Genomic DNA, 144,179 nt, shown 5'->3' on the forward strand with positions numbered 1-144,179 from the left:
GACCCTTCAACTGGCATACATTTTGATTTAAACAATTCCTAAAATAAGTTTATTTTTTTACTTTGTATCACGATGAACAGTTATTTACTTGTTCTTTGTCTTTGAGTTTCTTCTCAACAATAATAATGAACTTAACAAAGTGGTAAGTAAGTTTTATATTGGCCCCACTCAAACAGGTAATAATTGCTTGCCTGCATGTTCTAATTCCTAGTTCATTAAAAATTGGTTTTAGGATCAACTTCCGAGCCTCTGCCAATGCTGGACATAAGGTTACGATGTGTGTTAGTGTTTCCTCCCTTTGACTACAAAGACTGCAAATGCTCGATGCCCATTGATTTTCCCATTTTGGTACACCATCCTTTGTCGGATATCTTCCCAGCCTTAAATACATACATTTGTTCTTAAGCCTAGGTTTTAAATGATAAGACAAGTATGATTGAGGTGACAGCCTACAGAAAGAGTTAGCAACTGTCCAGAAATGACTTCTTTTTCTTAGTTCCTCCTTGTCCGCTATAGTCGTTAATAATGCGGCCATTTGATTCATTTATTTTTTTTAATCTGTCCTGCTCCTCAATTCATCAGCCAAATTAGAGCAGTCAAAATTACTTATGTATTCATTTAAATACAGCTGCCAATTTTTTTGAATATTCCCCTTCTGAGATTTCAAGCCAGCATAACTTTGCCAGTGAGCCTTCCTCTGAACGGGCTAATGTTAAAAGAGACTTCAAGAATGTAGATTGACGTGCCAGAGATTGTTTTTTCAAACCAAATTCCAGTCTTATGTTTGCTCGACTAATATATTTGGGGATTTTAAAAACAGTTTTATATATTCTAATCTCTATATCGTCGAGCACTTTAGCGTCTTTGCCCCTAAAGATGAATGAGCAATATTCCAAAGATGGCATTAATTTTGCTCGCATCACCTTTATCAGATGGTCCTAATTGGGGCATAATAGTTTGTCTCTTAATTTTCTAAAAGCAAATGCAAGTGAGCAACCCCTAGCTTCAAGACTGTTAAAATGCTGTCTAAAAATCAAACCATCGTCAAACGTGATTCCAAGGTATTTGTATAATTTCACATTTTCAATTATCATACCGTTAATATTCCACTCTTTAATCCTAGGCTTCCCTTTTCCCATAGTCATTATCTTTGTCTTTTTTATATTAATTGTCAGACCGTTTTGTGTAACATAACCATTAAAAGAGTTAATTAACCTTTTTAATCCTATTTCTGTTTGGCTCATTAAAATCGTATCATCTGCATATTGCATATATTTGATTTCCTGTCCGTGAATAAAAGGCGAATGCGAATTTATATTTTTAAAATGGGCTGGCAAATCAGCCATAAAAAGATTAAAAAGGCAAGGAGCCAAAACCCACCCCTGTTTTAGTCCCACATTTGTAGCTAAACGTTGGGTCATGTGTTTACCATCGCCTATTTTGATTTGCACCCAAGTGTTGGAGTATAGCAGTATAATCATTTTTAATAGAGACTCTGAAATACCCCAATTCTGTAGCTTCCTCCAAAGACTATTTCGTGGTACACAATCGAAAGCGGCTTTTAAATCAATAAAACAAACATATAATCTTTGCTTCCTACTTTTGGCTCTCTCACCTAATAACGTTAATAAGATCAAATTCGTATGGGTTGATTCGCCCCTTCTAAACCCTGTTTGAAATTTAGGAATCAGCTCCTCCTGTGAGGCCCAAGTCTCTAACTCTTCCAGCAAGCAACTAGCAAATATTTTTGCCTCTACGTCAGTGAGTGTAATTAAACGGTAATTAGCCGGATTATCCTGCGGGCCACATTTGTAAATCGGCTGTATCATTTATAGTCAGTTTATTTTGTCTTTTCAGGCCAGGGGGGGCTTTGCATAGTCCATTTCAGTCTCTGGGCACTTTGTTTTGCTGTTCCTGGCTTCTTCTTTCAGTGTGAGGGGCAGGGACAGCAGAGGCTCCGCAGGAGGTGGAGCCAGCCTTGAGAGGACAAGTGTAGTCAGGAGCACTTTGTTGACAGTCTTCCTTCTTCCTGGACCAGGTGTCGGGCAGAGTCATCAGTCGCTCCCCAAGAGGTAGAGCCAGCATTGTGGTGGCAGAGCACAGCCCTATTCAGAGTCAAGGGGCACTCCCACCACCCACCTTGGTGTAATCCCTCCATTCACCACCTGTCATCCCCAGCCCTGTCACTCACAAAACCCAGACAGCAGATTCACATCCTGGCAGAGGCGGGCTGAAATGGTCAGGCAAGCACATGCTAACTTTCTAAAAGTAGCATTTGCAAACACAGGATATTAAAATAAACTTTACTAAAAGAAGTATTTTATTATTCTGAGTTCAGGAATACTAAACGTGACCTTCCACCATGTTCCCTGAGCCTGCTGGGATTATAGAGTGTAATAATTCCAGCAGCCCATTCTGGCCTATGAGAACAGGTAGCCTTACAATAGTGAAAAACGAAAATGGCTGTAATTCACTATTAGGACATGCCGCACACATCAGGGCTTGTCCTGCCTTATGCTTACAATGCACCCTGCCCTTGGGCCTACCATAGGGGTGACTCACATGAAGAAAAGGGAAGGTTTAGGGGCTGGCAAATGTGTGCACTTGCCCAGCCAGCATTACAGTACCAGACTGCACGCAGGTTCTGCAATGGCAGACCTTAGACATATTTTAAAAGGCTGCTTCTGTGGGTGGCGCAACCAGCGCTGCAGGCCCACTAGCAGTATTGGTATTTACAAGCCCTGGCACTCCTGGTGCACTTTACTGGGGATTGACAGTAAACCAAATAAGCCAATCATGGAAATCAATTACATATAGCAATTTACAGTGGGAGAGCATATGCACTTTAGCACTGGTCAGCAGTGGTAAAGAGCCCAGAGTCATTAAACCAACAAAAACAGGTCAGAGAGAATATTGGAGGAAGGCAAAAAGTTCAGGGATGACCCTGCCAAGAGAGCCAAGTCCAACAGTAAAATTTATAATTTGATTATATGTATGTATCTAGATATGTGTAGTTCTTTGTACAAATACATGTATAATAACTATAGTTTTAAAATATATAGCTATTCTTCAGGTCTGCTTAACAAATGTATATATTACTTGTGTATATAAATATATATTTTTTTATTTTTCACAAACCAATTGGGCTATTTTCAACATCTGATAGTGCATACTTGCCATATAAAAGCGTATTTGTCATGTGGCTAGTCATGTGATCATGATCACAGTTTGCGATCGAAACGCGTCGTGGCAGGCACTATGCCTGAGCTATATTGGAGTTTTTACACTATGAAATAAAATGCTGCACCTGAAACACAGGCTTTGGATTTGCTGCATTTCTTCTGTGTGCTGTGGTCCACACCTGGGTAGTATCGTTGGAAGCAGTGACGGACCAGGACTTTTTGCTTCATATCTATCCATCTATCTATCTATCTATATATATATATATATATATGACTATTTAAAATGGTGGTCCGGTCTCAGCGCTTCAGGTGAACAAGATCGCAGAGGCGCTCAAAACGCGTCTGAGGTGGACACTTGTCTGTACTATTATGGGTGAATAAAAATATACAATGGAACTTTGAAACCTGCCTACGTACCTCTTTGGATGTCTACTCTGCTGTGGTCTGTACCGGCTAGCAGTCCCTCCTTTTGACTTGGAGGGTCAGGACTTTTGTTCTCCTATATATATATGTGTGTATATATATATATATAAGTTTGGTCAGGATGTTGAAGGTGTGGCCACAAGCACCCACGAGTACCCACTCTAAAAGCAGTCCGGCGGTTGTATGTGGCAACTTTTTGAACAATCTAAAATCTCTTTGGAAAGCGCCGGACCGCCGTACACCTGAGAATGCCATGCAATCGAAGGATTTGACTGCGACTTCGCAGGGGGACATAACTTACTTAAGTGAAGCCTGATGACACAATCCGGGATGCGTACGGAGGAGTGAGGGTCTCGCTGAACTGCCCGCCTTGCACACAAAAATCTCAGCAGGTATGCTGTAAGGAGCAGACACCGCCCACTGGGGCCAGTACTGATGCCTGATGCCTGCTCCGCGCGGTCTTGGAGTCCGAGTCCGGGATTTCCATTGTACCTGCAGGTTTGCTCCACCCAATCGTAGTGGGGCATGCCATTTAAAAGTGTGGTTTTAAATTGTTTGGTTCTGACTGCATCTGAGGAAGTCCACTAAGGATGAAACGCGTCATGCACCATGTCAGAATAAATGAGCATTTCAAAGTGTGACCCGCGTGTGCTCGACTTCTTTTACCCAGGGAAGTTTGGTCAGGATATATATATATATACTACTATGATCTCCCAAACGACCCTTTCTAAATTCTTACCTCATGTGTCCATCCTTTGACTCATCCCAAACCTCACTTTACTACTATAATCTCCCTAATGACACTTTTCAGACTCTTCCCTCCCTCCGTTATCCTCTTAAATCCAACTAACAGACTCATGCCCACTGCTCACCTTAACCCCTATATCCCTACGCTAATCCACCACTAATCCGTTTGGGTTCCGGAATAGAGTGCTAGTCGCAGAAAAGCGCTTCGATGCCTTTTCAGGGGTAGTAAGTGCTACATAAATACAATTACAATATGTCTTCAGTCGAGAACTCTGACTCCTCCTTGAAGCATCCCTCCCTAAACCCTTACCTGCCCTGCATGTCTGCCTCACAATCTCACTGGAGAGTGTACATTCCTCCTGTTTGCACTATATCGTCCCTTTACCTCTTCCTGCACTGCATGTACCTCCACCATATGCAGTGTGCGTCTTAATTCCTCCCTGCACTGCATAACCCTTTCCCTAATCTCATCCTGTGTTGTACAATAAAGAGTCAGAATATCGAGTTGGAAATGTCAATTTGCACTAATATCGAGTGCAGAATATCGAGATACAGAAATATCGACTGCAAGAATATCATGGTCAAGAATATCGAGTTTGAGGTAATGAATATCGTTCTAAAAAATATCGAAGTCATTAATATCATTTGGAAAAATATATTTGTTAAAAATATTGTTTTTTTAGTTAGTGTTATGTATTTTAGGATGTATTTTATGTATGTATGCGCTCTGTTTTTTTGTGTAAGTATTGCATTTGTTTTTTAATAAATGTGTTACATTTTTAGTAGTTATTAATGTTATTTTGATTAAATTTTGCGTTTTAGTTCTGTAGCAGGTTGTGGGTTTATAGGGGAATAGGGTGGGAAGTGATGTAATTATAATACATTGAATATTAATGTTATGTATTAGTATTTATTTAATTTTGATTTTATAGTGTTCATTGTGGAAATTAATGTATTATTTAATTAATAATTGGCTGTTAATTTTGTTTAGTTAATTGGTAATTATGTTGTGTCATTTTTTTAGGAGCGGGTTGTGGGTTTATCGGAGAATAGGGTGGGAAGTAATTTAATTATAATTAAATTATTAATACTTTTATTAAATACGTTTTTATTTAATTTTTTTATATTGTTAATTGTGGGAATTCAAGTATTATTAATGATTTATTAATTGGTTGTTAATTGTTATTAATTAATTATTTAATAATTATGTTAATTGTGTTATTTTTATAAGAGCGGGTTGTGGGTTGAAAGGGGAATAGGGTGGGAAGTAATTTAATTTTAATACATTTATTATTTCTAATATAATATTTACTAAATGTTATTTTATAGTGTTAATTAATTTATGAATAATTATATATATTTTGATTGTTCATTGTTATTAATTAATTGTTAATTAATTATGTCAATGGTGTCAAGTTTTAAGAAATTGATGGTGGCATTTATAGGGGAATCTGGTGGGAGGAAATGTATTCATAATTAATTGATTATTTGTTAATTAATGCTAATTAATGAATTAAAATTTGAATATGGCAATTGTGTAATTATTTTGATGTGTGAGTTGTGGGGTTTATAGTGGTAAATGCTGGGAAGTCATTTTTTTAAAATTAATTAATGATTTGTTGTTAATTGATATTATTTTTTTATGTAAAATTAGTTATGGAAATTGTGTAAATATGTTTAGGTGTGTGTTTTGGTGTTTATTGGTGTAGAGGGTGAAAAGTAATTTAGTTTAAATTAATTAATCATGACTTGATCATTAATATTTATTTATTTATGGATTCATATTTTTGGTAATTGTTTATTCTCTATTTTGTTTGGGGAGTTAGGTGCTATAGCTGTAACATTTGATTAGTACAATAATCTTTACCTTTTTTAATGTGATTAATTATTAATATTTGTTTAATTGATAATTAATTGTGTTAATTATGGAGGTACACTTTTTTTATTTAGATCTGTATTGTAAATTGTGTGGTGCTATAGGGTAGGAAAAAATATTACATTTATGTAATATGTTTTTTATTAAAATTAATTTCTGTTACAAAATATTTATTTGTTATTTTTTGATCAATTAAAAAAAGTCATATTTTTTGTAAATTTTAGATTTTTTCTACATTTTAATTTGTTTCTATGTTTTGTAAATGTTTGTTTTTATATTTGTTTTGTTTTTGTGTTTTTTATTATATTTTGTATTGTAGTTGATATTTTGTTTGTTTTGACATTTGAATTTTCTTTAGTGGGAATAGTAATTTTTACCCCTACGCTATCCAACACTTTCCATACTGTTGCACTCGCTGGAGTAGGAATAGTAATTTTTACCCCTCCGCTATCCAACACTTTCCCTACTGTTGTATTCCCTGGAGTGGGAATAGTAATGTTTACCCCTCCACTATCCAACACTTTCCCTACTGTTGCACTCGCAGGAGTGGGAATAGTCATTTTATCCCCTCCTCTATCCAACACTTTCCCTACTGTTGCACTGACTGGAGTGGGAATAGTAAATTATTCCCCTCCGCTATCCAACACTTTCCCTACTGTTGCACTCACTGGAGTGGGAATAGTAGTTTTACCCCTCCGCTAGCCAATACTTTTTCTACTGTTGCACTCATTGGAGTGGGAATAGTAAGATATTCCCCTCCGCTATCCAACACTTTCCCTACGGTTGCACTCACTGGAGTGGGAATACTAATTTTTACCCCTCTGCTAGCCAACACTTTTCCGACTGTTGCACTCATTGGAGTGGGAATAGTACATTATTCCCCTCAGCTATCCAACACTTTCCCTACTGTTGCACTCGCTGAAGTGGGAATAATAATTTGTATTCCTCCGCTATCCAACACTTTCTCTACTGTTGCACTTGTTAGAGTGGGAACAGTAATTTTTTTACCCTCCGCTATCCAACATTTTCCATACTGTTACACTCTTTGGAGTGGGAATAGTATTTTTTTCCCTTTGCTATCCAACACTTTCCCTACTATTGCACTCAATGTAGTGTAAAATGTAGGTTTAAAAAATATTAAATATTTTAACATTTTAAGTTATAACATACATTTTTTAATATAATGCTTATGTTACAAGTGTATTATATATATATATATATATATATATATGTATTTATAATTTTTTATATATTTATAACATTTTATAAATAATTAAAAGTATTAGTTATTAATTATTTTAAGTAAATATATGTATATTACATTTTATATATGTACGTTTAATTTATTTTTAAATTAAACGTATTACTTATAATTGTTTAAAATTTACAAAAATCGAAATACTTTTTTAAAGTTAAATGTATTATTTAATTTATTTTACATTGTTTTTTATACATAAAAAACGATATTTGGTACTTTCATATTTTTAACAATGATTTTTCTTTTCAATATCTAGTAGTTGCATTTATGAAGATAGGATGTCGATATTTTTGACAACGACATTTATGTCCCGATATTTGTGTCACTGGCTATTCTGGTATTCGATATTCTGTCAGTGATCCGTGTTGTACGTCTCCTGTGTGCACCTCCGACTCACTTTTCCTTGCATGCATGTTTCTGTCCCCACGCCCTTCCTTGCAGCTCGCTACCACTGTCCAGTACTCTGTGCTGTAAGTCTAACGGTCACTCCCTTCCGCTCCCTGCAGTGAGTGTCCCTCCTCTACCCATGCAGTGCGCTAGCTGACACTCCACACATCCATCCTGCACTGCATGGCTCCTCACACCTTCTTGCAGGGCGTGCCGGGTCTTAACCTCTCACTGCATTCAGCAGCTGTGCAGGTAACTTCTACCCGCAGGCCACTCCTCTCCACCTGCTGCAGGATTCCTCCTCTAACCCTTCCCAGCACTGTGAGGCAACTCCTCACCCTCTACCTGCACTACATTATATTGTATTGTAATTGCATTTCTATAGCGCTTATTACCACTGACTGGGGGAGAATGTTTTGATTTGTTCTGCATTCCATCCATCAGTTGTGTGTCTTTTGCTTTCTCGCCCTAAGTGCGCCGGGTATGCCTAGACGTAGGTCTCGTGCTCTCCGTGCCACTGGATCAAGCTATCCTGGCTGATGAGGGCTGAAACCACGAAACTGATCCCAGGATGCTTGTTTCCGGTCCAGCGAGGACCCAGCTTGGCAGTTCGGGTTGGACTGTTCCAATGATGCACAGGGTCAAGACTGATTTGCGTGTGGCCAGGTCTAAACTGGGGTGGCAGAGTGAGCAAAAGAATGAAGAATTTAACCCAGATCTCTTGACTGGGGGAGAATGTTTTGATTTGTTCTGCATTCCGTCCATCAATTGTGGGTCTTTTGCTTTCACTACCATGGACGTGGCTTCAACGTGATTTTTCGGTGAGTAGCACGCTACTCTGGAACCCATAAAGGATTAGTGGTGAATTAGTATAGTGAAAATATGAAAGTAATTTTAGTGGTGGATATGTTAGTCTGTTATTTGGATTGAGAAGGATAGTGGAGGGAGAGAAGAGGGAAAAGGTTTGCATTTATATAGCGCTTGCTACCACTGATGAAGAGTTGAAGCGCTTTTCGGTGAGTAGCACGCTACTCTGGAACCCACACAAGATTAGTGGGGAATCAGTAAAGGGAAATATGAAATAAATTTGAGAGTGGTGGACATGTTAGTCTGTTATTTGGATTGAAAAGGAATAGTGGAGGGATAGACTAGGGAAGGGTCTTGAATGTATTTTTTATTTTTTAATTCATACCAGTGGCAGGGGGTTTGGGATGAGTAAAGGGGAGGAGGGGGAAGAGTCAGAGGGAAGGGTTTAGAAAGGCTTGTTTGGGGGATCTGAATAGTAAAAGAAGAGTGAGATGATGCAAGGAGGGGTAGAGGAGGGAAGACTCTACAAAAGGTTATTTTGGGGGTGATAGTAGTGGTGTGGAGATGCCCCCATATAGCTCTTTCCATCTTCTCCCTGTACGACCTTTACAAAAGCCAGTCCTACAGCCCTCCTTATGAGCCCTCTTTGCAGCCAGGCCTCGCTCCCTGCACGACCCTAAGCCTCCTCCCTGCCCCTGTGCGGGGCCCTCTCCATGCGCCCTCCCTGCATGACCCCCACGTCACACCCTCTGTGCACTAAATGGTCCCGTCCGTGCAGTGATTAGTCTTGCCCCCACCCCGTGTCCTGAATGGTCCTTTCCGTGCTCTGAATGATCTATCCGTACAATGAATACTACCCCCCCTCCGTGCAGTGATTGGTCCCTTCTGTGCAGAGAATGGTCCCTTCCGTGCAGTGAATGGTCCCTTCTGTGCAGAGAATGGTCCCTTCCGTGCAGTGAATGGTCCCTTCCGTGCAGTGAATGGTCCCTTCTGTGCAGAGAATGGTCCCTTCTGTGCAGAGAATGGTCCCTTCCGTGCAGTGAATGGTCCCTTCCGTGCAGTGAATGGTCCCTTCTGTGCAGAGAATGGTCCCTTCCGTGCAGTGAATGGTCCCTTCCGTGCAGTGAATGGTCCCTTCCGTGCAGTGAATGGTCCCTTCGTGCAGTGAATGGTCCCTTCCGTGCAGTGAATGGTCCCTCCGCGTGCAGTGAATGGTCCCTTCCGTGCAGTGAATGGTCCCTTCTGTGCAGAGAATGGTCCCTTCCGTGCAGTGAATGGTCCCTTCCGTGCAGTGAATGGTCCCTTCCGTGCAGTGAATGGTCCCTTCGTGCAGTGAATGGTCCCTTCCGTGCAGTGAATGGTCCCTCCGCGTGCAGTGAATGGTCCCTTCCGTGCAGTGAATGGTCCCTTCTGTGCAGAGAATGGTCCCTTCCGTGCAGTGAATGGTCCCTTCCGTGCAGTGAATGGTCCCTTCTGTGCAGAGAATGGTCCCTTCCGTGCAGTGAATGGTCCCTTCCGTGCAGTGAATGGTCCCTTCCGTGCAGTGAATGGTCCCTTCGTGCAGTGAATGGTCCCTTCCGTGCAGTGAATGGTCCCTTCCGTGCAGTGAATGGTCCCTCCGCGTGCAGTGAATGGTCCCTCTGGGCTGCATCCCTGCATCTCCCCATCAGTGCTCTATTCTGCACGGCCCTGGCCTCTCTTCCTGCCGGCACTGCATGCCCCGCCCCCTGACCCCTCCCTGTGCACGGCGCGCCCTCTGATGCACCGCATGCAACACCCCCTGTGCTGAACCCGCCCTCCTGCCTGTAATACAGACCCCCCTGGCACTGCCACAGCCCCTCCCTGCGGTGACTTAGACCCCCTTCCTGGCACTGCCAGAGCCCCTCCCTACTATAATACAGACCCCCCTGGCACTGCCAGAGCCCCTCCCTGCGGTGACTTAGACCCCCTTCCTGGCACTGCCAGAGCCCCTCCCTACTATAATACAGACCCCCCTGGCACTGCCAGAGCCCCTCCCTGCGGTGACTTAGACCCCCCTCCTGGCACTGCCACAGCCCCCCCTGCGGTGACTTAGACCCCGCTCCTGGCACTGCCAAAGCCCCTCCCTACTATAATACAGACCCCCCTTTTTTTGTGGCGGAGCCATAGCCCCTCTCGGCCTGTAACTCAGATCCCTGCCCACCCCCTTCCTGGCACTGCCACAACCCCTCCTGCCTGTCACATAGCCCCCCGCCCCCCCTCTCTGCTGGCACTGCCGTAGCCCCGCCCTGCAGTGCACGCCCCTCCCCCCGCTCCCATCTCCAGGGCCTGGTCCTCCCCCCGCTGCCTCCTCTTGGCTCTGCCGGACGCTCCCCGCGCCCCTCTGCCCGCAGCCGCCCCCCCTCGAGCCCGCTGCTGCCCCCTCCCGGAGGCGGACTCTTTGCTCTCGCGGAGGAGCCCCTCCCGGGCGGTGCTGCGACGCCATCTTTGGTCCTCTGACAGCAGCAGCAGCCCTTGTCTTCCTCCTCCGGCTCCATCCTCATCCCCGCGGCCGCCATGGATGAAGAGTATGACGTCATAGTGCTGGGCACCGGCCTGACGGTGAGTGACCCCCCCCCCCCCATCTCAGCGGAGCCCCCCCCCGACTATTGCATAATCGTGCCATCTTTGCCCCTCCTATTGTCACCCTGTCTTCATGCATGCCCGCTTATCACGAGGTGTTAACCCCAACCCCCCCTTCTCCCCCCGCCCCATAGCTCAGCCCCCCCATGGTGAAATGCTTGCACCCTCGCCTCCCTTGGCACACCCACGCCCTGCTCTTGACGCCTTGCTGCTGTCACTATTATGCTTTCTTCATGTCCCCCACCCAATCATTTTTGGTTCATGCCCTCAAAAAGCTGCCCATATGAATGCCCCACCCCCTTATCATGTCATGGGTATACTTTTATTAGCTGCCTACCCACCCGCCCATGTGTTGATGGAAAGCTGTGTGTCCCCCTCCCCCTTAGCATAGAATGTTCACATCTGCCCCCAGGGGCATGGTTAGAGCCCCTTAAGTCCTGATTGCACCCCTGTCGCCCTGGCATGCTGAATGCCCCATTGTGGTGTGATGGAAACACTGTTGAGATCATAGCGCTGCTATGCACTTTCTCCGGAGTCTGTGAGCTGAAAGCGGGCAATGCCCACAGGTCTCTGTCAGTCAGGGCGAAACTCCCGGGGATGGCTGGCATTGCAGGACCTCCTTATGTAATAGCCATGAGGAAGTGTGTGCCATGTGAGGCACCCGGGGCCTCCCTGCTCTGGGCTCACTCATTGCGGGGGTGTGGCTTATGCCCTGGGGTGCCCCACCACAGCCATGCCCCGCTGCCCGCGCCTCTGTGCAGCTGCTGGGGCACCCATGTGCAGATCTCAGCCACTGATGTGTGAGTTCTTGTCTCAGGCTGTCTCCAGGGTGCCTGTTTGTGGCTGTCTGCGGTGTTCCAGTCTGTGTGAGTCCTGTGTGTCGATCTATTTGAGGTTGTCCTCTTGTATGTGTGCAGTGTCTCAGTCTGTGTGAATCCTGTGTGAGTCTATTTGAGGTTGTACGCTTGTCTGTGTGCAGTGTCTCGGTCTGTGTGTCATGTGTGTGGATCTATTTGAGGTTGTACGCTTGTCTGTGTGCGGTGTCTGTCTGTGGATTTACTTGAGGTTGTACTCTTGTCTGTGTGCGGTGTCTCAGTCGGCGTGAGTCCTGTGTGTGGATTTACTTGAGGTTGTACTCTTGTCTGTTTGCGGTGTCTCAGTCTGTGTGAGTCCTGTGTGTGAATCTGTTTGAGGTTGTACTCTTGTCTGTGTGCGGTGTCTCAGTCTGTGTGAATCCTGTGTGTGAATCTGTTTGAGGTTGTACTCTTGTCTGTGTGCGGTGTCTCAGTCTGTGTGAATCCTGTGTGAGTCTATTTAAGGCTGTATGCTTGTCTGTGTGCGGTGTCTCAGTCTGTGTGAATCCTGTGTGTGAATCTGTTTGAGGTTGTACTCTTGTCTGTGTGCGGTGTCTCAGTCTGTGTGAATCCTGTGTGAGTCTATTTGAAGCTGTATGCTTGTCTGTGTGCGGTGTCTCGGTCTGTGTGTCACCTGTGTGGATCTATTTGAGGTTGTACGCTTGTCTGTGTGTGGTGTCTCAGTCTGTGTGAATCCTGTGTGAGTCTATTTGAGGCTGTATGCTTGTCTGTGTGCGGTGTCTCGGTCTGTCTGTCACGTGTGTGGATTTATTTGAGGTTGTACGCTTGTCTGTGTGCGGTGTCTCAGTCTATGTGAATCCTGTGTGAGTCTATTTGAGGTTGTAGTTGGTACGCTTGTCTGTGTGCGGTGTGTGTCTGTGTGTGGATTTACTTGAGGTTGTACTCTTGTCTGTGTGCGGTGTCTCAGTCTGTGTGAATCCTGTCTGAGGCTGTATGCTTGTCGGTGTGCGGTGTCTCAGTCTGTGCGAATCCTGTGTGAGTCTATTTGAGGCTGTATGCTTGTCTGTGTGCGGTGTCTCAGTCTGTGCGAGTCCGGTGTGTGTCTATTTGAAGCTGTATGCTTGTCTGTGTGCGGTGTCTCAGTCTGTGTGAGTCCTGTGTGTGAATCTGTTTGAGGTTGTACTCTTGTCTGTGTGCGGTGTCTCAGTCTGTGTGAATCCTGTGTGAGTCTATTTAAGGCTGTATGCTTGTCTGTGTGCGGTGTCTCAGTCTGTGTGAATCCTGTGTGAGTCTATTTGAGGCTGTATGCTTGTCTATGTGCGGTGTCTCGGTCTGTGTGTCACCTGTGTGGATCTATTTGAGGTTGTACACTTGTCTGTGTGCGGTGTCTCAGTCTGTGTGAATCCTGTGTGAGTCTATTTGAGGTTGTAGTTGTACGCTTGTCTGTGTGCGGTGTCTGTCTGTGTGTGGATTTACTTGAGGTTGTACTCTTTTCTGTGTGCGGTATCTCAGTCGGCGTGAGTCCTGTGTGTGGATTTACTTGAGGTTGTACTCTTGTCTGTGTGTGGTGTCTCAGTCTGTGTGAGTCCTGTGTGTGGATCTATTTGAGGTTGTACTCTTGTCTGTGTGCGGTGTCTCGGTCTGTGTGAATCCTGTGTGAGTCTATTTGAGGCTGTATGCTTGTCTGTGTGTGGTGTCATCTATTTGAGGCTGTATGCTTGTCTGTGTGTGGTGTCTCATCTATTTGAGGCTGTATGCTTGTCTGTGTGTGGTGTCTCATCTATTTGAGGCTGTATGCTTGTCTGTGTGCGGTGTCTCAGTCTGTGTGAATACTGTGTGAGTCTATTTGAGGCTGTATGCTTGTCTGTGTGCGGTGTCTCGGTCTGTGTGTCACCTGTGTGGATCTATTTGAGGTTGTACGCTTGTCTGTGTGCGGTGTCTCAGTCTGTGAATCCTTTGTGAGTCTATTTGAGGCTGTATGCTTGTCTGTGTGCGGTGTCTCGGTCTGTCTGTCACGTGTGTGGATTTATTTGAGGTTGTACGCTTGTCTGTGTGCGGTGTCTCAGTCTATGTGAATCCTGTGTGAGTCTATTTGAGGTTGTAGTTGGTACGCTTGTCTGTGTGCGGTGTGTGTCTGTGTGTGGATTTACTTGAGGTTGTACTCTTGTCTGTGTGCGGTGTCTCAGTCTGTGTGAATCCTGTCTGAGGCTGTATGCTTGTCGGTGTGCGGTGTCTCAGTCTGTGCGAATCCTGTGTGAGTCTATTTGAGGCTGTATGCTTGTCTGTGTGCGGTGTCTCAGTCTGTGCGAGTCCGGTGTGTGTCTATTTGAAGCTGTATGCTTGTCTGTGTGCGGTGTCTCAGTCTGTGCGAGTCCGGTGTGTGTCTATTTGAAGCTGTATGCTTGTCTGTGTGCGGTGTCTCAGTCTGTGTGAGTCCTGTGTGTGAATCTGTTTGAGGTTGTACTCTTGTCTGTGTGCGGTGTCTCAGTCTGTGTGAATCCTGTGTGAGTCTATTTGAGGCTGTATGCTTGTCTGTGTGCGGTGTCTCAGTCTGTGTGAATCCTGTGTGAGTCTATTTGAGGCTGTATGCTTGTCTGTGTGCGGTGTCTCAGTCTGTGCGAGTCCGGTGTGTGTCTATTTGAAGCTGTATGCTTGTCTGTGTGCGGTGTCTCAGTCTGTGCGAGTCCGGTGTGTGTCTATTTGAAGCTGTATGCTTGTCTGTGTGCGGTGTCTCAGTCTGTGTGAGTCCTGTGTGTGAATCTGTTTGAGGTTGTACTCTTGTCTGTGTGCGGTGTCTCAGTCTGTGTGAATCCTGTGTGAGTCTATTTGAGGCTGTATGCTTGTCTGTGTGCGGTGTCTCAGTCTGTGTGACTCCTGTGTGAGTCTATTTGAGGCTGTATGCTTGTCTGTGTGGGGTGTCTCAGTCTGTGAATCCTTTGTGAGTCTATTTGAGGCTGTATGCTTGTCTGTGTGGGGTGTCTCAGTCTGTGAATCCTGTGTGAGTCTATTTGAGGCTGTATGCTTGTCTGTGTGCAGTGTTTCTGTCTGTGTGAATCCTGTGTGAGTCTATTTGAGGTTGTACGCTTGTCTGTGCGCAGTTGTTCGGTCTGTGTGTGGTGTCTGTCTGTGTGAGTCCTGTGTGTGAATCTGTTTGAGATTGTACTCTTGTCTGTGTGCGGTGTCTCAGTCTGTGTGAATCCTGTGTGAGTCTATTTAAGGCTGTATGCTTGTCTGTGTGCGGTGTCTCAGTCTGTGAATCCTTTGTGAGTCTATTTGAGGCTGTATGCTTGTCTGTGTGGGGTGTCTCAGTCTGTGAATCCTGTGTGAGTCTATTTGAGGCTGTATGCTTGTCTGTGTGCAGTGTTTCTGTCTGTGTGAATCCTGTGTGAGTCTATTTGAGGTTGTACGCTTGTCTGTGCGCAGTTGTTCGGTCTGTGTGTGGTGTCTGTCTGTGTGAGTCCTGTGTGTGAATCTGTTTGAGATTGTACTCTTGTCTGTGTGCGGTGTCTCAGTGTGAGTCGTGTGTGGGTCTATTTGAAGTTGTTTTGCTAGTCTGTGTATACTTGTCTGTGTGTGGTGTCTGCACTGTGCGTCTGTGAGTAATCATTGTGGGAATGAGGTGTTTGTATCCACGTGTAGATGATGTGTGATTGTGTGTGGATGTGTCATTTGTGTTGCCTTTGTAGCTCTTATTTCCTTACTCTGAGCTGTGTGTGAAGTTGTTGTGTGTGTGTGTGTGTCTGAGTGACACAGACACATCTGCCTGTGGCTGGCGCCTCCGTGACTGTGGGCTGTCCGTGTGTGTGATCCATGTGTGTCGGTGTTGTCAGTGCTACATACATGAGACCCTTTGTGGTGTCTGTGTGCTGTCCGTTGTGCATCTGTTGTTAGTGTTACATACGTGACTGTGAAGGGTGCCTGTGCTGCGTGTTGGGCGTCTGTGGTTGGTTTATCTGGTGCCCGTATGTTCGGCGTGTGATGGCTGCCGTGTGTGTGACGTGTCTGTGTCATGTCAGTGCGTGTGATGTGTGTTCTTGAGCACTGTAGATCAGGTGATGGCTCGCGCCTCGTGCGCCCTGGAGCCCCGCCCTCCTCCCCCCCATCATCTTCCACGTTTCCTTCTCTCTCCTGTTGGGAGGGCGATGCAGCCAGAGCGACACGCGGCGAGCACCCCCCCCCCTGCTCCCCCCAGACGGGCCCAGCCTGCACCAGCCCCAGACGGGCCCAGCCTGCAACAGACAGGCCCAACCTGCACCAGCCCCAGACAGGCCCAGCCTGCACCAGCCCCAGACGGGCCCGCCCTGCACCAGCCCTTAGACGGACCCAGCCTGCACCCAAAGACAGGCCCAGCCACCAGACGGGCCCGCCCTGCACCAGCCTCAGAGGGGCCCGCCCTGCACCAGCCTCAGAGGGGCCCGGCCTGCACCAGCCCCCAGACGGGCACAGCCTGCACCAGCCCCCAGACGGGCACAGCCTGCACCAGCAGCAGCCCCCAGACGGGCCCAGCCTGCACCAGCCCCCAGACGGGCCCAGCCTGCACCAGCCCCCAGACGGGCACAGCCTGCACCAGCCCCCAGACGGGCACAGCCTGCACCAGCCCCCAGACGGGCACAGCCTGCACCAGCAGCAGCCCCTAGAAGGGCCCAGCCTGCACCAGCCCCCAGACGGGCCCAGCCTGCACCAGCCCCCAGACGGGCACAGCCTGCACCAGCCCTCAGACGGGCACAGCCAGCACCAGCAGCAGCCCCTAGAAGGGCCCAGCCTGCACCAGCCCCAGACGGGCCCGGCCTGCACCAGCCCAAAGACGGGCCCGGCCTGCACCAGCCCTCTGACAGGCCCGGCCTGCACCAGCCCAAAGACGGGCCCGGCCTGCACCAGCCCCAGACGGGCACAGCCTGCACCAGCCCCCAGACGGGCACAGCCTGCACCAGCAGCAGCCCCTAGAAGGGCCCAGCCTGCACCAGCCCCAGACGGGCCCGGCCTGCACCAGCCCCTAGAAGGGCCCAGCCTGCACCAGCCCCAGACGGGCCCGGCCTGCACCAGCCCAAAGACGGGCCCGGCCTGCACCAGCCCCAGACGGGCACAGCCTGCACCAGCAGCAGCCCCTAGAAGGGCCCAGCCTGCACCAGCCCCAGACGGGCCCGGCCTGCACCAGCCCCTAGAAGGGCCCGGCCTGCACCAGCCCCAGACGGGCCCGGCCTGCACCAGCCCCAGACGGGCCCGGCCTGCACCAGCCCAAAAACGGGCCCGGCCTCACCAGCCCCAGACGGGCACAGCCTGCACCAGCCCCTAGAAGGGCCCAGCCTGCACCAGCCCCAGACGGGCCCGGCCTGCACCAGCCCAAAGACGGGCCCGGCCTGCACCAGCCCAAAGACGGGCCCGGCCTGCACCAGCCCAAAGACGGGCCCGGCCTGTACCAGCCCCAGACGGGCCCGGCCTGCACCAGCCCAAAAACGGGCCCGGCCTGCATCCTCCCCAGACGGGCCCGGCCTGCAGCCTCCCCAGACGGGCCCTGCCTGCATCCTCCCCAGACGGGCCCTGCCTGCATCCTCCCCAGACGGGCCCTGCCTGCATCCTCCCCAGACGGGCCCTGCCTGCATCCTCCCCAGACGGGCCCGGACTGCACCAGCCCAAAGACGGGCCCTGCCTGCACCAGCCCCAGACGGGTCCAGCCTGCACCAGACAATCCAAGCCTGCACCGGGCCCAGATCGGCCCAGCCTGCACCAGCCCCCAGACGAGCCCAGCTTCCACCAGACAAGCCCAGCCTGCACCAGCCCCAGACGGGTCCAGCCTGCACCAGACAACCCAAGCCTGCACCGGCCCCAGATGGGCCCAGCCTGCACTAGCAGCAACCCCCACACGGGCCCAACCTGCTCCAGCAGCAGCCCCCAGATGTGTCCAGCCTGCACTAGCAGCAGCCCCCAGACAGGCCCAGCCTGCACCAGACAATCCAAGCCTGCACAAGCCCCAGACGGGTCCAGCCTGCGCCAGCAGCAACCCTCAGACAGGCCCAGCCTGCACCAGCAGCAGCCCCGAGACGGGCCCAACTGCACCAGAAGCAGCTCCGAGACGGGCCCAACTGCACCAGAAGCAGCCCCGAGACGGGCCCAACTGCACCTGAAGCAGCCCCGAGACGGGCCCAACTGCACCAGCAGCAGCCCAGAGACGGGCCCAGCCTGCACTAGCAGCAGCCCGCGACGGGCCCAGCCTGCACCAGCAGCAGCCCCCAGACGGGCCCAGCCTGCACCAGCAGCAGCCCCAGACGGGCCCAGCCTGCAGCACCAGCAGCAGCCCCCAGACGGGCCCAGCCTGCACCACCAGCAGCCCCCAGACGGGCCCAGCCTGCACCAGCAGCAGCGCCCAGACGGGCACAGCCTGCACCACCAGCAGCCCCAGACGGGCCCAGCCTGCACCAGCAGCAGCCCCCAGACGGGCCCAGCCTGCAGCAGCCCCCAGACGGGCCCAGCCTGCACTAGCAGCAGCAGCCCCCAGACGGGCCCAGCCTGCACTAGCAGCAGCAGCCCCCAGACGGCCCCAGCCTGCACTAGCAGCAGCCCCCAGACGGGCCCAGCCTGCAGCACCAGCAGCAGCCCCCAGACGGGCCCAGCCTGCAGCACCAGCAGCAGCCCCCAGACGGGCCCAGCCTGCAGCACCAGCAGCAGCCCCCAGACGGGCTCAGCCTGCAGCACCACAAGGGGTGGTGATGGACAGAGTCTCTGAATTAAGCAGAGTACTCTCACCCAGTCAGGAGATCAGGGCTAGATCCAACACCGTTTTTTAGCTCATTGCACCATCCCAGTTTCAGAACCTGGCTGTATGCAAATTAGTCTGTCCCTGGCCCAGTGCATCATGGGAACAGGGCAGACCAGACTACAAAAGCCAATTCTTACACTATAGGTGTGGCAGGGTATACTCAGACATGAGTCCCTTTCTCACTGCTCCATCAGGATTCAAGCAAGCCGGGCCGAAGAGGCTGAAATGCCAGAAACCGGTCCCCGGTAGCTTGTCTCCTTTCTGGTGAAGAATTGGCTTGGTAGTTTGGTCTGCCCTGTTCCCATGATGCACTGGGCCAGGGACAGACTAATTTGCATATAGCCAGGTTCTGAGCTGGGATGGGGCAGTGAGATAAATAACGGTGATGGATCAAGCCCTGATCTTTGGACTGGGTAAGAGTGGTCTGCTTAATTCAGACACTCTGTTCATCACCACCCCCTTTTCTGTATCGTTTTTGGCCACTATAGGTGTGGCAGGGTATACTCAGACATGAGTCCCTTTCTCACTGCTCCATCAGGATTCAAGCAAGCCGGGCCGAAGAGGCTGAAATGCCAGAAACCGGTCCCCGGTAGCTTGTCTCCTTTCTGGTGAAGAATTGGCTTGGTAGTTTGGTCTGCCCTGTTCCCATGATGCACTGGGCCAGGGACAGACTAATTTGCATATAGCCAGGTTCTGAGCTGGGATGGGGCAGTGAGATAAATAACGGTGATGGATCAAGCCCTGATCTTTGGACTGGGTAAGAGTGGTCTGCTTAATTCAGACACTCTGTTCATCACCACCCCCTTTTCTGTATCGTTTTTGGCCACTATAGGTGTGGCAGGGTATACTCAGACATGAGTCCCTTTCTCACTGCTCCATCAGGATTCAAGCAAGCCGGGCCGAAGAGGCTGAAATGCCAGAAACCGGTCCCCGGTAGCTTGTCTCCTTTCTGGTGAAGAATTGGCTTGGTAGTTTGGTCTGCCCTGTTCCCATGATGCACTGGGCCAGGGACAGACTAATTTGCATATAGCCAGGTTCTGAGCTGGGATGGGGCAGTGAGATAAATAACGGTGATGGATCAAGCCCTGATCTTTGGACTGGGTAAGAGTGGTCTGCTTAATTCAGACACTCTGTTCATCACCACCCCCCACCCCCTTTTCTGTATCAGCCTGCAGCACCAGCAGCAGCCCCCAGACGGGCCCAGCCTGCAGCACCAGCAGCAGCCCCCAGATGGGCCCAGCCTGCAGCACCAGCAGCAGCCCCCAGACGGGCCCAGCCTGCAGCACCAGCAGCAGCCCCCAGACGGGCCCAGCCTGCAGCACCAGCAGCCCCCAGACGGGCCCAGCCTGCACTACCAGCAGCCCCCTGACGGGCCCAGCCTGCACCACCAGCAGCCCCCAGACGGGCCCAGCCTGCACCACCGGCAGCCCCCAGACGGGCCCAGCCTGCACCAGCAGCAGCCCCCAGACGGGCCCAGCCTGCACCACCAGCAGCCCCAGACGGGCCCAGCCTGCACCAGCAGCAGCCCCCAGACGGGCCCAGCCTGCACCACCAGCAGCAGCGGGCCCAGCCTGCACCAGCAGCAGCCCCCAGACGGGCCCAGCCTGCAGCAGCCCCCAGACGGGCCCAGCCTGCACTAGCAGCAGCAGCCCCCAGACGGCCCTAGCCTGCACTAGCAGCAGCCCTCAGACGGGCCCAACCTGTACTTGCACCAGCCCCCAGATGTGTCCAGTCTGCACCAGCCCCCAGACGAGCCCAGCTTCCACCAGACAAGCCCAGCCGGCACCAGCCCCGGACAGGCACAGCCTGCACCAGCCCCGGACAGGCACAGCCTGCACCAGCTCCAGACGGGTCCAGCCTGCACCAGACAATCCAAGCCTGCACCGGCCCCAGACGGGCCCAGCCTTCACTAGCAGCAACCCCCAGACGGGCCCAGCCTGCACCACCAGCAGCAGCCCCCAGACGGGCCCAGCCTGCACCACCAGCAGCAGCTCCCAGACGGGCCCAGCCTGCACCACCAGCAGCAGCCCCCAGACGGGCCCAGCCTGCACCACCAGCAGCCCCCAGACAGGCCCAGCCTGCACTAGCAGCAGCCCCCATACGGGCCCAGCCTGCACTAGCAGCAGCCCCCAGACAGGCCCAGCCAGCACCAGCAGCAGCCCCCAGGCGGGCCCAGCCTGCAGCCCCCAGACGGGCCCAACCTGCACTTGCACCAGCCCCCAGATGTGCCCATCCTGCACCAGCCCCCAGACGAGCCCGGCCCCCACCAGAAAGTCCAGCCTGCACCAGCCCCGGATGGGCCCAGCCTGCACCAGCAGCAACCTCCAGACAGGCCCAACCTGCACCAGCCCCCAGGCGGGCCCAGCTTGCACCAGCCCCCAGGCGGGCCCCGCAATTCCGGACAGGCCCCCCTCTGCCTTCTCCACACAGTCCTACCTGCCATCCGCAGACAATGCCAATAGCTCAAACTCTTGTAAATGCGAGACCTATTTCACTTCAAAGAAGCAGCCGCCATTGTCCCGGTCTGCTTGGAAAGTGAAAGTACGCATTAATGTTGCAGGAAAGCATGTCGTGCCTGCAGTAGGAGAAACTCATTAAAAAAAATAGTGCGTACAGACTTAAAAAGACATACCGTGTAACAACAGAAGTAAAAGGGTCAGTCCTCCTGGGAGGTTACAAATGAAGACAAGCGGTACTAAGGAGGGACTAACAAACCTATTAACGAATCAGAAGCCAGCATTTACAAAGGACAGTGACACAAGCCAATGAAAAATATGGGCGGAGAGTGGGCGGGGCTTCAAGTACATACTCTAATACAGCATGCCTCGCGGGGCATGCGCTATCCAGGCACGAACTAATAAACGTGACAAAAATGTTGACGTACCTCGCTGCTATAGATCCATTACCCCCGTCCTATTCCGGGCCGTGGCATAAGGAAGGAGCAGTGAGGTGGCAGGGAGTGGTGGTGGGACTCGTGTACGAGGAAGGGACCAGGGAGACCCCTAAGCGTGCCCTCCTAGCTGAGATGTGAGGCCTTCACTGCTGCTCGAGTAGTGGGGGCCTCTGTAGGGCAAGACTGGGGTGCCCTGGCCCTACTATGCATGTCCAGCACGGATATGGCAGGGATGCGAGAAGGTGGTTCATTAATATGCAGAAAACAGCTGGTTCATTACTATGCACCTTGTAACTGGCTCATTATGCACAGAGTAGCTTGCTCAAGCAGTCGGCTTGTTACTATGCACCCTGTAACGGTTTTCTTATGCACAGAGTAGCTGCTCAAACAGCCGGTTCATTACTATGCACCTTGTAGCTGACTCAAGCAGCTAGTTCAGTACTATGCACCTTGTAACTGGCTTATTATGCACAGAGTGGCTGACTCGAGCAGCCGGTTTATCACTGTGCACTCTGTAAGTGGCTGATTATGCACACGGTTGCTGGCTCGAGAAACTGGTTCGTTACTATACACCTTGTAGCTTGCTCCTTATGCACAGAGTAGCTAGCTTGTGCGGCTGGTACTTTACTATGCACCCTGAAACTGGCTCCTTATGCATAGAGTAGCTGGCTCGAATAGCAAGTTCGTTACTATACACCTTGCAACTGGTTCATTATGCATAGAGTAGCTGACTTGAGCAACTGGCTCATTATCCAGAGTAGTTGGCTAGAGCAGTTGGTTCATGACTAGGCACCTTGTAACTAGCTCCTTATACACAGAATAGGTAGCTTGTACATTCATTTTATTACTATGCACCCTGTAACTGGATCATTATGCACAGAGTAGCTGGCTCATTACTATGCACCCTGTAACTGGCTTATTATGCACAGAGTAGCTATGCACCCTCTAACTAGCTCATTGTGCACATAATAGCTGGCTCGAGCAGCTGGCTCATTACTATGCAGTATTGTAACGGGCTCCTTATGCACAGAGTAGCTATGCACCCTCTAACTAGCTCATTGTGCACATAATAGCTGGCTCGAGCAGCTGGCTCATTACTATGCAGTATTGTAACGGGCTCCTTATGCACAGAGTAGCTAGCTTCCGCAGCTGGTTTGTTACTTTGCACCCTGTAACTTTCTCATTATGCACAGAGTAGCTAGTTCGGACAGTTGGTGTGTGCTGCGGGTTCATTGTAGTGCGCCAACTAGCTGGTCACTATGCAGAGGGAAGCCGGCCCATTACTATGCACCAAGAAACTGTCTCATTATGCACAGGATAGAAAGGACTTAATATGTTGCCCACAGCCTGCTCCTTTCTATTTGCTTCTAAGGCATGAAAGTTCAAAGGCCACGTGCCAGACTCCGAGGCATCCACAAGCCCTGGGCTAGTAGCCCTGTGAACTGGGCAAGCACCTGGACTCTGTGTGACGTCTACCGCCCAGCACATGGCTTCCTGCCTCCTCATATCTGCTGCCCTTTGAAAGTCCACTTCTGTTTTTTCATACGGGCATTTTTTATAGAGCTGACGTCATCGGCAGAGGCAGCGCCGTGTTTCACAGTGACGCAGCAGGGGACAGAATTTACAGCAACAATGTCAGACGGCAGGAGGCGCTAGAGCTCTCAGACGGGACAAGATGGGGGGGGGCAGTTGATTAATACTCTTTAGATATGTCTGTGACGCTGTTCTGCTGTAATTCGATGCTATAGTACCAATTATGCTGTTTAAGTCATCCAATGTTATGTATGGATCTATATTTATTTGCACAGAGTGATTCCTCGCCTCTCTCTCCTTGTTTAGGGGGTTTGGGGGGGACAAGTTGATGAACTGTAATGTTATATTGTTTTTAAAATCAAGAATTTTGTTTTAACCTAACAAAAAAAAGAAATCTCAGTCGGGGAAGAGGTGGGTTTTGAGCACCTTGCGATAGGTGAATCTGTACACCGGGTCTTGTAGGGCCCTGCTCCACCTCTTGGGAGCGGCACAAGTGTGGCTCACTGGTGTGGAGAAGCGTGGCTCACTGGTGTGGAGAAGTGTGGCTCACTGGTGTGGAGAAGTGTGGCTCACTGGTGTGGAGAAGCGTGGCTCACTGGTGTGGAGAAGCGTGGCTCACTGGTGTGGAGAAGCGTGGCTCACTGGTGTGGAGAGTGGAGAAGCGTGGCTCACTGGTGTGGAGAAGCGTGGCTCACTGGTGTGGAGAAGCGTGGCTCACTGGTGTGGAGAAGCGTGGCTCACTGGTGTGGAGAAGCGTGGCTCACTGGTGTGGAGAAGCGTGGCTCACTGGTGTGGAGAAGTGTGGCTCACTGGTGTGGAGAAGTGTGGCTCACTGGTGTGGAGAAGTGTGGCTCACTGGTGTGGAGAAGCGTGGCTCACTGGTGTGGAGAAGCGTGGCTCACTGGTGTGGAGAAGTGTGGCTCACTGGTGTGGAGAAGCGTGGCTCACTGGTGTGGAGAAGCGTGGCTCACTGGTGTGGAGAAGTGTGGCTCACTGGTGTGGAGAAGTGTGGCTCACTGGTTAGAGCGGCAGACCCTGAAGCAGAGGTCGGCCCGGGACCAGGGTTCAATTCCCGACGCGGCAGGGTCTTGGGTCAATGTCCGCGGACTCGAAAATTCTCGCTTAGGTGCCTACTCCAACCATGGGTCCCACTCTGCAACTCTGGGCAATAGCTTGCTTAATCTACACAACGGCCCCAGCAACGCCGGGGATGCCTGGCTTCACCCTGGGGGTGCCCTCTCACAGGGGAAGCCAGGACGGGTTCCCCAGCGGTATACAGCGCCAGGACACCACGTAACGAGGTAACAGTGCGCTTTACAAGTATACATACATTACATTTACATTACATTACATTACAAGATAATCCCTGTTTACCAGTCATGGTCTTTGGATATGGGGTGGAGATTTCGCGTTGGTGGTGACCCATGGGAGATACCAGTCTCTCTTGGAGGCGGCGTGGTTGGAGGTACCTGCTGGCCTGAAGTTAATGCAGCCATTTTTTATTTGAAAAGTTTTATATAGCGCTGGCTAGACCCGGAGGTATCAGAGCGCTTTACATGAGATAATACATTGCATTAGAACATTGTTACATAGTTACATCAGTTACAGTTGCAGTTATCAGTAGATGCTTGGGAGAAAAACGTGAGCTTACACAATAATATAAGATACTAGCGTGTAGCATAGCCAAGACACACGTCATATGGGGAATGGAAGGTAGTGGGGGAAAGGTAAACAGGGGAGAGGAAAGCAGACTAAGTCAGATAAATCTGAAGGGGGAGAGTACTCCAACGGGAATAAAGCAGTCAGGTAGTCGAAGACAGAGACGAATAAACCATGAAGAACTGTGAAAAACAATGTCCGATGTCCGGCTGGGTAGGTAACGGCTGATGGGGTGACCCAGAGCCAGACTCCGCTATAGTTTGAGAAGGCACATTAGGAAGGTGTTACCGCCACCCAGAAAGGAAGCAACAAGGGCGGGGACCACCCCCCTGAAGCCTTCTGTAGGTCCCAATGGTTTGAGCTTCATGGAAGGTAGAGGTGATGACGTGACGTGTCGATTCGGGGAGTTTGGCTCTAGGCTCAGAGAGAGTTGGATTGGAGAAACCAAGAGATATGACTAATCTTGCAGAAGAGATCGCTATTTCTACAGAAGATATTACATTTAATTGGGATTGGGCAGAGGGTTGAGGGTCACGAGTGTGGAGGAGCAGAGGGTCAGTGTTTGGAGGATTTCACTCAAGATACCAGGACTTCCTGACCACAAGGGAGGAGGGTCGGTGTTGATGCCTCTGAGATGGACCTGAGAGTTTAGAGATCTGATGGTTTATGAGTGAGCACATCGTAGCCAGATCACTGACGGGCACCGCGGACCGGTCCAAACGCAAACCAGGATGGACCACGTGAAGCAGAGATGACCAGGACGGGGGTTCAGCGGAGGTCAAGTGGGGCTGGATCCAGACCAGATATTCAGGATTTCTGCTTTGGACAAATTTCCATCTAATAAATCTGTCAGAACCCCTCGGGGGCACTGTGCAGTCTGGGGTTACTGGACCCAACCGTGGTGGCTGATGTGCTGGGACCCACCCTCCTGTGCCGCTGCAGAGTGGGCCAAGTGGTCCCTTATCACACTTGACTCTCCGGGTAGAGAGAAGGAGCAGTCCAAGGTGTCTTGGGTAGTGTGGTGGGGTTGGAGATTTAGAACTCAACTAGCACACAGGAGCCACATTAAGTGAATGTCCAGCCCTTACTTTTCTTTTAGAAACAAGAGCTTCTTCAATCACACTAAACATTAATGGGCCCATTAGGATGGCGGGTGGATCGCCCCGCCATCCGTGCCGGAATGACCCCCGCCATATTAGCATGGCTGGGGGGGGGTTCGTGGCGGACCCCCCAGCCATGCCGCCACGGAAAGGCATGCAGAGTCTGCTCTGGGGCCTGTTGTGGGCCCTCAGGGACTCCAGGGGGGTTGGGGGGTGCACATGGGGGGTACCTATGGTACCCCCCTGCATTTCAAAGTACAACATGGTAGGCACCGCGCGGTGCCTGTCACGTTGTGCGTCCGCCACTGTGGCGGGCGCATCCTAATTCCCCCCACGGGACCCCCGCCCTTATGGCGGGCGGTCCCTTGTACCGGGAGGATGGCGGGCGGGTAGAGTCCGCCCGCCATCCTAATGGGGGCCTACGGGTAAACATCCTCCACACCGACTGTGTTACAACGCATGTCATGACTCTGCATTTTTTACCCCACAGCAACTTTTACAACGCAAGGCTTTACACCGCAAGCCATTACAACGCATTCCCCATTACAACACAGTGATGGAGTTAGAATAGTAAATTGCGTTGTAATGGACAATGCGCTGTAATGACTTATGGTGTAAAGCACTGCGTTGTAAAAGATGTTGCGGAGTAAAAAATGCGGGCAATGGCACACGTAAACGCGTGCGGAGTAAAGTGTCATATTCAACATTAAGAAGCAGCACCGCTGCGATGCATAGTACAGGGTCTACTGCACAGTAAAGCAGACAGTTCTCCATTAATTACAGGTGGAGGCTCGCTATGGCTAAAGTAGACCAATTTTCCTGTAGTCTGTGACCACAGGGTTATCCGTAATCTCAAGTATGCTGGGCCGATATGTGGCTTTTAGGTTTTCCTCAAAGTCCCGCCCTGCAGCTCTGTCTAGCCATCTCGTAGTCAGTAGTTCACCGCACTGCTGTGTTATCCAGTCATTGATGCACACGGAGTGCTTTCTCCTGACATTGCCTCGTGCTTTATGGGGGTGGGCAGAATTTGCATAATCGCGTTACGCAAATCTCCGAGAAACGGTAAAAAATCTCAGCAAACACGTAGAAATTCCGCGAACACACGGAATTGCTTGTTCGCAATGCTTTTTTCCTGTTTGCAATCGCTGTTTGCTTGCTCGGAGGGAAATATCTCGCGAACACGCATTTTGAGAACGCGAACAAGCAAAAGATTTCAGGAAGTCGCGGAACGCTGAATTTTGGACAAGTTCGCATTCTCTGCGTAACGCTAAATTACCCAAATTCCGCGAACTGAAAAGAATTTACCGCCCAGGCCTAGTGTTTTACTGCTTTCTCCTACCGATTCCGTTTTCGTAATGCTTTCTTCTGCTTTTGCCTCGTTTGTCACTGCTTTCTCTGCGAAGCAGCTAGCAACTCCAGTGCCTTGAAACCCTCATGGGTCATTTGCAGCGCTTTATAAATCCTGATTGATTGATTGAGATCATGCAAGCACAGGTTCTTTGTATGGGGCGAGCGGTCACGTTTGCAGACCCCATGACTCTTCTCGGCAGCCTTGCCTTCTTCGCCCTGTGTCGGCTAGTGACGGGTGCATCGGCTCGGCGAAGGACATCGCTCTAGCCCTTGCACTGGGGAATCTGTTCCCTCTAGTCTGCGATGTTGAGATGCATGTCTTCAGGGGCGGCCTTAGGCATGTGCAAGCTGTGCACCTGCACAGGGCCGCCAAACCCCAGGGGCCACCACACCAATATATATCCTTAATATAATAATCCTCTGAGGATGGGTACATATTTGCGTGGCGGCCCCTGGCAGGGATTTGGCGGGCTCCGGCTCTGTTCCACTTCCAAACACCCTGACCCCCCCCCCCTCTTCACTGGCCCCGCCCCGCCCGGACCCCCTCTTCCAGGGCCCCCTACCTACGCTCCCTGCTCAGGGCCGCCATGAGCCTAGAACCGCCCCTGATGTCTTGGGTACAGCGAAGAGAGAGTACAGGTTCTCTATCCTCTGAGGGTGTCCCCAGAAGCAAACACTCAGGTGGTGTTTTGTTGACTAACATGTTCTTTCCTGGAACAGGAAAGCCGTCAGTCTTTTGGGTTCGTGCAAGTCTGTTCCGGCACACTCCTGTGGACAAACTGTCTTTCCTTAGCAGCTCCTTTCCTAGACTCAGCAGCTGGGTTTCTCTTCCTCAGGCAGACAGCTCCTATGGGACCAGGTGCTCTCCCCTCAGCAGTCAGACAGAATTTCAGATCTCAGACAGACAGCTCCTATGGGACCAGGTGCTTGCCTCCCCTCTCAGCAGTCACACGCTTCCTCAGACAGACAGCTCCTATGGGGCCAGGTGCTCTCCTCCCCTCTCAGCAGTCACACGCTTCCTCAGACAGACAGCTCCTATGGGACCAGGTGCTTGCCTCCCCTCTCAGCAGTCAGACGCTTCCTCAGACAGACAGCTCCTATAGGATCACATGCTCTCCTCCCCTCTCAGCAGTCAGACACGCTTCCGCAGACAGACAGCTCCTATGAGACCAGGTGCTTGCCTCCCCTCTCAGCAGTCAGACGCTTCCTCAGACAGACAGCTCCTATAGGATCAGGTGCTCTCCTCCCCTCTCAGCAGTCAGACACGCTTCCTCAGACAGACAGCTCCTATGGGGCCAGGTGCTTGCCTCCCCTCTCAGCAGTCAGACACGCTTCCTCAGACAGACAGCTCCTATGGGGCCAGGTGCTTGCCTCCCCTCTCAGCAGTCAGACACGCTTCCTCAGACAGGCAGCTCCTATGGGACCAGGTGCTCTCCTTCCCTCTCAGCAGTCAGACGCTTCCTCAGACAGGCAGCTCCTATGGGGCCAGGTGCTCGCCTCCCCTCTCAGCAGTCAGACACGCTTCCTCAGACAGACAGCTCCTATGGGGCCAGGTGCTCGCCTCCCCTCTCAGCAGTCAGACACGCTTCCTCAGACAGACAGCTCCTATAGGATCAGGTGCTTGCCTCCCCTCTCAGCAGTCAGACGCTTCCTCAGACAGACAGCTCCTATGAGACCAGGTGCTTGCCTCCCCTCTCAGCAGTCAGACGCTTCTTCAGACAGACAGCTCCTATAGGATCAGGTGCTCTCTTTCCCTCTCAGCAGTCGGGCAAGCTTCCTTAGGCAGACAGCTCCTATGGGACCAGGTGCTCGCCTCCCCTCTTAGCAGTCAGACGCTTCCTCAGACAGACAGCTCCTATAGGATCAGGTGCTCTCCTCCCCTCTCAGCAGTCAGACACGCTTCCTCAGACAGACAGCTCCTATGGGGCCAGGTGCTTGCCTCCCCTCTCAGCAGTCAGACGCTTCCTCAGGCAGACAGCTCCTATGGGATCAGGTGCTCTCCTTCCCTCTCAGCAGTCAGACGCTTCCTCAGGCAGACGCTCCTATGAGACCAGGTGCTTGCCTCCCCTCTCAGCAGTCAGACGCTTCCTCAGACAGACAGCTCCTATGGGGCCAGGTGCTTGCCTCCCCTCTCAGCAGTCAGACGCTTCCTCAGACAGACAGCTCCTATGGGGCCAGGTGCTTGCCTCCCCTCTCAGCAGTCAGACGCTTCCTCAGACAGACAGCTCCTATAGGATCAGGTGCTCTCCTCCCCTCTCAGCAGTCAGACACGCTTCCTCAGACAGACAGCTCCTATGGGGCCAGGTGCTTGCCTCCCCTCTCAGCAGTCAGACACGCTTCCTCAGACAGACAGCTCCTATGGGGCCAGGTGCTTGCCTCCCCTCTCAGCAGTCAGACACGCTTCCTCAGACAGGCAGCTCCTATGGGACCAGGTGCTCTCCTTCCCTCTCAGCAGTCAGACGCTTCCTCAGACAGGCAGCTCCTATGGGGCCAGGTGCTCGCCTCCCCTCTCAGCAGTCAGACACGCTTCCTCAGACAGACAGCTCCTATGGGGCCAGGTGCTCGCCTCCCCTCTCAGCAGTCAGACACGCTTCCTCAGACAGACAGCTCCTATGAGACCAGGTGCTCGCCTCCCCTCTCAGCAGTCAGACACGCTTCCTCAGACAGACAGCTCCTATGGGGCCAGGTGCTCGCCTCCCCTCTCAGCAGTCAGACACGCTTCCTCAGACAGACAGCTCCTATAGGATCAGGTGCTCTCCTCCCCTCTCAGCAGTCAGACGCTTCCTCAGACAGACAGCTCCTATGGGATCAGGTGCTCTCCTCCCCTCTCAGCAGTCAGACACGCTTCCTCAGACAGACAGCTCCTATGAGACCAGGTGCTTGCCTCCCCTCTCAGCAGTCAGACGCTTCCTCAGACAGACAGCTCCTATGGGGCCAGGTGCTCGCCTCCCCTCTCAGCAGTCAGACGCTTCCTCAGACAGACAGCTCCTATGAGACCAGGTGCTTGCCTCCCCTCTCAGCAGTCAGACGCTTCTTCAGACAGACAGCTCCTATAGGATCAGGTGCTCTCTTTCCCTCTCAGCAGTCGGGCAAGCTTCCTTAGGCAGACAGCTCCTATGGGACCAGGTGCTCGCCTCCCCTCTTAGCAGTCAGACGCTTCCTCAGACAGACAGCTCCTATGAGACCAGCTGCTTGCCTCCCCTCTCAGCAGTCAGACGCTTCTTCAGACAGACAGCTCCTATAGGATCAGGTGCTCTCTTTCCCTCTCAGCAGTCGGGCAAGCTTCCTCAGACAGACAGCTCCTATGGGGCCAGGTGCTCTCCTCCCCTCTCAGCAGTCAGACACGCTTCCTCAGGCAGACAGCTCCTATGGGGCCAGGTGCTCGCCTCCCCTCTCAGCAGTCAGACACGCTTCCTTAGACAGACCGCTCCTCTAGGATCACGTGCTCTCCTCCCCTCTCAGCAGTCAGACGCTTCCTCAGGCAGACAGCTCCTATGGGGCCAGGTGCTCGCCTTCCCTCTCAGCAGTCAGACACTCTTCCTCAGACAGACCGCTCCTATGGGACCAGGTGCTCTCTTTCCCTCTCAGCAGTCAGACACGCTTCCTCAGACAGACCGCTCCTATAGGATCACGTGCTCTCCTCCCCACTCAGCAGTCAGACACGCTTCCTCAGACAGACCGCTCCTATAGGATCACGTGCTCTCCTCCCCTCTCAGCAGTCAGACACGCTTCCTCAGGCAGACAGCTCCTATGGGATCAGGTGCTCTCCTCCCCTCTCAGCAGTCAGACAGGCTTCCTTAGACAGACAGCTCCTATGGGATCAGGTGCTCTCCTCCCCTCTCAGCAGTCAGACACGCTTCCTCAGACAGACAGCTCCTATGGGATCAGATTCTCTTTTTCCCTCTCAGCAGTCAGACACTCTTCCTCAGGCAGACAGCTCCTATAGGATCACGTGCTCTCCTCCCCTCTCAGCAGTCAGACGCTTCCTCAGACAGACAGCTCCTATGGGATCAGGTGCTCTCCTCCCCTCTCAGCAGTCAGACACGCTTCCTCAGGCAGACAGCTCCTATGGGATCAGGTGCTCTCCTCCCCTCTCAGCAGTCAGACACGCTTCCTCAGACAGACAGCTCCTATAGGATCACATGCTCTCCTCCCCTCTCAGCAGTCAGACACGCTTCCTCAGGCAGACAGCTCCTATGGGATCAGGTGCTCTCCTCCCCTCTCAGCAGTCAGACACGCTTCCTCAGACAGACAGCTCCTATGGGATCAGATTCTCTTTTTCCCTCTCAGCAGTCAGACACTCTTCCTCAGGCAGACAGCTCCTGTAGGATCAGGTGCTCTCCTCCCCTCTCAGCAGTCAGACGCTTCCTCAGACAGACAGCTCCTATGGGACCAGGTGCTCGCCTTCCCTCTCAGCAGTCAGACACTCTTCCTCAGGCAGACAGCTCCTATAGGATCACGTGCTCTCCTCCCCTCTCAGCAGTCAGACGCTTCCTCAGACAGACAGCTCCTATAGGATCACGTGCTCTCCTCCCCTCTCAGCAGTCAGAAGCTTTCTCAGACAGACAGCTCCTATGGGATCCGTTGCTCTCCTCCCCTCTCAGCAGTCAGACGCTTCCTCAGACAGACAGCTCCTATGGGATCAGGTGCTCTCCTCCCCTCTCAGCAGTCAGACACGCTTCCTCAGGCAGACAGCTCCTATGGGATCAGGTGCTCTCCTCCCCTCTCAGCAGTCAGACGCTTCCTCAGGCAGACAGCTCCTATGGGATCAGGTGCTCTCCTCCCCTCTCAGCAGTCAGACGCTTCCTCAGACAGACAGCTCCTATGGGATCAGGTGCTCTCCTCCCCTCTCAGCAGTCAGACACGCTTCCTCAGGCAGACAGCTCCTATGGGGCCAGGTGCTTGCCTCCCCTCTCAGCAGTCAGACACTCTTCCTCAGGCAGACAGCTCCTATGGGACCAGGTGCTCGCCTTCCCTCTCAGCAGTCAGACACTCTTCCTCAGGCAGACAGCTCCTATAGGATCACGTGCTCTCCTCCCCTCTCAGCAGTCAGACGCTTCCTCAGGCAGACAGCTCCTATACGATCACGTGCTCTCCTCCCCTCTCAGCAGTCAGACACGCTTCCTCAGACAGACAGCTCCTATGGTGCCAGGTGCTCTCCTCCCCTCTCAGCAGTCAGACACGCTTCCTCAGGCAGACAGCTCCTATAGGATCAGGTGCTCTCCTCCCCTCTCAGCAGTCAGACGCTTCCTCAGACAGACAGCTCCTATGGGACCAGGTGCTCGCCTTCCCTCTCAGCAGTCAGACACTCTTCCTCAGGCAGACAGCTCCTATAGGATCACGTGCTCTCCTCCCCTCTCAGCAGTCAGACGCTTCCTCAGGCAGACAGCTCCTATACGATCACATGCTCTCCTCCCCTCTCAGCAGTCAGACACGCTTCCTCAGACAGACAGCTCCTATGGGATCAGATGCTCTCCTCCCCTCTCAGCAGTCAGACACGCTTCCTCAGGCAGACAGCTCCTATAGGATCAGGTGCTCTCCTCCCCTCTCAGCAGTCAGACGCTTCCTCAGACAGACAGCTCCTATAGGATCACGTGCTTGCCTCCCCTCTCAGCAGTCAGACACGCTTCCTCAGACAGACAGCTCCTATGGGACCAGGTGCTTGCCTCCCCTCTCAGCAGTCAGACGCTTCCTCAGACAGACAGCTCCTATGGGACCAGGTGCTCGCCTTCCCTCTCAGCAGTCAGACACTCTTCCTCAGGCAGACAGCTCCTATAGGATCACGTGCTCTCCTCCCCTCTCAGCAGTCAGACGCTTCCTCAGACAGACAGCTCCTATAGGATCACGTGCTCTCCTCCCCTCTCAGCAGTCAGACGCTTCCTCAGGCAGACAGCTCCTATACGATCACGTGCTCTCCTCCCCTCTCAGCAGTCAGACACGCTTCCTCAGACAGACAGCTCCTATGGGGCCAGGTGCTTGCCTCCCCTCTCAGCAGTCAGACGCTTCCTCAGACAGACAGCTCCTATAGGATCACGTGCTCTCCTCCCCTCTCAGCAGTCAGACGCTTCCTCAGGCAGACAGCTCCTATACGATCACGTGCTCTCCTCCCCTCTCAGCAGTCAGACACGCTTCCTCAGACAGACAGCTCCTATGGTGCCAGGTGCTCTCCTCCCCTCTCAGCAGTCAGACACGCTTCCTCAGGCAGACAGCTCCTATAGGATCAGGTGCTCTCCTCCCCTCTCAGCAGTCAGACGCTTCCTCAGACAGACAGCTCCTATGGTGCCAGGTGCTCTCCTCCCCTCTCAGCAGTCAGACACGCTTCCTCAGGCAGACAGCTCCTATAGGATCAGGTGCTCTCCTCCCCTCTCAGCAGTCAGACACGCTTCCTCAGACAGACAGCTCCTATAGGATCAGGTGCTTGCCTCCCCTCTCAGCAGTCAGACGCTTCCTCAGACAGACAGCTCCTATGGGACCAGGTGCTCGCCTTCCCTCTCAGCAGTCAGACGCTTCCTCAGACAGACAGCTCCTATAGGATCACGTGCTCTCCTCCCCTCTCAGCAGTCAGACGCTTCCTCAGGCAGACAGCTCCTATACGATCACGTGCTCTCCTCCCCTCTCAGCAGTCAGACACGCTTCCTCAGACAGACAGCTCCTATGGGGCCAGGTGCTCTCCTCCCCTCTCAGCAGTCAGACATGGTTCCTTAGACAGACAGCTCCTATGGGATCAGGTGCTTGCCTCCCCTCTCAGCAGTCAGACGCTTCCTCAGACAGGCAGCTCCTATAGGATCACGTGCTCTCCTCCCCTCTCAGCAGTCAGACGCTTCCTCAGGCAGACAGCTCCTATACGATCACGTGCTCTCCTCCCCTCTCAGCAGTCAGACACGCTTCCTCAGACAGACAGCTCCTATGGGGCCAGGTGCTCTCCTCCCCTCTCAGCAGTCAGACATGGTTCCTTAGACAGACAGCTCCTATGGGATCAGGTGCTTGCCTCCCCTCTCAGCAGTCAGACATGCTTCCTTAGACAGACACCTCCTATAGGATCAGGTGCTCTCCTCCCCTCTCAGCAGTCAGACGCTTCCTCAGCTCCTATAGGATCACGTGCTCTCCTTCGCTCAGGGCAGACCCACAGCTTCTCCTGCGAGAGCTCCTCCTTCAGCTGACGTCTCCTTGCTCCGGAGACGAGCTGTCAGGGCACCAGCCTTGCATCACACCAGGTGCTCGAGTGCTCTGTGAAAAAGCCCCCGTCCTTGGTCAGGGCAGCGCATTGGATCTGGAGCCCAGTGGGATGGTTTGGGTCCCACGCTTGGACAGAGTTTTCCAAGCAGGAATGGGGATTCAGAGTCTACAGCTCAGGATCCAGTTAGTGCTGGTCCATTCTCATAACCTAGGGTCAGATGTAGGTAATCCCAGATTACCGATTCTTAAATACCGAATCATACCGATACAGTATTTAAGAACTGGCAATCGGGATGTAGGTAATTTTACCGATTTAATTACCGAATCGGTATGATTCGGTAATTACCGAATTGGTATTTACCGATTCGGTAATTGCCATTCATTCCTATGGGCCTGGAGGCCCATAGGAATGAATGTCAATTACCGAATCAGTAAATACCGATTCGGTAATTGGGGGAAACATTGAAGGGTGGCACTTTGACACCCTGTTGCACCCCTCAATTGTGCATGGGTGCACATGTTGCAGACATACATGCCCTCAGGGCATGTATGTCTGCAACATGGCACTGTTTAAAAAGCAAAATAAATGCTTTTTAAAGGGTTTTCATTATTTACCACCAACTTCTAGTTGGTGGTAAATAACGAATTCTTAAACCCCTGTAGCACTGATTATAGTGCTACCGACATGTCAAAATACAGATTCGGTAATTTTACCGATTCAGTATTTTACAAATTCGGTAAAATTACCGAATCTGTATTTTAACATGCCCCTACATCCCAAACTCCAAATACCGGTCGGAAACGGCCGAAATCGTCCGTTACAGACCGGTATTTGCCTTCCCACATCTGGCCCCTAGTTTCCTCTCTGCAGAGCCAACGCTTTTGTAAGCTGATGACTCTCACAACAGCTAATGATAATGCTGGCGTCGAGGAAGAGTATCCATAACACGAGCACAATGAGTGTTAATCGCTTCACCTTGTTGTCGTCCATCTTGCTGACCACTCCAGGGGTGACCGAAGGACAGGCCCTGCCTAGAAACGCCTCTCCCTTTAACACATGAATCTGATGATTCACGCCGTCCCCTACCATTCACCAAATGGTAGTGCTCAGAAAGGACTCCTCAGTAGGCCTGGGCGGTAAATTCCGTTCCGTTCGCGGAATTTGCGTAATTTCGCGTTCTGCGGAGAACGCGAAATTGCCCAAAATTCTGCGTTCCGCGACTTGGCGAAATTGTTTGCTTGTTCGCGCACTCAAGTGCGTGTTCGCGAGATATTTCCCCCCGAGCACGCAATCAGCGATTGCGAACAGTAAAAATGCATCGCGAACAAGCAACTCCGCATGTTCGCAGAGATTTTTTACCGTTTCACGGAGATATGCGTAACGATATTACGCAAATTCCGCCCACCCCTACTCCTCAGCAACCCCTTGCTAACAAGGAACTCTTTGAATTTCTAAAGGTTGCTCGGTCTCCATCCCTCCCCACTTCAATGTCTGGCTACAGCCTTTAGCCCTGGAATGCAGGGGATACATTTCCACGGTCTAGTAAAGCTGCTTCACAGCCGCCATCTTGGGCCATGTCAAAGCCAAACACAATCCAAAATAGATCCCACTGGCTGGAAGCAAACATACACGCATAACCAATATTGAGTCCAACCAGCAGGCACGTACACACAACATGCACTCAACACACACGCGTGGATGCCACTTTAGGGTCTGGGCATGCCTCGAGCAGGCTGACAGTCCTTGCTCTCTGTTCTGGAAGGCAGGAATAAGGCTGTTCCCTCTCTAAAGATTCAAGAGCAGTGTGTGTTCTTGGACAGATATGGTAGCCATGTGCCGCTACAGTGGTATGCTTTTGTAGAGCCCCACTTAACCTCTGGCTTTCTGCCTCTGAGTCCATTTCGAGCCTTTGTGCATGATTTTATGCATTCTGGGGCCTAAAGAAAGTCAGGATACCAGATTCACTTGCAGTTAGGTAACTAAGGGAAGGATGCAAGGTCCTGTGCAGTCCTGTCCGAACAGAATCTAAATTAAGGATGTACGTTGTTACAACGCATGCTTTTACCACGCATGCTTTTACAACGCAGGTTTGTCAACGCAAGTCGTTACAACGACTTGCGTTGGGGGGTGCTGGATAGTGAATAGTTTAATTTACTATTCCAACTCCAGTCCCCGTGGATAGTATGGAAGGTGTTGGAAACTATTGAAACTATTACCTATCCTAGAGCGCCCCCCAGCGCAATTCGTTGTAATGACTTGCGTTGAAAAACCCGCGTTGTAAAGGCACTGCGTGGTAAAAGTTGCGTCGTAAAGGATGTTTCCCCTAAATTAAGGACCTGAACATTTGGCATGGGTCCAAACTGTCTGTTCCTATGTTGGACACCCTCAATATAGTAAGCTTTTTGTGTTTTTTCCCCCCTAGTGAATCTAGTTACTAAGGGCCCGATTCACAGAACTAACTTAAGACAAAATCCTCTATTTTTGGTATTCACAGAAGTTAGGATTTTGTCTTGGTTGTCTTAAGACAGACTTAAGACAAAATCCTAACTTAAGTCTGTCTTAAGTCTGTCTTAAGTCTGTCTTAAGTCTGTCTAACTTAAGACAAAATCCTAACTTCTGTGAATACCAAAATTAGTAAGTTTAGGATTTTGTCTTAAGTTAGTTCTGTGAATTGGCCCCTAAGAGGTGTAGTAATCCCTAAAAATGGTTGGGTACCCGATTCCCTGCAGCTCTAAATGATTCTGGATGCAGGGAAGTTTTGGGTTTGAAAAAAACTTGCCACCTGTAGGTGAATCCAGAGGGACACAGTAGTAAGCAAATAATAGAACATTTTCTTGCGCTGTACGGTGTAATAGTCTGTGTGTCACAATGAGGAGAAGGAAGTTCGTGGACTGAAAGAGAACCTTTACTGTGCCTTCTTGAGTGTTGTTTGGAGTGGGCGATGCCCACCCTGTGTGATGCAAGTGAGCGACACATCTCACCTGTTCGCCCCGAGACGCACTCGAGGATGTATGACCAAGCGACATGGGCAGGTCACCTGTAAATGAAAGACAAACACACCTGGCCCTCCAGCCTGACTGCACAAAACAGAGCAAACACTGTAACACAATCAGTGATTCTTGTCTAGGACACAGGCTTTAGCAAAGAATTTACCTAAGGTGCCCACAATGTGTCAATAGGTCCAGGCGTGTTTGCAGCAGTAAGCACACAGAGGCGTAGCCGTACTATTGGTGTAAGGAAGCTGCAAGTCCTCAGTCAACGGTTCATGGTGGGAACCATGCCTTGCAGAAGTGTCCTCGAAGTGCCCTGAGGTACAGGCCTCTGCTCACAGCTCCGGCTGGCTGTCTGCCATTTAGCGGCATCGATGAAGACTACTAATGGGTGTTATGCACACTGGAGTTCCGATGGCCATGATATTCACTGGACTGGAAGGAATCCAGCAAACACAAGGACATTATGGACGGAGCGCTGAAACTTTTCAGACACTCACCCAGGTAAAAGATTTGGGTTGAATCCATCATCATACTTTAGCTCACTTCGCCACCCCAGTTCAGACACAGCCATATGCAAATCAGTCTTGACCCTGTGCCACATGGGAGCAGTCCAGCCCGAACTGTGACACCATGTCTTCTCCGGACCGGAAAAAAGCATCCTGGGATCGGTTTTGGGCTAACAGTCCTCATCAGCCAGGCTAGCTTGAATCCAGTGGTAGAGTGAGCAAGGGACCCACGTCTGGGCATACCCGGCCCACTAAGGGAGAAAAAAGCAAACACAAGGAGATGATGGGCGGAGCACTGAGGAATCCAGCCAGGTCCCCATGTGACACTTGGAAATAAATTCAGAAAAGAGACCACCAGTACGCAAAGTGCAAACTGAGGTAGGTGTGCAGTCAACCACTGCTCACCGATAGACTGTGGCATGCAACCTTCAGGTTATCCCACACACACGCACACACACATACGTCTTGGAACAGTAGCAATGGAAGAGGGATTGCATGATGACGCTGATCCAAACTTCCGATGTCTGGCTCCAACACTCTAAACTCTCTACATGGAGATCGAAGTTGCAACGGCCACCTGCTGTCATGCAGCAAACATCCGAAGAGCCACCATTAGCCGCACAAGGATCCTTGCGCGTGTCATGCGGGGTCGGGTGTGTCATAGCTGAGCAATGTGCAGGGCTTGGACTCTGACCTCCTCAGGAGTTCTGCTTTGGAGAGTCATAAGGCTGTGGTTCTTCTGAGGCAACCAGCATCAGGGGTTTATTTTGGTTTGGTTTGTGATGGGAACTAGAGCAAGTTCAGCCTCCTGGCGCTTCTCCAGTAGTCAGTCTGGCAGACAGATTTGAGGTTATTGGTGCTGGGGAAGCCTCCTCTTAATGTAGAGTTTTTACGAATAGGCGCTGGAATCTGCTCCTCTGCGCTGAAATGTATGGACTCGGCCTGTAACCTTCTGGAGATGTTGGTGGATCGTGTGCGAGTGAAGGATGTCTACACTTCCTGCTGGTCCGTGAGATGGGGGATGCTCGTCTGTAGCACGGTGCTACGGTGGAAGACCTGGAACTTCTGTGGTCTGGCTTCTCGTAGAATCGTATGCAGTGGGTTGTCTTGGAACCAGCTCACTGGGATGCTGTGGTCAATCCCATTCTGCTGTTTCCCTGGTCATTTCCTCGCGACTGAACCTCGGAATGACGCTTGCCCTAATGTGCGAGCCTTTTTACCGCATGCCACACCAGGCCTCGGTCCAACTGTTGTCATCGTAGCATCGTGACTTTGTTTAAACATATTTCGGGAGCGTCTCCGTTGCTACTTACATAGAGGAAGGTGTCTAAGGACATACTGGAAATGATGTGACTATGGAAAGCAAATTGCTTGACAATGTTTCTTGTACAACCGTGCGGCCATCGCCCAAAATAGCGCTGGGGCCGACAGAACGACCACCCAAGGCTCTTGCTTGAGAGCGGCCCAGATGGTGGGTATGGTCCACTAAGACACACCCAAGACAAGGAAATGGCACAAGGAATCCAGCCTGTATCGGTTCTTAATGTTAGGCTGTCCCTCCACATCACTACAATCGAATGGAACCTTCCAGTCGCAAGAGACGAAGGGGTTAATCTTGAGCAAATGTAGACACCGCTGGACAGAAACCCACGCCTCACTGCGATGGTCAGTCATTTCATTGCGTCTTGTCGCTGGCGATCCACAGAATTGTGTGACTGTTAGCACAATGGCCTCTAGTATTTGGTGTGTATGGACTTTCTGGCACTTGCCCTTGTCGGCGAAGCTACTAAGAACATTCAAGCAATCACAGACCACTTCATTGGGCCCACACCGACTTCCCCCTTGCAGTCAAAAGAAGTGACAATATCAAAGGCGTGTGAGATGTTTGTGAACTGTGGCTATCCAACAAAAATGGGCTCTAATCTGGGAAGGACTTTGAAAATACACTGTTCAGAGGCATTTGATGCTGTTAGAATAAACACTGCCTACTACTGGCTGCATGAGAATAATCAGACCAAACTTGGTAACTAAACACTGTCTGACATCCTGAAACCACACCAGAAGTCAGTCTTGAGCCACCATGGACTCACCCTCCACCGTGGGGCATACATCTCATTCATATTTAGAAGGTCACACTTTTTTTTCATCAGGCACCTTTGCATATGTGCTTAAAATACAGACTTAGGGTTGACTTGCCACATGTCTGAAAGTAGACTTTGCAGCAGAAGGGGGTCCAGTGCATTTGTTCCATGGAGGTCCTGTCCTCCTCTGGACTGGCAGCACAAAGCAGGCCTGCAGCCCGGTGGAGGGACAGCATGGGCTCCCAGCAGAAAGATCTCGTGGTGTGGCTGCTGAGGCCGAGTCAGCCAGGGGCTGCAGGTCTCAGCGGGCTTTCCATGCTCCGAAGTGACTGGCCGTCACAGCGAGGCGTGTGTTTCTGCCCTGTGGTGTATACATTTTTGTAAGATGGCCCCCTATGTCTCTTGCGATTGGAAGGTTCCATTGAATTCTAGTGATGTGGAGAGACAGCCTAACATAAAGAACCAACTCGGGTTGGATTCATTGGGCCATTTCCTCGTCTTGGGTGTTTGTTAGTGGACCATACCCAGGATCTAGGCCTCTCTCGAAAACATTTTCCATACCACACAAGGATGCTTTTTTGCCCGTCCCTTTTGGGGAGAGATTTGTATCACTCTTAGGGGTACTTGGTGACGGATTCACCCCTCCCCTGAGTTGGCACTGCTCCATGCGTTTGATGTCTGGGAGGCTTAGCGATACCTCAAAACGCTATTAAACCCAGGAGTAGTATTGCCTCACTGAGGCATTGCCCAATTATGACGCGCTGCAGATTGTCCCACATTACACGGTTGGGAGCGACGCTTGAACAGACCGCGCTTCTCGAAGAACAGTCTTACAGCGCGATGGTTTCCTCTCCGAAGCTCCAAAACTTTGGGGAGTCCTAGAAGGACCACTGCCTGACCACCCCGTCTTTCTCGTAGCCTCACATTATTCTTATTTTGAGTTTTATTTAGTGCTGGCTAGACCCGAGGGTATTACGGCGCTTTAACCCCTTGCATGAGTCGGACGGCCCCTGGCCGACCAACGTCACGGTGGGCGTGTGTGTTGGACGGCCAGGGCCGTCCGAACCGCGCACGCATGGAATTGGCCCGCACCGCGGGGGAATTCCAGCTGCGTCCAAGGGGTTAAGGCTACACGAAGACCAAAATTAAAACATATTACACAGCACTGAGGTAGTCAACAATCAAGTAAAAAGAGTGAATAACAATACAGTGTAGAGGCAAAAATCTGGTCTGCACCCAGCTCCCTTCACATTGTTACACATCAGCCATGCCTTGTAACATGCTCTTAATTAGGGGTGGGTGGAATTTGCGTAATCGCGTTACGCAAATCTATGCGAAACGGTAAAAAATCTCAGCAAACACGTGGAAGTGCTTGTTCGCAATGCTTTTATACTGTTCGCAATCGCTGTTTGCGTGCTCGGGGGGGAAATATCTTGCAAAAACGCATTTTGTGAACGCGAACAAGCAAAAAATTTTACGAAGTCGCGGAAAGCAGAATTCTGGGCAATTTCGCGTTCTCCCCCACAGAACGCGAAATTACCCATATTCCGCGAGCGGAACAGAATTTGCCGCCCAGGCCTACTCTTAATACCTGTATCTCACCTTCTGTTGACTAGCTGCTTCGCGCCAAATTTTGCCCTTCATGGAAAGCTGTCGCTGAAGTTTAAAAAACAGTTTGTTTCATTGGTTCCTTTTCGACAGTGTTGCTACTGTAACTATATTGTTATTTGTATACCTTTTGAATTCTGGTAAAGAGTTCTATTAAAAAAAAGATTGGTAAAAGGACAAGGTTTTTTTTATATATTTTTGAATGAATGGGTCTTTTAAATGGAGTAAGATAGTACCTTCACTCACAAAAGGATGCAAACTTCTCACCCACACTAGGTGGCTTGTATCACCATATGGGCACTCGTGTGCCCGCAAACGTTGCTGGTCAGTGGGCTCACCCAGAGCCCTGGTTTGTGAGCAATTTTTTGTATGTGAGAAGGGTCACAACAAATTAAAATGATATTGAGTGTAGGAATATTGAATTCCTTTATTCTATGCTAACCATAACTTACGTAAGTTAAAAGCAATAAAGGATGGGCTTGTGAACGAATTTAAGGCCCGCCCTCATCACTTGAGTGAGGTCAACATGTTTCTGTCCTCTACATGTGTGCCTACTTGTCACAGGGCTTTTATCAGGACCTAAAGGACCTTGACTATATGCAACCCATCCTACCCTATGATATCTGGTGTAGTAGATGTGAAAATGAGTCCAGTCAGCCATGGGATTCTGATGCACAGGAAATGTCCTAAATAAGATGTGTCTTTGAGACTTGAGGTGGCCACAAGACACCCTTTAGTATCCAGTGGGAGGGGGTCTGTTTTTTCTGGGTAGCCCGTGTCGACTCACCAGTCTTCGTGTGTTGACCAGCGTACACTTAGTGGGTAGGCGAACTGAGGAACAAGAAGCACAGAATGGGCTTCAGAGATGGCTTGCATGATAACGTAAAGGGTGGCGGGTGTTATTCTTGGAAAGGGTGGGCACAGTGTCCTTCATCGGGGTGGATAGTCCTAGGTATTCTGAGTTTGGAGGTCTTTTTAGTTAAGAGATGACTAAGGAGATGATGTTTGAAGAAGGGAGTTTGTAAGTCTTTCATGATATTGATTTAGTGGAGAAGCAGGCAGGATAAAAAAAAACCACTGATTAAAGGTCTTTCTTTCATCTGGGTACCTCCATCCAGGCTTAGGCTTGTTTATGAGTGAAGTGGGAGCCACTCTTGATGTTTAGTGTTGCTTTTGTACCAATGCTCATTGGTGTCGATTTCCAGGTTTCCTTTGCATGTTTTGAAGAGCATATGACTTGGAGTGGTGGCCTGCTGAGGTTGATTGTTGGTTGGGGGATATGGATGTATGTGTGGGTGCATGCGTTGACTTCAGCGAGGCTGAGCAGTATAGACAAAGGGTGTTTTTGCATCTCTTAACCTCTGTGACACTTAAAGCCTGAGATGTTCCTCCTTCCACCTGCTAAATTTCCAGGGAGGTTGTATGACATTACAACGCATGCTAATACATCGCATGTCATTACATTGCCGTTTTTACAACGCAAGTCGTTACAATGACTTGCGTTGGAGGGCGCTGGACTTAGGAGTAGTATAATTTACAATTCCAACTCCAGTCTACATACAGTAGGGAAGGTGTTGGATAGCAAATTATTCTATTCCTTCTCCTAGAGCGCCATCCGACTTGCATTCTAAAAACCGCGATGTAATGGCATCGCGATGTAACAACCGCGTTGTAAATGACGTTTCCCTCCAGGGATGTTCCATTCAACATGTGGTCCATAGAAGGCCCCTCCACAGTAGAAGTAAATAAAACACCTCTCTTTCATTGTTAGCTGATAAATAATTTCTACATCCATTGCTGGCTCCTAACTCATCTTTCTTAGAGACTCCCATGGTTGCCATGCCATGCAGAATGGAGAATGCCTGACTGGCCAAAGTCTCTTAAAAGTAAGGTGGCCTTTTGTTTATTTCTAGGTCAGGCTTGCCAGCATGGTCATGATAGTGTCACAAGCTCACTGATGCTGGGCTGTGGATTGTGTTTGCAGACCTGGGCCATGAATTTGGACAGAATATTAGCCTGTTCTTGCTGGCATCAGCCAGTATGCCTGGTGTGATGCCAGTATGCACTTGCTGCTGTTGCTATATCATAATGGATGGGTTGCCATACTGTTGTACCCAACGTTGATCTGGTATGGTTAGATGGCAAACCTGCTCTGTGCTGGCACCAGTCTGTGCCTTTGGTTATAATTGGGTACAAGTGAAATTTTAGCTTTCATGTAATTCGTAATACAGCATTACTTAAAATTGGAAAATTATTACATTTGTCCAGTTGTGCCTCTAGAAAAATTATCCTGCAGAAATGTATTTTACAGGAGACGGCTTTCAAAAAATGTAGTAAGTTTAAAAAAAATCCTACTGATTGTTCACTCATTTTGTCGAAGGATAAATCTGAAAACTCCATTTCGCTGGGGAAAGTAGACTACAAAATGCTGCCTTGTCATATCTTATATTGTCAAAATAAGCAGAAAAAGGTATGGATTTTTGACCCAGTTGCTGGGAAAATAAAATTGCCAAAATGTATTGTGCTGCATTATCTTCCAACAAAAATATGAAAACTCCGATGTACGCTATGTAGGAGATTTAATTTATTATTCAGTTGTTGAACAACGTAAACAAATTTTTTTATCTTTCAAAAGCAATCTGGTTGTTTTTTTCTTCTAAGAAAGTTGAAAATCATCAAATTTTTTTAATAGTATTTACAAAAATGTTAAAATCTTATCCCAACTTTAAGACAAAGTTGAAAACCTGGTTAAATAACAAAGGATAACAAGCTGAGAACCAGTTTATGATTTTCGACATAATCGTTTGGAGAAAAAAAAACTCTTGTAAAATAGTTTTTTTTTCACTTTACTGACAGTAGTACTTGGTTGGAAAATAAAATCCTCCATCAAAAATATACCTTCATTTTTTAAAGTATTACAGGTAGTAAAATAGAGACCTCTGGAATTTGAAATCATTATCTGCCATTTTGGACACTTTAAGAAAGTATTCGTTAAGTATAATGAGGCAAATGGCAGTAGACAACTTCACTAAAATAGCACATACAGCCTTGATATTGAACCTATAGCAAAGGTTGCATCAGTTTACTGACCCATCAAATTTCAAAAATAAAACTTGCAGTTCTAAGTCATTTAGGAATGCATGTTACTACTGGTGACTTTTAACATAGGTAGTGGCGAAACCATGAAAACAACTTCAGCGGGGCCATTCCAAAATGTTTGATATCTCACAGACAGCACCAGGGAACCCCAGAAACGCAAAATAAAGGTCTCTTTCAAAGGATTGCTATATTATTTAATTAAAAACTCTGCTACACTCCATGGAATAATTCTGCAGAAAGTGCCACTGAGCTTCACCTCATAACAAGCATTGGCATAGCCAATAAGTCTCGCCTTTGGGCCTTTTAAGTGTTTAGCCATGCAGCACATTATCCTGAGTGCTGTGCCGCCAGGGATTGAAGCGCTATATAATTACTACAGACCGGGTTATGCAGCCTGATTTAGGAATGCATGCTGCGCCTCAGGAAACATTTATGGGCACATTCCACAGCTTTTTAATGCACAGACAGAAAGACAAGTGCCTTGATGCAAGTCAACAGCACTATAACATTTCAGCACCATGCAAAGGAGGTTCTCGTTGTCTAAAGTGCCTATTGCAGCTAACTAGGAAGGAAGATTTACTATCGGATGTATGACGGTACAACGCAGGTTTTACACTGCAGTACCATTACAACGAGGGTTTTACAACGCAAATTGTTACCACGACTTGCGCTTTAGGGTGCTGGACTTAGGAATAGTAAGATTTACTATTCCAACACCAGCCTATGTACAGTAGGGAAGGTGTTGGAATAGTAAATCTACTATTCCTTAGCCTAGAGCGCCCTCCAGCGCAAGTCGTGGTAACGACTTGCGTTGTAAAACCCTTGTTGTAATGGCACTGCAGTGTAAAACGCGCGTTGTAATGGACGTTCCCCTTTACTATCATGAGGGGGTCTCTGAAAACTTTAAGTGCTCTGGATCCCGACTCTTAAATGCCAAGAACCAGTAAATAAAATACAATCCTCAACATCTTACCATGATTTTACCCAAAACAAGGATCTTGTTAAGTAAAAGATTTTATATGGTCTGTCCTGTGCCCTCACCCCTGGCACAGACAATGCTGCTTGCCAAGGAAGTTTGTTACCATCACCCACAAACAAACAAAGTGAATACCACCTACTCACAGATACATCAGCCAAAGCTAGCTACTTACCAATACCCTATAAGCACTAGCAAAGCCAATAGATCAGCCTGCCATCCTTTCGGCTTTGGGAATACTTATTTTGAGGTATTTTTTCCAAAACCTTATTGTTGTGGAGCTGTCCTGATCAATACAAAAAAATAACGCTGGCTAAAAAATATTTTCTTGTTCTCAAAGAGCACACATTGCCAATAACTAGCCCTTGGCGTGGAAAGGACAGATGGGTGGGTCGGTGTGCTCCTTGCAAAATAGTAGAATGCAGTCCCTTACAATTAAATTAGTCTATGGATGAAGTGGGATGAGCCAGTGCATCAGGTTGTGAACTGTAACTGTATTTATTAAGCGCTTACTGTAATGGACAACAGAAAAATGTGAATAACAGATCGGTGGATGAAAAGGGCCAAATGAAAGCCCTTACAGGTATACATAATTTTAGTATTTTCAAAAGGTCTTGGATAACGTTGTAAAAAGGGGGAAAGGGTCACCACAACCCAGTGTTTATATGAGTACACCCACTCCTCGATAGACATCAAATGCGTTTACAGGAATCACTGACACCAGGATAAGACAACTATTGTTCAGTCAAGTAAAGTCACCCCTTACCCAAAACTAAGAACGGCGCCCCTCAGGAAGAGATACTGCCGAGCCCCTCTTCTAGAAAAAAATACCTGCCATTAGCTCAGTGAGTTCTGCTTGAGTCTGTCTGTTAAATGTATTAAGCGCTTCGTTTGGGCATCACATTGGGTATGAAAGCGCTATGAAAATACAACTGAAATATAATAAAGTTGGCACATTGAAGTGGTGTTGCAATATAATCTGTTTATTGAACATGGGAGATGGCTTTCGGCGGTCTACAGCACCAAAGATGCTGATTCCCTGATGCTGTTTATCAACACAGCTGAAGTCGCAGTTGTATCAGCACAAAACAAATACTAATAAAGCCAAGAGATCGGGTGCTCGGGCAGAAGCTGATATGGCATCCCTTTTTTTTCAAAAATGTTACCCTCCTTGCGAGTGCGTGTCATTATAAGGCGCGCGGCCTGCAAATAAAAAAATTGCTTCAACTCCGAAAGCACACACCTACCTCCTCTCCAAAACGGAAACTAAATTGCAGTAATCTTACCGCCAAGTCTATTGAACCTCCAGTGGTCTGAAAACAGCAGCAAGTCAGCAAACTTAGTGCAGGGCAAATTTAAATCTGCAGCACGCTGCATATAACTGCTCACTGTTGAAAGAGTTAACAGACCTGCACACACTGCTGCCGAAGTAATCTGAGGCAGGCAATGGGTGGGTACTGTTGGTAGGGGGTATCCGCAGTGCAAGGTCTCAGCGATCGTTCGCCGCCGTGCACTGAGAAACCCACAGCAGCATTTCTGTTCGGAGGGTAGGGGAGGGCTAATGCGAGGAGGGAATGGGAAGGCCAAAACAAGAAATGCAGCATCAGAGCGAGCACAAGGCCATCTGTTTTGCATTATCGCGCACGTGTCTGGGCACGATAATCCAAAACAGATGGTGCCTGTGCGGGTAACCGCAAGCAATAGGCCACACGCACGAGCGTGTGCTGAGTTTTTTGAAGCCCCTTTACTATAAGTCTCGCCATACAGCGCATGCGCGCTGCGCTAGGCTCGACCGAAAAAGCCATACCTTTGCATTGGGATTTTGGGTCTAAAAGATTGGGCAAAAAGTGAACTAACGTTGCTAATTGATGTACAAGTATGTACCAGATTTCAGGTATATAGATGCATTTCCTAACAATATTAATGTGATGACTATAAAACAATGAAAATATGCAAGATTTTTTGAGCACACATTTTGTTACATTTGCAGACGTCAAAGTGCCCAGTTTCATCAATCCCTCTTTAGAATCACGTGCTGCTCTTGGCTGCATCTGAGTTTGACTGGAATGTCCATTTGTTGTTAGATAATTAATTTTGTCTGAATCCTCCCATGTTCTTGTCGTGATCGGCTATTATTGCAATAAAGGTGCTGTATGTTAGAGAGTCGTCCCGTTCTTGTTCACCTTGGTGAGTTGGTTGGACTGCCCGTACTTTTCCTGTTAGCGTTGGCTGGAGAGTAGGGTTTGAACGTCACTCCATTTCGTTGTCATTAATGAGTTTTGTCTGAACCGTACCATGTTCTTGCGAGTGTTGATATATTGATATCATTAGATTTCTGAATGTTCTTCCTGCTGTTGGGCACCTCTGGCTGGCATGCCATCCTGTTCTTGTAAACTTTAGTCAGTTGGTTGAAATGCCTGGACTTCTCTTGTTAGTGTTGGTCAGGGAGTAGGGTTTAAATGACAGATAGGTCCTGTGGGTGTTAAGACCTTAATATAATTAAAAAATCCATCTGTCTTTTCATGCTGATGCCAGTCAGTTAACTCACTGTGTCACCTACCGCCGATACTGGAAAACCCTCGGCTTCTCGGTCGCTCCTTATTGAACTTTCGCTCCCTGTTTGTCTCTTCATTGCTTACAGGTATCTAAGAGCTGTGGCAAAAACCCTGTAGAAGGCTACGCCTCTGCTGCTGGACATCTTGGTTGAATGATTTTGTGTGGGTGGTAGATGTGGGTCTGTGTATCCAACATTGTGGGACATCGCAGTACTCGACTCATCACAAATCCTAACTTCGTGCTCTGCTTTCTCTCTTTCCGTCAGGAATGCATCTTGTCAGGCATCATGTCTGTGAATGGGAAGAAGGTACTTCACATGGACAGGAATCCTTACTACGGTGGCGAGAGCTCGTCCATCACCCCTCTGGAGGAGGTAAGAGCATGACTGCTGCACAGCAGGGAGCCCGCGTTGCGCAGCGTGGAGGGCTTGACATCGCAAGAAGAGCCATAATTGTGGACACCATAGCAGAGAGAGCGCGGTGGTGGGGCTAGGAGGGCTTGATATCGCTTGTGGACACCACAGCAGAGCAAGCGCGGTGCGCAGCGTGGAGGGCTTGACATCGCTAGAAGAGCCATCCTTGTGGGCACCTTAGCAGAGCGAGCGCAGTGGTGGGGCTAGGAGGGCTTGATATCGCTTGTGGACCCCACAGCAGGGAGAGTGCAGTGCGCAGCGAGGAGGGCTCGATATCTCCAGAAGAGCTTTCCTCGTAGACACCACAGCAGGGAGAGCACAGTGCACAGCGAGGAGGGCTCGATATCTCCAGAAGAGCCTTCCTCGTGGACCCCACAGCAGAGAGTGCTTAGCGAGGAGGACTCTATTTCTTCAGAAGAGCCTTCCTCGTGGACCCCACAGCAGGGAGAGCACAGTGCGCACCGAGGAGGGCACGATATCTTCAGAAGAGCCTTCCTCGTGGACACCACAGCAGTGAGAGCGCAGTGCGCAGCGAGGAGGGATCGATATTTCCAGAAGAGCCTCCCTCGCGGACACCACAGCAGTGAGAGCGCGGTGCACAGCGAGGAGGGCTTGATATCTCCAGAAGAGCTTTCCTCGTGGACATCATAGTGGAGAGAGCACAGTGCGCAGCGAGGAGGGCTCTGTCTCAAGAAGAGCCTTCCTCGTGGACACCACAGCAGGGAGAGCGCAGTGCGCAGCGAGGAGGGCTCGATATATCCAGAAGAGCTTTCCTCGTGGACACCACAGCAGGGAGAGCGCAGTGCGCAGCGAGGAGGGCTCGATATCTCCAGAAGAGCTATCTATTTAGACACCATAGCAGAGAGAGCGCAGTGCGCAGCGAGGAGGGACTCAATATCTGCAGAAGAGCTTTCCTTGTGGACACCATAGCAGTGAGAGCGCAGTGCGCAGCGAGGAGGGCTCGATATCTCCAGAAGAGCTTTCCTCGTGGACACCACAGCAGTGAGAGCGTAGTGCGCAGCGAGGAGGGCTCGATATCTCCAGAAGAGCTTTCCTCGTGGACACCACAGCAGGGAGAGCGCAGTGCGCAGCGAGGAGGGCACGATATCTTCAGAAGAGCTTTCCATGTGGACACCACAGCAGTGAGAGCGCAGTGCGCAGCGAGGAGGGATCGATATTTCCAGAAGAGCTTTCCTCGTGGACACCACAGCAGGGAGAGCGCAGTGCGCAGCGAGGAGGGCTCGATATCTCCAGAAGAGCTTTCCTCGTGGACACCACAGCAGTGAGAGCGTAGTGCGCAGCGAAGAGGGCTCGATATCTCCAGAAGAGCTTTCCTCGTGGACATCATAGTGGAGAGAGCGCAGTACGCAGCGAGGAGGGCTCTATCTCAAGAACAGCCTTCCTCGTGGACACCACAGCAGGGAGAGCGCAGTGTGCAGCGAGGAGGGCTCGATATCTCCAGAAGAGCTTTCCTCGTGGACACCACAGCAGGGAGAGCGCAGTGCGCAGCGAGGAGGGCTCGATATCTCCAGAAGAGCCTTCCTCGTGGACACCACAGCAGGGAGAGCGCAGTGCGCAGCGAGGAGGGCTCGATATCTCCAGAAGAGCTTTCCTCGTGGACATCATAGTGGAGAGAGCACAGTGCGCAGCGAGGAGGGCTCAGTCTCAAGAAGAGCCTTCCTCGTGGACACCACAGCAGGGAGAGCGCAGTGCGCAGCGAGGAGGGCTCAATATCTCCAGAAGAGCTTTCCTCTTGGACACCACAGCAGGGAGAGCGCAGTGCGCAGCGAGGAGGGCTCGATATCTCCAGAAGAGCTTTCCATGTGGACACCATAGCAGAGAGAGCGCAGTGCGCAGCGAGGAGGGCTCAATATCGCCAGAAGAGCTTTCCTCGTGGACACCACAGCAGGGAGAGCGCAGTGCACAGCGAGGAGGGCTCGATATCTCCAGAAGAGCTTTCCTCGTGGACATCATAGTGGAGAGAGCGCAGTGCGCAGCGAGGAGGGCTTGATATCTCCAGAAGAGCTTTTCTTGTGGACACCACAGCAGGGCGAGCGCAGTGCGCAGTGTGGAGAGCTTGATATTGCTAGAAGAGCCTTTCTTGTGGACACCACAGCAGGGAGCTCGGTGCTGAGGCTAGAAGGGCTTGATATCGCTAGATAGAGACGCGTGTGTGGACCCCACAGAAGGGAGTGTGGTGCTGGAGCTAGGAGGTTTTGATATCTCTAGAAGAGCCTTCCTTGTGGACACCCCAGCTGGGACAGCACGTAGCGCAGAGAGAAGGGCTTGATATTGCTTGTGGACACTAGAGCAGAGAGAACGTGGTTCTGGGGCTAGGAAGAGTTGAGAACTACTGTACGACGAGGAGAGTTTGTGGCTGGGCATGAATACGTGTTAATGGCAGAAATATCACTGTAAGAGCTTTGTCTTTACGCCAGGTAGAGTGTGAAGTCATTTTCCTCTTTACAATAAAGCAGACTCAATGAGGTCATACATTTGCTATGGTTTAATACTATCGTGCTGAATTCGCTGTGAAAGGTGAGTGAAGGCTTTTATTTTAGATTTTTTGGAGTTGGCCCATCGCCTATTGGTCATCCTAGCCATGACCTTTTTCACCAAGTACTCACTGCTGGCAATTGTCTGACGGCAACATGTATGTATGTATTCCTGTCGTACTTGTGTAGCGGGAACCGGGCAAAAAAAGCAGCAAAGCTCCGTCTAGATTTAAATGCAAGGATATAGTCAACGAGTGATGTGTAGATCTTGTCCTCCCTGTAACAACAGGACTTGGTGAGTGCCATTGACAGACAAGACACTCACCTGATCTTACACAGTTTGGTAACCGTATCATGAAACTAACTACTTTGTGGTGAGATTGTCCACTGTGGGTAAATGTTGCTCCTCTTTGCTTATCTTTGACTTCCATGGTTTCCACCATGTTTGTGCGGACAGCTGTATAGTTAATCAGGGACTCGGAAATACGTATGCTTTTGTGGGGCTGGCAACATTTCTGGTAACTCTAGAGTCCATCTTGATGAAGTCCTATTCAAGATATATCATATTATACAACTGTTAAATTCAAGAGAAAACGCAAAATGCCAAAACATCGCGTTTTGCTTGGACCTTTCCACTTCTAGCCGCGAGTCCAGTGATAATCAGGTTCAGAGTCACATGTGTGACCATGACACTACTGGCATCACAGTGGGTCCCACAAACATGTTATTTAGCTCTTATAGCAATGTTACCTCAGAACACGTGGCGGCTTACGCTTCTTCCACAGAGACTCACAATGGGAAACAGAAGGATTTATCACCCAAGACCCAAGAGTTTGGATTTAGTTTCATGAGCCCATAAATCCTAGAATTATATTCTCACACATGAATCTGCCACAAAGAGATATTTAGGTGATACAATAGGCAAGAGAGCCGGCATCAGAAGTGCAGCTCAGTAAAGTGGACGCATTTTGCTCTCTGGTGTAAAAACAATGGGTCTTATCAACAAACAACATTGAAAATGAATGTCGTACAAAGCCCCTTGTATCTACTAGACAATAAACGTCTGGCATCCATCAGTCAGACCTCATTCATCTGCAGAAGAGTGGGGCAGTGAAATCCAGCCAGCCATGTACACACTTGCATGAGGAGAGAAGGTGTCTCCTTCACGTACAGTCACAACGCCAACTTGGAACTTGTATATGGTGTTTTGGGGGGTCTCGCGAAGTCTCCATTTGTACCAATGTGTAAAGCGACCTTGAAACACTTGACTAGAAAGACAGCACTTTTAATCGCTATTACTTCTTTATATAGGTATAGTGATAGTGACTCACTAATAATACAAGGACATTATCTAGAATTGCAAGAAGTTGAAAACAAATTTAAAAAATCATACCCAAGGTACAATCTTATTTCCATGTGGAGGCCTGTCAGTAGCAACTGTTCTTGCAAAACCCAGGTATAGTTGCAGAAAGACATCTGTCTACATGGCACATCAGCAGTGTGTTTGTGCTCAATGCAGGATACTAAACCAGTGAGAACCCACAACAATGCTCTCTGGCTCACACGCCCCTCAAAAAAAGGGAACACCAGTCTCCATGAAAATAATCCAGTTGTGCCACTCCTTAGCAGGGAAAGCAACTGAGATGAAGCTAAAGTTACCTTCTACAAGGAAGGAAGGAGCAGTGTTAACATACATGGTGACACCTCCATGAATGACATTTGAGAGCCGCAACGTGGTGACGTAGACGCACAGTGACCCAGGATTCACAGTCTAACAGGGAAGCTCAGGTAGGGCAGAGCGTCACTACTTCTGCTTCACACCCTCCTCTACAAGGGACACTGCTACTACATAGTTTATGCAAATCAAGGAAATCAAGGATGGCTTCACACTGCAAAAGAGCTAAGTTATTCGCTTGCAACAATAGTTTTGGTGTTTGAAATCTTCTAGAGTCACATGGGACACTTCCACTGCCCTGGCAAAGAGCCGCACACAGGAAAATAATCTTTAAAAGAACAAAACCCTCAGTGTGCGTACTGTAGAGGTAAAAAAGAGCCTGGATATTGAGGCTGTGTATGGGGCATTGTGGACTTGCGCTCAAGGTCTAATGAGTCATGCAGGGGCCACCTGTGGTTTGCACCCAGAATAAAACTTTGTTTGATCTGAAGAATATTTGTTGACCCAGTCACTTGAATGGTTGGAATATTAAACCGCCTGTACGTCAACTTGAAAGCTATTGTTTGGGTAAGTAATTGCTTTCTTTTCATGGGCGCGTTTCTACCTGTGCCTTTCCGCATCCTGAGTCCAAGTGGTTCAGACCCCTCGCTTGTTCCTCTTGTTTTCACCTTGAAGGATGCACTACGCTGTCTCCTTCCAATCTCCCTCAAGTTGTCCAGGTGGCCTCATTTACAGGCCACTTAAAGGGTGTTTCTGCTTGTTTCTAAATTGGTGTCTCAGGCAGGTTGTTTAGAAGCAGGGGCAAATATAGGTATAAAAGTTGTTAGCATCTTTTATTGTACATACCCTCTGCAACGAGAGAAAAACTCTGTTTTTCTTAAAGAACAGAGTTTTTCTCTCATTGTGGAGGATATGTCTATTGCTATTCTTTCCTAATTTACTGGGGTCTTTCTTTTGCTAAAATTGTACATGTGAGGATGGCGAACCCAGATATCCCCCCCCCCCCACACACTTTTCATAGCATCTTTTTTTGCCCAATGTTAGTATGAAGCTGGGGATATCGGGAGAATCGTACATAAAGCCATACGGTTTTTACCATCAGAATTGGTGCTTTGAAGAGCAGAACCCTCTTTGTTGGAACTCTGAAAGGACTCTCCTGAGAGAATCTCATTTTGTATTGCGCCCGTGTACGATTCCTTGCTCATAGAATCTTCGGATAAAGTTGCGGTGCTGCCATGAGACACCCCTGGATGTTCATGGCCTCTTACGTGGATGTCAACTCCTTGGTGTGAGTGTCTTGGGGCTCAGGTCTGTATTCCCGGCTCAGCAGCCCTGCTTTTGCTCATCAGAAGGAACCTGTTCCTTGTCTGTGTGGGCATCAGAGCTCCACCCTCCAGGTGAACAACAGGGGGTGTGCACCCTCCACCTTCTTGCGTCTCTTGGACAGGGGATTGTGGTTCCGTGCTCCAGCCATTGACCTTGTGTATGCTACCCTCATAGCGGGGGGCACTGGGAATGTGGCAGGCACAATCCATTACACGAACCCATTAATTGTGCGGTTTGTGCAAGGTGAAAAGGATTTAGAACCACTCAGGTGAGTCCCAGCTAGACCTATTCGCAAAACATGGTGCCCCTACACATATCCTGGTGAGCGAGGGGCATGTTTGTGTGGGTGTGATCCCGTCCTACCATGACCGAACATCTCCCTGTGTGCCTTTCCACTCATGGCCTTGATATCCAGAGTGTTTCAAGGATTTCAGCGGTATTTCCTCTCTACAAGGCATGCATTATAATGCAGGATACAAATACAGAATCCACTGTATCAGCTGAACCACTACATGGCAAGGTAAGCATGATATTTCAATGTGAAATTAAAAAATAGTAAATATGGACTTACCTTGGTTACACTCAGCAGATCTTGACATATTCTTGTTAACCCAGTTTACCCCTGGTGACGCTCTCCTGGTCCAGTCCTGCCTCTGCCTTGCTGGTCCATTCTACACCTTGTCCTGGTGCTCTTCCATTTTGCTGCACCAGGAACAGATACCCTTGGCTGCCCCCCCTTCTGACAAACATATCCTCACTGGGTGATTTCATTTATTATCTGTTTGGTTATGGCATCCGTGTCCTCTTCTTTCCCACCTCACTCTGTGCTCAGGTAACTAGCTGCTTCTCTGAGACACTGGATCCCAACACCGCGCCCAACGTTAAACACAAGCAAAACCAAGATCGGCGACTTTGCTTTGTCTACTGCATCTAAAAACATGAAATCCACTCTCTTCTCAAAGCACAAGTCCATCTTTCCATCGCACTCGGCCTGCTGCCTCTCCGTTGTCTTCTACAGCGATATGTGCTTTAGACCTGTGTCCTCTCCTCCGCCACCTCAGTCCAATAACACAGGCCGACATCTTTCAAAGTCGGTGCCAATCCTCTTTTAACTCCACCAACACTTGAGCAATCCATGGGTGAGACCACCCAGCAGCCTCCCTCCTTCGCCATGCTGACTTCTCCTACTCAACCCTCATAAGAGTCCTCAAAGCGCCAACCTACTTTCTTTGCAACCTTCCCCAGAGTCCTTCCCTTACAGATGCCAGGCACCCCTGCTTCCTCGTGGAAGCGTCTCATCTTTGAGTTCAAATCATCCAACCCCTCGCTCCTTCTGATCGGGTTGGCCCTTTGTTCATAAACCCAACATTGCATCAACGAGCCCGCTTCCTCCTCGGTGAGATCGGATCTCCTTCTGTTGATGACAACCACTGGAAGAGGCGCTCTCTGAACCCGCCAGCCATCACTACTCCTTGCACCGTCGGGACGCCCCTCAAGCACGGCTCCCTACTCCGAAGAGATCCACCATATGCACAACCCCATGGTTAATGCCCCTTGCACTATGCATTGAATTAAACGCTGCAGACACCATGGTATAGTGTTCACTGTCAGGGTAGCCATCAACGTACAATCCTCCAGCCAGCATCCTATCCCTCCAATACTAGCGGGTACTACGGTATCTTATTATCCTTCTTCACTCCCCTAAAGTATTCACCTTCTGAAAATACCCTGTGTTAAATTCTTATATGCTGTTTAATGTAACTTCTGTAAGCTTTACTGTTCATTATGGTCAACAAATAAATACAAGCACAATGCAACCGTCCTCTCAAGAGGCTAATTTGTTACCCACGATGGCCGCAGGTAAAAGCAATCTCTTCAGCTATGCCCCATGCGTTCAGCAGACACCGGGCGCGGGATACAAGTTCTAAAGGCCTAGTTCGGCCTGATCAGGGCATTTTAAATAAGTATTTTAACCTAATATGAAGGCCAAAGCTGCCTCTACAGAACATTCATCCCTGAGAGTATCCTCATGAATGTAAAATAAAGGTGGCTTGGGAGTAGGTAAACACAGTACTCCCAGTAGTAAAGGCAGTAGCATCACCGTTAAGTCCCGCCTACCTTCACAGTGACCACCAGTCTCCTTCACTCTACCCCCATGTATATACACCCGCCTTACGAGGAGGAGGTCACCTCAACGGAGTGGACTTGTGGGGCGCCGGACACCTTGTGACCTAAGCCATCAATGTTCTGCTGAGGCCTGGGTGCTCTGGCCCTCCTCAGAAGATGAGGAGGCCTCTGCTTCGTTCAGCTGTAGCTTCTACACATCACTGATGAGTGTTTCCCTGAGGAATCAAGGAGTGGAGTTTATTTTTTCTCTTTATGCAAGAATTATTTTATTAGTGAAAATTCAAAATTAAGCAAAAACAACAAATACTGTGATGTGCAAGTCCAGCGTATTCCCATATTGAGTTACAGATGCTATTTGTGGATGACGTACACCAATAACAAACTATTTAGATACAATATTTAAGAAAAGGGAGAAAGGGGTGAGAGACAGTAAGCTATAGAAGGAAGAAAGTAAGGAGAGGAAAAGAAGGAGAGAGAGAAAAAAGGGAGGAGAAGACGGAACTACAAAACAGGGAAGATAAACCGGTCCCGTAAAGTCCAAGTTTAATAATCCAGGTGGGAGGAGAGAGGAGGCGCAGTAACACTGACGAGGAAGACTTAAGAATCCATGCGAAGTGGAGTTTGTCTGTCTGACCTTCGAAAGATGACTGACTGCACAACAATGTGTGATGAATCCTGTGCGACGTAGATGTCTTTGACGCTCGGTGTGATCTTTGTCACCATTGTCATTGTGGTGACGCGGGTGCCTGTCAGGTGAGGAGCCTGTTCTTGTCACACGAGGGGGGTTGGTAGAGCTGAGGCCACTGCTGCCTGGGACCCTGTGGAGTCCATCACAGCTTCTCTGCTTCCTCCAGTTTGAAGTCCTTCCTTGACCGCCCTTGCTCCAGTAATTCAGCGTCAGTTCTGAGTCCCCCAATGTGGCCAACATCCAGATGTGCACTAATATTTCAGGCTCTGCTTCCTGCCCGAGCGTCCTGTCCCTGGACAGGATCCAACTTCTTCTGCTTAAAATGGGCCGAGGCGGAAGTCGTGATTATTTGTGCAAACAGCACTGAACGCGTTACTCATTTCACCTCATGTGTTTGCTGTACACTAAGACCCTTCCTTGTTTTCCTAAGGTTAGGGATGCTGGTGGTTGCCTAAGTAACTCTTAGATGTGGAGGTAACTGGTAAAGCACCCTTCAAAGTCTATCATTTATTGTAATATAGAGATTGGAAAATTGTGTTTATTGATCAGGAAATTCAAAAACCTTTAATTGGGTAGTTACATATTAACTCCTTCCTTTTATTTTTATCTCTCCAGTCTGTTTCTCTTCTACAACGATTGCAGAACGCTGAAGTTAATCCAATCTTCGAAAGCCCTGTCAGTAGTTAGAAGTCCGGAAGGACCACGAGCTGCCTGCTGGTGGGGAACAGACTCTGATTCAAAGCGCGTGCTTTGACGCACACGTACACTCGTGGCGTGGCACAGTGTGCCTCAAGGCAGCGTGCACTTAGACAAACCCAGTAAAACCTTAACATCTAGCTCTAAACATCAGACTCTGCCCAGTGCTTTTGAACCAGTTGTTACTTAAGCTGAAAACCTAGATTTGCATCCTTCTGACCCTACAACCCTCACACAATTCCACGTTTTCTTTTGAGGTTCCACAGAAGGATTTACACAGGTGAGGGCCTAGAAATGATTTTGTTAGCAGTGTGTGCTAAACAAGCAAAGTAAATTATATTTGAGCCAAACTTCAAAATAATGTTTGTTTTGAGACAGTCACTTGATCTGTACAAAATAGAGGTCCCTCCATTAATGGGTATTGATTACGAAATGTAAATCTTTAAAAAGGTTCACAAGAGCTGGCTAACTAAAGACGAATGCTGGACGATGCACACACTGTGGCGACCTGGTTACTAAAGAACAAGTTACTTACCTACGGTACCACCTTATCTGGCAGAGATTATATCTAGCCGCAGAGCCCTTACCTTTGAATTTCCCAGGTGTCATACTGGATCCAAAAGATTTGTCGAGCAGTACCCTTGCGTGCTGGTAGGTAGCATCGTTCGGCTCTGCATGCGTCATCCGTGCCGGAGTGATGTCGCGGTACCTTTATAGGTGCCACCCAGGTGCGCTGACGTCAGTTCTTTTCTCAAGCCACAAGACCTCAGATAGAAGGGATGGCAGAAACAAGATGCACTGAGGAGCATGGGTGGAACACAGTAGTCTAGCTGTGCCTGAGTCAGAAAGGGCAGAGTTGCCGTTTGTGAATGCTGGCATGAACGCGTTGGAAATACATGGGACAGCAGCTAATTTTGAAGTCTTTATGATCACTTTTGATGAGTTCCTGTGATGTGTGAGAGGCCGTCTAGCTACTGATGACTTGCGCTGCATTTACACCCCTTCATGGTGTCTTAACAGGTATATTACAAACCCGTGCCTCCTGTGTTTCCACGTTGTCCATCCTGCACATGCAGCCAGTGTCCGTCTCTCTGACCCTTTGCGTCTTTTCCCTTTAGCTCTATAAAAGGTTTGACATCCCAGATGCACCCCCAGAGAGCATGGGCAGAGGCCGCGACTGGAACGTGGACCTGATCCCCAAATTCCTGATGGCAAACGGTGAGTATCATTTTTCTCCATACCCCCAGGCCACATCTGCTGCCCTCTAGCAACCTAACCTAGCTTTCCCCCCGTCTGAGCTGCACACCGCGCTCCCACAGGGCTGTCATCGGTGCGTACTGCAGCTGCAGAGGGTTGTGTGTGCTCTGTCTAGTGCTCTTGCAATGATGTTTAGGGTGCGTAGTTTAACAGCCGGGCTTACGACACTTTGTACCGTGTGTGTCGTCGTGTGTCTTGTGCACCGTGGCTCATGTGCATGTCTCGTGAGGCTAGAACGCTTCGTGTGCTGCACTGGTTGACTCCAGAGTGTGTTTGTGTAGCCCAGCAGCAGAGAGCTGTGTATGTGCTGTTGATCTTTCTTATGTCATTCTTACTCTTTTCTACCAACTCTAACTTCTCTCTCTCCTCTCGCTTCTCCATTTGTCCTTCACCTTATGGATCTCTTCCCTGGCTCCCTGTTTACCTCTGTCTCGTTCTTTCTCTCTTTACTTCTTACCTGCCATACTCGACACCCCTATTTCATTCCCCTTGTTGGCTAATATCCTTCCTTCTCCTTTCTTGCTTCTGTTCCTTGGTCTCTTCCACTTTCCTTCCATGCTCCCTCTTCTCACTTGTGGTCCTTGTTTCTAATCCTCTCTTTGGTTCCCCACTTTCCTTTCTTATTTTCTTGATTTGCACGCATTCGCTCCTCCCATTTCCTGCTTCGCCTCATGGTTGTCCCCGTGTCGTTTCCATTCCAGGCCAACTGGTGAAGATGCTGCTGTACACCGAGGTGACCCGCTACCTAGATTTCAAGGTTGTGGAGGGCAGCTTTGTCTACAAGGGAGGAAAGATATACAAAGTGCCTTCCACTGAGACTGAGGCCTTGGCTTCCAGTGAGTACCATCGTGCATGTTGTAGGGAAGAGGTGTGGGGCAGCGGCCAGGATGACTGACTCCAGAACCCGGGGGGCTCACGGTTCGATCCCCGGCTTCTGTGGCAGATTAGCCCAGCACCATGTGACTCTGGGAAATAGCTTGCTAAATCTTCCCAACGGCCCCCAGCGCCTAGAGACCTTTACGGGTGATTGTTCGCGCTTTACAAATGTGGATTATTATTATTATTGTATCTCAGTGTTGTACATCTGATCCTCCACACTCACCAGTCTACCTCTTCCTGATTGGTCATACTCTCTTGTCCAGGCTTGTCCTCTCTTGTTGTAGGCCTCCCTTTTGTGCTCTCCGATTACACCTATACCTTGTTCTCCGCACCCCTATCTGTCTTGTACGATCATTCTTTTTCATGCTTGTAAGCCCCGCCCGTGTCCTAGTTCTGAGTGTTTGTCCTCCACTCCATGCTGCACTCATGTTCTGGGCCCTAAGGCCTCACATACTCTTATTTATCCTGCATCATCATTATACACCTACCCGGGCTTCAACTACACAGAGTAGGTGCAGTTGAGTGCCCACTCTACACGCGAAGACAAAACAAGTACAGCCCAAGTAACTGTACAACCCGCCCCACACACACGCACACAGCAGGAGCAGCATAGGTAGAATCAGTGCAAGCTGCCACCCACACACAAAGCATGTACAGCACAGGTAACCGTGCGGCAAGCTTCGCTCGCCCAAAACCAAGGACAGATACGGTAGCAGTGGAGCAAGCTTCGCTCGCTCACAGAGGAGGATCAGCAAAGGTTGCCGTGCAGCAAACGTCACTCCCACAAAAGCAGGTAGAGCAAAAGTAGCAGTGGAGCAAGCTTCGCTCGCTCACAGAAGAGGTTCAGCAGAGGTTGCCGTACAGCAAACTTCGCTCGCACAAAAGCAGGTACAGCAAAGGTAGCAGTGGATAAGGCATATGGACTATTTCTAAGAACTCTGTTTGTTATGCGAAACACAAGAATTTGTTTAAAACATGTTTTTCTTCTGGTGTTTTCTGGTCATTCGAGACACTTTGCACTTGATTTACTTTAGTGTATGTAAAAAAATTGTATGTCATTTGCTATGTTTGATTATGATCAATATTGTTTGAAATCATAATGGTGGTCTGGATTATGAGTATATGATTACAGCATTAATTGCATTTGACTATCTGGAACAATCTAAATGATTTATTAATGGTTTAAGCAATACCTACGAGGGCCATTGTTTCAATTTACGATTTACACTCAGGCCTCCTAAGTTTATGGGTAGCTCTTGTAGCGCAGTAAGACGAGAGCAGGAGCAAGGTGGTAAAAGGAGAAGTAACCACTTTGTACTGCCGCAGGATCACCCTGTAGGCCGTTTGGTGGCGCACCACTTCTGTCAGCCATTGCTCCTGCTGGGAACAGGAAGTTGCAGGAACTCCTGTGCCAGATGTGCACCCATGCGTATTTTTCTATTTCTGAATGCGCATCTTCTTCAATGAGGAAACTGGTCTTGCACAGTGTGTGTAGTTGGTCAATGGGTTCTGTTTTGTTTTAGGCATTCAGCTCCATCTCGCGGAGGTCGTCTGAGGCAGGTGCACTTTCCTCACCCTGGAGCAGGCACGCAAGCGAGGGGTTCAGCATAGGCAGATAATAAATGGGATGAGAGTGTCCTTGCATGTACTACTCTGGAATGAAACATGTAGAAGGATGTACCTGTAATGAGTTTTCCTTACAGTGCTGCATTCAGATCAAAGGTTTAATTTATTGATGACATGTACCCAGGACAGCCTAATTTGCTTGTTTGTGCTTTCTTTCTTCTCCTCCATGGCTGTAAATACCTTACTCTTTCTCTTCGCAGATCTGATGGGCATGTTCGAGAAGCGACGGTTCCGCAAGTTCCTTGTCTTCATCGCCAACTTTGATGAGAATGACCCTAAGACCTTCGAAGGTGTGGATCCCAAGGACACCAATATGAGAGATGTCTACAAAAAATTTGACCTTGGCCAGGATGTGATGGACTTCACAGGGCATGCACTCGCCCTGTACAGGACTGATGAGTAAGTACTCCACGGCCGGCGTATCTTACTCCACATATTTGTATAGATAGTGAGCACAAATAACAACTCTCTCTCGCACTTCTTTAGCTATGTCACTGCTACACACTGCATTCCCTAACTCGATAAATGACCCTCGTTGGCCATCGCGCAACACTGAAAACACTTCCACGTAGGACCAAATCAAAGGCAACATTTTGCAGCAGGAATGAGAGAACTTTCTATCACTACTACCCTGTAGAATAATTTCAAATAATACATTATATTGTAATCTATTGCAACATTTATATACTCCTATGTGGGGCCTGGAAGCACTTTCCTAGATGGTTAGCATGCTACACCGAAAAGGATGTGTCTTTAGAACGCTGATGTCTTTGTTTTTTTATGTCATGGTACGTAGTGTTAATCAGTGTGCCCACTAAGCTGGTTAATGCACTGGGATGTCCAGTCTGAGATATTTTACTAAACGTTTATGGTCCTGCACATTCAAACGGTAAAGGGAGAGCTGGTGGGGAGATCTGCTGGTATGAACTTTATTACTAATATCCCATACAGGAGTCATTTTGAGATGTCAAGACGTGGTCATGGTACATTGGTAGCTGGTACCCAAAGTGGTGGACTAAACTAGAGTAGTCCTGCATCACAGTGTTTGACTTGTGGTATCAAGGTCTCAATCCATGGTTGTCTCCAGGTTTCTTACCTCTCTTGATGTTGTTGGAGGGGCCTCAAGTTCCTTGGTCCTACGCCGGTAGGCTGGTGTTTTTGCCATTGTCCATCGGCCATGACCACTGTCTTTGCGATGTTGAGCTTTAGGTAGTTACTCATCATCTGTGCATGGAAGGCACAAAGGCGGTTGTCAGTTCTCAACTTGTAGAGGTCTTCCGGGTCATCCATTGTTAGACTGATTTGTGTATCATCTGCGTAGTTGTAACAGGTGAGTTAGTGGAACAAGTGGTTACAAAGGCTAATTATGTGCCTCTTCCTGATCTGAATACAGTTTGTTAGTCTGACATCAAGTCTTTTTCCTCCAAAAACTTTCAAAGTTGAGTAAACACTTCTTTTTCTAATATTTTACCTTGGAACGAGCCATTAGACATTGGTCTGTAGTTTTCCCAGGTCGCGTGGGTCAAGCTTTTTCTTTTTGATGTTGTTTTTTAGACTTGGTAGAAATGAACCTATTTTGAAGGACTTCGTGAGTTTACGTTGCGCCAAGCAGATCTTTCAACATTTTTAGAGGTGCCAGGTCCAAACACAAACCTGATGCTCTTCTTGTGATGACAATGTCGTGGAACTCTTTTTACGAGATGGAATTGAAAATATTAAGCGGTGGAAGGATACTTTTGTCCTCATTTATGGTGGTTGAGTCATATGTCGGGACACTGCCAGTTATGCTTAAAGTAACATTCTACCTTTTTAATGTTTGAGATCAATTCCATGGAGATGTTGTTACAAAAAACCTGCAGTTGTGATTTTTCTTTGTTTTGGCGCTTTGGCTTGCAGGATATTGCTAGAATCATCAGCAGCGGCGCAGCTAGACCTCTGTCCGCCTGTTGTGATTCCTGCGTTTGCCGCCATGCAATGGCCGCAGGGAGGAGCAAGGGGGGCGGGTGGGGGTGCTGCTGACGATCCCTTCATTTGCTGCCCCACAACGGCTTCAGGTAAGTAAGACCGCGACAGCCGAAGGTAAGTAAAACTCGTGCCCCTCCCCTTGCTACGCCACTGATCTTCATGGTTTCCCTACAGTGGGCGTATTAAATAATCTGGTATGCCAATCATAACTAGCTAATGTTAACAGGTTTAAAGACACACAATAAGTGTACTGGAATCAATCTCCCATTACCCAGAATCAAAGTTACCAGCAAATCGAGTTCAGAATTTGGGTGGGCCAAGCAAATAGAAGGAGGTTTTCATGGGAACTTTATTCCATGTGACACAATGTCAATTTATTAACTACGTTTACTTATTTTAAGATATATTACCACTGCCGTATGAGTAAATATTTGGGGCCAGATGTAGGTAATCCCAGATTACCGATTCTTAAATACCGAATCATACCGATTCGGTATTTAAGAACTGGCAATCGGGATGTAGGTAATTTTACCGATTTAATTACCGAATCGGTATGATTCGGTAATTACCGAATCGGTATTTACCGATTGCCATTCATTCCTATGGGCCCGGAGGCCCATAGGAATGAATGTCAATTACCGAATCGGTAAATACCGATTCGGTAATTGGGGGAAACATTGAAGGGTGGCAGGGTGTCACTTTGACACCCTGTTGCACCCCTCAATTGTGCATGGGTGCACATGTTACAGACATATTTTTGCCTTCCTACATCTGGCCCTTGATGTTTTTACAACCTTAAACAAACTTTTTAATGTAGTCTTTGAGGGATAGATTTTTTTTATCACATCTGGCCACCGAGTGTGTTTTTTGTACCTTGTGTAAGATGCTGTTTATCAATTTCCTCTCAAATCACTAGTTTTGTTCCAATAATGGGAACATCTCCAATTAATTAATTTCATGTAAGGGTATGCAGACCAATTGTGTCTGTCAGTATTTTTGCCTCTCCTATTTCTACCATAGAGACAATATTGTATTTAGACTCCATCTAGGTGTCTGCCCAATGGGAGTGGTGGATGGACTTTCATATAGATCAGTCACTTCAATCTTTTTGTGATCTGGCATCTGATAGGTCACTCAGTGCCTTGCCTGATGCAAAGAGAGCTTTATAGTTCTAGATGGAGGGCATCAAGAATATGCTGTAGATAGAGCAAATGCTTCTTGCATTTTGTCATCAGCACTTGGTAAGGTAGTGTCATGTTCAGGAATTTCTTGGTGGACGCCCACATATGTTAGGGCTTTGCTATCAAATGGCAAATGTTGCTTTTACTTGCAAGCTCTAAAGCTTATTGGATTCACTGGGCACCTGTAATTATAGCTAAGACTCAGGTGTGGGCTGGCATTAGATTACATTTTATGGAGGCGGGCATTTATAGGAAAGTCAACTTTTTGTTTAAAACAACTGGGTCTGCCAATTCCTGGTCATGGACCTGGCACTCCTAGCAATGAGGACAGGACTTTCCTGTATAGTTCCTGGAGTTTCGGTCAGGTCACCAGACTATTTGCCAAGTTAAAGAGCATTCTGATCTGTTCATTGGCTGAAAGTTCAGGTGACCTACCACCGAATCACAAAGTGCTGTTCCCTTGGCAACAGGAGCACAGGTCACCATTTAGGGACAGAGGTCTGAACAGGTACCGTTATTATTCAGAGCTACATTCAGGAAGCCGCGATGGCTCTTGGACCCACCGTCGACACCCCTGATCTGTAGTGCTTTGAAGTGGTGAACCATGTTAGGAGTGAGGACTGTTTTATTTTTGCTACTCCTGCAGATGCCGCTAGGATGACACTCATCCCAGGATATTTGGCATAGGTCATGGAATTTCCAAAACGGCTTTATTTGATGTGTTCTGGCCAGGCTGCGGGTCCATTCCCTTCAGTTGAAGCTCCTTTGCATTTGCCTAGGGTAGCCCCAGTGCAGCACCTTATGAAAAGCTGGACATTGGGTTTTCAGCTTTGACATTTCTTCCATGTACAGTGTCTTTCCACGCAGTCCCCCGGCTGCCTCCTAATGCTGATCTTGAACGCACCGTCCCTTGAATTGATGATATAGGCTGATCCTTTGTCCCATTGCGAACCCACAGCTACCTGGACGAACCCTGCCTGGAGACCATCAACCGCATCAAGCTGTACAGCGAGTCCCTGGCCCGGTACGGCAAGAGCCCTTACCTCTACCCGCTGTATGGACTCGGCGAGCTGCCCCAGGGCTTCGCAAGGTAAGGAGTCTCACGACGGTCTGTGCTGTACCCACCCATATCACTTTCATACATTAACTATCAAGGGAGGAGGAAGGGCATACATGCACAGCATGAACTGTAGCACAGTGTGCAGATCTCCAAAAAGCCTGTTGTGTAGCATGAACGAATGAAGGATTGAATGAATGTGTGAGCTGCCTCATACCCAGCAATATGGTGTTGCTTTCTGCTCCTCTGAAATATTTTGCAGTGGAGGGTTTGGGTTTGTGGCCAGGGATGCATTTTAGGTTTATTGTTTCTGGTTTATTATGAGTCCCTTCCCCAAAAGTGGAGCTACACCAAAGCCTCACCCTCTAGAATATTTGTACATTTAAGAACCGCCCGGTTGACACCCTGTTTTCTCTCTCTCTCTCTTTTGCAGGCTGAGTGCTATCTATGGAGGAACCTACATGCTCAACAAGCCAGTGGACGAGATTGTGGTGGAAAATGGCAAGGTGGTGGGGGTCAAGTCAGAAGGGGAGGTAGGTAATGGCTTCAGCTGGTGCTTGTGTCCTGGCATGCATGGCTCAGTCTGTGTTGGCAGAGGTAGAGGAAACAGTTTTAGCTTGAACTTGTGTCCACTGTTCATAGCCTGCTCTGCATCTTCAGCGGGTTCTCTTGACCTCGCCTACATGGCTCACTTTGCATCTGAGGCCGAGGTAAGAAGGGCTTCTAGATATGCTCAGTCATTAGGCCAATGGCCCACTCTGCGTTTGAATTCTACAAAAGAGGTAGGGTGTGGATTTGTCTTGCCCTTGGGTGCATTGTCAGTAGTGGCGGTAGAGAACAGCTTTACCAGTCAGTGGCTTGATTGACAATCTAGGCTGGGAACATTTGCCTCAAGTGGGCAGAGTTTGCAGGCTCTTTAATTGTCCACAGTCCCCGGGTATGCACTTGTTTCATGAAGAAAGTGGAGATGATTCTATGTTTGGGTCTCTGGAGGCCTTCACCTTTGTATAGCGAGCCACAGATAAGGTGGTTGATCTGCATCGCCTTGATGGATAGGTCAAGGACGATTATGTTAGCATTACTGAGATTTACAAATGGTGAAGAATTAAGATAGGAATTTGATGATTTCGTGCTCTCGGATGGGAGAGAATTAGTAAGGCCGCCAACATGTTATGCCTTTCTACCATCAGTCCTGTAGATGGGTAGGTCAGCAGGGCTAGTGTGTGCCCTGTAAGTTTTGATCAAGTTTCAGAAGAAGGTCAATGACATAAGGTTGTCACAGATGATAGGTTGGCCAGGTGATGCGAGCCCCCTCCAGACCAGGAATAGCTCTTTGTTGGAGTTATCAGTTTCCCAGATGCAGGCTGAGAAGTGAGTCTGTTTGACCCAGAGGTAAGTTCTCGTGTACTCACGGTGGTACCCCGCCATTGCATGCGGTCTGCGGTGGGTTAAAACTTTAGCCACTGACTTTCGGGTGCTCTGCCCATGTGTGTCATGAAGTAGAGTTCATCTGTGGAGCACATGTTGCCCTTCTAAGAGGTGTTTTTTTTTATTTTTTTATTTTTGTAGGTTTGAGGCCCAACCTTTTCCAGAGTTCACAAGTCTCACTTCTTGAGTTGAGGAGGCTGATTCATTCGTTTTTGCTGCTAGGAGCACTCATTGTGAGCTTCAGGTTGAATATTGTTTTCGGGATTCCCAGTTAGCAGTTCGGCTTCTATGTAGATTTTTTTTGTGGCAAATATTGAACTGGCGTAAATTAAGTACCAAAAGAGAAATGTCAACAAATTCAATGACATGCAAGTCCAGCATAAAGCCATATTAACATACAAATGCTGTTTGCAATACATGTATGTTGTATATTTGTACTTTATTCAATATGGCTACTTGGTGTCAGTAGTCCTTTCTTAGTGTTTCTGTTTTACTAATCTCCCATAGTACCTAAGAGTGTTCTATCTAGTATGTGAAGGTTCCAGCCTTGGCAGTTGATGGTCTGGTCAGCTGTGAGGTTTACTGCTCTGCTGTATATCTTAATAAATGTATCTTAATAACTTGAAGACGTGTCCTGCTGCCTACCTAATCTACTTGCAACATTTTGGCGACGAGGATGGGATTACTTACAACAATGTACCAATACCAAATGTTACTAAAATATAAAAAAGGAAGAAATAAAGATAGAAAGGAGTGAGAAAATAAGCTGTTGATGGAGAGAAGAAGGGAAAAAGGACAGACAGGAGGAAAAAGAAGGGAGGGAAGACTAAACTACAAAGCACAAGAGAGAGGGCAGAGCAATGGATCATTCAGGCGAAACCCAAGTGTAGTAATACTGGGGGGGGGGTGCAGTTACAATGACGAGGCAGAATCAAGAGTCATGGCAAATGCGGAGGGATGGTAGGGGGGCATCCCTCAGCAGGGTAGACCATGTGAGAAGAAATATATCTGCTTTGTCCATTATGTTGTAGATGACCTTTTCATAAGACGCGGTCTTGTACATTTCCGTGAGCCATTCAGATCTTGATGAGGGCATTGTCATAGTGTTATACGATCATTAATAAAGTATTTTGAGGGAATTCTGAGGCTGGATTAGGGCATTAGCATACTTATATGAGGGTTATTCTGAGGACTAATGAGGACATTATGAGGTCTTTCATTAGAGTACTATCAGAAGGGAGTCGGTTTCTGTGATGGAAGATACCGATTATGGAGAATAGGAGGTTGAGGCTGGGCCTTCCGTTATAAGTTTGCTTGTCTCCTCATTGGCCAAAGTGTAGATTGTCCAAGTCTTCCAAACTCCTGGGCTCCCAACGTTGAAGGATCATCGGTCTCAATATTCAGTGGGCCTATGTTGCAAACACTTCTCAAGTTCGAATTGAAGGGGTCATCGGCACAGATTTTCAGGTTGTCCATTAATAAAACCATGTTTCAAAATGGTGGGGCATGTCCTGGGCGCAAGATAAAGGATGTCTTTTTTAAAGAAAGTGTGAAGTTGCTAGTGGGGGTGGCAGACCAACATGCACTAAGATGTCCAGGGTTAAGGCGCATTTGATTATTAGGTATTGAAAGGCTACAACTCTTGAAGATTTTATTTATTTTGTGCGATACAGGATTTGAGTAAAGGAAGAGCACTCGTCTACTCCAACTTTGCTCTTTATTGATGGTCATGATGTTATGTTGCACTGGCAGCAGGTCAGTAATAGCTGAGCTGGAGGCGATGATGAACCAGGTCTTACTGAGGGCCATGAGGCTGTTGGATTTATCCCCTGATGCAATGACACTTAATAGTTCTCACTACCAGTAGAACGTGTCTCAAGGCATGTTTGATAGCAGACTGTGCAAATACAAGGGCTCGCTTGAATTAAATTGTCGTTAGAACTCAGTGCTAAGTCAGGCTTCGGCACGGCGGGGACCATGGGGAGGAGATTTTGAATGAAGTTGGTGGGATTGTGTTTAGACAATGAAGGTAAGTGGGGCAGTGTGCAAACCCTCCTGCCCCTTTCAGATTTCAGTAGGACTTTGGAGCACCTGTTCACTTTTTGGTGCATATTTTTAAATTCTGGTAGTCTAAAAGGTTGGAATTGAGGCATAACCTTGGGAATTTGTGGTCTGATCCTCCCTGTCACAAGGACACACAGTGGTGATGCCATGTTCCTTACGAGCCTAGATTGAGTGCTTATATGTTTTCCGACCCGACAGAGAGCCCGATTTGAGTCTTTTTCGCTTTACTTCAAACTTCTAGGTATCTTCCACAGCGACACAATATTGTTCTATGTGAGACCAGGACCAAGTCCCACAAAAAGGTGTTACGGTGCTATGTACGGCCAGCGGACTGGGCCATGATTCCCCTGAGTCTGTAATGAAATAAAGGCTTTGGACTGAGAGTACACACGTCTTATGCTTTCTTTTCTTCCGCTTCTACAGGTGGCACGCTGTAAACAGCTGATCTGTGACCCAAGCTACATTACGGATCGCGTTCGGAAGGCTGGTCAGGTCATCCGCGCCATCTGCATCCTGAGCCACCCAATCAAAAACACCAATGATGCCAACTCCTGTCAAATCATCATTCCCCAAAACCAGGTCAACAGGAAGTCAGGTGAGAGGGCAGAGGGTGCACGGGGCTACTCCGTGCTCGTCACGGCTACATGTCGAGGATGGGAACACTATGGATATTGGTGGACTACCAAGTTGAAAGAGGATGCTTGCCTTTGGTAATGGCCGGAGCATATGCGGTTCACGCACTTGATTAGAGAAGGCATGCTGACTCTCCAGCCATTGTGTTGGGTTGAGACAATAGAGCAGTTGCTGGGGAACTTACACAAGAGGTGCTCTGGTTTCTGTTGTGCTGTAGCTGATGAGAATCGTTAATAGGTAATGGTCTCCGATAAGTAAAGGATAGTTGTAAATTAGAGGCTGAGCAGATACAGGCAGCAGCACACTAAGGGTGGCCCCTGGCATTGTTCACCTGCTGATGCTGTGTGCGGGGCTGGAGTCAGAGGGTGGAAAGGCACCCATAGACGACACTTTGCGCTAACTTTACAGCCATACAGCCCCTTGATACCGGTATTCTGGAAGATGTCCCCTGTATTCGGAGCTTAGCAGCACATGAAGGCATGTAGTAGGTAGGATGGTTTTTGAGTGGATGACAGCTGTATGCTCTGGGGGTGTGGTGAGATGCACAGGTGAACTGTCCTACTGGGAGACATAAGTGAGACATGGTAATGAGACTAGGGTAATGAGGTGTATGGACTACACGCCTGATGTCAGGGACCATAGCTGGGTGGTGCTGGGTATTCAACACTCTATTGTGAGTTGGCCTCAATTTGGCTACACAAACCACAGCATCTTCTCTTTAGGTCTGGCCTGGAGACAGCTTTAGTTGTTTTGCCAGTCTCATGTTTGCCAACAATTGAGAATACAAATACTTAGACATCTATACCCATAGAGGTTTGGGTCAACCCTCTTTTTTTTCTTCCATTGGTCTTTTCAGCTGTCATTTGCCGTTTGCTGCCATACACCACAGGATACTGCATGGGGCAGTGGGGTCAGCCCATTTCAGTCATTGGCTTTGTTTAGCATGAGTGAGGCATTTTGTTTGCACATGTGAGCAAATGCGCTTAAAAAGTAGTTCACCTGGGTGCCAGCCCTGGTAGGTCAATCTTTGTTCCATTTCAAGCCAATCTTTTGTTTCTTTATTACTATATGTTTGCGATTGGTCATTTAAATATTTTTTTTTTACACACATGCAGGCCCCAGACCCCTAAGCAACCCTAGAACAGCCCCAAAGTTCACCAGGATTACCACCAAAGTAACCTTGGGATGGGCCTCTAAGCACCCCAGAACCACTATCAAATCATTCCTAGAACTGCTCCAAAAGAAACCCAGGACTGCCCTCTAAGGATCCCAGAAATGTCTCCTAAGCAAGCCTCAAGGCACCCCAAAGCACCACCAGGTCTGCCCTCAAACCAATCTGGAACTGCCTCCAAGGCACCCCTAGGACTGCTCCCGTACACAACTTCTGAAACCATCTGCAGATCAAATAAAAGGAAATGGATGGCAGACGTTGGTCAGCATCACCAACCCACCACCACCACAATGTCTTCACGGAAAAGATAGACAGGAGGGAGCACCAAATACAAGTAGATCACAGAGGTGCTGCATATCAATGCCCAGGCAAAGACGATAGCATACGACACCACACAGATGGGACTTGTATAGTTGCTGTCATGCAACATAAAGAACAAGGTCCATCCTTATCAAACAAGACTCCAGCAAGTTGGAGGTGCTGAGGCAAAGGCGCTTCACAAACGTCGATGGACAAGGAACATGACAAGCCAGAGAGAATCAACGCCAGCAGACCAAGGAAAAACAACTCTGGGTGAATCAATGGCAGGTGAAAGATCACAGTCTTGAGCAGTCCCAAGACAACAAGGCTTGAAGCTTGGGCCCTCCTTGTAATAAGGGCCCTAAGAAGACTATACATCCCTGAATGTGAGCTCATGAGTGTTGGCAGCTGTGCAACCAGTAACCCATTCAATTATTCGGCAGCACTTAAGAGCTGGGACTGAAACTTTCCACCTTCAGTCTAGTCCTTGAAGCACAGTTCAGTTAGTAAAAGAGCAAAGTGTTTGGGAGAAGCTCCATGTGAGAGGAAGCCTCCAGAACTCAGTGAAGAAGAGCATGCACCCTGCTAACCCCACTGCCGCTCCACCCGACACCTCCGCCAGTCAACATGGTGGAAACGGGTAACATGACAACCAGTTCTGGAATGTCCAGAAAGCCATAAGTAAGGCAGCTCTCCGGTGTACCTCTAATGTTCCCTCCACCCATTCTCTTTCCTAAGAGCCCAAAAACGAATAGCCCCGCGATGCTACCAGTGCAAAACTGCGAGAAAATGAAATGACTCTGATGACACAGCATGAACACTTACCAGGCTGGCAGCCACTTGCCCCTTCATTGTGCCACCTCAGTCTCTGCCATGCCACATTCTTTACTTTCATTTTGTTTGTCGCAGAGTTCTTAATTAGTTGAGCCTTTGTCACTCACTTTATTCATTACCTTCTTGGAATGTTCCTGTGATTTAATGTAATCCAGCGCACTTTAGGATCAGTTAGCTGAAGTGTGCTCAGCTATCTAGAATATGATTAATACACTGGCAGTGCTGGTCTCTGCTGTGCCGGGTCGAGAGAATAGTTTGAAGAGGGTGTATAAGCAGGAAACCCTGGGTGATGTGCTGGGTAGTGAAAATGCGTTGTTACAGATGGGCAGTCAAGCAGCGCTGGTCTAAGGTTTCGGCTCGCTAGAGCGAATGGTTGGTACAAGATGGATAATCAAGAGGCCTGGACCTCGCTTGGTTATGTAGAGAGAATGGTTGTTACCAGACATCTAGTCCAGCAGTCCTGGTCCTTGCCTGGGTTGGCCAGAGTGAATAGTTGTTAAAAGATGGGTAGTCAAGCAGAACTGGGCTTGGGTTGGATCGAGAGAACCTTTGGAAAAATATGGGTAATTATGCAGCCTTGGTTGTGTAGAGTGAGTGGTTGGTAAAAGATGGGTAGTCTAATAGAACTTATCCTTGGGTTGGGTAGATCAAATGGTTGGTAATAGATAGGTAGTTGAGCAGAACTTGTTTCTGCTTGGGTTGGGTAGAGTGAATGGCTGGTAAAAGATGGGTAGTCAAGCAAAAGTGGTTTCTGCTTGTGTTGGGTAGAGCAAATGGTTAGTAAATCAAGGGTAGTCAAGCAGAACAGATTTCTCCTTGGGTTGGGAAGAACGAGCAGTTAGTAAAAGATGGATAGTCAAGCAGAACTGATTTATAAGTGGGTGAGGCAGAGCAATGGGTTGGTAAATTGTATAGTCAAGCACAACAGGTCTCTGCTTGGGTAGAGCGAATAGTTGGAAAAAAGATGGGCAGTAAAGCAGCACTGGCCTCTGCCTGGTTGAGGTATCGAGTCTATGTGAAACCTGACACACAGACTAGTACTGAGCTCAATTATGCTGCACAGAGAATGAACAGGAAGTTATGGCAGCTCTTGCCTCCTTTGGCCTGTCCAAAAGGTTGTGGCCAGATTACTGGTAGAAGATGGGTGTGGGCTGGTTACCATGAACGGTTGGTTATGGACACTGGTTGGGATGCGTCATTTTTGCAGAAGGGCACTGTGTGTTCAGGCATGATCTGTGTAGTGTGTTGGGCTGGCAGTGGGGGTGTGCTTTCTTTATATTTATGTCTACATCTTTCTCTTGCCAGACATCTATGTGTGTATGATCTCCTATGCCCATAATGTCGCCGCCCAGGGGAAATACATCGCCATCGTCAGCACGACTGTGGAGACCAGCGAGCCCGAGAAGGAAATTGAGCCTGCGCTGGAGCTTTTAGACCCCGTCGACCAGAAGTAAGAATGGAAGAGGCTGTTGAGGAGTTACTTTCTTCTTTGAGGCTATTTAATAAAGTTAGACTGATTATTCCGCTCATAGAGAATTCGCAGAGGTGTAGACACAAACTCTCTCAGTCGCTTACAGAATGCAGAGAGAAAGGGGGGAGAGTTTAAATTATTAGAGTCCTAGGGTCATCAGATATACCGCATACTGAACCTGTTGTACAAGGCGCATCACACTGACTCGCCATTGTTTTGCTGTACTTTTAATTCACCTTTGCATTTCTGTAACTAAGCGGCCAAGAGTAAAAGCAGGTGAGCCTTAGCTAGTCTCCGTAAAGTAAGGATTTATGCCAGAAGAAACGCTAGACTCATTGTTCACTAAGGCGACACCCCTTATCCTTGAGGTGAGTTGAACCGGTAAGGGTACTGCCCATGCTTTATGGACCTGTAGGAGTGAGGCCTGTGGTCTTAAGCTACAGGACGGTGTTACAGACTGCCTTGGATGGCTTGATGTTGGCCATTCCTGAGAGGTGTTGTACTCCACAGAGCTGAGCTCTGCAAAGTGCTTTCTGCACTCCCTGGAGCACATGAGGTCTACTAGAGTCCTTGAAGGGGTTTGGTGTCACTGGATATCTGGTTCTTCTCAGCCAGGCTTGGACCAGTTCAATGAACTCTCACTAAAGTGAATACATAAGTGCTGGACCCCAACACTGCTTCTCTCGTCCATGCTTGGAGTAAGCAGATGCAGGAAATCTATGTTGGTTAGTGAGTTCCACCCAGATACTCTATGTACATTTAAGCACTATCCACGGGTTATCTAGTTAGTTCCCTCCAGGCTTGCTATTATGTCGCTGATATGCCAACAGCTACTCAGATTACCACCCTAGGTTTCCCATCAGACATACCAGTCTCTTCAGGGCATGTTACGGTTCAGATACCGGAACGCCAAGGCCCCATGAACTGTATGGAGTTCACAGGGCACCTATGGCTTGTCAACCTATCCTGGCTGATGAGGGGTGAAAGCCCGAAACCGGTCTTAGGATGCTTGTTTCCAATCCAGGGAGGACCTGGCCTGGCAGTTTGGGCTGGACTGTTCCCATTGGGCGCAGGGTCAAGACTGATTTGCATATGGCTGGGTCTGAACTGGAATGGCATGATGAGCAAAAGAATGATGCATTTCGACCCAGATCTCTGTACTGGGGTGAATGTATGACAGTGTTCTGCATTCTGTCCATCAATTGTTCTTTTTGAAGTTGTCCCGTGCGTGGCCTGTGCTGTGGTGGGGTCTACGAATGCCCTTCTGCTCACCTGTCTTTCTCTCTCTCTCTCTTTCCTTCCTTATTTCTTTGTTTTTGTTTTTCATGCTTACAAACCATGGTACATTGCCCAAATGTATTGTCTTCTCATTGCAGGTTCATCGCAATCAGCGACATGTTTGAATCAACGGATGACGGCTCCGAAAGCCAGGTAAATAGCTCGGTGTTAAAGAGTATTCTTCCAACCTTGTAGGGTCTGCACTGTCTGAGAGATCAGTAGAGTGGAGAATAAGTGTGTCTGTCACATTTTATCCATCCTCTGATCCTTTATTTAAATTCTTCTAAATCCATCAGTCACAGGGACACACCCATGATAGTAGGTGTGCGGTCAGAGTGATTTTAAAGCACACGCTCTTGGGCGCCCCAGTGTTGTGCATCACGGCACCATGTGTGAGCGAAGAGAGCAGTCTGCCTATGCATGAATCCAGAAGAGAAGTGGCACCTTAGCTGCAAGAAACCCGTTCTATTACACCCTTCATCACTTTTCATTGCTTATGGACAGTGACATTCATTAGACATAAAGAGCTGAACAAATCTTGCTGCGACTGGGCCACGGCAGTCACCCTAGCAGGCAGCAAGACCAGCAGGCCACCTTTCTCCAATGGATGTACGACATTACAACGCATGCTTTTACCACGCATGCTTTTACATCGCAAGTTTTACAACGCATACCATTACAACGCATAGTGCTTTGGGGCGCTGGATAGTGAATTATTTAATTTACTATTCCAACTCCAGTCCCTGTGGATAGTAGGGAAGGTGTTGGATAGTAAATTAAATATATTCCCTATCCTAGAGCGCCCACCAGCGCAATGCGTTGTAATGGTTTGCGTTGTAAAAGTTGCGATGTAAAAGCATCGCGTGGTAAAAGTTGCGTTGTAAGTGATGTTTCCCTTCTCCAATTTACAACACATCCTGGATAACACAGAGACCTATTGGATGACACTACATAACTTTCCAGTGGTATTCATTTAAACTGCTAGCAAATTATTACGGCCCATGGATTACTGTGTCTTGCCTCATGCCATCCAGAGCAGTCCTCCTGTGTCTAGAACACAGTTTCTCTTTCCTTTAGCCAACATATTAGAAATCTACAGAAACTCCAACCAATGCTTCAGACAGTACAAGTCCACATATATGCTGGACAGAAATAATAAAATGTTAAGGAAGGTGGTGCATGTGTTATTGCAGAATTCAGCAGCAGGCTCTGGGACGGACCATTCTGTAGTTTCCATAGGGGTGTCTATAGACAATTCTGCCTGACATGGTCTCAGGCCAGGAAACGGATAGATGGTGCTCAGGAAACACTGCACAATCGCCCCTTCTAAGGGTAGCAGTCAATTACTCTTCCTGTGGTGGCATGCACAAATGCAAGCACTACTAGGGCACTGTGGGCCTCCTAGGGCAGATGTGGAGCAGACACATATGGAATGTCAACTTTTTTTTATCCCTCGCCAGGACCTCATGAGAGGCAAGTGAACTATGAGGAGTCCCACAAACTGGTCTCACCTGGAGAGACAACATAGCTACCTTATCCCTGCACTAGTGCTCGGAAAACTTGTGAAAGTGAAAAGCCCTTCTCCAAGGCGAGTGGTTCTTAAAGAGGAAGCAGTTTTACCTGTGATGTAAATCAGGAATTTAAAACCTCATCCTTCTGCAGTTAAGATGCTGTGCCATGCTTCATTGTACATTACTGAGGCAGGCATATAGTTTTCTTCAAAGATACTTTTATTAGACTTTTCAGCCAACAGAAACTGTTGTTTAAAGAGGCGCTCACTGGGTGATGGAAAAGGATGTTTCTTCCAAGATTTAAATGTCTTTGTATGCGACCGCTGTGTGCTCATCATTGAACACAGATATCCTGCTTTCAAGCTCCTGTACAAAGCTGACACACAGTTGGTTTCTTTGAAGGTATTTTTCACTCTTGACATGACTTGTGCTTGAAGAGTTAGTGAGATTCATGTTTTTGTTTGTGGACGAGAGTTGACCGGCTCCCACACAGATATGATACACCAGAAGTTACTGTCAAGAGATTGTTGGAGTTTTATTTAAAGCAGCATACTTCTTTGCCTGTGTTCTACCATTAAACACATATGACTTCAAGACAGCTCCATGGGACTATCTTTAAAAGATTAGAACTTCAAATTTGTAAAGCATATCTCTGTAGCATATGCTTCTGCTACGCATGGTGCAGCAATTGTTTTTCTACTAATAACAAACCGGGGGGAGAAGCACTCCTATAATCGTATAAAACAAGAGTCCAGCAAAGACCTGAACTTGAAACCTCAAATGAGAGTCACAAATAAGAGTTACATTGATTTCAAATCAATAGATATAGACCTCTCAAAATACAGGTAATGAAGAAGTTCATTCTTTATTTCAACTTTAAAAGCACGTACAAGGACACAGCCAACGCCTCAGACACGTGTGCCCCGAAGAAGACCCAATGTTTTGGTACGAAACGTGTTGGCTGTGTCCAAGCTTTTGCTGTATCTTACATCGAAATGGAAACTTCAATTAAACACATTTGTTTGGAAACATTTTAATTGAAAGATAAAGTTGATCTTCAATTATTCCCCCCTTCTATTCAAATGTCTTTTTTCATAACATGTGTTAGAAATACCTGAAAACTGCACCTGAACCTCTACTAAGTTTTAATCGCATCCACATTCTAACACCACCTTAACCTGTGCCAACACAAACCTTGCTCCCAACCCTAACCCTATTTATTACTCTGACTCTAGGCCTGACTGACCATAGACCCAGTGTTACCCTGTCCCTAACACTAACTCATTCCCGTCCAAAGACCTGCCTTTTACTATTAGCCTAAACCCAGGCCCTTGCTCTAACAACTTCATCCCTAGCCCTTTACTGTGACCTCACTTAATCGTTTCCTTTACCTTCTTTAGTCTAAGCTTAACTCTGACTTTAACCTTTGTCCTAGATCTACACCAAATCCAGACCTTGTTTCTAACACTTTCTTTGACTTTTGATTGGAGTTTATTCAAATGTTGATGAAATGCATTACTTTGATTTGTTATTTCTCAGATTTTCGTTTAAATACTCTCATTACATTAATTTTCTTTGTAAAGAACTGAGTGTAAGTGGCAGGATTTCGTGAAATTGCAAAGGAGCAAGAATGTAGGCTTTTGGGATTCCTCATGTTGTCTTAATGAATAGGTGTGCGGGAGGAGGTGTCTGAGGTGCCTATTTGGACGTATCTGTGTAGTTTGTCAAGAATTAGGTGAACCAATTGAGGACTTCTTAGGAGATGCCAAGGTGGGAGAAAAATAACATTATGTATGACTTTGTGAACAATTGTATAGAAAGCTGCAGAGAATACAAAAAGGACGTGGAGACAAGGCTCACCTTAGTTATTGATTTGGAGGTTGCCGGCAGGTTACAGCAGTCATTGTTACTCGGACGTTTAAGCGCTACTCTTCTTTGTAGGCGTCCACTGCCAGAGCAGATCCTGATGACTGGAAAGGTCTGTGCTGTTGGGGATGTGTATGTCTGGGGTCATATGTACTGTAAACCTCGCTACAAAGCAACGGAGTGTTGTACAGTTTAGTTCCATAAGTTGTCCCATGTTGCGCTATTTTCCCTTTCCTGCGTCGACAAGCAAAAGCAGTGTATCAGTTTTTACTCCATCTTAGACTTCAGGCGAGTATGCTTCCAGACTTGTGATGCCCAGCATCAACAGGGCGACATTGTAGGCGCCCAGAAGCATGTCCACCTGGCATTAGTAGATTATTCTAATACCATACTGATGTGAATAAAACGCGGATTGAGATCCAGCTGTACAGGTGTGTAACATGTTCATCTAACTCATTCTTGCAAAGTCCTATCAAGGGGCTTTCCTCTAAGCACCACCTCCACCATGTTGCCTGCCTCCAACGCCTCTCTCTTTCTCTGTCAACCTCCCCCACTCTGCAGGTTTTCTGCTCTCGCTCGTATGATGCCACCACCCACTTCGAGACCACCTGCAACGACATCAAGGACATCTACAAGCGAATGACCGGCACGGACTTTGATTTTGAGAACATGAAGCGCAAACAGAACGACGTCTTTGGGGAAGACGAGCAGTGAGGCAGGAGAGCGGGACCTCCTCCGGCCCCCGCTCTACCACCACCACCCACCTACTCACCCCGGATCTAGAGCTGCTGCTTCCCATAACTTATGATGACGACGTCTGTAATCCCGTAAACCCCTTTTATCCTCTCTTGGCCTGTCCTTTCTCATTCCAGACCACATAACCACAGGCTGCTGGAAGGGCCGTATACAAATATTTACGTATATACTGTCTACCACTTACAGAAAATAACCATTCCACTCTGAGCTAACCTTCTACTGCTCCTCTCCTTCCTTCTTTGTGTTGCCTTCTCTCCCCCCCCCCCCCGTTCACCCTTTCATCCTTCACGTCAGTTTCTATATTTCATGTCATTGGAGGGGAGGGGGGTGTCATTTTTTTTAACTTGGTAATTATGCTGTATTTATTTCTTTCGTGCAAAAAAAATAAATAATTAAAAGAAGGTTCTGCGCAGTGACTCACATCAGGCCAGGGACCAGGTGCTATGTCATTCACTGACACAGGTCCTATTAACTGGCCTGTTTCTGCACATCTGTCTCGGTTTGGAATCGACACTAGGGTTAAAGAATGTCCTAATGGCGGAGATGTTTGTGTGTCCCTCTGGTACTGTGTATCCCTCTGGCACTGTGTGCCCTGCCCCAGTGCTACAGTAGCTATAAAACTTCTGTACTCCGTGAGCATCGACTAGTTAGCACCATTGGTGACGGTGCGTTTGCAGAATGTGTGTTATAGATTCTCATGCGGTGCTGCTATGTAGTTTTGTGTTCGGAATATTACAACCTGTTTTCCTCTTAGTCTTTTGTTTCTTTTTCAGGTTTTGCATTTGCAGTTAGCTCTGCAACTAGGACGAGAGGCGTAGGAAACATCTTAAGCATCTCATTGCCCACCTACTGCCCTGTCTTGCACTTTTACTTCTCCTCCGGGAGGGTATACCGGTAGCAGAATCCACTTAGTGCGGATTGCTTCATGAAAGCCACTATTGGTCCTTAGACAATCCTGTTGCTTGGGAGATGCAATAGGTGTGATAGGTCATGAGAGCAACGTGTTGGGTCACGCTATCATTTTGAGGCTATTACAAAGGATGTCTGCCATGCCACACATGCATTTATGCTTGCAGAAGGCAACTATGAGTTGTGCCTGATCATGAAGCTGTTTCTTGCTTAGCGGCCAACTTAATAAAGTTCAGACAAGGGATATTTTGAACCCACAAGAGGCTTACTCTGTAATGACAAAAAAATGTAAAAAAACATTTACATACAGCAACTAGAGCTTTGAGCAATGGCAGGCCTTCCCTTAGATGGATAGCCGTAGTGTTGATTACAGATTCACTGCTGTCTGAGGACATTGTTGCTTGCTTATGAAATTGACAGGTGTAGCAATACCAGTCTTCTCATTGGTTGAGATGGCACTGGGTAGTGATGGTTCATAGGGTCAGTGCTCCCCATTTCTCATGGGTGCAGTCTGGGTGCTCCCTTCAGCTTCTGGGGGTGCTTTATGAAATGACCATAGGACCTTCAGCAATAAGGCTGGGCTCCTGATATCTCCTTATAAGAGGCGAGCACCAGACAAAAGAGGAAGAAGGGTGGAGTAGTTCATGACAGAACTTGTGTTGCAAGAGGATCTGAACCTGATGAGGACCCTGTCCGGGCTCCCTAAAGGCTCATATTCAGTACATTAGTAAAACTACCCAATCTGGAGGTGGGCAAGGTTTCTGAGATCTCAGCAAGTGCTCTGACGGTTTTGACATACTTGGCAGTGCGAAGGGTTGAATACTGTCCAAGAAGTTGCTGTGCTTTGTTTAAGTAGTTTGTGTCATTAAAATCATCATTGTTGTTTTTTTTATAGAGGTTGCGGGTTGTGATGATTGCGCAGGGACACGTGGCAGAGAACAAGTAGTCTCGTAGTCCTAGGGAATAATTTTGGCTGATTCCTGTAGCACTAACATACTGGTATAGAGTACTTCCAGATCTTTTCCGTGCCCCTACAAGAAGGCACACCTCACGAAAAGATACTAAACAAATATCAGGTTGAACATTGATTGCAATGCGTATGGAAAAATCATCAGAAGGTATGGCCGATTGGAAGTAGAATGCACCATAACATTCGCCAATGGATTCGGAAAGTTTTAGTGATAGTCACTTCTTTTAACCGCATGCGCGCTAGCGGTTTTCCCGCTGTGCGCTGCGTTTTTTTAAAACCCGCGTTGCATGACGAGCTCAGCTCGTCATCAGCATACGACAGGCGTACCTCATGACGAGCTAAGCTCGTCATCAGCGTCAAAGGGGTTAAAAGGTATATTCCTACGCATCGGTTTTACAAAAAATGCTCTATTGGTTTCTCTTGAAGTGGATAATCAAACAAATGTTTCAGGAAGGAGCATGCTGGATACTAATTGATCATAAAAGTGGAAAGTTCCAATGTTGTCCTCTCTTGGAAGGTAATTGAGCAAATATCAGCCATTTATGTGCAGAGATTGATCCCTCACCAGATGCTCTTGTTAAGGAAATCTTGCCAAATGTCACTATTGGGTAAAGTCTATTCCCAGAAGTTGCTCTCTGCGGACAATACCCTAATTCACTTTCAGGTGATAATACAACCGTGAGTTTCCCTTGGTTTGAAAATGTTCTCATAAATCTCTCTTGATTTGAGAGTAATCCAGTAAGTTGCTTTTTTGCAGAAATATCCCCAAAAATCAGTAATGGGTGGGAGAGTTACTATAATGATAACAGAAGTCAATCTAGGGTGGAGAAGGAACCTACACATTGTTATTGGGTGGACTATATTCTAATAACACTCTTGGAATTGCAGATGCTTATACTAATTGCTTCTGGGAAGGAAATGCTGTAATAACTGTCCTTTAAAATTAAAATGTTTTCATACGTTGCTCCTAGAAGGCAATATAAGAGATCCTCTTGGATTTGAAATGCAAAAGTGGCTCTTGGAAGTGGAATGTAAGATTTGCTTCAGTGGAATGTACAAATTACTCTTGTAAGTTAAATGTGAGAGCTGCTCTTTGAAGATTATGTATGAGTTACTCTTGTAAGTTAAATGTGAGAGTTGCTTTTGCTTTTTGAAGATCTTGTAAAAGTTACTCTTGGAATTTAAATATGAGCGTTACTCTTTGAAGACAAGAGTTACTCTTGGAAGTTAAATGTGAGAGATGCTATCGGAGGGGGAGTTTCCCCTGAAATAAGATGTAAGAGTCTTGGACATTAAAAGTGAGAGATGCTCTTTGAAGACAATGTAAGATTTACTCTTGAGAATTAAATGTGAGAGTTGTTCTAGGAAGGGGAATTTCTCCTTGAATGGAATGTACGGTAAAAGTAAGACTTTCTCTTTGAAGAAACTGTAAGAGTTACTCTTGGAAGTTAAATATGATTGTTGCTCTTAGAAGTTTAATTTGAGAGTTGTTCTTAGAAGGGGAGTCTCTCTTGAAATAAAATGTAAGTCTTGGAAGTTAAAAGTGTGACTGGCTCTTTGAAGGCAATTTGAGAGTTGATCTTGGAAAGGGGTTTCTCTTGGAAACAAATGTAAGAGTCACTTTTTTAAATGGAAAATAAGAGTTGGAAGAGTGTAAGAATTTCACTCTTGGAAGTAAAATGGAAGAGCTGCTCTTTGAAACCGAAGGTTGATTTATCAGGGAATCTAATATGAAAATTGCTTTTGGGCATGGAATGTAGAATATGATTTTGAAAGAGAATGTAAGAGCTATTTTGGGAAATAAAAAGGGAGAATTGATATTTGACATTGGAGTGTAAAAGTTGCTCTGGGAGTGAAATGTAAAAGTAGTTCTTGGAGTGGAATGTAAGAGCAGTTCTTTAAAATTGAATGCATGATTTGGTGTTGGTAGGGAATGCAAGACTCGCTTTCTGAAATGCAATGTAAGAGTTATTCTTGGAAGTGGAATATAAGAGTTACTTTATAAAGTATAATGTAAGAGTTACTCTTGGAAGTGGAATATAAGAGTAACTTTCTGAAGTGCAATGAAAGAGTTACTCTTGGAAGTGGAATATAAGAGTTGCCGTTAGCAGGGAATGTAAGAGTCGCTCTTGGAAGTGGAATGCAAGGGTTGCTCCTGGCAGGGAATGTGAGACTCTTTTGGAAGTTGAATGTAAGAGGTGCCTTCTCAGCATATGTCAGACTCACTCTTGGAATTGAATGGAAGAGTGCTCTTGACAGGAAATGTAAAAGTAGCTCTTCTAAGGGAATGTACGAGTGACTTCTAGAAGTGGAAGAAAATCCTAGCTCGTGAAAGTATTCTGGAAGTGGAATGTAGCCGTATCTCTTGGAAGGGGATTTTTCTGTAAACATTGGTATTGGGAATGAAATGTGTCCATATCAGGTGCTCATGGGAGACGGATTTTCCTGTATTCGGTGCTCTTGGAAATGGAATAACCCAATAAGTTGATTTTGGAACATGTCTGGGGAATGTTACATCACCCATAAATAATAAAACACCTGATGCCCTCCAGTGCATTCCTCATTTGTCACATACTGCAACACTAAACTGGTGAGAGAGTGTCCCAGAAGTTGTATAGATGGAGAAAATTCGAAGGAAAAGAGGAGCATGTAAAAATCCTCTAAAAGGTGATTCACATTTACTTGTTACTGTCCATGAGATAAAACTCATTGCCTAAAAGATTCAAGTCAGTCAGTCAAAATACTTTTTTATTATACATCTGTAATCCCATTAGAAGTAATCCATCAAAATATACATTAATATTCAAATGTGTTAATATTGCGTGGTCGCGCAGCAGATTTTAAAAGAAGACCAGGCACCTAGATGAGACTTGGTGCAGAGGCTGGCGAGACCTGAGATGGACAAATCTAAGACCGTGACTTCCACTTCACGTGGAAGGAGTTGGTATCAACGTTACAGGTCTATGGCTGGCGTTTCCACAAAGGGCTGACTAAATTACATGGTGGACCCTAAACTATTTTTTTTATTTGGTCTGAGACTCAAGAAGTCCTTGCTCTGGAGCTGGGCTGCTGAAGATCCTATCATGCTAATTAGGAGCAAGGAACCAGCTAAGAAAAGTGGAGAAGACCCGTCGGGGAACTATCTAATCGGATGTGGATGCAAGTCATAGATTAATGTCTAAACTAGGTCAGTAGCACAACTGCGCCATCCAAGAAGAAATAGAGCAGCGGCAGGCCAGATGTGAAATATAACGGTGGAGCAAAGACCGAAACTAATCAAAACATATAACAGTCTCGAGCTACGCAGGACGCAGGAGACGAACCACATGGAGGAAGTCCAGTCTCCAAGCGAAGTGTTAGGCTTATCTATACCCATGGCCTGTAACAAGGCAATGATTTAACCAATGGCTGCAGGCTCGTGCAGAGTATTTGCACCAGTGAGGCTGCAAGTAAAGCATGTAGGACTTTTTTGGGAAAGAAGTATGGAAACCATTGCAAAGCCTGCAATGGTGTTTAGTAAGGCGTAAATACTCTTTGCCACCATGGATGTGAGAGGGCGCTTGTGTTTTTCATTGACTACTCTGTAGCACACAACCCGAGAGAAAAGAAAGAAAATCAACAGACGTATATTACCGGTACTGAACCAAATGGCAAAAAAATATAATCTAACCTTGGTATGGTGAGAGAGGCCTCTGTAGCCTTGCATCATGCGCCGGACTGCACTCGGACACTCCCATGTCCACTCCTAAAGATTTTTACTTTGATAAGATTAAGTAGTAGTTCCAACCACTAGTTGTGGGGAAAATGCACATAATGTGAATCTGCAACACAACAAGTTGCAAATAGTTGGTTATAGGTAAGTTACGTTTTCTTTTTTTATTAAGGCAGCAGGCGGGTTGCCAATAATTCAACTGAAAAATATATTTCATCTCCATCACTTTATTTTTCCAAAATGTCTTTCTGTTTTGTATTTGTGTTTTTCTTTTCATTTATGACAAAATTTTGATTGGTAATTCCATTTACAACACTTAACTTTCACAAAGGGCTGGACAGGAAAGATTTTTTTATTCATCTAACAGTTAATAACATTTAATTGTTTTTCTGCCAATTCCCGCAACAAAAAAACAAAAACAAATAGACAGTGGTATAAATGGAAAAAAAATAGGTACAATAAAAATGGGCTCTTATTTTGGAAAAATGTCTGTCCTTAGCAAGGTAACTCTGTGAACACTGGAGTTGCATGTGTACTTAGATTTAAGAGATGTGGGGGCTGTTTCGTTAGGCTTGCCGCACTGAGTTATGGTTCCCAAGCTGGGTCATGTGAAACTCACACTGGGGGGAACAACACTCTGTCCCAAGACCGGTGGGTGTTAAACTAATATTCTATGTTATCTCTTGGGGTTATTTACACCTTGTATACTGGAAATCTGCTCTGTACTTTGTCCTGTCCTGCCTTTGCCCCCTCTGATTTCTTGGTTTGTGTGTTGGCCCCTGCATTGTCCCCAGATGAAAGTGACAAGTGGATGTTGTCCATTTACTGTGTATTTAACCACAATAGTACAAATAAAAACATTGTGGAAAGAATACTGCAAGCTTTCATTTGTTGTGTCCGCCGTATGCTGAGTTTGTCTACCTTCCAAGTTGAAAACAGAAGCAGATGAATAATAATAGGTGAGTGACAGTAAATGTGGAATGTTGTATCTATGCCCCATTTTTAGGATAAACATCGATAATCATTTACTATATAAATGATTTCCATTTACATTCATGCTGTTTGAATATTTGCATCCGGTGTGGCTGTAGATCAAATGTTCATTAACAACAACAGGGGCAATCAATAATTTGTACTAACAACTGCTCAAGTTATCAATATCAATTTTCACAAACATTCAATAACAATGCTTTAATGAAACAGAAAAAAGAGAGAAAAAAGAAGAGGAAAAGAAAACCTATAAAAAATATTAGAAAAATATTAAAATTTTATTCAATACATACTTAAAAACAAAATCTGAGATAATGCGCTAAGAAACATACACTGGTACATAAAGAAATTAATATACAATACACAACCAGACAAGTGGCAAACAGAAGGAATTACACAGCAAGGGGAGTTCAGGACCAAACTGAAACAACAACAAGCAAGACGATGCGTCCTTCGTTAGTTATGGCCACATATGCGTCTACGGCGTTTCGACCTTTGTATAATTACACGGTCATCATCAGGACAAAATACTTTTCAAATTGAGCGATGGAGGAGATGCTTTGAGCAATGTAAGTTATATGCGCTGCAACTTCTGGTTGAGAACGATTGGATATCTGGCATCCTTTTAAAAAACTTGAATCTTTTGGTCATTCGGTATATATGCAGTATACCACCGAAATCTGTGAAATCATCTGGGGTTGCAGTACCCCCTCTAAACAGATTGTTTGGACGCTCAGTTTGAAAAGTATTTTGTCCTGATGATGACTGTGTAATTATACAAAGGTCGAAACGCCGTTGACGCATATGTGGCCATAACTAACGAAGGACGCATCGTCTAACGTGTTGTTGTTTCAGTTTTGTCCTGAACTCCCCTTGCTGTGTAATTCCTTCTGTTTGCCACTTGTCTGGTTGTGTATTGTATATTAATTTCTTTATGTACCTGTGTATGTTTCTGAGCGCATTGTCTCAGATTGTTTTTTAACTATGTATTGAATACAATTTATATATTTTTCTAATATTTTTTATAGGGGTTTTCTTTTCTTCTCCTTTTCCCGTTTCAATAATGCATTGTTATTGAATGTTTGTGAGAATTGATATTGATAACTTAAACCATTGTTAGGATCAATTGAAGATCAAATGTTACCCATTACCCAGCCATCTTTTGTAGGGTTCTGAATATTTCAACTTGCTTACTCCAAAGACTTTTGCTTTTAGGAATGACCCATGATCACATACCCAAACCTCACAATGCTTTAGCACAAAGACTCCAATTTAGATTATTAATTTCCTGCAATTGAATTGCTACCTACATTTTGGTGATGTATCTTTGAAACTGTATTACAAAAAGAAAATCAACATTTTATTTGCTAGAAACAAATGCAGATGGTCCCAAACGGCTTTGAGGACCTCTACTACACATCTGGCATGGGAAAACACCAGCTCGAAGAGTGGACACTTTACAAATCCTGCATGCTCATCTTCCAGAGAGCATGAGAATGACACTTTCGAGTGTGGGGGTGGAAAATAAACCATTTTGATTCTGTTCTCAGTCAACTGAAGTAGGTGCAATCCAATTGCGATCAGGTTTGAAATCTGTGCTTTCCTTGAGATCACGATGAAGAAAGTTGATCGGCTTGTCAGCATTTTAAGTGTAAATGAACTATACGTAACTGTTGTGATCCCAGGAGGGCTTACTCTGTTACTACAGCGTCGAAAGTTCAAGATGAAATATCTTTCAGGGCATACGAGGACATTGATGTCAACAAGATCTCTTATGGTCCTAGAAGAGCACAAAGAAGCACATTTTTAAATAAGGGCTCTGCGCATGAACCGAGACTCGAACAAGACCACAGTGGCTCCATCGAAGCTTAAGAAAAGCATTGGCAAAGCCAATAAGTCTCACTTTTTGGATTTGCCAATTCAGAACTATTGTCTGTCTACTTTTTTTGCTAGTGCTATACAGCAGCAGCAACAAGAAAAAAAAGCTTGTTTGCTGATGCTCAACAGCAATGAGACACTGAGACTGCAGTATTACGATAATAGTGGCTAAATTGTGCCATGTGGCACAAAGTAAGCGACACAATAGCAGTAACTTTGACTAAATGTGACTCAATTTGTTTTAAGGATTTTCATATGTGTGTGCAATTTCTTGAAATTCTCTTTTATGTTAAAAGCACGCTGCAAGCACTTTTTACACAAAAAAACAATAAAAACAAACTTTCCTATGCGTGTTGTAATGAGGAAACGTGATGCAAACGACTAACAATGCCACAAAGGATGAATCTGAAAATAAATAATGATCACATTTTGGAAGAATGAAAATGAGCACAGCCACTTCATCAATCCATCCTTGTCCCAACCCTCCTGCACAGCATTCTGGGAAAATCCAATATGGCAACTTCAAATTGTCTGTCGAAAGAGCGTCCCTGAGAACCTCCGCTCCGAAGCTTGATGACGCAGCTGCCTGACCTCATTTCACTAAAACTACAAATGTAAGCTCCTCTTGTGTGTGTGAAAGAGGTCTGGGCCTTCTCTGTTGCAATGGGCCTGTGCCGCCCCTGCTCAGGTGTAGTCTGACAAGCTAATAAACAGATGCAGATTTCCTCCCCATCCCTTCCTTTCCCAGGATCTGGGTCAAGCGCTGTCAATTGTGGGAAGGTCTTTAATCCATCTGCTGGGAAAAGAGTAACTAACTTGGCTGAGTAAGGGGGGAGAAAGGCCATGAATCTGATTCTGAGCTGAGCCAGGGAAATATGACAAATCTTAGTGTCATAATATGTGAGGTGTTTGGGACTTCACTTTTACACTTGGGGTGAATGTTTATCCTCAGATTGATACCTCGCTGGATAATGCAGGCCATAATAGTGCCACACTGTAGGGCAGATTTTACCTAACGTTTTACACTATGGTAGCACCTCAGACCTTTATTAAGCACTACAGACCTACACTATGAATGACAACTCACTTTATAAGGCCTGCCCTAGGTCAGCACCAATACCTGAAGAGTTCCCTCTGTGACAAGCTACCTGTCTTGTCACAGAAGGAACTCTTTAGGGATTGGTGCTGACCTAGGGTAGGCCTTATAAAGTGAGTTGGCATTCATAGTTGGCATTCATAGTTCACAGATGGGTTGCGCAAGATAGTAGTTTCACATCCCACTGGCGTATGCATGTGTGTAAACAGTCCAGGGCCTATTATCCTAGTTGTGCAACATTCGCCTTGTCTTCAAATGTGGACACTGGTGGTTAGCGTGCTCCGTCCAATTACCATGGCTTTACCATAACTGAGACTCAGGTAGTAAGACTCGCACTAAAAGTTCAAAAAATTGGTAATTTAAAGAGAATTCTCTTGGGAGACTAAATGGGTGGAACAGATTTACTACATTTGGACACTTCCACCTCTGGGTGCAGCAGCCATTCGTGATCTGCCAGGGTCTGCCAGCTATGCTCATCTGCCCTGGCATTCAATGATCCCACCAGATGTTTTGCGCTTAGGAAGATGCTCTGATGTTCCAACCACCTCCAAAGGTATAGAGCCTTCTGCTTGTTGCGGTGCCTCATGGCAGTGGTATTATTTTTGTGACCCTGTACCAGCCTCCCCTTGATGGACAGTAGGAAGGCTTTCAAGCCAGACAAATGGCCTGCAAATCCAACAGGTTGACATGGCGCTGGGTTTCTGCTGGAGATCAGAGCCCTCTGATCTCCCCCTCTCCCAGATGGCCCCTTCCCCAAACCCAGCAGTGAATCTGTCACCACTGTCAGCTTTGGGTGGGGGAGAGAGATGAGCTTGCCGCTGTCTTGTTAGAGCAGCCACCACTGTAGATCTTGTGCAGTCTCCTCTGAGACTTGGAAGAAATCTGACCTGTTTCCTTGCTGATGGGCCCACTTAGACTTCAGGGCCCACTGCAGGCCCTGCGTATGCCACCTGTTGACGTAGACAAGTAGGATGCATGTGGTTAACGGGCATATAAGACTCAGAGCTGTTCGCACCGAGGCCAAGACCAAAGCTGAAACATCAGAGTCATATCCTAAATCTACAGAACTCATAGCGATGGAGGAAAGAACCTTCACTGTACTGAGTCCAAGTCAACACGTATAAAAGGAAGTCTCTGAAAAGGAGTCACATGTGACTTTGGCTTATTGAATGAGACCTCCATTGATGTCTGAACCTATGAAGATGGCCAGGTACCCCCGCCACTATTTTAATAAACACATGAGGGGCACTGATAACGCCGAAAGGGAGCACAACAAACAAAAAATACTCATAGCAAACCTTGAAATGCAGGTAACGTCTGTGGGGCTGCAGAGCAAGCACATGAAAGTATGCATCCTGCATGTCCAAGGCTACCATCCAGTTACCTGGCTCGAGGCCAGACAGAAACTGGTCATTGTGAGCATTTTCAATATGTCCTTCTGCAGGAAGACATTCAGCGGGCGAAGATCCAAAATAGTAAGAATCCTTCATCCTTTTTTGGGATGAGGAAAATGCTCGAATTACAACTGGTCCCTAAATCTGAGTCGAGAACCTTCTCAATGGCCTTACTCAGACGAGTTTACACCTCCCTCAGTAAAACGGATAGGTGCTCCTCGGAGAGCCTCCACGTTGGGAGAGTCTGCTGTGGCTGGTTGGAAAGCAACGGAAGGGCGCAGCCCTGCAGAACGATCTGGAGGACCCATCCGTCGGATGTGATAGATTGAAACCGTGGAAGAAAGTGTTGGATCCTGCCTCCCACAGCACAGTTGTCCACCGCTAGGTGTGAACTATAGTGGCTTGGATGTTGATGCATCAAGGAATGGGGACTGGGAAGATAATTCCCCCTGATGACCTATGTGTTGCCTGCCATATCCTCTGCCACAAAAGGACTGGTGTAACTGCAGTGGGGGTGGCGGGCCCTGGCATTGACTCTACACTAACCCTCTGGAATAGACTAGGAAGGGCCAAAAGTGATGGGAAACTGTCTGGCAGGGGTCAAGTGACCCGACTTTTCTCAAAGTGTTCTAAGACAGAGACTGCTGTTTCGCCAAATAGGCACGATCCACTGAAAGGCATATCCATGAGGGTGCCTGCACATTTGAAACCCCTGCAACAAAATTAGATACAGCGGTACTAAGGAGGGACTACTGAGCCTATTGACCAATAAAAAGCCACAGTTAACAAAGGACAATCAGAAGCCAATTAAAAATATGGGTGGAGCTTGAAGTCCATCCCTGAATAGAGCATGCCTCGCAGGGCATGCTCTATTCATGCTCTATTCCCAGGCTCGACCTAAAAACCCTGGACTGGAGCAGCACATCACACATGGACCTGGGAAACTTGGCAGTACTATTTGGCATGACTTTATGGTGGTCTGGCTGCCAGTGCTAACCCCCACTGTGCAACTCCGAGAGCTGCTGCAGTGCTTTGTGAGTCACCATGCATATTAGTGAATTAGCTAATTAGGCATGACAGCATTTTAGTGCGATAGGGAGGACACTAAAGCTAAATTTCATGATACTAGCAGGCCTTTTCTTTCTTTGAATTCTGTGGCTTGCAGTCTTGTTCATTCAACCTATAAAAGATTACTACAATTCCCAGAATTCAAAGAAAAACTGTGGACTGGAGCAGCATATTACGCATGGTCCTTGTGTAATGTAACTGGTGTTCATGTAAAGTGCTCCGAAACCTTCGGGTGCAGTTCACGCTATATAAAACTGTAAAAAAAACGGGGAAAAAAACGTGGCAACTATGTACTAACCTGAGATGCACTGTAAATGATAAGGCTAAAAACTCATGCACTCCAATAGCTGCCAAGGTTTCAGATTGCCTATGTGTGACATTTTCAAAATTTCAGTGTAATTATGAGTGACATTCAACGACTACGAGTGACACTTTCTTCCAAGTAAAATCAAACATTGAAGACGGGGGAACCATATAAAAAGCAGAAATTACACTAATGTGTGCAAAGAGAAACTCTAAACAAACTGCGACAAAGCACCAGAAATTGAACGGCACTTAACTAGTGTCCTTATTTGGGGGGGGGGCTGCCTGGAGGTTGTGTGTTGCTGTAGCCAGGCCCCAGGTTCAGGGGTTGTGAGGGAAGGAGGAGGTGTGAGAAGGCTACATACATGGGTGTGCTGCTTGGAGGCTGTGTGTCGCTGAAGTAAGGCTCCAGATTCAGGTGATTTGAGTGAAGCAGAGGGGTGTGAGAAAGCTTTATTGCTGCCCCTGGTTTTGTGCCACTGAATACACACCCCTTGAGACCCCCGAAAGGTCTGAAGGATCCAATGGAATGCAATCATATGGAGAACAGCTTCCAAAAAGTCTTAACAATTGAGCAGCTCAAAGTATCTGGACATATGCAGTTGTACAGTGCAGCTATATGTATGGGCAAGCAAAGTTCTGGCAATGAAACGTTTAACATGACTAACGTAATTACCAGTAATATGGTATTAATAGAGGTGCGTGTGTTTGTCAATTAATGCACAATAGAAGAATTAAACAATTCATAACATAGCAGGGGATTCAGAACTGTAATATGGCGGTGCCATGTAAAAATCCCCAAAAGGTACACCATAGCACCACTTGCTGCCTAGGCAAAACAACTGCCATTACGTCAACTTTTCACAAAACCAGCAATAAAGCCTAAAATAAGCACCAAACAAATAAGAGACACACTCTGCCCACAACAAAAACGCTGCTCCCCTCCCTGCTCTCTGCCGCGTGCAGCACAGCGGAGTCTGAACCCATGCCCCCTTACCTCTCTGCTCACATGGGCCACACCTGTACTGAGTCCCCAACAGACGGCAACCAGCGGGCCTCCAGATATAAAGAGAGGGAAAAGGTTTCCAGTTCCACAGCATTTTCAGCTGCCGTCCGAACCCCCTGCAAGGCGCACCTCTAGCAGGTTGACAAGGGAGATCCAACAGGGGGTGAGGCCGAACCAGGCAGCTAGCAGCACAGCGCAGTACCAGACTCAGAAAAATATGAAGAACTCAGGAGCTTAACGGGCAAGAAACTGCCATTAAATGATCATTTGTAAAAGGAAGAATCAACGCATTTCTGTATTCCAGGTCGCTCTCTATATCCCTCGAGGGACCCGGCACGAGCCTACAGGATGTGTGGGGGCCCCAACACGGATCTTATCAGTCAATAGACTTTAGTAGTAGTAGTGCTCAACCCTTGTAAAACTGATTAAAGAGCAGCTGAGTGGTGTCCTTCCTGGTCGGTGCACCGCTCGTACCTGCCCAGGCCTACAGCCAGCAACAGGGCACCAGATCACACGGTGACAGGCAGACTTCTTAAGTGATGACACTGTCCGTGCTGAAATTAATTTGTTGGACCAGCACCACAGTATGGTCAGCGCACGCTGGCACTATTCATTTAAAGTTTTATTTTATTTTAGCTCCAACAGAGTGACAGTTCAGACACTTACTTTGCTTTGAGGTGAGCGGCACGCATAATTCGTACATCGTGGCCACAACGACTCCGACAGCAAACTCCGGCCTGCATCGATTTTGAGCTCAGCAGCTTTATGAAGAGTCACTGGTGCAGGCGTACTCTGGGCTGAGCAGGTCCGTCTCGCATCGCGGCCGTCGGTGTGTGGGTGGGGGCTGGTTGGGTGGTTGTGGGGGGGGGGGGGGGGGGGTCACTCAGCTGCAGGCTCATTTTAATCTACATTTTTGCAGCACAACGCAGTGCGAGAAGTGCTGCCTTAAGAAAGCTTGCCAAAACTGTATTCAACTCCAACTGCCGAAAGTCACGTCCCATGGCGCCTATTAAAGTGCGTGCCACAAAACTGGTACCGGCCTCAATCGCAGTCTGTTCTGTCTCGATAGTAACCAAATGTATCAAATATCCTAGGGCGCGCAGGCTGTGTCATGGGATGTCACATGAATCCTAATATTGTTGATACATTATAACTAGAATAGCAGCTAGAGCGACAGACTCTGACCCAGGTGCCAGGAGCAGCGCGCGTGTGTTGCTGCCACTTCTCCAGCTTGCATTACTTGTGATTACTAGCGCGCCTCCTTGACGGTTCAGGAGGCGCTATTATGCGTGACTACGCATTTCAGTGCGGTGATGCGGATCACCATACTGAAATGCGTTAGCGTCACACCTGATGCGTGATTCTTGCCAGGGCTGCACTCCCATTGAGCGCTCAATGAAAAAAGTAATTTCATGATATGAGCTGTGGAAAGATGCAAGCGATCCAATGAAAAGGATGGTTAAGAATCTACACTGCAGCAGTGACACAAAACAGGACAAAAAATGCATAAGAAGCATGCACATTAAAATGATAAGACCCACTCAGTGATAAGCAACGAGCTGAGAAAAAAACACTCTATTATTGTTGTGGACAATAAATCATAGACAACAAGCAGCTAAAAGCGGTCTATAGGCGAGACCTAATAAAATAAATATCTAGTAAGATGGCGCCCAGCACTGGTCAACTCACGTATACCTTAGTAAGCACTCTAGCTCTTCGAAAAGTTTGTGCACGATTTCTGCGCGCCCTCTTGAGGTTGGCAGCGCGCTCTCCGCACCTGCTGAACTTGCCTGCTTCTGATTGGTGGCGTATCTACTTGTCTCCGGAATTTTTAGGAGTGTTTTATTCCTTGTAGCGTCTCCAATCTCAAGATGGCTGCCGCGCCTGCGCAGTGGTTGACGGCGTGACGCAGGCGCAGTGGTGTTGTTGTATTTGGACCCCGAGCTGTGCGGTTGAACCGGAGCTTCGAGCAGCGGAGACCCGCGGGGGCACCGGCAGCATGGCGCAGTACAAGGGGGCGGCCAGCGAGGCCGGCAGAGCCATGCAGCTCATGAAGAAGCGCGAGAAGCAGCGCGAGCAGATGGCACAGATGAAACTACGCATAGCCGAGGTCAGAGTTGAGGGGGCACGGCAGGGGTCAGAGGTCACAGGGCACAGGTGTCAAATAGGGAATTGCCAAGGGGAAGAGCAAGTGGCAGTGCTGCTGGGGCTCATCTAAAGAGGGGAACCAGGGATAAAGGGGGTAGAATACTGGTGTTCTGTCAAGGGGCATGAAAGTTCAATGGTTGAAGGGGAATGACCATTGATAACCTTATTTATTTATTTTGAAGGTTTTATATAGCGCGAACAAGACTCTTGTGAGTATCAGAGCGCTTTACAAGTCATATGTAGAAGGCAAGATATAGCATACAGAGATCTATGTGAAGATGTTATACAAAGCTCTTAATCGAATAAGGAAGAAAAAAAAAGACCCTTCCCCTGGCCCCTATGGGCTAGGGGAAGGGTCAAGGCAAATGGTATAGGACTCACACAAGGAGGGTCATGGGTCACGGGGGGGGGGGGTGCTGGATAGCTATAGTAGGGTCTAAGATGAATTTGAATGAAACATTTCCCAGTTAACATGAAGTTTCAAATCTATGAAGGGCGCGAGGATTATGCATAACTTTCTTCACTCTCTATTAACAGCATGTTCAAAGATTAAAGTAAAACAAAACACATCACTGATCTACAACTCCCATGAACACCAGTAGTAACCATGGCCACCAATAGTCCAATCATATAACAGTCTGATAGTCCATATAATACAGTCCATGCCGTAATCCTTCTTCTTCGCTGTAGGATGTTAAGCCTGCTGGACCTTATTCCGGTTTAGAATCCAATCCTTAGAAGATATGGATAGAAGGTTATAAATCTATCACGTAATTGATTTCTACCATTGCATCCAACACTCGGGAACGTTTATCAAATACTATGAGAATATCAATGGACATGACAATCATTATCATACTGTACACTAGGCGTTCCATTACCCACATTAGATACTGACGTACATAATATGTTTGGTTATCGGATGGAAAACAATGTTCATATTAAGCCACAACTATAACAATATATAGAAATCGTGTAAAATTCCAGTACATCCCTGATAATCGCGGGATACCATTTTCTAACCTGTAGAAGCCATGTAGATAATTGCATAAGTCCTCCCAGGGAGGGTGGCATAGCGATATCATGCCGGAAGGGGGGAATAATCATCACCACCCTGTCCTTAATAGTTACCCGACACCCGGCACGCTGCATCAGTCGCGCCACGGAGGACTTATCCATTTTGCGCATCTAATATCAGCCAGGTCCTATCCGCCTCCACGGATCCGGATCAACTATCTTCTATATCGAATAGACCAACTATAACTCGATTAAATCCAACTCGAGCACTATTAATCTAACGAGAGGTATCTCAAGGTTTTAACGTCCAAATATCAACCATATTGACGTGATTATCGATTCCGGCATCACGATAGAAGAAATTTTTCATCCTTTTTTGGGAACATTGTTCTATAGACTCATCCAATTTCGTGTTCATATTATGAATTTCTAAAAGAAAGCATACCTTATCTAGGATCGCCGTCCACGTCTTCCTATCAGATCTAATTTGGTACACCAACATTTACTTAAGAGCATCTGCCCGAGCAAATCCCTGGTCTGTACGAAATTATTTTGTGGCTCCTGAAGAAGGCGTTAATTCGCCGAAACGCGCGTCGAGTACTGTATTGTTAATCTTGTTGGACACCCTAATTTATTGGTGTCCCTTTCATAATTTTATATTGTACCATGTTTTGTAATGTATTGCATATATGTAATTTTTATTATTGTATCATCTAGGTTGAATTATTATTGATTCACCACAGGTCTCTTGTTTTTTAATATATGTCTAATTTGATTAAAAATTGATGATTTTAGATCAGCTTTTTCAGCTTCTCAAGTGTCCTTGGTTTTGGGTCCTTCACTTGTTTATTTTATTTGAAAGCTTGACTGCCTAGGAATTCTTGCATACAGGTTGTTTACCCTGCCCTAGGAGTCTACTATAGCATTACCCAGGGGGTCCTTGTTATTTCCACACTTAATAGAACTGAAACTTTCCTGCATGTTAACTAGGAAATCTTTCATTCTCAGTTAGGACCAGAGGCGAGGATTATGCATTTTTAAAGCTCACTTACCACCAGTGCATCTGTGTCATGGATTTGTTTAAAGTATAACTTTTTGAAAGTGGAATCAGAGGACCGATCCACCGCATTCATGATATCTTCCAATCTGCCCCCTACCTTGACAGCCTTGGAAGACTTACCCCCTCTAGTGGAGTGTGCCCCAAACTCAATGGTATCGATACCGGCCTCTGTCATGACCCATCTCATCCACCTGGCAATTGTCGGGGAAAACACAACCTTGGAGGGTTTTTTAATGGCAATCAGCTCCCCTGGAGGCCGCACCTCCAATGTCATGTCGTTAGTAGGCCTTCAGACATCTCACCACACACAACTAGAGGAGTCTCCGGAAAAGCTTGATAGGATAGAGGTAAAGATTCTAGCCGATAGATCTAATGCCCTCACATCTGAAGATCTCTTGCATGAGATGAGGCAGAGCAATATTTGCAACTTCGTCGATATTTCCTTCCTGGACAGATATTGATTGTCCTGCCAAGAGGACAACATGCATAAGACCAAATTGACGTCCCAAAGACACGCGTAGCAGGGTTCGGGGGGAAGGGGGGATGGTATGAGAAATTCTGATGCCCATGAGCAGTTTACTTACCATGGAGTATTCCCCCACCGGAACATAATTCACCGTTGTATGGCCCACTGAGATAGCCGATCGGAAGGAGTTGATGGTACAATTGGCCAATCCTTCCTGAAAAAGGTGCGCCAAGAAGTTCACTATGTCAGTAACACTGGTGCCCACGGTATCCAAGTGTCTCTCTACACACTAACGCACCCTTTTCCTCCAAGCCAATCTATACCTTTTGGTGGTCACCGGGGCCCATGCCTGTTGGATAAGGAATTCAGCTCCCTGCAAAAGTCTGATGTCCTGCCAGCGTTGCCTGAAATCCTCCATGCCATGAGATGGAGATGACCCTGGAGAACCAGTGGGTGTGGCTGGCCCAGTGGGTCCAACATGATCTCTTCATATGATGGAAGTCTTACCAGGTCGGCCCACGCCAGTTCCCGGAGGGAGGGGAAAATGCTTGAGATCGCCATACCGGCATGACTAGGATTAGTGAGGCTCTCTGGCCCGGACTTGCGCTGCTACCCGCTGGATGAAGAGACAAGGAGGGAAGGCATAGGCCTGATCCGCCGACCAATCCTGAAGGAAGGCATCTACTGCCTCCACCCACGAATCCGATCTCCAGCTGAAGTAGCAGGCTAGTTGAATGTTCCATCTGGAGGCGAACAGATCCACCTAGCATGGCCCCCAAAGTACAGTCAGTGCCTGAAACACTTTTTGGTCAAGTCTCCAGTCGCTGGCATCTCTGAGGTACCTGGAGTTCCAGCCCGCAATGGAGTTCTGCACTCCCGTAAGATACTCTGTTGTTGCAGAAATCTGACATTGGAGGCAGTAATGCCAGAAATCCTTGGCAAGATCCGCTAGGGCTTGGGATCGGGTGCCACCCAGTCGGTTGATATATTGCACCACTGTCATGTTGTTCATCCGCAGAAACAAACAGTACAATACTCTGTCCCTCGTAAGAGCTCGACTAGCAGAGGAGCCCGCTAGAAGCTCTAGAAAGTTGATGTGGAGAGCTAGTTCCTCCTCCATCCATCTGCCTCCCATGGAGGTCGACCCACATCTGGCGCCCCAACCCAGGCGACTGGTGTTTGATTCTATCACCAGGTCCGGACGGGATCTGACGATCCTCCGACCATTCCATACCTCCATGTAGTCGATCCACCATCGCAGTGCCGTCCTGGCTTACTGAGTCCGTCACTAGCACGGAGTACATAAGTCACCTCCAAGGGCTCTGTAGTTTAGCTGTCCTGGGAAGATGGCCTGTAACGAGGAAGATAACAAACCAACAATCCTGGCCAGCTGAAGCAAAGAGATTCTGTCCTCTCTGAGAACCTTCCTCAGCACCGGTAGATTCAGGGCCGCTGCCTTGAAATCTATGCGGAAACCCAGGAAAATCATGCTGTGTTGTGGAACCAGGTCTGACTTCTGTTGGTTGATGATGAACCCTAAACTCTGGAGAACAGAAATGGTATTCAGTATTCAGATGAGCTATCAATCGGTCTTGGGACTGATCCATCAGTAAGATGTCGCCCAAGTAAATGATCAACCTGATGCCCAGTGTCCGGAGATGCTACACAACTGGTTTGAGGATTTTGGTAAAGCACCATGGTGCTGATGACAGGCCGAATGAGAGAGGCCGGAATTCAACTATTGCGTGGTGTGTAGGTAGGCCAGAGGGGCTCTATTAATTTTACGCCACAGCTGTAGCGTTTTAGTATCCCTTTGTGGATTAACAGTGACAATGCACTGGGAGTTTCCCTCGGTAGAAGATTAGAAAAGCGGGACAGCGCTCCGCGTGTAGATTCAGAAAAAGCAGCGTCAGTCAGCTTGATCGGGTACAATGAGCAGATTAATTGAGCCCCTCTGGCCTACCAAACACACCCCATTGGATTGACAGCCTGTCCTCACATTGAGTACCCGGACGTGTCCTCATGTGAGTAAACCCTTTTCCTCTATTCTTCACGGGTGGCACATCATTTTCACAAGGCTGCGCCTAGCCTAAATTAAGATGTCCCTTCATCAATAGTCCTGAAGAGACCCTACATTGTTTTGAGGGTCCAAACACTGTCGACAAACAGAAGAAGCAAACCATTTTACCAGCACATATCGTATATAGCTGCTGTTCACATGGTATTATTTTGATAATGGTCGACTTGTACAAACTGTGGAAACCTTGTATATAATATTCACATTGTCACTTAGGTTTAGGTTCCCTTTGTCACTTGGGACACTATGGACAAATGTTGTTTTGATGTATAATGTTTACTCCTAACTATATTGTTGAAAAAATCCATAAAATATACTACACTGGAATCAGTGTGTTAGTAGTTCCTTCGCGCTCTGCCATTATCTAACCCTCTATATTATGATTGTGCTTATGTATCATAACCTAATAGTATAATCATTCCACAGGAACCACTGTTTTTCCTATATAACTATTACCCTGGTTACCTTAGTGAGTAGGGTTGCCCTATTTCTCTTGAACGTCACCACCTCTAAGGTTCTCACCTGTACTTTTTAGGTCTCGCTGAGCCAGCGCATGCGCTGTTCGCTCTGCGAGACATTTAGTAGTGGGCTTTGAAAAGTCCTACTCAAAGACTTTTGCTGGCCTCCAGCTTGCGTTCACGAGCGCTTGGACGTGCACAGGCCATCGGGCTTTCTGTAATGGCTCATTAAGCCTTACAGCGCGTGAATCCTCTCCCCTACCTCCTCCCTTCTCCCACTCCCTCCTCGTCAGCTTCTCTCATTGTTGGATCCATTTCACAGGGAAGCAACTGAAAGAAGGAAAGAGAGGTGGGCTGCTCGCACGCTCAACTCGCAGGCTCAACTCGCAGGCTTGTTTAATGTTACACTAACAGTTCCCATGCTTCTTGTTTGGTTTTCATTTGCTCTTTGGCACAACAGTACCCGCTCTCGTGAAGTAATGATGCTTTGGGTAGACGGCTCCGTCACTGAATTGCTGTTGCTACATATATCTGAACAATCCAATAACTCGGTCTCTGATTTGGTTTAGTCCTTTTTAGGGCTCGCCTGCTGTGCGCATGCGCATAGCTGGCGAAGCTCTATAGGGGTTTAAACAGCGTTTACCCAAGCACGATTCCACTGGCGATTTCTTGAAGTGCATGTGCTTTTTAGGTCATTGCGCAAGCGCAAGCCCTAAAAAGCGCGTGCACAATGCCACCAGCCGCCTGCCTGCCTGCCTCGCATTACCACATCAAAGGCAGCTTCTCAGCGTGCGCTCATCCCCTAATTATTCACGGCCGGCCGGCCGGCCGTACTTTCAGTTTCACGGCCGCCGGCCGTGTCTCCTTTTATGCTAACTCCCTCTGTACCTCTCCTTGCATCCTCCTCTTTACTTCGATTCCTGCCGTTTTCTCTCTTCTCTGGCTGTTTGCTTTGCTTCCTTGTTAGGACTTGTGCCCCCCTCACCCTCACCCTCACACTCACTCACCCTCAACCCCTCACCCTCAACCCCTCACCCTCACCCCCAACCCCTCAACCCCTCACCTCAACCCCTCACCCCCTCACCCCCGCACCCTCACCCTCACCCTCACCCCCTCACCCTCAACCCCTCAACCTCAACCCCTCACCCTCAACCCCTCACCCCCTCACCCTCAACCCCGCACCCTCAACCCCGCACCCTCAACCCCGCACCCTCAACCCCTCACCCTCAACTCCTCACCCTCAACCCCTCACCCTCACTCACCCTCACTCACCCTCAACCCCTCACTCACCCTCACTCACCCTCACCCTCACTCACCCTCAACCCCTCACCCTCACTCACCCTCACCCTCATTCACCCTCAACCCCTCACTCACCCTCACTCACCCTCAACCCCTCACCCTCACTCACCCTCAACCCCTCACCCTCAACCCCTCACTCACCCTCACCCCTCACCCCTCACCCCCAACCCCTCACCCTCAACCCCTCACCCTCAACCCCTCAACCCCAACCCCTCACCCTCAACCCCTCACCCTCAACCCCTCACCCTCAACCCCTCACCCTCAACCCCTCACCCTCAACCCCTCACCCTCAACCCCTCACCCTCAACCCCTCACCCTCAACCCCTCACCCTCACCCTCACCCCCTCACCCTCACCCCCTCACCCTCACCCCCTCACCCTCAACCCCTCACCCTCTCACCCTCACCCCCTCACCCTCTCACCCTCTCACCCTCACCCCCTCACCCCCTCACCCTCAACCCCTTACCCCCTCACCCCCTTACCCCCTCACCCTCAACCCCTCACCCTCTCACCCTCAACCCCTCACTCACCCTCACCCCCTCACCCTAAACCCCTCACCCTCACCCCCTCACCCTCAACCCCTCACTCACCCTCACACCCTCACCCCCTCACCCTCACCCCCTCACTCACCCTCACCCTCAACCCCTCACTCACCCTCACCCCCTCACCCTCAACCCCGCCCTCACCCTCAACCCCTCACCCTCAACCCCTCACCCCCTCACTCACCCTCACCCTCAACCCCTCACCCTCACACCCTCACCCTCACACTCACTCACCCTCAACCCCTCACCCTCACACTCACCCTCAACCCCTCACCCTCACTCACCCTCAACCCCTCACCCTCACTCACCCTCAACCCCTCACCCTCACTCACCCTCAACCCCTCACCCTCACCCACCCTCAACCCCTCACCCTCACCCACCCTCAACCCCTCACCCTCACACTCACCCCCTCACCCTCACCCACCCTCAGCCCCTCACCCACCCTCAACCCCTCACACTCACTCACCCTCACCCTCACTCACCCTCAACCCCTCACCCTCACCCTCACCCTCCTCACCCTCACCCTCCTCACCCTCAACCCCTCACCCTCAACCCCTCACCCTCAACCCCTCACCCTCAACCCCTCACCCCCAACCCCTCACCCCCAACCCCTCACCCCCAACCCCTCACCCCCAACCCCTCACCCTTAACCCCTCACCCTTAACCCCTCACCCTTAACCCCTCACCCTCAACCCCTCACCCTCAACCCCTCACCCCCTCACCCTCACCCTCAACCCCTCACCCTCAACCCCTCACTCACCCTCAACCCCTCACCCTCAACCCCTCACTCACCCTCAACCCCTCACCCTCAACCCCTCACCCTCACACCCTCAACCCCTCACCCCCTCACCCTCAACCCCTCACTCACCCTCAACCCCTCGCCCTCACACCCTCACCCTCAACCCCTCACCCTCACACCCTCACCCTCTCACCCTCACCCTCAACCCCTCACTCACCCTCACCCTCAAACCCTCACTCACCCTCACCCCCTCACTCACCCTCACCCTCAAACCCTCACTCACCCTCACCCCCTCACTCACCCTCACCCCCTCACCCTCACACTCACTCACCCTCACACTCACCCTCAACCCCTCACCCTCACTCACCCTCAACCCCTCACCCTCACCCGCCCTCAACCCCTCACCCTCACCCGCCCTCAACCCCTCACCATCACCCACCCTCAACCCCTCACCCTCACCCACCCTCAACCCCTCACCCTCAACCCCTCACCCACCCTCAACCTCTCACCCTCACCCTCACCCTCACTCACCCTCACCCCCCCCACCCTCACTCACCCTCACCCTCACTCACCCTCAACCCCTCACCCTCACTCACCCTCACTCACCCTCAACCCCTCACCCTCTCACCCTCACCCACCCTCACCCACCCTCAACCCCTCACCCTCAACCCCTCACCCTCAACCCCTCACTCACCCTCACCCCCTCACCCTCACCCTCAACCCCTCACCCTCAACCCCTCAACCCCGCACCCTCAACCCCTCACCCCCTCACCCTCAACCCCTCACCCTCAACCCCTCACCCTCAACCCCTCACCCTCAACCCCTCACCCTCACCCCTTCACCCTCAACCCCTCACCCCCTCACTCACCCTCACCCCCTCACCCCCTCACCCTCACACCCTCACCCTCGCCCCCTCACCCTCACCCCCTCACTCACCCTCACCCTCACCCCCTCACTCACCCTCACCCCCTCACTCACCCTCAACCCCTCACCCCATCACCCTCACCCCCTCACACTCACCCTCACACTCACTCACCCTCAACCCCTCACACTCACCCTCACACTCACCCTCAACCCCTCACCCTCACTCACCCTCAATCCCTCACCCTCACTCACCCTCAACCCCTCACCCACCCTCAACCCCTCACCCTCACCCACCCTCAACCCCTCACCCACCCTCAACCCCTCACCCTCACCCACCCTCAACCCCTCACCCTCACCCACCCTCAACCCCTCACCCTCAACCACTCACCCACCCTCAACCCCTCACCCTCACACTCACCCTCAACCCCTCACCCTCACTCACCCTCACCCACCCTCAACCCCTCACCCTCACCCTCACTCACCCTCACCCTCACTCACCCTCACTCACCCTCAACCCCTCACCCTCACTCACCCTCAACCCCTCACCCTCACTCACCCTCAACCCCTCACTCTCCCTCACCCTCACTCTCCCTCACCCTCGCTCACCCTCAACCCCTCACCCTCACTCACCCTCACTCACCCTCAACCCCTCACCCTCACTCACCCTCACTCACCCTCAACCCCTCACCCTCGCTCACCCTCAACCCCTCACCCTCACTCACCCTCATTCACCCTCACCCTCACTCACCCTCAACCCCTCTCACCCTCACCCTCACTCACCCTCACTCACCCTCACTCACCCTCACCCTCACTCACCCTCACTCACCCTCACCCTCACTCACCCTCAACCCCTCACCCTCACTCACTCACCCTCACTCACCCTCAACCCCTCACCCTCACTCACTCACCCTCACCCTCACTCACCCTCAACCCCTCACCCTCACTCACCCTCAACCCCTCACCCACCCTCATTCACCCTCAACCCCTCACCCTCACCCTCACTCACCCTCAACCCCTCACCCTCCCTCACCCTCACTCACCCTCACTCACCCCCACTCACCCTCACTCACCCTCACTCACCCTCAACCCCTCACCCTCACTCACCCTCAACCCCTCACCCTCACTCACCCTCAACCCCTCACCCTCAACCCCTCACCCTCAACCCCTCACCCTCAACCACTCACCCTCAACCACTCACCCTCAACCACTCGCCCTCAACCCCTCACCCTCACTCACCCTCAACCCCTCACCCTCAACCCCTCACCCTCACCACACATATTGTGTTACAATAGGTGTCACATTTGCGAAAGATAAAACTATTGGCATTGTAAATAACAAAGCTATTAATTTCGCTATTTTCAAAACAAGCACATAAATAAAAAATGTGTCCTTTACAATACCAATAGCTCAAACTTTCCTAATGCGAGACCTATTGCATTGCTGTGCTTCTCTCCCTTGCTGCACTCTCCTGCTCTCTAGAGATGTGGCCTAACGACCAGAGCTGCCATCTAAGTCACGTAAATACAAAACATGTTGCATTCCAAATGCTATAGGTGTCACATTCGCGAAAGATATAACTATTGGCATTGTAAATGACAAAGCCATCAATTTAGCAATTTTAAAAACCAACAAATAAATAAAATATGTCATTTACAAGACCAATAACTCCAACTTTTCTAATGCGAGACCTATTGCATTTCCAATGCTTGTTATTGATTGATCTTAGACTTAGACCCTCAACCCCTCACCCCTTCACCCTCAACCCCTCACCCCCTCACTCACCCTCACCCCCTCACCCCCTCACCCTCACACCCTCACCCTCACCCTCGCCCCCTCACCCTCAACCCCTCACTCACCCTCACCCCCTCACTCACCCCCTCACTCACCCTCAACCCCTCACCCCATCACCCTCACCCCCTCACCCTCACACTCACTCACCCTCACACTCACTCACCCTCAACCCCTCACCCTCACACTCACCCTCAACCCCTCACCCTCACTCACCCTCAATCCCTCACCCTCACTCACCCTCAACCCCTCACCCTCACTCACCCTCAACCCCTCACCCTCACTCACCCTCAACCCCTCACCCACCCTCAACCCCTCACCCTCACCCACCCTCAACCCCTCACCCACCCTCAACCCCTCACCCTCACCCACCCTCAACCCCTCACCCTCCCTCAACCCCTCACCCTCAACCACTCACCCACCCTCAACCCCTCACCCTCACACTCACCCTCAACCCCTCACCCTCACTCACCCTCACCCACCCTCAACCCCTCACCCTCACACTCACTCACCCTCACCCTCACTCACCCTCACTCACCCTCAACCCCTCACCCTCACTCACCCTCAACCCCTCACCCTCACTCACCCTCACTCACCCTCAACCCCTCACTCTCCCTCACCCTCACTCTCCCTCACCCTCGCTCACCCTCACCCCCTCACCCTCACTCACCCTCACTCACCCTCAACCCCTCACCCTCACTCACCCTCATTCACCCTCACCCTCACTCACCCTCACCCTCACTCACCCTCACCCTCACTCACCCTCACCCTCACCCTCACTCACCCTCACCCTCACTCACCCTCACCCTCACTCACCCTCACCCTCACTCACCCTCACCCTCACTCACCCTCACTCACTCACCCTCAACCCCTCACCCTCACTCACTCACCCTCACCCTCACTCACCCTCACCCTCACTCACCCTCACCCTCACTCACCCTCAACCCCTCACCCACCCTCAACCCCTCACCCACCCTCATTCACCCTCAACCCCTCACCCTCACCCTCACTCACCCTCAACCCCTCACCCTCACCCTCACTCACCCTCACTCACCCTCACTCACCCTCACTCACCCTCACTCACCCTCACTCACCCTCACTCACCCTCAACCCCTCACCCTCACTCACCCTCAACCCCTCACCCTCACTCACCCTCAACCCCTCACCCTCAACCACTCACCCTCAACCACTCACCCTCAACCCCTCACCCTCACTCACCCTCAACCCCTCACCCTCAACCCCTCACCCTCACCACACATATTGTGTTACAATAGGTGTCACATTTGCGAAAGATAAAACTATTGGCATTGTAAATAACAAAGCTATTAATTTCGCTATTTTCAAAACAAGCACATAAATAAAAAATGTGTCCTTTACAATACCAATAGCTCAAACTTTCCTAATGCGAGACCTATTGCATTGCTGTGCTTCTCTCCCTTGCTGCACTCTCCTGCTCTCTAGAGATGTGGCCTAACGACCAGAGCTGCCATCTAAGTCACGTAAATACAAAACATGTTGCATTCCAAATGCTATAGGTGTCACATTCGCGAAAGATATAACTATTGGCATTGTAAATGACAAAGCCATCAATTTAACAATTTTAAAAACCAACAAATAAATAAAATATGTCATTTACAAGACCAATAACTCCAACTTTTCTAATGCGAGACCTATTGCATTTCCAATGCTTGTTATTGATTGATCTTAGACTTACAGATTTAATATCCTTGAAGCAAGCTGGGAGATCAGTTCTGTTCATACTATATCAACGATAATATAATAACGCTTCATCTGAAAATCCATGACCAATAAAATCACCGGAAGCCTCTCCCATGCCTTTCCTCCACCTGGTATTAACGTGCACCTGATGCTTTCTCCATCTTCTTCCCTTTATCGATCCGTTCTTCATGAGGGCCTCACAAGAGGATACTAATGAATTGTTAAAGAAAGCAAGAAGAAAATGCCACATTTCAAACCCAATAGTTTCTCTTTCCTGCTGATTTTGTTTATGAATTTCTATTTGAGGAGCTCCGGAAATATGTCATAATCCCGCCTCCTGTAAGGTCAGATTCAAAATAGGTACCAAGTTACACAGCTTTGAATTTAATTAAAAGTGTCTGTTACTGGCAGAGTTTCTAATGGCATACCCCCACAAGTCCTGGTTTTGTATATAGCATGGTAAGATACTGAAAGTCAGTGCGATACTTCAATAGTTCCTTCAGTTCTTTCCCTATCGATAGAGCCACTGGACTTAGGCAGCAAGAGGGTCAAATTATGTGGCCGGGTCGGCAAAGGTTTCACCTCATTAATACCAGTTTAACACCTAAATAAAGCATTCAGTTTTCTCCAGAGGTCGACAGGAGTTGAATGAAGGTTTCTTTCCAGGGCCACTGGAAGTATGGTGCGTGTGAAGTTTTATTACATTTAGAATTCCGCGTCCCAAAGTATATCATTATATTGTCATTCAGGGTGATAGTTATTCCAAAAACTGATTCTCCCCAGAGGTGTAGCCTCAGTGTCGAGGAACTTTAGGGGGCCACAGTATAACTGTTTACTTTCTCAGAAAGGTGGTTTTTGCCTCGCTCCCCTGCCAGACCTTCCCCAGCATGGTCAGATCTTGCCACAGTGGGGAACAGGCCAAGTTACCCCCAGTTCACCTATGTAAGACTGGCATTGGTGATAGCTTCAGACTCAACCTGCTAGGGAAGGAGGGACATGGTTGAGCACCAGCATTCTTCCTTCCTTTGTAACTGAGCTTCCTTTCGTTTTGGATGATGGACCCTTTAAAAACAAGCATTGGCATAGCCAGTAGGTCTCGCTTTTGGGACCTTATAAGTATTTAGTTATGCAGCACAATATCCTTGGTGCAACAACATCAAAAGTTGCATGGCTAAACACTTATAAGGTCCCAAAGGCGAGACCTATTGGCTATGCCAATGCTTGTTTTTTTAGCTCTGCGACTTCCCTGCAAAATTTGTTATACCTCATTTCGATACATACATAGGTACCTTAGCTGTAACCACCCAGGGTTAAAACATCTTACCTCGATTGCTCACCGCCCGCTTTTTAAATGTATTTCTTGATATTATCAATACATAAGTGACAGTCAATAAAATCGCCAAACAGTGACAACAAACTATTAGGTCTACAACAATTTGCCTACACTTGAGAGACTCCACTTTGTCTTGTTAAAAAACACCCTATTTTTAGCAATTTAATTACAGCAGTCAGTCAGAACTTTTCAGTATTGTAACATGCACATACTATATTAGTCCTAGTGTGGCATAGTTAACAGTTCAGATTCACTTTTATTTAGAGAGGTGAACCTGGAGTGGTGCAAAAACAAACTTTAGATCTATGCGTGACTGGCAGCAGTTGGGAGTATTTTTCATCTCAGATGTTATATGGAGCCATTGCCCAACTGTAGGGTTTGGACCTTGCATCCAATGAATAGCTATTTCTTTTTTGGCTGGTGTTTGGAAAATTATATGGAACATTGGCTAGATAGCCTAGGAGAGCCACAACTGGAGAAGCCTGTATTAAATGATCTCGAGTAGCTCAGAAATTTCTTGACAGTAGTTTGAAAAAATATGCATTGTCAAGCGAAGTGGGCATGGCACCACTGGCATTCATGGGGTATTGAGCAGGTGTAAAATACAGTAGATACAAAAATGTAAAGCGATGAGGTCTGTGGCAGTAATTTATTGATATAGCAGCCGTTTGTGTACATCAGTATTTTAACCATCTAGTGACAAGTCCCCACTCAAATCTGCCTCCTAGTGCTGCATAGCCAGGACATATCTCTTTGATCTAATTAGTCTAGATGCCATCCATCGGAATGTGCAAAATTTCAAACTTCATTGAGCATCAACATTTCTGGTGGCTCACTGGGAAAGTCTTTGTACATGGGTTGGACAGCATGTCTAATTCTAAAGTGTAGAAAGATGTTAAGCTGCTTGGTATCATCCATCGCCTGTACTGTTCCATCTGTCAGTGGGCTTGGGCAGCCTGCTCTGCTTAAGATGTGTCTTCTGACGTAGGGCAGTATCAATTTTGTGTTGGTTTAAATATACCACAAAATATATCAACGGGGAATGGATCACTCATACCTGTGTAACCAGGGTAGTGGTTCTGTTCCGTCTTATTTAAAAAACCCTCATTCACGTACATTAGACGGTATATCTTGGTTTTCCGCCTTATTAAAACGTGACCGCACCATCATCGGACTCTTTGTATGCTTCCTCCACCTGGAGGGAACCACTGGTTATTTCAGTAGTGACCAGTGATGAAAAAGTGAGGGTGCTCAAGTGAGGTGAGTTTAAAATGACCCTGTGCTACCTAAACTGTAACTTTATTCTCTTTGGAGCTGAGGAAAATTAAAAACAGTGTTGTGCATGTGTGGACAGTACTAGTCCTCCGCACTCATTTGGTCAACATGTTTCAGCCCCTTTGGGTGCCCTAAGGGTCGGGGGCCTTCTTCAGGACCTTCAACAGGTAATGCAGAGCGTTGTCCCAGTTTTAATTGTCCATAGGTCAATAAGTACCTAGAGCTTATGTGCTCTTGATCCGATCGTTTTCAGTACACTGGCAGAAAATTCAGACTGGAGTTTCGGTCATACACAACTTGTGCTTCCTCTGTATTCAGTGTTCCGGATCTTTTAAATAGGCCTTCCCTAGATGCATTTTTGGCGGTTGTTCATTTCAGGGTGAGGTTGTGATCTTGCTGGCGTACATAGCATAATTTTTAGAGCTAGCCATGTGGATAGTTCTGTCTTGTTTGCTGTATAGTGCAGGGGCATTAATATCATCTGTGGGCTGTGGTCACGTGGGGGGCACAAAACAAAGCAATACCAATTACCTGGAGCACATCCCGTCCCTTCCACAACAAAAATATATTTACGTGTATCTAAAATACTACCCCTAAAATGTAATGAATTTGATAGTGTTGCACACTTTAGGGCAAATGGTAGGCCTTGCCTCGCCAAAGCCCATGAACCGTTGTCTCAAAGACCTCACCAGGCCTACGCAAAAGAGCAGAAAGAGTGTGGAGACAGAGTTATTCAGCTTCAGCCCGAGCAGAATACAAGCAGACCCTGGCAAAATATAAATTACTACTAGAGAAAACTAAATAGGAATATTTTGCAGATCAAATCAAGGAGGCTAAAAACTTGACTAAGGAATTATTTAAAACTGTAACCAAATTGCCCTATCCTGCCCCCCCCCCCCCGCTTATTGAGGCCAGTCAAGAGCTGAGCGATGACATCGCGGAATGTTTTTATAACAAAGTGAACACTATCTTTGTTTCGCTGGAAAGTGCTATAACACAGTACCAGACTCTTGCTAGTTCCTGTATTCCTCACCAGCTCACGATACCGTCAGTTTCGACAAATTCCTCCCAGTTTCAGTCCTTGAAACTTCCAAAATTATCTTGTTGGCTAAATCCGGCTCTTCTTTGGATCCATTTCCTTTATCCACCCTTAAATTAGCGGTGCAACCTGTTGCCTCATATTTAACCTCCACTTTTAACTTTATGTTTGAGGTAGGTTATTTCCCTAAGATCTGGGAAAATGCCTCCATATTGCCCCTATTAAAGAAGCAGAATTTCGATCCAAAGGATTGTAATAATTTCAGACCGATCTCCAGACTTCCGGTACCGGCCAAAATAGTGGAAAAAGTCATGAACACCCAACTTAGCGCTTTCCTAGAAACCTTGCATAGCCTTAATCACACGCAATACGGGTTTCGGGGTGGGCACAGCACGGAATCGGCCCTTTTGAAATCCACAGACGAGATTAGAGTTAGTATAGATCAGGGAGGACATGCTGCACTGATAATGTTGGATCTCTCTGCGGCTTTCGACACGGTCCATCACAGCCGTTTGATGCACACGCTGCATGAGATCGGAGTAGAAGGGGCAGCATGGAGGCTGCTTAAATCCGTTCTCTCCTATAGGGTTCAAATGGTGACATTGGGGAGCTATACTTCCTAACCCTTCTCTCTACCCTGTGGTGTCCCTCGGGGATCCTCTATCAGTCCGACTTCATTTAATGTATATGTGGCTCAATTGGCTCCTCTGATCGAATTGTTCGGGTTCAATTTGACGTCATACGCAGACGACACACAAATTGTGGTGTCGCTGCTTCCGGACAAGCCACATGATATAGCTTCCTGTTTTCAGGATTGCTTGGCGCCACGGCCAGGGCGACTGACTCCGGAATCTGGGGATCACGGTTCGATCCCGAGCACCGGCGGCAGAATAGCCCAGCACCATGTGACTCTGGGCAATAGCTTGCTTAATCTTCCTGACGGCCCCCAGCGCCTAGAGACCCTTACGGGTGATTGTGCGCTTTACAAATGTGGATTTATCAGCCATAGGTGGGTGAATGAATCAAAACTGCTTGAAACTCAATTCAAGTAAAACGGAGGTGATCCTCTTCGGCAACAATGCAAATTTCTGGTCAGCCAGCTGATGGCCGGCAGAATTGGGTCCTCTTCCTCAACCAGTGTCAAAAGTAAAAAATCTGGGAGTTTATGTAGACAATAAACTTTGCCTTAAGGACCAGGTGAATGCCGTGATTTCTTCCACCTCTTTTATCATAAGGTCCTGTAAAAACAATCCTTCCTCTTCTTCCTTCGGCCAGTCGAAAAACCATTGTCACAGCACTAGTCATTTCAAAACTGGACTATTGCAATGGCCTGTATTTGAACATGCAAGAGGGCCTGTTAAGAAAACTTCAGCTCCTGCAGAACACTGCAGCCAGACTATTGACGAAAACACCTAAATGTGTGTCAATCTCAGCAGATTTAAAGAAGCTTCACTGGCTGCCCTTCAAAAAGCGGGTCTGTTTTAAGGCTCTGTGCATAGTTCATAAATCTCTTTATGGGCTTAGCCCTCAATATCTTAGACAAAACCTTCACTGGTATGTGCTGAGGAGAGCCCTGCGTTCATCAGAAGCAAAATTGGTCCAGGTTCCCCGGGTTAGAAGAGTTAACTGGGGAGGCAGACGCTTTATGCTTGGCGCATCTAAGGCATGGAATGAGTTACCATTGCCTATTAGACACATCTCGAACCATCTGGAATTCAGGAAAACAGTAAAAACCTGGCTGTTCCAATCCTTGTAAACATGGTTCTCTCCCGCTTGGTCATACCTCAGTCTGGACACCAATCGTTAAGCGCCAGGACACCCATTGGGTAACAGTGCGCTCTATAAATGGCAATAACATTAACATTAACGAGACAGCGTCACTGTAGTAACCGAATTATCATCCTCAATAATTCCCACAATTTTTCTTTGCTTCTTGCAATGTCTAGGCTTTAATGAGGTGTTGGGTTCATATAGGCTAGCTTTTAGAGCCTTTATTTTTTCATTGGCAAATGGATTCACCTGCTGGTCTGTTTTATGAACCACTTAAACTCACAAGAAGCCAATAAGACTCTACTTTATACATACAAATCAACAGACTCATTTACGCCCTAGTAAAGAATGATGTTTTACCATTAAGCTTGATTGAATATTAAAATGTTTATCCAATCTGTTTTTATCCCCCTTGTACTCAGTCTGTACGTGGCAACAGTTTGTCATGACCAGCGATTCTTCCAAAATAAATTATTTTGCTTTGAAATTTGAAGCCATTACTTGCCATCAATTAGATATTAAATCCTCAGAACCACATTTTGCAATTGATGAGTGGTTCCTCTGCTGATAGTGGTGTTTGGGGAATGGTCGATGAACAGCATTTCTCCAGTTGTTAGCACCCAGTATAATACGAAATTATGTAAAAGTGAGACTGAGAGGTATATATTCACTTGCTGAGAGAGAGTAAACATTGTAATAATAATACAATTTTCTAATGAGAATGGCTCTGCCCCCTAATCACCATTGTCCAATTCACATGGGAAATCACTGTTGGTTTCGTATTTAGTAAGAGGTTGAGCTGTGCTTCAGTGGTTTAGTTGAATTAAATATGTTGACCTAGACATAGAAATTCCTGGGATGTTAAGGTAAAACCACTTAAGGGACCTTGAAACGCATGCAGCACAAAGCTTCAAGTGTCCACGTCTGTGATCACAAAGTAGCTCTGTCAGCTTGCCCTGAGTAGCCTCTCTTGCAAAGGGCTTCAGGCTTACTATGTAGTCATACAGCCTTGTTTGAGAGCACCAGAGTAATGTAGTGGTGTCACCACAGTAGTCTTGTTGTGTTCTTATTCAGGTTGAATGTTTCTTGTCTTGGTTATGGGCTCTTGACTTCCCTTGCCTCATTTTTAGAGGAGCGTTGTAGGAGGTCCAGCAGCTACTTGGCATTCCAAGCCTGCTCATCACTTCAGCATAGCAAGTTCACTGGAAAGTTCACAAGAGTTCATGAATGCTCTTGATTGCTTGCGGGCAAACCAGTCTGTCCATTGATTGGTTAAAAAGTCGTGATGGCCATGTTTTAACATGCTTCTGATAATCTTAGCTGCAAAGCTGTGTTGTAATATGGTTCTGCAATACAGGTTCGCAGTGTGGCTCCCTTGTCGCTAATATTTTATTGGAGCCACAGAGTGCTGGCAGAGTACGAATGACATCCGAAGCCTCTTCACCCTACTGTGTAGTAAGTTCAAAGGCAAACATTTTACTAGATAAACCATTCTAGAATCGAACACCTACCTTATGAATGTGATTGTAAGTACGTTTGTGTATATGTGTGTGTGTGTATGTATATATGTGTGTGTATATTGTGCACATATTACAGAGTTGAGTTGCAACAGTGACTCTAGTTATGGTTGGGTATGAGTTTCCTTTGGAAAGGCAAGTTTTGCTTTACTTGAAACTTTGGTGCCCTATCTCACCTCCGCACTATTGAATCAAATGGAAACTGGCTAGGTTTTTAGCACTTTCAATTTCGGGCAGACATGTCCAGGATGGGAATAAAATAGATAGAGGGCCAGGAAATGAGGGCTCTCTATTTTAACTCTCAAAATAAACTAAGCCCTCTGCTATAGTAAAACCAACTGAATGGAATTACACCCAGGCCCAGCTTGCAAATATATCTTTTGTGAAAGGTGTGCTTGGTGTGTTGTAACTCTGTCGGTAGTTCGTCAGCAATTAGCATTGTAAACAGATGTTCCTTGGCCTTTGAAGGATTAAATTACGGAGATCTTGCTAGTTAAATAGCAGGTCCTCTGTAGATTTGCAAAACCATGAAGGATCCTCATATCCCTTACAAAAAATGTACGTAAGTGAAAAAGGGAACTTTTTCTCCCTAGGTCAACTGCGCATCTAGAGCGACTGTCACAGAAAAATGTTTGGCAGTCGCCATTACCCAGCACTGTGCACAGAGTGCCACTTTGGGAAACATTAAACAAGCTACATAAAGGGCAGGTTGGCCCCCAAAGAGACTCATCCCCACAAGATTTAAAAATAATTTGTATAAATGGATTCATCTATCCAGAATTCTTTCTAAACATCACAGATCCTCCGAGAGGTCTCATGATCCACAAATACCAATGACAACGTTCAGCAAAACAAAAATCCATTATTTGTACCTCCGCTGTCTATGGCCGAAGGCCATGCATGACAGGAGTTGCTAGGGCCAGGTCCTAGGGCCAAATCCGCTTACACTCGGGGCATTGCTTTTCTAGAAGTTGAATGGAGCACATTGTCCCAAAATTATAACAGAAATTTATAGGAAACCGCACTGATAAAATTACACCATCCTTTGCTTTGGTCATAACACAGTGTTAAAAAACAGAAAACTAAAATTCACACCAAAAAACGAGTTTAAACTGCAGTAATGGTTACAAAAGAAAACTGAAAACACTCTCCATGTCACGCCACAGCTTGCACGCCTGTCATACAAACAGCAACTGTTAAACCAACAGCAACGCTTCTGACCTGACAATGGAGCAACAAATAAGAGAACTTTGCACGTATGCAAAGAGCCCATACGCCATCCATCTGTGCTATACCTATGCTCTATACCTTTCATTTATCGAAGTACTGAGCAGCAGGCCAGTCATCCGCCACTTTGCAGAGAATCTAACCTGTTGGGTGTTAAACTGTTATTGAATATGACTCCCGACAGGTGTTAAAAGTAAAGAGTGCCTGGCGGTGTATATATATATATCAAACTGCCCTGACTGTGCCCTGGCCACTCATTCAAGATGTTTAATATTTCTGCCCATGAGCTATGAAAGCATTAATGATAGGTAGAAACCTCTTTGCTAAAAAGCACCTGGTCTTTGAGTGGCGGGCTCCAGGATTAAGAGCTGAGACCGGGTAGCAAGAGAAGGAAGAGACACATTGGACTGAAGTGTTTTAGATCAAGGGCAGAGTAGAAGGCAGTAGATGGTAAAGGTTTTGTGGATTGAAGGGTTTTGGGATAGAGGGGTAATACCAAGTGGCAGGCAATGTTATGGGCACTGTGGATTTAGTTCTGAACAGTCTAGTAACATCTTAATCTATCCCATACAGGAAAATGACGTGAAGTCCAACATCAACAAGAAGTTCTCTGCACATTATGATGCGGTGGAGGCTGAGCTGAAATCCAGCACAGTGGGTAAGTGCAGAATGACCCTGTACTAGGCCTGTTTTAGTACCTCCTGCCAGCGATCTCCCATCAGTGCCACTCGTGTACTGCTTCATCAACCAATAGTGTGCTGCTGGGCTGATAGCATAGTATGCAGATAGTCTACATTGTCCTCTAATGTCCATCCTCCCTCTCCATAGGCCAGGAAAGATGCAGCATAGTACCACTCCTTCTACATCTATGATTAGTACTGTGGAAACATTATTGGGTAGGGCTGGTTTATGCAGACGTGCCTTGTTAAAATTTGTGCCTGACTTCCCTTTTATTTTGACAACTACAACTTGTTTTGTCTTCAGAATCTCCAGTGTCTTGATTCTATTACCTGCAGGCATGGTGGTGACTTTTATTGGCATGCAAGGAACTTAAGAAAGGGGCTTTTCCAGGCTTGAGAAAAGGGCTGTCCTGAGGATGTCTGTTTTTGTTTCTCCCACACTAGGGTTGGTGACCCTGAATGATATGAAAGCCAAGCAGGAGGCTCTGGTGAAGGAAAGAGAGAAACAACTTGCCAAGAAAGAGCAGTACAAAGACCTGCAGCTGTGAGTATACCAGTGACCCCTCCCAGCACTGCTTATCTCTGTGAATGTACCCCTTCCACGCTCGCAGTGTGGCAGGGTGTGTCTCCCCTATCCTGCACAGCTCCCCACAATTTACGATGTGAATGTGTCTTTATCCCACTCTTGTCTCTCTCTATATTTCTCCAGCATGCCAACACATCTGGACCGTCGCAGTGAAGTCCAGAAAAAAGGACAGCCTATTGCATTGATGCACTACCTCACCCTTCTGACTGGACATTCTGAGGATTGTGTCCCGGTCCCGTTAATTCAGAAGGCAGACAATTACCGGTCTTGGAGGGGCTCCTTGTGGTGGACAGGCAGCCAGAACACGGTGTGCTCTCTCAACCACTAGCATAGCACAGGCGCTCAGATCCAAAGATTTCTCTAGGCAGGTCTTCAATATACGTCACCATCCTGCCTGTGTTAGTTGATTCTTGCAAACCCATGATGCTGATATTGATACGGCGGGATCGTGCCTCCAAGTCCTTGTTTTTCGCCTGGATGACCGCAAGCACCTTCTCCATGTCGTGTGTCTTAGCAGTGACCACTTCCAGGACGTCCTCTAGATCCGAGATACATTTTTCTGCTGCTCCCAGTCTCACGCCCTGTTTGTCTAATTTAGCAGACATATGGTCCATCCTTAGGTTAGGAGCATCAATTTTCCCATCAATAGCCCGCAGGCTGCTCTGTATGGCCAACAACGTTGATTCCAACGCAGTGTTACTCTCCGTCGGGGCCTCCAGTTCAGAGTCTGAACTCAAACAATCAATCCACGCATTTATAGAGCGCGCTACTCACCCGTGAGGGTCTCAAGGCGCTGAAGGGGGGGGGGGTGCTGCTATTGCTCGAATAGCCAGGCCTTGAAGTGTTTCCTGAAGGTGAGATGGTCCTGGGTCAGTCGTAGATGGGCGGGGAGGGAGTTCCACGTCTTGGCGGCCAGGTAGGAGAAGGATCTTCCTCCGGTGGTGGTTCTGTAAATCCGTGGGACGGTGGTAAGGACGAGGCTGGCGGAGCGGAGTTGGTGGGTCGGAGTGTAGAATGTGAGGCGGTTGTTGAGGTATTCGGGGCCCATGTCGTGGAGCGCTTTGTGTGCGTGGGTGAGGAGTCTGAACGTGATCCTTTTGCTGACGGGTAGCTAGTGCAGGTTTCTCAGGTGACACAAAGCCTAAGCCCCTAAGATAAAACTCTGGAAGGTGCATGTGTGAAGCGCAAGGCCTGTCATTCACCTCTGTAACTGCATACTAATTAAGGGAGAGCCTGGCTGATTTTGGCCATAGTTCAACCTGCATACTGCACTGTGTCCCTATCGTTGTCATTGCAGAGACTGTCGGGCGCATGCGGGGGTTCTGTGTCACAGACTGGAGATCACTGCCTGGATTTTGACGCGGGTCCCGAAGGACCACCATTTTGAGTTTGTGCACAGGCTCACCTGCGCAGGCGGCGGCGGGCGTCCGGCCCGTGTAACGTGGTCGGCTGCAGTATATTGTGGACGTTATCAGGCTGCACAATGAGAAAGCCGGATAAGTCGCAGCAGTGGCTCAATTTTGAATGGCACAAATCAGCGAGCGGGGAAAATACTCCTCTGCACTTCATGGAGTGGCTTTTTCTGCACTCCGCGAACTCTGCGGAGTGCAGAAAACTCCGTGAGCGGAGTTCACCACCCAGGCCTAATTTAGTTGATTGCTTTACTGAGCTGTGTGTGTTGTTTTTAAGGAATTTTAAATCCGAAATAAACTATATTGATTGATATATTTTGGGACTGATGTATTGCATCTTATCCTTGTTGAAGGCCTCTGGAAGTGACCGCACAGTTGTGAAACAAATTGCGGATTTGGTTTGTTGTGTTATTTAATAGAAAAAAATGAAATGTGGAATTTGATTGTGATGTTGGGTGAAGAACTAATTCTCCAGAATAAGTAATCTAGTGCATTCTTCATCTTAAAATTGTTCTGGGTACCGAAAGCGCAGCTCGCGTGATTTTGAGTCTCTACAGGAGTTATTGTTTTTAGGTGACTTAAAAAGAGAGACATACAGTAAATCTTTAGTGAAATAAAAATAGGCGTCATACTCTCAGCCCTATTATTTGTTCCTCTCCTGTAAATATTGTCTGGAGCTGTTTACCATCCTTTTCATGTTTGCCTCCATGCAATGTCCTGTCAGGACAGAGACCTGCCTACTACACGTACAATCCCCTCAAACTATAGTACACTGCATATGTGGATCAATCTTGGAGGTCCGGAAAACCATATTAAAACCAGCATTTAACGCTAGGGGCTTTTATTTTTTTTTGCAGAGTTTTTATATAGCGCGAACTAGACCCGAACCGAATCGGGTATCGGAGCGCTTTACATAGCATCAGTTACGTTACATGAGGACGGACACACATTCATTTTAGGCACAGGGAGATTAAGTGATTTGCCCAGAATCACAGGCGGTATTGGCGTCGTTACGGAGACTCGAACCTAGATCCCCAGGTCCGAGGTCGAGCGCCCTAGCCGTTAGGCCAACTCCTCTCCCCTCTCCTCTCGGCTTGGTCGATGTAGGCAGGCCATCTTCAATCCCTCAGACATTTAACTTAATTTGCAGACTGATAAAATACCTGACAGGACTAGAACTGAAAATTAACCATCCAACAGACTGTAATATATCCGTCTGAACCCGGTACCCTGAACCGCTTTACACAAGACTTTGCTTCCACTGGCACTGTATTGTGAACTGTATTACGGTCCAGCACTGGCACATTGCACGCTTTATGTGGATTAACAGCTCCCGAATGGTCAAGGGGGCAGCTGTCCCAGGGTTTATCAGCCCGCCAAAACAGTAACTAGGTTTGGAGCTTCATGTTGTGAAATCTTCGTACTGTATTTGAAATCTGTCTTTATGTATATTGTTTTTCTCTTCCAGGGGATCCTCATCAATAGTCATAAGCATTAGAATATTCCCGCCCATGCGCGGGACCCCGGAAACAATATATTATATGTGCCCCACATATATATAGACATATATATATATATATAAATATATATATATATATATAAAAATAAGCAATTGCAGCCAAATAAAACAATAGAGCTGGAATATGCCGTGAAGAATTTCCACCATACAGTGTATTTTGCATTAGAAACATGAGAAACAACACCAATGCTTGTTTAGAAACTGTTTTAATGCTTAGAAAACAGTAGAAATTCTCATAACACACTGTAAGCATATACAGCTCCCAGGCTGCATTGCAAATCCCCAGTCTAAAAAGACTGAAAAGCTAACCTGTAGCTGAATGTACTAAAACTGACGCTGTGCCTTTAAGGCACCTCTGCCCCTAGCTTCCCATCATGCCTCAGGGGTTACAGTTAGGTCAGTTGTTCTTTCCGGCTCCTTCAGGAAGGACCCTGGATACACAGCTCCACACTTTTCTGCCTTTTTTAGTCAGAAAATCTTCTGTAGAACAATTTTTTGATTTACTTTGACTTTTAACAACAGGGTCAAGTAAATAGCTGCTTAGCAGTCGATTTTTTGTGAGGTTTTCCTGTCAGGATGCCCTCATTATTTGATGATTGCCCTTCTTGTGGCCACAAGAAGGCAAAAACAGACTCTCATGAGGTCTGTATTTTATGTTTGCCAGAGGATCATGATCCTAAAGACTGTTCACATTGTAAAAATCTGTCTGACAGGACTCTTAGAGACAGAGAGAGGAACAGGCTCTTTGGTGTGGCCCAGAGATCCATGATAGGAAGATCTAGAGAGAGGAAGAGTTCAAAGAGACCCAGAACTCCCTCCAAAGGCAAGTCAGAGCGTCCATCAACCTCAGCACCGGGCTCGGCGCTGAAAAAACGGCATCTGATGGACATTGCGAGAGAAAAAGCTCCGTCGACGTCGGGACCGGCGTCGATGAGGGAGTCGTCGTCGAGAAGTTCACCGACGACGAAGAAAGCTCCGCCGTCGTCAACTAGGCGACGATCTGCGTCGAGAGAAGCCACGAGATCGCCGTCGACGAGAAGATCGACGTCAAGATTTGAATCACCTCCGCCGTCGTCAACCAGGCGGCGATCGGCGTCGAGGCACAGATCACACCCGCCGTCGTCTCAACGTCGACAGGCTCCTAAGAGTGTGACACCTCCGCCGACGTCTCCACGGAGGCGCTCGGCGTCGAGGAGTAAGAGCCCCCTCGGACGCTCGCCGTCGAGGAAGGGATTGTCATCGACGGCGCGTCGGCGCTCGACGTCGCATGTCAGGTCAACGTCGAGGGCATCGCCGACGACAGGACAACGTCGATTGGCATCTCCGCCGACAGACCAAGGTCGGTCGACGTCGAGACCTCCGTCGACGGCAGGGCAACGCCGTTCGACGTCGAGACCTCCGTCGACGGCAGGGCAACGCCGTTCGACGTCGAGACCTCCGTCGACGGCAGGGCAACGCCGTTCGACGTCGAGACCTCCGTCGAAGGCAGGATGACGCCGTTCGACGTCAAGGGAGAAGACTCCGTCGTCGGCGCATCATCGCCGATCGACGTCAAAGGACCACAGGTCAACGTCGAAGCATTCAACGTCGAAGGTTATCACTCCGTCGACGCCGCAGAGGCGTTCGACGTCGAGGGAAAGGCTTTTGAGACGTCCTCCAACACCGGTGAGACGGAGATCTCCTTCAGTGCCTTCGACAGTCCTAGTGACACAATCTGCTTCGCTCCATTCCTCCTTAAGTGCCTCGGGTTCATCGAGGTCCTCTTCTAGGAGTAGGAGTCCTGTGCAAAAGAGTCCCCAGCGGCGGTACATCACACAGGCAAGACTCTCGCCAAGATGGTATGGTCGGTTGAGTAATTGGAAGGATTCTGGGGCAACAGAGAGACTACAAAGGTACTTGAGTCCAGTCCACAGGTCCCCTCTTCAGCAGCTGGCAGAAGAGGCAGATGGACAGAGTCTTACCATTCACCGATCACGCTCACGAGAGAGAAGAGCGGACAGGTCGCATACCCCCAGGGTATCCCGATCACCAAGGAGGGAACTACCCAGATCTCAAACACCGAGAAAGGAGGTACGGACTGAGAGATCGAGATCTCCAGTGCATCAGAGGGAATCACGTTCTCCTCGAAGGGAGGATCGACCTAGGAGATCACCAGTGAGGAAGGGGCATTCTCACCACAGGAGAAGAAGAACTCCATCATCCTCCTCTCCAGCTTCATCTAGATCTTCTAAAGGGGATTACTCTCCAACGCTGGCAGACAGCCCTCGCTCAAGAGCTTCCCCGCTTGACGACGTCAACACGTATCTGGACGTCTTGCAAAGGGGTGCTCACAAACTGAATATAGAGATGGCTATTCCAGAGGTGTCCACTACTGTGATTTTTGAGACCCTTCATCACAAATCATATACACGGCCTTTGCTCCCATTGGTTCCAGGGATAATGGACCCAATCAAAGAGGTTTTCCTCACGCCAGCAACGATCAGAGCAGTACCGGCACGTATCCAGAAGAAATATAGGCCGGCCGACTCAGATCCTATCTTTGTTAAAGGAGAGCCTGCGGCGGACTCAGTTATAGTAGCCTCAGCTAAGAAGAATCACACAGTCGCTCCTTCTTCGTCAGTTCCTCCTGACAAAGACAGCAAGACGCAAGATTCTTGGGGACGCAAGGTATGCAGCTCAGCAGCTTCATCCCTGAAAGTCTCTAGTGCATCAGCCCTTCTGGGAAGGTACGATAGAGCCCTATGGGACTCCATGGAACGATTCAAAGGGAAATTGCCCAAGGAGGACCAGAAGGACTTTGAGGAGACAGTGACGGAGGGCTGTTTGGTGGCAAACCAACTGATTAGTTCATCAGCAGATAACGCCCTTCTAGCAGGACATGCCTACTCACATGGGATATGTGCGAGGAGATCCTCTTGGCTACGTTTAACAGGCCTCAAACCAGATGCCCAGCAGCGCATCCTCAATCTACCTTTTTCCGGATCTTCACTCTTCGGGGAGCATGCCGATCAGGAAATGGCCCGTATGAAGACTGAGTTAGACACAGTGAAGGCAGTTGGTCTGGAAAAACAGAAAGGGCCGTTCAAACGACGCTTCAAGACCAACAAGAACCGGGGAGGCCAACAGAGGGTTCAAACCCCTCAATGGTCTCAAAACAAGCCACAAGGAAAGCCGCAATACAGAGGAGGAAGGTCGAGCAGAGGCAGAGGCGGACATAATCAGTCCTCTACCACGCCTAGAGGAGGCAAGGCCTGAGCAGTGGCTTCCTCTGGCGCCGTTACCCACTCCAGTGGGAGGAAGTGCTGCACAACACCTGGCAGAGTGGGTCAGCATCACAAAAGATCGGTGGGTGCTGAATATACTGCGCAATGGATATGCGCTACGTTTCCGGAAGAAACCACAACCAATTCCTCCAAAAAAGTCTCGCTCGTACCATCTAGAGCTCCTCAAAAGGGAAGTGAGCGTCCTCTTAAAGAAAAACACAATCGAAGAGGTACCCCTATCCCAAAGGGGGAAAGGAGTGTACTCAAGATATTTCCTTGTCCCCAAAAAAGATCAAAAAGGCAAATTCAGACCGATTTTGGATCTTCGACTCCTCAACAAAGTGGTTGTCAAAGAGAAGTTTCGCATGTTGGCACTCCACCAAATATGTCCTCATCTACAAATCGGAGATTGGATGTGTTCGGTGGATTTACAAGACGCGTACTTCCACATTCCTATTACACCAGGTCATCGAAAGTACTTGAGGTTCCAAGCATTACCAGTTCAAAGTGCTTCCTTTCGGACTCAAATCCGCACCAAGGGTCTTCACCAAGTGTATGGCAGTGGTAGCGGCGTGTCTACACAAAAAAGGTCTCTTTGTGTACCCATATCTAGACGACTGGCTCCTGAAGAGTCCGTCCCCTCGTCAAGCCACCAAAGACTGTCACCTGTGTCTCCAACAACTACACAGGCTCGGCCTTCATGTGAACACAGAAAAATCGGTCCTGCAGCCCACGCAAACTATCCACTATCTGGGAGCAGTTCTAGACACAAAGTTAGGAAGAGCGTTTCCTTCGCAGGAGAGACTGTCTTCCATGGGGCAAAAATGCAAAAAGTTACTTCAGTTTCCTCGTCCAAAGGTGCGAGAAGTAGCGTCTCTATTGGGCTCCATGGCGTCCTGCATCTTCCTAATACCGAACGCCAGGTTGAGGATGCGGCCTCTTCAAGAGTCTGTGGAGGATCAGTGGGACCAAGCGACTGGAGATTGGGAGGATCGAATCATCCTGTCTCAAGCAGCACTGACCTCAATACAGTGGTGGACTCGCCCTCGGAATGTCCTGCAGGGAGTCCCTTTTCAGCAACCTCTTTCTTCGCTGTCTGTGGTAACGGACGCATCTCTAGAAGGCTGGGGTGCTCACATGGGTCATCTTCAGATTCAAGGTCGCTGGTCGACCAACCTTCAGACATACCACATCAACATGCTGGAGCTTCGAGCAGTTCATCTGGCGCTCAAAGCGTTCTTTCCAGCAATAACAACGGACAAAATCCTGGTTCAGACGGACAACACTACAACTATGTTCTATCTGAACAAGCAGGGAGGAACTCGATCTCGCCCTCTGTCTCTGGAGGCCCAGACAATCTGGCACTGGCTTCTGGCTCGGGGACTGTCGGTGGTGGCAGTACACCTTCCAGGCGAGCTAAACACAAAAGCGGACGCACTCAGCAGGCACTTCGAAGATCAGCCAGACTGGGTGCTAAACGACGAAGTAGTCGAAGAACTCTTCCGTTGCTGGGGTCGTCCAGACATAGACTTATTCGCGGACGACGAAAACGCCAAATGCCACGCCTTCGCGTCCAGGTTCCACCGGCCAGGGACTCAAGGGAACGCTCTCCTGCTGGAGTGGACAGGAATGTTCGCTTATGCTTTTCCCCCTCTGGCACTGATTCCGAAGGTGGTGGCCAAGCTCATCAGATCGAGCATGGACATGATCCTAATTGCTCCGGATTGGCCGCGACAATGGTGGTATCCAGACCTGTTACATCTGTCGCTGTGTCCACACAGACGTCTGCCGTGCAGGCCAGACCTGCTGAGCAAGATGAACGGGAGGATCCTGCATCCCAACCTCCCGTCGCTGAACCTGACTGCATGGCTCCTGAGGTCTTGCAATATGGACACTTAAATCTGCCTCCGGAATGTATGAATATTTTAAGAGAGGCAAAGAGACCTTCCACAAGGGCGTCTTATGCGTTCAAGTGGAAAAGATTTTTCATTTGGTGTAAGGACCATGGCTTTGACCCCACCAAAGGACAAGAAGAGGTAGTTCTTCCATACCTCCTATACTTAGCGACATCAGGGTTGAAATACGCTTCTATTAGGGTTCATCTATCCGCCATAGTAGCGTACAGAAAATCACCTACACAAACATCGTTTTTTCAAGTCCCAGTGGTGAAAGATTTCCTTCAGGGATTAAAGAAGGTCTATCCCCCTGTGAGAAATCCTTCTCCTCCCTGGGAGTTGAACCTGGTTCTCTCCAGACTGATGTCTACACCGTTTGAGCCTATACACAAGGCCTCCTTGCAGCATCTCACTTGGAAGGCGGCCTTCTTGGTGGCAATAACCTCTGCGCGCAGGGTTAGCGAGATACAAGCACTCTACACCAAGGAACCTTACACTGTGTTTCACCACAACAGAGTGGTAATGAGGGCTCACCCATCTTTTCTTCCAAAGGTGGTATCGGATTTTCATATAAATCAAACGATTACCCTTCCTTCGTTCTTTCCTAACCCATCGACCCCAGCTGAGAGGTCGTTGCACTCGTTAGATCTTAAACGGGTGCTAAAGTTTTACCTAGAAAGAACGAAGGACACCAGAAAGACAGACCAACTCTTTGTCAATTATGGTGCAATGAGGTCCGGGTTTGCAGCAGCCAAAAGATCCATCTCCAGATGGATTGTCTCTTGTATTAAACTAGCATACCAACTGGCTGGCAAACCTTTGTTGCAATCACCCAAAGCTCATTCCACTAGAGGGAAAGCAGCCACAATAGCTTTTTTGCATGACATTCCTATGTCAGAAATATGCAAGGCTGCGGCATGGAAATCAGTCCATACCTTTACAAGGCATTATTGCCTAGAGTCTGATTCCAGAGCGGATTCTCAAGTAGGGCAAGCCTCCTTGAGAAACCTATTTGGGTAGAGTAAGGCCTATTCTTGGGCCTACGGATATGAATGTTATCTGTTGATTCCTTTGCCCGCAGGGATGAGGTGAGGCTCGCTACTCTATTCTAATGCTTATGACTATTGATGAGGATCCCCTGGAAGAGAAGGATTAGTTACTTACCTGTAATCCTAGTTCTCTTCCAGGGGTATCCTCATCAAAGTCATAAGCAACCCTCCCGCCTCCCCGGGCAAAGGACTTTGTTTATTACATAGGAGATGTTTTTTAACCTGTTATTACCATGGTTTGGTTTTCAGTCTCCGAAAAGAACAACTGACCTAACTGTAACCCCTGAGGCATGATGGGAAGCTAGGGGCAGAGGTGCCTTAAAGGCACAGCGTCAGTTTTAGTACATTCAGCTACAGGGTTAGCTTTTCAGTCTTTTTAGACTGGGGATTTGCAATGCAGCCTGGGAGCTGTATATGCTTACAGTGTGTTATGAGAATTTCTACTGTTTTCTAAGCATTAAAACAGTTTCTAAACAAGCATTGGTGTTGTTTCTCATGTTTCTAATGCAAAATACACTGTATGGTGGAAATTCTTCACGGCATATTCCAGCTCTATTGTTTTATTTGGCTGCAATTGCTTATTTTTATATATATATATATATATATATATATATATATATATATATATATATATATATATATATATATATATATATATATATATATATATGTGGGGCACATATAATATATTGTTTCCGGGGTCCCGCGCATGGGCGGGAATATTCTAATGCTTATGACTTTGATGAGGATACCCCTGGAAGAGAACTAGGATTACAGGTAAGTAACTAATCCTTATGCACAGTGTAATGTATAATTGAGCCACCTCTATTTTGCCAAATCAGCTTTTTTTAAGCACTTTAATGTTTTTAATAAATTTGTTTTATTATTTTTAGTGCAAACTTTTTAACTATAACACTCAAACTTAAAACATTCACCTGCTATATTTGAATTTTTAATGCTCTGCTATCCTACAGGGTATGGATTTTGGGGCTTTTGCTTCTGCCCCCGCACATCTACAGATTAGGAATTTTAAATTGATTCCCTCTCGTTCCCCTCTCATTCCAGAAAACTGGAAAAACAGAGGGAGAAGGAGCGGAAGAAGGAGCAGAAACGGAAGATCGCCAGCTTGTCTTTTACCATCGATGATGGTGAAGAAGAGGAGGATGATGATGATGATGATGACGACGACGACGATGAAGATCCGGATGACATTGAGGAAGAGATGGAAAAGGAGGGTCAGGATTCCAGATATTTTCTAAAGCCCTTGTTTATTTTCCCTCTTGTGCTTTTTTTGTGTGTAGTGATGAGTGTAGCATGATCAGTAGTGCCTGCTGGGATCTCTGTTGGGTATTTGAGCAGTTTAACGGTTGGGGTGGATTCAAGCATCAATCTTTAGAGATGCGTGCCCAGTCAAATGTCCTATATTTTATTGTATGAATGCTTGCAGTGGCACTGTTCAAATCTTCCGTCATTGGTTGCTCTTTCCCTGTGCCCTGGGATGAGTCAGTGGTGCGACAGTGGTTGCCATTGTGTGGTCTTTGTTTGATTTCTTTTGTGCCGATGCTTGTATTTCCTCATTATCCTCTACTATATTTCTCCTGAGCCATCGCCTGAACAGCTGTTGTACTGTTGCTTAATCTGTTTAGTGTATCTGTTGAATATTTTGTGTGCTCTGTTTAATTTCCCCTGTGCCGTCACTTGAATTTCAGTGTCCAGTAGCTCTTTGTTTTTCTCCTGGGATTGTCTTGATTTGTCATCGGATTCCTTACAATTTCTTTGTGGGCACTTGCATTTCTGTTGTACCTTCCCTTGTTGGACACCAGTTGAATTTCTTTTGCGTCTATTGAATATTCTTTCCTGTATGCTATACCCGAATTGCCTATGTCCTGAAGCTTGATTTTTTTTTTTTTTTTGGGGTGTGTACTTTTGCTTGACTTCATTAATTATTGTTTGAATTTCCTGTGGGCAGGTGTTTAAACTAATATTCTGCCATACATTGAATTTCCATTCTGCCATACATTGAGTTTCCATTCTGCTGTGGAATTAATTTCTTCAGAGCCTTTTCGTGGATTTCCTGTTCTTTGAATTTCAATTTTGCATGTTCTTAAATTCCTTTTTTCCCAGTGGCTTTCACCAATGCATGATATTTCTTTGTGCAGTCACTGATGTTTCCCTTGTGCCAGTCTTGAGTTTGTCTCTACTCTTTTTTTCCCTTTTTGTGCCAGTGCTTTGCTTGCTGATCTGTCAAGCGCTTTTCTTTCCTTTCTATGGCAGAGCTTCGATTTCACTTTTGCGCCAGTCTTCAGATGTTCCATTTGTGCCCGTGTTGTATTTTTTCCTTTGTATCATTGCTTGGTTGTGCTCCGTGTGATAGCTTGAACTTAGTTTGCCATAAGTTGGATTAACTTTTTCTTTGACCTTCAGTGATTCCAATGAAGAAGAAAAAGAAAAATCTGGGCAAAAACCCTGATGTTGACACAAGTTTCCTGCCAGATCGAGAGCGAGAGGTGAGTTCCTCCTCAACACCTCTGTCAAGTGCCTTAATTTCCAAGCCTAGATATCAATACTGTCCATGTGCTTGCGATTGTGTACTGATGTATACCATCTGGTGCTTTCAGTGTGCCCCCAAACCTCTCTTAAAGTGCTGTCACCTTCTGCCACTCATAGTTACTCTTCTTCCAGCCTCACTTTAGCTCATCACATGCTCACTATGACTACCTTGTTGCTGTTACTATGGGCCATATGTATCAACACATTTCCCCATAGACACAGAATGGGCAAAACCCTTTGATACATCTGGCCCTATCAGAGAACGCAGGTGACTATCATCCGCGCCTTGGTACTGTACTTGGGTATTACCTTCATCGCCCTCTGAAGATTAGTTGTATCAAAACCTGTTGCTCAATGTTCACCTTTACCTTGCTTTGCCCTCACCTTCCTAAGAGTTCCTGACATGGCCTTCCTCGCAGGTCAATTTTTAACTCTCTTTTTCTCCTCCATATTTACAGGAAGAAGAAAACCGACTGCGAGAGGAGCTGCGCCAGGAGTGGGAGGGCAAGCAGGAGAAGATTAAAAGTATGTAAAGCAGCTTGCGCTCTTCTGCCATGACGTTTTTACCAATTTTATGTCTTGTACAATGTATGCCTTTACCACGTAATTAAGGTGTATTTAGGGCTGTGGGGTGTTCCCCACAACAAATATTTTTTAAATTATGTGTGTGTGTGTATCTATGTATGTGTGTATATATATATATATATATATATACATATATTCAACAAGAGAAGTTACCCAGAAGAGCCGCACAAGTAAGCATGTAACTCCGCATAATGTGATGAAAAGCTGCAAACACGCATGGTGAGTTCAAGCATCTTTATTGTCTGCCATACGCGTTTCAGGATGAATACTCCCTTCTTCAGTGGCTGACTTGCTGCTTGTGAACAAACGGAAGTATCAGCACCATTTTAATTCTTGATGGTTCCTGCCCCAGTGGGTGTGGCTGAACAAACAGCCTTCTGGATCCCGTAGTGCTGCGCTTTGAGTCCGCTCCTTCAAGCCCAGTAGTGAAATGATATACGTATATATACACAAAATCCGTTTGTCGGAGGGACGGTCCGAAGCAGAAGCGGGGAGTCCGTATGGGGTCAATATTGAAAGGGTTTAATGTGGGATAGTAACAAAAGTGGAAAAAAGTAACAGTCTTGGAAGTCCCAAAATGTAGCAAACAAGAGGAGTTGAGGTAACTTCTTAAAGGTCCGGAGGGCTCCCGGGTAGGCTGGTCTTCTACGTGGCCCAGAAACCTATTACGGGCTTCTACAGTCTCATATCCGGGAGACTCTCAAAAAAAACCGAGAGAATACTGGTCAGATTCCCCTGTTTTATTCTTAGCAGGGTACCATCACCAAAATGAACCACATGAGAGGGAAAGAGTTGTGACTGAGGGAATAGGGGCGGGTGTGAGGGTACTCGAAGTAAGGCTTGTAGGTAGAGCAGGCAGTAGAGTGCACGGGAAGAGTCGGACCGAGAGTGATTCAGGTATTAAAATCACCCATTGACCCTTGGTTGCACAAATAAATCACCTTGTCTATCCATTGCCACCCGCCACCCTTAACACACTCCCTCCCCCTCCCTAAGCCCTTTTCCTAACACGTACCACTAGGAGCCACAACTCTCCTGAGTTGTGGCGGCTTGTGCGACCTCCGGAATCCACCACTCTTCGGACCACGTCTCCGCGTCGTCTTCGCCGGGATTCCGGGCTCCGGCGTCGTGGGATGAGAAGTCTTCCCGGTCCGCTGCTTTGGCGTGGTTGCTGGGCGAGTCTTCGGTCCGGCTTCCTTCTTCTGCTCCTAGGCTGTCTGACGCGCATTCCGAAGCGTCTTCCTCCCTTTTCAGCCAGTCCTGATCTTTCTCTCCCCTTTCGGAGTGGCTGGCTGAGGTTTTGTTCCTGCCTCCCGCGTGAGTGAGCTCTTCCGCTTCCGTGTAACTTCCTGGGTTCTGCAGAAGAGAAGAATCAGCAGTTAACTGGAGTGGACCGGACGCTTCTTCTTTATACCAATAAGGAGTCCATGCTGGCTTTTGAGGGTCGCTGCACATATTGTTGGAGGTACGCCCGGGGTCTCTCTTACACCGTTGTAAAAGCATATGCTTTCCAAAAACACAAATGTGGGGTAGAAAATAAGTTGTAAAGGCATGCAAAGTATTTCCCAGCTTTTTTACTTAAAAATGTACAGGACGGGCATCATTGCATTTAGTTGCCTCTGCCTAAGGAGTGCTGCAACATTGGGCAACCATAGGTGGTGGCAAAGGGTGTTGCTGATTATGTGCATATTAGACGCTAGAAGGGCAAGCGTGGAGAGCTTCCTGGGGCAAGGTTTTGATCTATTGTTTTTCTTACATTTTTGTGGCTTACAATGGATTCGCATGTCTCTCTGCAGGTGAGGAGATCGAGATCACCTTCAGTTATTGGGATGGCTCCGGGCACCGCAGGACTGTGAAGGTAAAGTCTGCAATGTCAAAGTATCTTCAGTAGTATGTACTGGCAAAACCCCACACATTTCGGGCGTGTGTCCACGAGTATTCATACAACACTCCAGTATATTTATCTACATTCCTCAATTATGTACCCCGACAGGTCCATTCTTACTTTAAAATGGCAGATACCTAACCCTGCCTGGTTATGATCTTCAGAGTATACTTAAACCTGTTACCGGGCCTCAAAGTAGCTTGTACCTTCTTGCAGTCAGGGCATATACATCTGAGTATATGTAATGGTATTTGCTGAATATCTAAAAGTGATATTAGTTTGTGTCTAATGTCTTGAGAATGTAGATCAGAATATACCTCAAGTGTGTCCCTGTCCTATATCTTGACCTGTGCTAGCCATGTGCCTCATTATATCACACCGTGTACATCCACCTCTTTCCGGAGGATATTAAGATTAAAGGAATGGTTGGACAATCTGGATTAGGTAAAATCCTCTGAAGTGCCTTAAGACAGCCAATATATTTACACCAGAGTCCACATCAGAATATTTTAAGATTCTCCGTTACTGAATATTTGGGGCTATCTACCTGTAACATGTCCCAAGAGAGCCATTCGGCAACAGACCGACATTTCCCAGTAAATTTACAGAATCCGCTACGTTATGCTTAGTGAGCAATATGATATTCTGGTACCATATTCCCCTTGGGAGGGGACAGGCACTGGATTGGAGGGAACCATTCCTCTTATTAATAGTTGTAGATCCCATATGTTAGGCTGGTAGTCGTTAAGCTAGCTTGGTGAGTTTATGCACTTGTTGCAAAAATATCTGTGAAGCTTCGACTCTTGGCATTGCACGAGTGTGACTGTTAACCAGTTACGTGCAGACTTGGTGTTTATTTTGTTACGTGCAGACTCCGTGGTGGTATTGAGTTATGTACTGAGTTATGTGCAGACTCAATGGTTGTTATTGTGTTATGTGCAGGCTCCCTGGTGTTACCTCCCAGTACTAAGATTAGTTTGTGAAGTTTTAACCAAAGTGCTGAAGGTGTCCAGTGCCCTGCACTTTTTCTGGTAAAGTCATGCTCTGTAGTTCACATGCACTCATGTCCCTCATGCAATCCCCAGCTTTGTTTCTCTCTCGTGCTTTTGCAGATGAAGAAGGGGAACACCATGCAGCAGTTCCTTCAGAAGGCCCTGGAAATCCTGCGGAAGGACTTCAGTGAACTCAGGTGCCTCTTGCTTATCACACAGACTGGTGTTAGGGTGTCGGATTATAATGTACATAAGTGTGAATAAGCATCATTATTGGTCACTGTTTGTCAACCAGCCATCTTGGCTTTCCGTAACCAACCTTCCCATTATCAGTAGAAGAGGGGTTGATGTGACCGGCATTTCTCTGGGCTGCAGTATGAGATCCTGGTGTGGGGTGAGGCTCCGCTTCAGTTGCAGAGTTTGCATGTCCATCACCTCTGAAGACCTGGCTTATGAAGGGGGATTGGCCACTTACTGCAGTTAGAGTGGATCCTGCTGCTCTCTGCCTCTGTGTCGCGGCTCTGACATGTTTCCCTTCCTGTTGTGTAGGTCGGCTGGCGTGGAGCAGCTCATGTACATCAAGGAAGATCTGATTATCCCTCATGTAAGTCTTTCCTCCGCGGTGGAGTGCATACATTCAGATTAAGCATCATGCTTTGTCCATTATCTTGCCCTGTTCTTTTCTTGAAGTTAAAGAGGTGGCCTCCCAGTCACTTGTTTTTTCACATATTATTATTATTTCTTGAATCTTTAGCACTAATTAAAGAATATTTTTTGGAGAATGGTTGCGTAATCTTAGTTTTTTTTAATCATGATAAAAGCTTTATTTCAACAACCAGAGTCATAAAAGCAGTAATAGACATTTTATAAAAAGAAATACAGTCAACGTATCATCATACAGGAATACGCTAAAAAGTGATGTAATATGTAGTCCTTCTTGGTACTCTGCTGCACCCTCAATATAAACTGCAGTTGCCTGGTTCCACGTTTTAAAAAGTTCATACATACAATATCGATAAAAACATACAGGAGGTACAATAAAAACAGGAAGGGAAAGCAACTTGACAATTTATCTAGGTGGATTTGAGTATCAGAATATCAGAATACACCCCCCCCCCCCCGAAACCTTATTGAAAAGATCCAACCCTCCGTAGGATAGAGGCATTAAAAGGAAAAAGCAAGGTCAAAAAGTGTGAGTGCTTAGCATAAGATCATGGGACTAAGAGGGTCAACAGTGGAGCCCAAAAGTGATTGATAGTCAGCAGGTTTCGGCAGAGTGCTGTACTAATCCTAACCGTAACTTCTATCAGATGAGCCATGCATGACTTAAAAACTTTGTCATAGAACACGCAACGAAAGGTCTGGCATCGGTCCTGAGAATGCGCCGGGCAACCCGATAGTCCAGTGTTCCCAGCTGCTGGCACAGTGGTTTTAGCCACTTGGCCATCGTGATGTTATAGGCCGTGCAAGCAAATAGAACATGGGCAACACTCTCTAGCGGGGCCTCGCAGCAGGGACAGTTCTTTGGTGTTTGATTGTGAGTGCCATTTCGCTGAGTGTGGCGAACCTAAAGTGGATGTGTAACATCCTGTCTCGTGGGACCTGAATGATATCTAAAAAGGGCTCTGGTTGTCTAGTCTGTTTGTGAAGATAGAATTCGGCTGTTAGTCTACCTAGGTTGGGTTTGGAAGATTCTTGGTGGTCCACCCATTCCCAGTGGCGATGTCTTAGCTCTTCTTTCGTGGGTCGCTCTTGCCTATCCGACAGTGATTGGAACCCCAAGGCTTTCATCGTTTTCTTAACATAGGGGATCCAGTATTCTGAAGCAGTCCCCGACTGCTTCAGAGTTCTAGAAAAGCAACCAATATAACATAGTATCAAATCTAGAAAGTAATTTTAGACAGGCAGGGATAAGCAGCCGCAGCTCTCCTTACCTTGGGCTCACTTTCCTTCCTTAGGACTATCAGATTTTGCACTTTTGCTTGGAGTTGCGGACGCTAAAACATGGACAGTCCTTGATGAAAATGTGCCTATCTGCAGGTTCTACAAATTCATGTGCCTTTGATGGTTGCATTGCCGATTTTGGACATAAAATACCATGTGCTGTAATCCCCACTTCTATTTTTTAACAATAATTGTGTGATCCTGGCCAAATTTCACTCCCTCTGCCTCAGTATCTTAGCTTCTAAAGTTGGGCATATGTAAAAGGTGAAAAACAAACACTACATTAAACAAGCATTTGCAGTGCAATAGGTCTCGCATTTGCGAGATTTTCAACTATTGGCATTGTAAATGACAATGGCTTCTATTTTTTGTGTTTTGAAAACCTGCAAGCAACGTCTACAAGTACAAAGTTCACATAAATAAAAAACGTTGACATTTGATTGGACTAAAGATAAAGAAAAGACAACAGCAGCTTTCAACAAAGGTGGTAGAGTTAAAACAGTCCAGTTGGAAGAAACATTGCTAGGGGTAATGCTGCTATGTTGACTGATTTTAAAAATAGCGGTAGACCACCATTGCACAGGTTTCTACAAAGTTGTGAGGTTAGTATGCAAATGGCCTGAAGGAGGATCGAGGTGGTGGGGTTTTGTGAAGTATTCTTTATATTTTTTTCTAATTTATTTTTAATACAGTTGGGCAAAATCACAGTACATCACTGGTTCAGGCATTTGTTTTCAATCGTTCTGTTGTCAATTATTAGCCTTTCAGTTTGTGTAAAAAGGTAGATTGGATCCACATAACAGCAAGATATACCTTAAAACAAGCAAATTGAAAGGAAAGATTGAGAAGGCCAACTGTATTTGGAGTATAGTATAGAACAGGCCAGTATCCATAGGGTGATCACTGCCATCCTGGTGATCAACAATGCCGTTTCAAGCTGAGGACCTCTGTGTGTTAACTAAACACATTCTAGGTGGTGCGGTATTGTTTTACTTCATTACACTAATTAGATTAACACACCCAAAAAACAGTAATGAACTGTGGCCATGTCACTTTCTGACTAGATCAGAGCACTTTGTACATTACAAACACACAAAAATATTTACACACACACATCATTTAGATATCTGGACTATTACAGCAAGTTACACATAAGTAACACTGCCTTGCAGAAGACATGATGGTGCTCGTAATAATTGGGTAGCTTTGTGAAGGACAGCGGAGGTGCTCAAAGGAGGAAAAATTGGCTTTGAGAGGCATGGGTAGTAGAGTACAAAATGAGTGTTGAGTTAAACTCTATACAAGTTTTTCTTTTTTTACTCGTGGAAGATGAATATGGGAAAGTTAGTGGGCTAAAGGAGTGACATGTAGGTGGTGTGTGATAAGCTCTCGATGGTGGGGTGGAGTTTGAGGACACGTGTGAATAATCCCATGGAAACAAAACTGATCGTGCCCAGGGGGTTTGACCAGCCATCAACAGGTGCCAGACAAGATGGCCATGAGAGGGTTGGGAGGGGTGTGAAGTCCTGGCTCAATAGGCAGAGATGGGAGGGACGGTGTGAAAGGCTGAGCTGTGGCCTCTGCCCTCGTAGCAAGCCTCTCGCTCATTAACTTCCTATGTTTACCATCACCGGGCTGGCTGTAGCGCAGGCTGTGACCGTAGGCAGCACTTATTATGTATGCTCTAGTCAGGGAGGCCCTGACAGGCAGAGCCCAAGGGGAGCAGTGGCAGACACGGAAGGGGTGGCTTTGTGAGAAGATGGTATAGAGGAGAGGGCCGGTAGACAGATCATACAGCAGGTAGCGGAGGCGGGATGGGACATACTTGGAGGCTTGGATACATGTGTTATGAGGTACAGAAAGTCAGGATGGGGGTCGTTGAGGAGAAGCCAGGTCTCTGTAGTGACAGGTGGCTGGGATGCAAAGAGTCAAGCGAGCAGGGCACGTAGGGGAAAAGTCGGGGGTGCCAGTTAAAACACTAGGATGTGTGCCAGAAGGAGGATAAACCAGACATGGAGACCAGGCAGGATGCGCCTCTCTTACCTTGATGTGGAAGCGCAGCAGCGCCAGGCGGATGCAGTGCGCCTGTGGAAAAGTAAATTTTGCCATGTTCTGTGTCCCTACGCCTCATCCATCATATGTTATGTGTGCATGACCAATATGCATATGTTATTTCCCATGTCCGATTAATGACGCAATTCCAGTTGTGTCCACCTCTAGTATGCTATTTTCCAGTCCTCGTGAATACTACGAATATCAGGCCTATGTAAAGTAATGTTGCCACGTTTCCCAGTGTGCACGTTATTCCATTATAAAGTCCCCGTTTCCAGGCCTCAAAAGGGCCCGGACCACAGATTCAGCTCCTGTCTCCTGAAAGCCTCGCTGAGGAGCGATACAGCCCCCACCTGTATCCTCGACCCTTCACTTACTTCCTGCCTCGCAGTGCCCGGTGCAGCTTGGCTCTGCCTCTGAGTCTGCCAAAAGTATGTTATAGTTCCAGCTATCAGTTCAGTCCTCCTCCTCTGCATTCCTAAGCTACTGAACTGCATCAATAGTTTCCGTCATTGTCTAGCCTTCTCGTCTCCACGTTAGAGAAATACTGTATTTAATGGTCATTTAGTATTCTTCATCACGCACTTCATGTAGAATAATGCATGGTCCAGTCTTAGAGTCAAGTTAGCTTTTCCCCTCATGACTTCTAGTTTATATCAACATGTTCCCTAAACATTAGATACCAGATAGGGTTTAGGTACATGTCGCTCCGACCCTCCAGACTCTAGTCTCTGCTCCTAGCACAGAGTTCATAGCCCCCAGCTTCTCCTAGTAACACGTCATTGCTAGTTTTCGCGCACCATTAGGTTAGAGGTCCCGGCTCCTTAGGTAGCCCCCTCCTATGTTTCCGCCCATTCATGACATATTCTGTTACGTTTGCATCACATGTCTATGTATACTCCCAGTTACACCTCTTTTTACTGTTATCTTTCGCGACTGCTACGCGTCACACCTTCTGCTCCACCCACTGCTACGCCTACTGCAATGTAATGCTATGTGTTCGCGCTATGTATATATGCCTGTGTTTTGTTATTGAATGTTAGCGCGCTCATCCCAGACCTAGCCCCAGCAGCTGCTGGGCCTCTTTTCCCCTGCTGGGCCCCAGTTGTCCTGCTGGGCCCTGTCACCTCTGTTCTATGCAGGTTGTCCTGATCCTGTCCTTATGCTGTAATAAACCTGCAGAAACTCCTACTACCTCGAATCTTGACTCTTATTTTATTGAGCTATCTGTTATTCATTCATTCATCCAAAAATAGATCCGGTATTATTTATTTATATACCACATAATGGCGCCCGAATAGGGACTTGCCCTTTCCCCACGCGTCGGTGAAGCCACGCCGACCCCCTGACCCTCTGCAGTCGTGACGGAACTCTTCTGCGCAGTGGCAGATATTTCTGCTCAAGTATCCCTCAGGCCCACGGAGGAGACGGAGGAGGTGGTCCAGCATCCGAACGAGACGGTGGAGGAACGCGGCGAGTCCCGACCAGAGCCCAAGCCGAGAGTCCAAGGTCCGAGGTATCCGGAGGCCCACCTGTAACTGAAGTCCGAAGTCCGAAGTTCGTCGTCCGTCGTCCAGTCCAGTCCGAGGCCTTCCGTTCCGTGCTGCCCGGTGAGTACCATTGCTGGGGTAGTATCTAGACAGGACCAATCTAAATTGACTCCTGGTCCGTGGGTTGGTGGTGCCCAGACTCACAAACGAAGTGTTCACCTAGGTGGATACGGGTCTTGATGTGTCCCTTTATGGGACCGGTATGTTCCGCACTGTTACAGCAGTGCATCCAGTAACTCTAGTCTGTTCCGTTCTCGAGAAAATCTGTTCTCTTTCTGTTCTCAGTATTCCAGGTAATATTCTGTTCGAACTGTTATTTATAATGTTCTTCATGTAATTTACTGTTGTGGTATGAGTGCGATGTGATTTCGTGTTTTTATTGTGTATTGTATTTTGTCCAGATTACAGTTCAGTCATGCCTATATTTTCCAAGTTACGTCAGTTAAAAACTAGAAAGGGTCTGTTAGAGGAAGCAGTTCCTGTCCCGCCTAGGGACAGTCCAGGTCACTTTATGTATCAGAAACATGGCATAAGCGCCATATTGTATCTAGATTTATGGGTAGAGTATACCAAACAGTTAGAAGAAAAGTATAGATGGCCCGTATCGGGTACATGGGATGCCGAATGTATCATGCGAGTAGAAGAAGCATTATGGAAAAAGAAAGCCAGACAGTCACAGAAAGATGCCATCGAGTTATGGCGCAAGGAAGCTCATAGAAGAACGGAAAAGGAAGTCAGAAAGTCAGAGTTAAGTAGAGAATCCCAGGAACGAGCCCAAGAAAGAGAATTAATCGAGATAGGTGAACAAGTCAAAGCAGAACAGTCAGACAGACAGAGGCATGCCCTTATTAAGGGTATGTATCCTCTCCTTGCCGAGGGCTTGCCAAAAGCGACCCCAGAGGCATCTAGTAATTTCCCGCCACCATTAATTCCGACCAAGCTACGTCACAAACCGACCGCAGCTGATATTTTTATTTCGTCCTATCTGGACGACACAGTCCCAGAATATGCAAATCCTGTTCGCGCTCCGCTAGTCCCTGTAAATCAGGCACTTCCCGCTCTTCCAGACACCGGAGTACCTGTTACGGTACCCCCGGTCCAGCCTACAGTTCCATTTCCCACTCTGCCAGGACGTAGAGCCTCAGTAGACGACTCCAGTCTAGGGGCCGCAGGAGGAGCTACTCCTCAAACCCCGCCGCCACACAAGCGTTTATCGGCACTCGAATTACATGCTCAAGCATCACAGCGTACTCCTAAAAGTAATAAGTCTGTTACAGAAATCAGGCAAGCCCTTAACGAATGTGTTTATGATCCAGTTCCAGGCGAATATACTATGGTTTTATATTCCTTACGTGTAAGGAGAGTGACCGAGTATCTAGTCACCTTGCCGAACATGAAAGAAGATCTAGACAGAATATATCGTTTCATCCGTACAGGGGATGATCCAGAAAGTATTGGCGAGATTATGTCTCAAAGGAAAGCCGAGATTCAGCTCATGATATTAAAGTTCCTGATCAATTGTCTAATAAGAGAACAAGATTACCCGTCTAAAGATCCCGCCGAAATGAGAATCCTGACAAGGTGGAGTGATAATATAGCCGAGGGTAAGCACAAGACCGTCAGTGCCATGGAGAGTATGTACAAGAAAATTCGTAAAGAAATAATAAGGTTACACGACCAGCGTAAAGCAGCACAAGTAAGCGAGAAAGAAAGTATCTCTGATCCTGAAGAGGAAGAGAACGAGAATCCCGCCAGAATAGCGTATGTAGGAAAATCCAGATTTCCAGATCGCCATTTACGTCTAGAACCCAAGTCTATTTTTCATCTAGCACCAGAACAAGGTTCTCTAGAACAAGTATTTCAAGCTACCGATCACATTCTGAAATCACGAGTCGGTTACAGTGAATTAAGTACCATGCATGAACAAGAACTAGCCCGATCAGCAGTCCGATGGATTACTGATTCTACCACTTTTCCAGACGAAATAGTGGCACAAATGTTTCTGAAACTGCCCCCAGCCGAGCAACGACTGGTGGGTATGTATATGATCCAGTACCTCATCACTTTGTATGAGGGTCAACACTCTGATCCAGGCCCGTTACATGATATCCTGAACGAGTTACTCCAGTATAGATGGAGAGGTCTAGGTACCGATTTAATTAGTGTCATTCTAGAACAGCGCCACAAATATAGAACGTTTCTGAACCCGCATTTTGTTCATGTCTCACCCCCAGAAAGTAAGCCATTCTACATAGACAGACAGAATCCGTTACGAGAAGTCCACCCAGTCCAAGGGGCGGGTGGCGTAATGCAACGAGTGTTTGTATACACTCCAATTTCAAAGATGGAACTTCTTGAAATGAAGAAATTAATTCCCTGTCATGACAAAGATCCAGCAGGGTTCCATAGAGAATTAAAAGACATGCTCCGTATGGGAGAATACACTTACCCAGATATCATTAAAATGTTAAAGGTCCTGTTACCCGCAGGGGTGTATGAAAAGTTAAAGGAAAAAGAATGGGAGGTGGGAGAGAAAAAGATCGATTGGGCAGCTCTAGAAGCTGAAGACAAGGCACGAGTACCAGGTACCGGTCTTGGAGATAAATGTAAAGAATTACCAGAATTACTGATTCAAGTTTTACCCAGATTATTGACAACTAGGAAAGAAGACTGGGATGCAATCTCAGCCTGTAAACAGAAACAAGATGAAGATATTAGTGATTTTTATTCTAGATTCGAAAAATGTTTTAGTATCAACAGTGGTCTCAAGACAAGTAGTGAGTCATACCCTCACCTTTTTGTTACTAAATTAGTCGAGAATTCAAGCCCACAAATTAAAAATCGAGTTTTGAAAGTCGAAAGCACCTGGCAAGCAAATACTCCGTCCCAGATGCTCCAGATGCTCCAGTACCACCAGAATAGAATCAGGGAAGAGCAAGAACACGAGAGAAAACGTATGAAAGACACGAAAATGAAAGTGCTAGTTGCACAATCTGTTCCTCAAGACAGTCAGAAGAGGGGTCCGAATCAAGCCAGTCATCCTGCAGCTCCCGATAGAGGGAACTGCAATTATTGTAAACAGCCAGGTCATTTTATAAACGAGTGTGCAGTTCTGAAACATAATATAGCTACTGGTAAGACTAAAGAAAGACCACGTCCGCCTAGACAAGAACAAGTTTCACAGATTCCTCAGCCACAGAATGCACAACAGACAGTTACAGTACCGCAGCCTATTGCTGCAACACAGCACGTTACATCACAGATGTACCAGTATGCACAGTCTGAGTATCCAGAGTATCAGTCATATTCATGAAACAGCCTAGAGAGGGAGGTAGGCTTGCCTCTCATCGAGATACCTGTAGATCAAGAAGGTCCCTATGTTCACAGTCAAGTATTAGGGAAAGACAGAAAGTTTTTGATCGATACAGGGGCAAGTAGGACCACAATTAGTCATGCCGAAGTTCCAGGGGCTCCGCTCTCAGGCTCAAGAAATGTTTCCCTTGGATTTTCAGGAAAACCAATAGTTAATGAGATATCTAAGCCAGTCACTCTAGAAGTAGGTCCATTGTCCCGTACTACTGATCTGTTACTTACTAAGTCATGTCCAGAAAATCTGTTAGGCATTAAGACACTGAAAGAATTAGGTGCAGTTATTTGCTGTTCCCCAGAGGGAATACGTCTGTTCCTACGTGACTTTAAGGGTCACTATGTATTACGAGATTTTGATTCAAGATTGTCTAATGTTCCGCAGCATTTATGGGCGCAAGGTCCAACTGATGTAGGTTACATGCAAATCACACCCCATCGTGTGACTCTCAAGCCAGGTGTAGTGTTACCACGAATCAGGCAGTACAGATTGCCACCTGAGGCTGTAGCAGCCTTATCCAAAATTATTGACGAGCTCATGGCTCAAGGAGTAGTTGTAGAAACTGACTCCAATGTATGTAATTCTCCGATCATTCCAGTCATGAAACGTACTGATCCAAATGCACCCCCAGTATATCGATTAGTGATTGATTTACGAGAGCTTAATAAATGTATTATTCCTCAGTACCCAGTTGTCCCAGATATTTCTTCCCTGTTAACAGCCATTGATTCCGAAGCCATGTTTTTCACTGTCATAGACCTCAAGAATGCATTTTTTAGTGTTCCAATTCATCCAGACAGTCAGTTTCTTTTCGGATTCTGTTTAAATGGAAGGAGCTATATGTTTACACGCGCTCCTCAAGGTTTCACAGAAAGCCCTAGTATTTACAGTCAAGCACTCAAGAGACAACTAGACAACATTCACATGCCAACTGACACTGCCCTGCTCCAGTATGTTGATGATCTACTGATCACAGCCCGTTCTGAACGTGCTTGCGAGCGAGCATCACTTACAGTTCTGTATTTTCTAGCCGAGATGGGGCACAAGGTGTCACCTTCGAAGCTTCAATTCTGTGTCCAGCAAGTGGTATACTTAGGACACTTGCTGTCCAAGAGGGGTAGGCAGTTGACACCAGACCGTATCCAGTTAATAGCGAGTCTTCCCCAGCCCAGAACCCAGAAGGAGGTACGTGCCTTTATCGGCCTTACTTCTTATTGTAGACAATGGATTCCCCAGTATGCATTTCTAGCCAAGCCACTGATACAGTTAACGACACAGGAGGCAGCCGTATCGACTGTCCTCCATTGGACATCTGACCATACACTTAGTTTCAACGAGTTAAAGAAAGCCTTATGTCAAGCTCCAGTTCTAGCTACACCGAACTACAGTAAGCCTTTTACACTTTTCGTTACTGAACGCGAAGGTACAGCATTGTCTGTTCTCACGCAAGATCAAGCAGGACAATACAAGCCCTGTGCTTATTTTTCTAGCACATTAGATCCAGTCGCCCAGGCGTTGCCTGCGTGCCTCAAGTCAGTTGCAGCCACAGCACTAGCTATCAGACAAAGTGATTCTATAGTTTTAGGACACTCCCTGACAGTACAAGTCCCACATTCAGTAGAAGTTCTTTTAAACCGAACACAAACTCAGCACTTGACAATTGCACGTTTAACAGGTTATGAATTAACACTGTTCCAGCCACACATAGAAATCAGACGCTGCAACGTTCTGAATCCCGCTACACTGTTACCATCAGTTAATTCAAATCCAGACCCACATGATTGTGTGGAAGTAGTTAACATTACGACAAAGCCAAGACAAGACCTGACAGATATTCCGTTACCAGATCCTGACCTGACACTTTATGTGGATGGTTCATGTATGAGAACTAGTACAGGAGAACTAGTCGCCGCGTATGCAGTGACTACTGACACTGAAGTTATTGAAACACACCGTATTGATACTCTGTCCGCTCAAGCAGCAGAGCTAGTCGCTCTGACACAAGCCTGTATACACGCCAAGAACCTGAAAGTTAATGTTTACACAGATTCACGTTACGCATTCGGAGTTGTACACGACTTCGGAGTGCTCTGGCAGGAGAGAGGTTTCATGACTTCTCATGGAACCAAGATTCAGCATGGTCTCCTTATTCAAGCCCTGTTAGATGCCATACATTTACCGACATCTATTGCTATCATGAAATGCAAAGCACATACGAAAGTTACTGACCTTATTTCCCAGGGTAATGATCTAGCAGACCGCACAGCCAAGCTTACAGCACAGACTCCAGACATTCCAGTTAACATGACACATACTCCAGATCTGATTACATGCATGACAGTTAAGGACCCTACACAAGATGTCATAGATATACAGTTACATGCTACTCCCGATGAAATCAAGAAGTGGTCTGAACAAGGAGGGGTCCAGACAGATCAAGGATGGTTAACGAAGGGTAGAGCCACATGGTTTCTCCCCGACTCTATGGTTCAAGTCATTATCAATACCGCACATAGTCCAGCACATTTAGGAGAAAAAGCTATGTTAGACAGTATCCAGAACATTTGGTTCAACAAGCATTTACGAGCTGCAGCCAAGCAGAAAGTCCGTACCTGTATGATATGTTGTCAGTTTAATCCAGGTAAAAGTGTCCCGGTGGAACAAGGTGGTTTCCAGCCCCCTGACCACCCTTTTGAGGTCCTCCAGATGGATTATATTCAGATGGAGCGATGTCGAGGTTTCAAGTATGTCCTTGTAGTTGTATGCGCTTTGTCCAGGTGGACAGAAGCATATCCAGTCCCAGATTACACAGCCGCGACCACTGCCAAGCAGTTGGTTCGTGAATTTTTCCCTAGATATGGACTCCCTAGAGTCGTATATTCTGATAACGGTCAGCCATTCTCATCCGAACTCATGAAACACGTTTCCCTTTTGTTAGGGTACCAGTGGAAGTTTAATTGTGTACGCCATCCTGAAGCAGCCGGTCTCGTAGAGAGACATAATCAGACTCTGAAAATCCGTATTGCAAAAGTCTGTAAGGACAAAGGTGTGGACTGGTTAATAGCTCTGCCAGTCGCTTTATTTTATATGCGCATGGTCGCACATTCCAGATCAGGTCTGTCCCCGTACGAGGTCGTATTCGGCCGCCCCCCTAACATGTGGGGTACTCCTAGACCCCGAAGTATTACCGATGTTTCATGTAATATGCTGACAGATTACCTAGCTTCCTTGATGTCTGCCCTCAACTCATGTCGTTCACAGGTTGCCGCCGCATTTCCAGACAATACCGAGGTGGCACCGCATGAGGTCGTTCCAGGCTCCCTTGTGATGGTCCGAAATTTCGACAGATCAAGTCCGCTGGAACCACGTTGGAAGGAGCCACGTCAGGTCCTCTTGACCACCCGAACTGCCGTCAAGTTGGAAGGCAGAAAGGGGTGGGTCCACCTTTCTCATGTAAAACTTTTCAATGGATTGAAATCAGTCTCCAAAAACATTTCCAAGGATTTCCAGGATTCGAAAGATTGCCAAGACATTGTTTTAAAGGACTGTCCCGCACAAGACATTATTACAACCCCTCCCTTGTTAGAGAAAACTCCGCAACAGGAGTATAAGCTCAAATTAAGGTCTAGTAAAATAAGTCAGTCAGTTTGATTGTATAAGTCCTCCCCTAGGTGAAACGGTTAGACTGTTTCTGACATGTATAAAATAGACCCCCATAGTGAGAGAGTCAGTCGAAGTTCACTTCAATGTATCGTTTTTCTAAGTTTCATATTGTTTCTCAGCATAATGATTTCCTGCACCAGCTACGCACTTTTCCTGTGTTTTCCAGTTCCTCATGTAAATATGTCTGCTAATGCTACAGTAGAGCACACGTTTAGTGATCTGCCTCCTCACGAATATTCTTACCGCCTCGCTATGCGCAACAACACATTTATCCGTATGTTACATTACTCACACCAGACCAGCAATGCCACAAATTGTTGGGTGTGTGGTCGACTCCCCCCTTTCCAGACACCGAAGGGAGTTCTGCCACTTTTTCCTTATCCATTCTCACATAATGGTTCGTGTGGAGCATGGTCCACGTTAACGTCATCCTCAACAGATATGTCT

At 47.5% G+C, this 144,179-nt stretch overlaps 2 protein-coding genes across 2 annotated transcripts in view; both read left to right on the plus strand.

The window, feature by feature from the left end:
• The first annotated feature begins 10,778 nt into the window (after positions 1-10,778).
• On the plus strand, positions 10,779-79,478 carry GDI1 (GDP dissociation inhibitor 1). Its single transcript, XM_078664649.1, has 11 exons — positions 10,779-11,260; positions 48,647-48,754; positions 58,919-59,018; positions 59,759-59,893; positions 61,763-61,961; positions 65,667-65,798; positions 66,199-66,298; positions 69,681-69,852; positions 73,501-73,645; positions 75,043-75,097; positions 78,883-79,478. Exons 1-11 carry the CDS (start codon positions 11,216-11,218, stop codon positions 79,033-79,035), a joined length of 1,344 nt encoding a protein of 447 aa, XP_078520775.1. The 5' UTR covers positions 10,779-11,215; the 3' UTR covers positions 79,036-79,478.
• Positions 79,479-94,296: 14,818 nt separating this feature from the next.
• Positions 94,297-144,179, plus strand: part of FAM50A (family with sequence similarity 50 member A) — a 60,032-nt gene continuing 10,149 nt past the window's right edge. The window contains exons 1-9 of the mRNA XM_078664650.1: positions 94,297-94,513; positions 115,314-115,398; positions 115,865-115,964; positions 126,210-126,379; positions 127,569-127,651; positions 128,153-128,219; positions 130,076-130,137; positions 131,277-131,353; positions 131,706-131,760. Of these exons, the coding sequence (XP_078520776.1) occupies positions 94,403-94,513; positions 115,314-115,398; positions 115,865-115,964; positions 126,210-126,379; positions 127,569-127,651; positions 128,153-128,219; positions 130,076-130,137; positions 131,277-131,353; positions 131,706-131,760 (810 nt within the window). The 5' untranslated portion in view covers positions 94,297-94,402. The remainder of the gene's footprint in view (positions 94,514-115,313; positions 115,399-115,864; positions 115,965-126,209; positions 126,380-127,568; positions 127,652-128,152; positions 128,220-130,075; positions 130,138-131,276; positions 131,354-131,705; positions 131,761-144,179) is intronic.

Source organism: Lissotriton helveticus, chromosome 10 (assembly GCF_964261635.1).
Source record: "Lissotriton helveticus chromosome 10, aLisHel1.1, whole genome shotgun sequence".
Taxonomy (NCBI): Eukaryota; Metazoa; Chordata; class Amphibia; order Caudata; family Salamandridae; genus Lissotriton; species Lissotriton helveticus.

What these genes read in the sequence shown, in the direction of transcription:
- GDI1 (XM_078664649.1), top strand. Translation starts at nt 11,216, where the DNA reads ATGGATGAAGAGTATGACGTCATAGTGCTGGGCACCGGCCTGACG. An exon ending in GCCCTGTACAGGACTGATGA is followed by an intron (nt 61,962 to 65,666) that starts GTAAGTACTCCA and finishes GCGAACCCACAG; the next exon opens with CTACCTGGACGAACCCTGCC. An exon ending in CTGCCCCAGGGCTTCGCAAG is followed by an intron (nt 65,799 to 66,198) that starts GTAAGGAGTCTC and finishes TCTCTTTTGCAG; the next exon opens with GCTGAGTGCTATCTATGGAG.